Source organism: Podarcis filfolensis (genome assembly GCF_964270895.1).
Source record: "Podarcis filfolensis genome assembly, chromosome: 6".
Lineage (NCBI taxonomy): Eukaryota > Metazoa > Chordata > Lepidosauria > Squamata > Lacertidae > Podarcis > Podarcis filfolensis.
In genome coordinates this window covers 19,637,412-19,781,590 of record NC_139609.1, presented here as the reverse complement: position 1 = coordinate 19,781,590, position 144,179 = coordinate 19,637,412, and the positions used below count along the sequence as shown (strand labels likewise).

Below are 144,179 nucleotides of genomic sequence, written 5' to 3'. Positions count from 1 at the left end.
ACCTGTTCAGTCCAAAAGCTCTGTGCTTAGGACATATAAGATGCTCTGAGTGCCTTGGAGGAACAGTTCAGGTGCAATAAATAATTCACCCAGAATTCAGAATACAGTAGGTACCTAACCTGTAGTCTTAGCCTTGGTAGATAATGTTACAGGAATGAATGGGAATAAGACTGGGATGTTAGACGTTGGAACATCAGCTTGAGTTATTGTTCCAGCTTTCCCCTCACGTTCTTCAGAACTTAATATATCTACCTGTAGTTATCACCTCTAGCTTTGTCAACCAGCTGGGGTTGATGGGAGTTGACGACAAGCAACATCTGGAGGCAACCAGCTTTGTGAAGGCTGCTGTAATGGAATGATTCTACATACAAGATATGTGTTTACACAATCTTTGGAAGTCCATTATCTGAAACTGAGTCTTCATCATAAAACACAGACATATATCAAAGAGAAGTGCCATACAAACAGAATTATCAGTTATATTTACATGTGATGTTATCTTTATGCTGCCAAATGCATGCCCTTCAACATTTCTTTGATGAAAATAGGGAGAAAATAGGCTCTAGTTTGCCAGAAGCGGCTTAGTCATCCTGGCCACATGACCCGGAAGCTGTCTGCAGACAAACGCTGGCTCCCTTGGCCAGTAAAGTGAGATGAGCACTGCAACCCCAGAGTTGTCTGTGACTGGACTTAACTGTCAGGGGTCCTTTACCCTTATTCCATAAGGATGGTGGTGGTGGTGGTGTTATTTATACCTACCGCTCACTCTGGGCAGCTTCCAGCATATATAAAAACATAGTAAAACATTGAACATTTAAAAACAAAGGGCTGCTTTCAGATGTCTTCTAAAGGTTGTATAGTTACTTATCTCCTTGGTTTGGGGGGTTGCATAATGCAGCAGTTAAGGTAGCCAGAAATGGTGATATGTTGCGTCAGAGACAAAAGTGTTCTAGATTAACTAATCTAGGATAGAGACCACTTAATCTGGAATGAAGACCACTCTACTTCATTTTTCTTTACCATGATTACCTCAGATTAGAATTCCTAGTCCTATGCAAGCCTACTTTGATGTAAGACAGACTAGATTTGGTGGGGTTACTCTCAAATAAGCATGCAAAGGTGTGTTTTTAGTTCAGCAGGCTACGAGCTTCTGAATAGCATATGACAGCAATTCCTTTCTGAAGTCTATCAATTTGTTCTCAGACAGCTGGGAGAAAAACTTCTTGTTCCCCAAGCCACACAATCAGGAAAACAAAACTATAAAAACATGATATTATTTTTTGTCAACTAAAATACTGTCTCTGCCAAATGTTTTGAAATGACTTAGAGAGCCATGAGGAGGAGGAAATAAGCAGAAAGAAAGTGAGACAGAAGAATGAGGCAACTTCTGGAGTATCAATGGCTGCATAGAATGGGATTGGGGTTTCAAGAAATCCACTTGTGGATTAACCAGGGTGGATTAGCAAGTAATATCTAAGTGTTTGCCAGGACACACTATTGTGACCACAAAATTACTGTTATCCATCAGTTAAGGTCTAGTGGTGTGCATATTCACAAAAGAGGCTGTCCAACACTCTCCTGCATGATTCACGGCTCTGCCCAGTTTTACATCAGCTTCTCTCTGAATGCTTTGTTGTGCAATGCAATGTTGTGTCATGTATCACCATCAGACAATGACTCTTGAGAAGATCAGTAACATAGAGAGAGACCAAGTCTTTGAGTCTGTTGCATCTTTGTATGAGTCACTGTCCTGGGCCTATCCCCTTCCAGTCCAGAGATAACATACATATCAGTGAAAGGGATCCATACAGAAAATACATCTGAATGAAATCCCCACCTGTTTCATGGCCTCACGCATCACAAAATGTGGAGAGTCTTAAGGAGAGTTTCGGCAGAGTGGAATAATCTTAGCAGAGCTCTTCAGACTGTCATTCAACTGGAGACTATTTTAGACTTCTAAGAATGCCCCCTTCTAAATGACATTTTAGGGGAGAAATGGTTCCCTGGCTGAGGGGCCACCATTATTGTGACAAACGCCACTTCTAACTCTCACACACTGTAATTCAGAAGAGGACACTCTGGGGAAATGAAAAGGGCAGTTTGACTCTATCCAGGTTCTAGTGAATGTTGTTGTTTAGTCGTTTAGTCGTGCCTGACTCTTCGTGACCCCATGGACCAGAGCACGCCAGGCACTCCTGTCTTCCACTGCCTCCCGCAGTTTGGTCAAACTCATGCTGATAGCTTCGAGAACACTGTCCAACTATCCCGTCCTCTGTCGTCCCCTTCTCCTTGTGCCCTCCATCTTTCCCAACATCAGGGTTTTTTCCAGGGAGTCTTCTCTTCTCATGAGGTGGCCAAAATATTGGAGTCTCAGCTTCAGGACCTGTCCTTCCAGCGAGCACTCAGGGCTGATTTCCTTCAGAATGGATAGGTTTGATCTTCTTGCAGTCCATGGGACTCTCAGCCTGTTAGTTGCTTTCTCCTTAACACCTTTTAACACATCTCACACATAATCAGTGTGAAGAAAGGTGTCTGACCTCCCTCCTTTCCCCAGTATCAGCTTATGAGCAAAGTGGGGCCCTTTCTACTCTCCCTTATGGAGTTTGAGCCCACTTCATTTTGGGCACGATCCCAGGACATGTGGCAGGCAGATGACTAGGTGTACTATGTATAACTACACTGTAGTTACCACAGCAACAGTCCCAAACCACAGCACAAAGCACTCAAATGCTCACTCACACACCATGGTAACGGTGGTGTGTGAGTGGCTCACCTTCTGCCCTTTGTCCCAATTCCTCCCTGATGACAAGTGCAGCCAATGCAGACACTTTTTTTTAATCAATTTTTTTTATTGCTTTTCCAAATTTTTAACAAACATAAAAGAAAACATTACACTATTAAAAAGACAAACAAACAAACATGTATCCTGTTAAAGTCTCAATTTAGTTATCATTGTTAGGTGACTTCCTCGGATCCCCCCAAACTGAGCTTCCATAGATCACATTGTAGCAGTTTTCCAATATCCACTTTCAAATAAATTTGACTTATTCGAATTACTATCTTACTTTCTTTTCATAATGTTTTAAATCCATAATGTTATACAATTCCACATATTTTACTCCTAGGCCAGTTTGGTACTTACAAGTAATTCTACTTATATTAGAATATCTAGCTAAATAGTCCTTACATTTCTTCCAATCTTCTTGATGTCCCTCCTCTTTCTGATCGCGGATTCTTCCAGTCAGGTCGGCCAGCTCCAAAAAGAATGCAGACACGTTTCTGGGGCTATGGCTAACCCTGTGCACAATTCTGACATACACACAGACTCCAGGAAACATCCCTTGTCTACCAGGAGGAAGATCTGCATCTCACACAATATTGGCCCCTATGAAAACAAGAGCCGTAGCCGGGGGGAAATGTACCCTATGGAAATATTCACGGAAAACGCATAAAGAGCTCCAAACTCTCCACAAAATTTCCTTGTGTGCAGTTGTTTAAATTGTGAGATAAGTTGTGTCAGGGCACAGAATTAGAGAACAAGGTGCCCCTGGGCACACGCAGGAATTTGTTTCCGGTACCAGAACTGGATGGAGGTCATGGTCCTTTTGCACAAAAGTCCTCTCCTGGTTATAGGGCGGGCTGAAGATATTTTGCTACCTCAGGCAAAGAACAAAATGGCATCTGCAGCACCCAGCTCCACCTTCAGAAGCCTGACATATTGACTGATCGTTGAGTTTTATTCCAACACTGGTGATGGGACAATACCCTTCTTCTGTAGACTGAAATAAATAATATGTCACATACATATAGGTACAACTATTTTTCAGATGTATGCAGTTTCACAGTTTGTTGCCATGATTAATAAAAAGCAAGTTCATTTAAAATTGCCACTGAGCTCGTAATGGGTTCCCCCTCCCTTCTGTATTTTCTCAGTTAACAGAGCCTAAAATTGCAACAATTAGCATGTGGGAGTCTGCAAAAACATTTGTGTTTAAAAAGGTTTCCTTGTACTTGTAAAGATTGGAAACCACTGCTTTAAAAGTAAAAATTAGGAGATGTAAAAGTAAAGAGCACCTCAGATTGCTTCAGAAAGAAGTGTTCCTCAGCTAACAGATATTTGGGAAATAGTGGATTAATCATTGTTTACTAAGAGGGCAGTTCAAATTGCTTCTATGGCCTAATTTTTAAATAGCCAAACAACCTGAAGAACTTGTCCCTACCTTTCTACAGGCATTAAGACTACTGTAGAATTCCCCACAACTCAGACAGCAGTGCCCTTCCCAAATCATGACAATAGAGCTTTCTCTATGTCTCTTGCTGCGAGGAAATTCAGAACACTGATAAAATCTTCTGTATGAGAATTAATAGACTGAAGAAAGCCAGGCTTGGTTGGTGTTTCTTACATAACTGTTCACAGTATAGCATCTCCCTTGGATATTGAGCTGTTTGTCGTACAACTGGAATGTGCAACACAGTGTTATGGGCTCAGCCAACCTTTTCTAGATATTTCTTTCCATTGTACTACCTCACTTCCTGCCACAAGAGCTCATCAGCATACCATGGTCACTGAGCATGCTCAGTCCTCATTGGACTGCTTTTGAGGTTCCCTCCTCACTTAGGATGGGTGAAGGTTGTTGTTTTTTGCAGTGTCTTTTTGTGGTAATCTTAGAAACCTTTGAACTTTCCCATGTTTGCTGGTATCTCTTGTTCTTGGGTGCAGCCATTTTAGCTACATAAACATCCACACAATGAGTTCACTATTAGAATATAGAGTACAGTGATACCTCAGGTTACATACGCTTCAGGTTACATATGCTTCAGGTTACATACTCCGCTAACCCAGAAATAGTGCTTCAGGTTAAGAACTTTGCTTCAGGTTGAGAACAGAAATCGTGCTCCGGCGGCGCAGCAGCAGCAGGAGGCCCCATTAGCTAAAGTGATGCTTCAGGTTAAGAACAGTTTCAGGTTAAGTATGGACCTCCGGAATGAATTAAGTACTTAACCCGAGGTACCACTGTATATATTCAGGACACAAGCCCAAATACCAACCCAGCCCTCCACACCTCCTTTCACAGGTTAGGAAAATGCGTACAGCACACACAGAGATGTCCCTTGTAAAGAGAGCGTCATGCCATTTACCACAGATTTCTCCATTTGGAATTGAGCACCTTGCTTCCATATACAAGAAGAGAAGGAAAAAATTTAAAACGTTATATAAGGTTCAATCTTACAATGAAGGCTCTGGAATATTATGATTTATTACTAGTAGAAAACTGGCAGATACTACAGGGAGAAGATACCTCAGCAAAACAGTGTGTGTCTTCTAACACCTACCAAAGCCTGGACAAAGGGACTTTGGTTGTTCGCCTCCACCCCAACTCCCCAGCTCTTCTCTAATGTGGTCTGGGCTTGATGCTAGCGAGAAAGGGTTCGTTTGGCAGCCAGTCAGTACTGCTCAACTGTCTCCCAACTGGATTGACTCTGACCCCTGTCCAAGCCATTTGAGTCTGAGCTGTGTGATGTGGCTTGTCAGATCAAACTAGGTTAGCGTTTCTGGAAGCTTATTTGGAGCGGGGAACAAGCGGGGGGGGGGGCGGCCTTAATCCAGCAAAAGGAACGTGGACCGGGAGGGGGGGAGAAAAGCAACCAAAATGGAATCCTCAAAAACAGCGATAGATTGGGGAAGAGAGTGTATCTGTGGGGTGTGGGTGTGTCTTTCCTTCCCTCTCCCTTTGGGGAGCATGGATGGGGGGATAGGGAACATAATCTTCTAGAAGGCTGAAAGCAGAATTTGCATGGAAGCATGGAAGGCAGAGTCACACACACAAAAGAGGGAAACTGGACAACATCATACAGGGCATGTCTGACTCAAGCAAATGTTTATTCTTTATCAGTTACATAAACGAGATGCCAGAATCAGAGGGCCCTTCTCCACATTCCCCCTGTGGAGTTGCTTCTTTTAGTAGCTTTACAGAGTACAACATACATTTAAAACACACAGCTTCCCACAAAGAGTACTGGGAGGGGTGAACTTCAGTTCCAAGGATTCTTTAGAGGAAGTTATGAACTTTGAATGTACAATGGGTGTACAGCCCTTGTCAGGGCATGCAAATGTCCCCCTCTAAGACCTACTAGCAGGAAGGGAGGAAGAAACAACATCTCTTGCAGAGTAAGTCAGAAGATCTATCCAGATCTAAGATGCAGAAAACTTGGTTAGAAACACAGAGAATGGGCTCAGCTGCAGACAAGTAACCATGATCCTTACACTTACATGATTCTACAACAAAATCTTTTCAGGTACAAGAATGCATCTCCCATTTAACTGAAGACTGGAAGTATGTCTCAGTTATCAGAAATCTAAGAAGAGCTGGGTTCTTAGATCCGCTTGCAAAGTTGCAAAGAAATGTGCAGGGCTTACTTGACAACATATCAAGCAGTCTACATTGACTGTTTCCTATTGTCACGGTGAATAAGTGCTGGGGAATGAAATGTTCCCTGATTCCAATCAATTGCTCCCCTTTTTTGTTTCTTTCTTAGTGAAAACCAATCAGCAGCTGCTCCAGTGTATTTTCAAAACAAAGCCATCGTAGAAAGGAAGGAGTTCTTCACCCTTCTTTGTTTCAGCCAATTAGGGATCAAGTAATTAGAAGTATGATATCATAATGTCGTCACATAATCAGACAGCTTTGTGATGGCATCATGATGTCAGTTCAATTAAGTGAGGGAAATCCTCGCTGCACTTGCTCTGAATAGGTAAACACTTACCGTAATCCTCTGTTGATAGCTCCCCCTAGAATATTCAAAGCTACAAAAACTTATGGGAAAGTACTCCTTCATTCCTGCTCAGCATTAATATGAAAGCTTAACAGCCAGTACAACATGCCAGTTCAGATGCAACGATCCTAGGATGTGAAAGAAGCCATGAATGAGTGGCAGGCCCATTCTAACCCAAAATATCATCCATTTGAACACTGGCTTCAGCTGTTCAGTCACACAGTGTTCTCCATGATATCTAAGTCAGGAAATGCTAGTTTAATGTCAGTTACTTAACCAGGATCTCAGTCACATTTGTTTCTCATTTAAGATCATGAACTGTAAATGGACATTAGAGCTCCCATTTTGTACGTAACAGGGAACTCTAGTTTTAAAAATATCAGGACTGAAATGCCAAAGCTGAAACAAGAAATGAGAAGGCAAGAAGAAGGTCAAGGGAAGAATTAGGGATATAGGAGAAATTTGATTTCATGAACCTACCTAATTCACTCTTCCTGAAATTATACATGAACTGAATTGTACCTGTCCTTTGAAGAATTCACACTTCTCCAAAAGTTGTGATGCAGTTTTGCAAACACATAACTGTATGGAAAAATTGTATGAGATCAAAGAGTACATAAAGTGCACGTATTGATGAATACAGAATTCAAATGCATTATTATATATATTTTTTGTTTGCAAAACAGTGTATATTGGGGGAAATGTGCGCTAAGATCCCGGTGATTTTTGTGTGTGTGTGTGTGTGATTACTTTTTCCTGCAAAAATAAATAAATCTCAAACTGATGCAGAAAATAGGTTAACCAAATTTAAGGATGGGAAATGAGAGATAAAGGGGAAACCATCACAGAAAGATGAGTAGGGATTGTTATGTTTTCTTTTCACCATGATTTTCTTTTAAAATTACTGGGAACTGCCATGTCATTTGTGTTTTTACAGGTGCAAAAATTCCTAACCTCTTCAGAGCCCTGGATATTATGTGTGCAGTAATGGCTATAAAAATGTGCTGAGGAACAGGCATCCTAGTCCTGCAGGGCTGCAGATACAGAAGCACATCTACAAGATACCCAGTAAATGCCCAACCAGTCATTGTGCTCTGCAGGGATCCTGCAGATACCATCTTACCAGAAGGGCAATTCCATCCCTTTGGAACTCCCTCCATCATTAGAGAGGCACCACCTCTATTGTCTTTTTGGCGTCTGTTGAACATTTCCTTTTTCTGTAAACCTTTTAAGTGAAGATCTTTATTAGGACTGTGCGCAGCCCCCCAATCTGATCTGGGCTCTGATCTGGTGCTTCAGAGCAACCACTATCTGGCATGGGATGATCTTGTTGTTGTTGTTGTTTAGTCGTTTAGTCGTGTCTGACTCTTCGTGACCCATGGACCAGAGCACGCCAGGCACTCCTGTCTTCCACTGCCTCCCCCAGTTAGGTCAAACTCATGCTGGTAGCTTCAAGAACACTGTCCAACCATCTCGTCCTCTGTCGTCCCCTTCTCCTTGTGCCCTCCATCTTTCCCAACATCAGGGTCTTTTCCAGGGAGTCTTCTCTTCACATGAGGTGGTCAAAGTATTGGAGCTTCAGCTTCAGGATCTGTCCTTCCAGTGAGCACTCAGGGCTGATTTCCTTAAGAATGGATAGATTTGATCTTCTTGCAGTCCATGGGACTCTCAAGAGTCTCCTCCAGCACCATAATTCAAAAGCATCAATTCTTTGGCGATCAGCCTTCTTTATGGTCCAGCTCTCACTTCCATACATCACTACTGGGAAAACCATAGCTTTAACTATACGGACCTTTGTTGGCAAGGTGATGAGAATTACCCCCCCCCCACCAGTGCACCTGTATTAGGTTTGCTTTCACTTTTTATGGTTATTTTGTTTTCTTATTCCTTCTCCTTGCATTTATAGGACAGTCTGCCAGATAACATAAGCAAGCTGGTCTTCCTTAGAGAAAGTCAGTCAATATTCTGTAGAATAATATGCCGTATTTGTTCAGCCCAAACACTGAGCTCTAGCTTTGAGGGCCTTCTGGAAGAAAAGTGAGGTTACAGGAAACCAGGCAGAAGTGGGAGCCAGGGAACCAGGCAGAGGGGCTTCTCGGTAGTGTCACCCGCCCAGTGGAATGCCCCCCACCCCATCAGATGTCAAGGAGATAAGCAACTTTATAACCTTTAGAAGACATCTGAAGACAGCTCTGTATAGGGAAGTTTTTAATGTTTTATTATGTTTTTATATATGCTGGAAGCCGCCCAGAGTGGCTGGGGCAACCCAGTCTGATGGGTGGGGTATTATCATCAGCAGCAACAACATCATTATTATGATTATGTAACTTTAGGTGCCTAGGCAGGTGCCTAGTCCAGAAGGGCATGGAAAGAACCTCCAGTGCATTTATGACCTCAAGGAGATGAGTGTAGTGAAGAGGCTGTGAAGAGGCAAGTAGATAGCAAGGAAAGCAATCTTACAGATATCTATGTTTATTGTTTGTTGTTGTTGTTGTCGTCATTATTTTTATTTTACACAAACAGTAAAACTTTACATCTGGCCTGCATACTGGATTTTGTTTTGTTTTGTTTGGTGGGGAGAGGAAAGTCCTCTTGTACAATGTTGGATACAAACTGCTGTTCATTATTTCCCCCCATAATGCAATATCTTGAAGTTGTTAGCCCTTGCAACAATGGGATGCTGGAGTCGGGGGGCTGATCCAGCCTCACTGAACACACAAACACACACTTTCTCCTTCCACTTCTTACCTAATTCTGTTTCCCCATTGATTATTTCATGACTAGTTTCCTCCCTTATTTTTTTAAGTCACTGGTTGTGTTTGATAAGTATTTTTAGTCCAGTGAGGTCCCCCTTAAGTGAAGGCAATGACAATCGAGGCTGCAAAAGCCATATGGCAGTGCAAGCTGGGAACTGTGCCCTAAACTTTCACACTTACTGCACATATAGGATCTTTTGGCTACCGGCCTGTTCTGCCCATCTGTTCCAGTGGCAAGGGACCAGCTTCAGACCTTCGCTCCTCACCCCCCTCTGCCCAGCTTAGATGCCAAACACAATTGTGTTTCTAGGGGTAACACTTAAAATAGCTCCGAGAGGAAAAAGATATATGGTTTCCATCTGAAGGCTTTTTCTATGCACTAATATTATATGATTAACATTTATCTTATGGCACCTTGGACTTATTTGACTCCTAAGATATTTCATACTTAATGAATTCTATGAGAAAACACTGGTAAAATGAATATGGGGCATCCACAAGCCTTTCTGTCCTTGAATCATACATTGAATGAAGGAGAAACCAGTCAAGAGCTTTGAGGGCAAACAGTAGACAATTCTTTGCTAGATCCCCAGTGTCCTGTAGATAGGAACCTGGCTTTTTGAGAAGAAATTGTCCTTCTTATTTATTAGCCTGGGATTTTATTTTTTTAATTGAAACTTTTGTATATAGAGACATGTGTATCAAGTGATTTCTGGATCAACATCAGGATACTGAGGCCGAATGCCATTTATTTATTTATATTCCATTTACGAATTGCTTCCCATAAAATCCCTCAAAGCCATGTCACGTTAAGGACATCATCATCAACAACAAAAACACAATTAAAAACCATTCTCTGTATCAGCACCATTTCAAATCCAAAGACTGGGATAAAAGGTCAGAGCCATGCAACCACTCTAGCCAAATCTGAATCAACACAAGATGGAGTGTGGTAAAGGCAGCTGTAGCATCACCCTGGGTCAGATTGGGTTCACCTGGAGTGATCCAAGGCTGTCAAAAGGGGTGATCAGCTGGTAAGGAGTGGGAAGAGATACAGGCTGCCTTCATCCCCACCAACACATGTCGTTGGTGGGGGGGTTAAAACCCTAATTAATCACTATGCAAGGCCCCCAATTTGGTTCAGAGCCAATCTGCATTGAGTTGGCCCTAGATCATCCCAGGTCCGTATAGTTCTTAAGGAAATCAGCCCTGAGTGCTCGCTGGAAGGACAGGTCCTGAAGCTGAGACTCCAATATTTTGGCCACCTCATGAGAAGAGAAGACTCCCTGGAAAAAACCCTGATGTTGGGAAAGATGGAGGGCACAAGGAGAAGGGGACGACAGAGGACGAGATGGTTGGATGGTGTTCTCGAAGCTACCAGCATGAGTTTGACCAAACTGCGGGAGGCAGTGGAAGACAGGAGTGCCTGGCGTGCTCTGGTCCATGGGGTCACGAAGAGTCGGACACAACTAAACGACTAAACAACAACATTCACTAGAACCTGGATGGAGAAACACTGGTGCTTCATGTGTTGGACTATCCACTCCCATCATTCCTGACAATTGGCTTTGCCAGCTCAGGCCAATGGGCCCAACATCCAGAGCAGGCATAGGCAAACTCAGCCCTCCAGATTTTTTGGGACTACAACTCCCATCATCCCTAGCTAACAGGACCAGTGGTCAGGGATGATAGGAATTGTAGTCCCAAAACATCTGGAGGGCCGAGTTTGCCTATGCCTGATCTAGAGGGCCAGAGACTCCCAGTCCCATGTTTAGACAAAATCCTCCTTAAGGGCAACAATGGCAAGAAGGAAACTGCTTCCGAAGTATTTGCCAAAGAATTTGTGCGGTGTCAACACAACTTTCAAAATAACATTTAAAGAGGTTGCAGAGGGAGCTTAGAGGCCATCTCAAAATATGTCAGGCAAATACACTGACTCTCCCCGCCCCCACCTCCTGGGCCTGTTAGAGGCTTAACTCCTCTTTCCCCTCACTTCCATAATTTTCACAGAACAATGTTCTGTGCTTGGCCACCATTCACTCAAAGTTCGGCACTTCTAAGTCCCACTGACAATGAAAGGGTTAACCGTGTGTTTCAATTGGACCTAAAAACGCTGAACTTTGGCTGGGTTTCACCCTTTGTTTTCTTACATGAGGATAAGCTATATGCAACTAATTGGCTTTTAAAGTTAACCCGACTCCTTCTGGCTTGCACCACAGCGAGTTTTGTTTAATGTGAATTGAAGAGAATGTTGGAATCATTCAAATATATCAGAGTTTGAAATTAATGGATTTGTAACAGCATACAGCAGGGTTTCAATTTTTTTTAACCCCCCCCCCACACACACAATCAAAGGCTATATGTCAGCAAGAATGGTATGCAGGAAGTCAAATTGGTGATTTCTACTATCTACCGACAATAAAATAATTGACATGTAAGCAGAAAGACTACGGGGGCCGTGTAATTAAGCAGCAGAGTACAAAATGACTTTTCAGCGTAAATACCACTTCTTCATGAAGCAAAGTTCTTCTTGAGTTTTGGTTTCCCATGTCAAGTTGCTGCCCAAAACTGTGGCCTCGAACCATGGAGAGAAAGGACTTGATTCCTATTGAAATCAATGGGATTCCTATTATCCCAACTAACTTTTAATTGCCCCACGAATTCAGTGGGCATTGAGTGTGATTTTTCTCTGGATTGCTACCAATGGGCATAATGCCTTAGAGGCTCAACTGCAATCCTTTTTGTGCAGAGGGTAGCATGTGGGTGGGTTTCTGGAATGTCGAAGGATGAATGTCTCTCTCCCTCCCCACCCCCATTTTCTGACGACATTTGCCATAAAATAGGGTGGAGCCAATCTGATGCTCCTGCAATGACATGTTGCACTGTGCCAAGCTCCCCACATCTCCCCTCTCCCTCTTGGTAAATGCCAGTACACTGCTGTGTTGGGAAGCCAGGAGAGCAATGTTGCCCCAACTGTTCTACCCAGGGGCATAGCAGGGGTTGCTGGTGCCTGGGACCAAGCAAGTGTTGTGCCCCACTGGTGGACTGGGTAGCAGTCAGTCAGTCCCTTTGCCAACCAACATCTAATCAAGGGAGTCTCTCCTTGTAAACTAGCCCCAACCTAGAAGCAGATATAAGTTAGAGAATCACGAAGCCAGGAGCGCTGCTGTGTTGCCTCACCATCCTGTCCTTGCAGTGTGGCACTCTGGGCAATACATGTGGCCCTAAAAGTGCTTTCCTGCCTTCCCCTCTCTCCCTCTCTCATTGGTGGGAGGCAGCTGCGGCACCTGTTGGGAGATTCCATTCCACCTTTTGTTGCAGATATGTGGGATTGTTACATGCCACATGTCTGTTTACATTCCAGCACAGACTGCTGGGTCCCGTGAGCAGAACTTCCGCTCTGTGTATTGCTTTTGTTTTGAGTCTCTCTCCAAGAAGATGGCAAAGAGAGACGACATGTTTCTTTGTCCTGATTTATGTAAAATAAATCCGTAGTTTTAGTATGTATCCACAGCCTCAAGCCTCTTCTGTTGTGCAGTTTACTCTGCTAAGTAAAGTGTGCTCAAGTCAGCAGGATTGAGTCGCTGATTTACGTGGGAGCCAGAGGTCGATGAATCTCCGCAGCATGAAGGCTGAGAGGGAGATGATCCAGCTGGCCTATTGACCCCCAGATGCTGACAGCACCCTCCCTACCTCTCAGCCAGCCCAAGGGTGGGGTGTGCTCCAATGTCCCTTCACCAACCACAAGGAGGAGGAGGTGGTGGCCCTGCTGCCCCAGCCCCGAAGGCCCAGCCCAGGCATGGTTTGCATCCCCAAGGCTCTGGCCTTGATGAGGAAGTCTGTTGTGGGGGCAGAAATTTGCTCCCGGGGCCATGCTTACCCCAGCCTCCATGCTACGCCACTGGCTCCACCTGACTGGTAGCTACTGATTGCCACCAAAACTGGTAGTTGCCAATGTGGGTTTTGACTTTTTTGAGGCAGCCACATTAATTAGCTTTACTAGCTAACAGTTAAGGTTAGCAACCAGTTTACAGATTCAGGTAGGTAGCTGTGTTGGTCTGACGCAGTCGAAATAAATGAAAAATTGTTCAGTAGCACCTTAGAGACCAACTAAGTTTGTTCTGGGTATAAGCTTTCGTGTGCATGCACACTGTGTATCTGAAGAAGTGTGCATACGCACGAAAGCTTATAGCCAGAACAAACTTAGTTGGTCTCTAAATAAAAAATTGTCCAGTAGCACCTTAAACAGTTTACAGCCACCCATCCTTCAACGTTGTTGTTGTTGTTAACCCATTTTTCATTCTTAGGTCCTAGAACAGGTTGCAACAATTTAAAATACAGCATTAAAATAACTTAAAACAGCTTACAATCACAAAAATAGGGAGGTCCAAAATGAAAAAAAAAATGAAGCTGAGGCCAGTGGAACCCTCAAATAATTTCTGGTGGTAGCATTTTGATATGGCTCCCCTCCCCATCAAACAAAAGGCCAAACATAAAGATTATCTGTTGCTTTTGATTGGGGGGGGGCGACTATTTTGAAAGGATGAGACACTAATTGCCTTTCAACACTGTGTGCTGAGCAGAGTTTTGATCGCTGTCTGCAAAATCGTGAGTTGAAAATGTCTTTTTTTAAAAGGAGTAAAAGCACAGCGAAACTTTTATGAATCTAATTCCAGGCGTTTGTGTTTGGAGCTTTGAGTCTTTTATTGTAGCTCTCTTCCCTCTTGTACTCCGAGATGAAGGAAAACATAATAGGTGCTTTCTTCAGAAAATAGATAACAATCTTCAAATGTTCCCTCTTAAAGATGGATTAATGAATGGGTGCTTGTTTTAATCCCTCTTACATTTCATTCAAGTATGCTGCTTTGTTTTAAAAAATAAAATAAAATAAAAACCACTGTAAACAGGGAAGCCAGGAATGGGGGTTAGGCATGACTCTGCACCCACTTGCAATTAATTGAGCAATTACTGCACTATGGGTCTGTTTCCACTTTGCATATATGTAGCAAGTCAGCAAGTGTTTTATGGGGTGTTCAGGTTTCATACAGGCAGAATGTTTCACTCTCGAGCTAAAGTAAACTGTGGCTTATTCATCAGTGGCCAAACTACTAGCATAGGTCTTCAGCCTGAGCTAAGTTCATGATCAAAGCCCATTTTTTCCAAGAATATGGTCTCTCGTTGCAGCTTCAGGGCCCTTTCCAGTATCGACTTCCATAAAGGGAAATGGAGGACCATAATAACATAAGAAAAGTCCTGGTCTCAGAGTGGCCAACCAGATGATGGTGAAAAAAGCCTGCAAACTGCGCCTAAGCGCAAGAGCCAGCAACGAACATTCAGCAGCATACTGCCATAATTTGACCCCCCAGATAGAATCAAAAGCTGCCTTTGAATTTATGAAGGCAGTAAACCGTTTCCCTTGCAAGTGTCTTGTAGGTGGGAAAGGACTAGAGAGTGATCAAGGGTGCAATGATTCTCTCAAAATGCCACCTGAGAATACCTGTAAGTATATTCTCAGAACCCAAGAAACAGAGACATCTATTGCTGAAGAACTGAATATACAACTTCCCCACAACTGATACCAGGCTAATACATCTATAGTTTCCTGGTTCACCAGCCTGACCTTTTCTAAAAAATGGTACAAGATGGGATCATACCAGAATTATTTATTGTAGTAAGAAAGGGTAGCCAACAATGCGGCTACCAGTGTTGTTTTACTTTTGTAAGCTCTGTGGGGATATAATCAATCGCTGGAGTCTAAATTATAGATCAGACTTCTGTTATGGAAACTGGGTTCCATTTTGGTGTGGCTGATAGCACAACATAAAGGGGGAAATGGTTTGACTGGAGATATATAAACGTTAATGATCAGGAGACGGCTAGATTCAGATGAATCTCAGCGGCCAATGAAGTTGAAGTTCAAACTCCAAGGCCTGCACTAGGATGGCCCTTCATATTTATCCAGATTGCTCTCAGAGAGAGAGGACGGCAAATCCATTCAAGGCAATGCTTTCTGTGGTCCAGGCTTCCTGGAGTGCCTGGAGGCAGTTGGAGGAAGGATGGTGGCTAATGGATTAAGGTTGAATCCTGACAAGACAGAAGTACTGTTTTGGGGGGACAGGGGGCGGGCTGGTGGGGAGGACTCCCTGGTCCTGAATGGGGTAACAGTGCCCCTGAAGGACCAGGTGCGCAGCCTGGGAGTCATTTTGGACTCACAGCTGTCCATGGAGGCGCAGGTCAATTCTGTATCCAGGACAGCTGTTTACCAGCTCCATCTGGTACGCAGGCTGAGACCCTATGTGCCCGCAGACTGTCTTGTCAGAGTGGTACATGTTCCAGTTATCTCCCGCTTGGACTACTGCAATGCGCTCTACGTGGGGCTACCTTTGAAGGTGACCCGAAAACTACAACTAATCCAGAATGCGGCAGCTAGACTGGTGACTGGGGGCGGCCGCCGAGACCACATTGGCTCCCAGTATGTTTCCGAGCACAATTCAAAGTGTTGGTGTTGACCTTTAAAGCCCTAAACGGCCTCGGCCCAGTATACCTGAAGGAGCGTCTCCACCCCCATCGTTCTGCCCGGACGCTGAGATCCAGCACCGAGGGCCTTCTAGCGGTTCCCTCATTGCGAGAAGCAAAGCTACAGGGAACCAGGCAGAGGGCCTTCTCAGTAGTGGCGCCCGCCCTGTGGAACGCCCTCCCATCAGATGTCAAAGAGATAAACAACTACCTGACATTCAGAAGACATCTGAAGGCAGCCCTGTTCAGGGAAGTTTTTAATGTGTGACATCTTAGTGTATTTTTGGTCTTTGTGGAAGTCGCCCAGAGTGGCTGGGGAAACCCAGCCAGATGGGCGGGGTACAAATAATAAATTATTATTATTATTATTATTATTATTATTATTATTATTATTATTCCTGTAACAGTCTTTAGTCAAAAGGACACAAATACTGGCAAAACGATTCCTCCCAGCCTCCACTATTCCAGGAAATTATCCTTAAACAAGGGTTTTCTGGGGCAGTAGGGATTGGTCTGCAAAATGCGGCAGGGTAAGTATTTCTGCCTCATCCTTCAGAATCGGGGCAGACTTCGGTCTTTCACTTTTCAGCAGCGCCCTGTGAGAACCCAAAATTTGGCACCCTGCCTCTCTCCTTCCGTTCTGCGCAAACACTACATCATAGTTGCTGTGCCCTGTGGCACCCCCTTGGCTTGGTGCCCAGTGTGGGGAAATTGGCTGAGATGCCCTAAATTTAGGGTGCTCCCATTCCTACTTGTTCCCACTTGAAAAGGAAACGTAACTGGCCTAGGGTCATGTGGGTTGGCAGGGAAGCCTTGTTCCTGTGGCTTCCTGTTACACTGAATCCAGATTAATCATCATCATCATCACCTCAACCTGGGGCTCAATCCCACAACCTTGAGATTAAGAGTCTCGTGAGATTTTACCATAGATAGACAGACAGATAGATAATATAACACTATCAAATATGTATTTTTTTCCTTTTTCTTTTCTCTTTCCTTTTATTTCAAGAATTGGTTCCTCGTGATTTGCTCTTTCTTTTTTCTATATTAAATGTATGAAGAGGATAAAGATCCTGGAGACAAGCCTCCTTAGTCAAGCATTTCCCTGAACCGAACTAACTTCAGATTTTATTTCTTTAGCTGAGCTGTTTTGTTTTGTTTTAAGATGGTGCATCTGTTTTAATTGCCACACTTTTTAAATGTTTGTTTTATTGCATATATCAGTTAAAGGTGTTTTAATGCCCCGACGCAATTGTTATTGTATATTTTTAATTGTGTATTGATTTTATAGCTATGAACCACTTTGAAGCTGTTTGGGGGGTGTAAGTGGTATATAAATTAATAATGAATAAACAAATAAACAAATGCCATGTGGGTAGACCCTAAGTGATCTGACTCTTCTGCCTGTATTGCATCCTAGGGGGAAAGAGTTTCTATTTTGAGAAAGAAGACCTCCTGGTCCAGTTGCAAAATAAAAGGATCTATTTTCAGCACAAGCCCCTATGTCTGTCATTTGTAATTAAATGCACTCCTAAAACTCTTTTAAAGGGGAGCCTCAGAAGCTTAAATGCAGACTTGGCAACAAGAGTTTAGAGCCCTGTGATTAATTATATGGTGCATACGGATGGTACCTCAAGCAGCACTGGAAATATGAGAGACCCTAAGCCATAGTTTACAGTAGGAAGTGTGTGATCTTGGCCTTTTAAGTCTTGATTAAAGGGAAAAAAATTAATTGCATAAATTGCACGTTTTCAGCTGGCTTTTTGTTATCTCAAGGTTTGCAAGATTCGTAGTGCAGCCGAGGTGATTTATGGCCAAGGAGACATCTATGTGTTTTGGGCGAACTGAAGCACCTCAGTGTGCTGAAGTTCTGTGGCATTTATTTGACATCTCAGCCATTTAGTGACGGTTGGATGAAAGCTTTCCCATGGTATCATTACAGCTGCCGAATGCACATTCTCCTCAAGCTCCAGTTTAAATAATCCTTTCCACTTTTTTTTTAAAAAAAGAACCTAAAAATAAACAGCACCTGTACAACAAAGATAAACTTTAATCTTCAGCTTTAGCAAATTATAATATCGAGGCAGAAACAGCATTATAAACAGGACATAACAACGAAATGTTACTGTGTGGAGTGCTCCTGCTCAAGATACTCCATTCCCACTCACTTCTTTCAAGTAGTCAATTACTATTCCGTCCCCAGTGAGCATGCCCAGTCCTGCAGAAAGGCAAACCAGTCAGTTCTGGTAAATCTCCATTTACCATTCTTCCAATCTTAAATTCAGTTCTCCACATTCCCACTTTCATGTGCAATTTTAAAAAGAATTCTTCATGAAAATTCACCAATATTTTCATGTCAATTTCTCCTAATGTTCGTGTGCAATTGTGCCTACTATACACTACACACATTTTTGCAAAGCAATTTCCCCTAATGCAATGCATGTATTTTCATCAGAATAATAATAATAATAATAATAATAATAATAATAATAATAATAATAAATTTATTTATATCCCGCCCTCCCCAGCCGAAGCCGGGCTCAGGGCGGCTAACTTATGCATACTTTACCCTGGTACATGCATTTTTGTACATTTTACCTTGCTGTCAAACTCCCTTGAAAAATTCGGGAGAGTGCAACTTTTGAAGGATGGCTGTTTCAGTTCCTGCATTATTTTAGAAGGTGCTAATTAGGCAGGTTCGCCTTTAAATGTGAATTGAATCAAATTTCTTCCCTATTCCTATGCAGTCTTCACTGGGCTGTTTGGGGATCACATGCAAAAACATTCCCCCATTCTTTTCTTGCTGGCTGTTTCTACCTGTTTGCATCTGGATGGTGCCATTTTGGCAAAATAATGGCTGGTGCTCAAAGAATAGTGATTGCTGTATACAAGGGGAGCTCTTAACACAATATTGCTTTAAAGCTCTCCTTTAAAGCTCTCTCAGTATGCGGATGATACCCAGCTCTACCTCTCTTTTAAATCAGAACCAATGAAGGCGGTGAAGGTCCTGTGTGAGTGTCTGGAGGCGGTTGGAGGATGGATGGCGGCTAACAGATTGAGGTTGAATCCTGACAAGACAGAAGTACTGTTTTTGGGGGACAGGAGGCGGGCAGGTGTGGAGGATTCCCTGGTCCTGAATGGGGTAACTGTGCCCCTGAAGGACCAGGTGCGCAGCCTGGGAGTCATTTTGGACTCACAGCTGTCCATGAAGGCACAGGTCAAATCTGTATCCAGGGCAGCTGTTTACCAGCTCCATCTGGTACGTAGGCTGAGACCCTATCTGCCTGCAGACTGTCTCGCCAGAGTGGTACATGCTCTGGTTATCTCCCGCTTGGACTACTGCAATGCGCTCTACGTGGGGCTACCTTTGAAGGTGACCCAGAAACTACAACTAATCCAGAATGTGGCAGCTAGACTGGTGACTGGGAGCGACCGCCGAGGCCATATAACACCGGTCTTGAAAGACCTACATTGGCTCCCAGTACGTTTCCGAGCATAATTCAAAGTGTTGGTGCTGACCTTTAAAGCCCTAAATGGCCTCGGTCCAGTATATCTGAAGGAGCATCTCCTCCCCCATCGTTCAGCCCAGACACTGAGGTCTAGCTCCGAGGGCCGTCTGGCGGTTCCCTCACTGCGAGAGGCCAAGTTACAGGGAACCAGGCAGAGGGCCTTCTCGGTAGTGGCGCCCGCCCTGTGGAACGCCCTCCCATCAGATGTCAAAGCGATAAACAACTACTTGACATTCAGAAGACATCTGAAGGCAGCCCTGTTCAGGGAAGTTTTTAACATGTGACATTTTAGTGTATTTTTCATCTTTGTTGGAAGCCGCCCAGAGTGGCTGGGGAAACCCAGCCAGATGGGCGGGGTACAAATAATAAATTTATTATTATTATTATTATTTCCCAGAGCTCCTTCCTCTATGTGTCTCTTTGTGATGGCCTGGGATTCGGACTCGGAGGTTGAACCTGAGGAATCCCAGCCTGCGTAGGATTCCCCGCCTCCAGAACCAGCTGAGCCGGGGCTGGGGCTTGAGCCTGAAGGGTCCTCACCTGTGCTGGATCCTCAGGTGTAGGCATCAGCTGAGTCTGCTCTGGCTCCTGAGGTGAGGGAGGACCCATTGCCTGCAGGTGCTCCACTCTCAGCCTTGTCAGGGGAGGCAGAGGTTGCCTCTGGGTCTGGTAACCCTCTAGCCTTTTCTGAGCTGTAGAAGCTCAGGGCAGAGAGGCGGAGGGAACTAAGTTCCTGCAGGAGGAGTGCTCACCTCCAGGCCAGGAGAGGTGAGTCACCTGTGGACTGGGGCCACCCTATGCCTCGGGGCGGATAAAAGCCAGCCAACCCCAGTCCCAAGTTGCGGGAGCAACATTGTGGGTAGCCTGTTCCTGCCTGCACCCTGTCCTGCTGGATCTCCTGACCTCACCCGACTCCCTGCCTTGGACCCAGCTTCAGCTTTGACGGACGGCCTCAATACTGCTCCCTTGACCTCGGACTGGACTCGGACCTCGCCTCACGGAAACCCACAGCACACTCTTCCTTCATCCTCATCTTCCCACCAATCCTTTTCCATTCCTCCTTCTACTTGGTTTTCAGTTTTCTCTCTCTCTTAACAGTTATAATTCTGTGAGTATCGAGCATTCTCAGTCCTCATTGAGCTGTTTTCGGTTTCACCCCCCCCTTACATCATTATTTCGGTCACTGACCAGAGTGCGCCTCCCTTACAGATTCTCACCCACCCCGCCATCCCTCCAAAAGTCTATTTGTATTACTGCAAAACTCAGGGTTACCCAGACTATGCTCATACCTCCCTCTTGGGTACGGCTATTGGCATTTTGGTTACATAAGCACTAGGAGGATGGAATCAAAATTTAAATGTAGGATGATTACCCTGATCTAAGAGGAGAGATTCACATGTAGAAATGGGCTTCGTTGTGCACAGCTGATGCGGAAGGGAATGCAAACGTGGTGCTTATCCAAGCTCCACTGAAAAGGATGGGTGCATATTTTAATGCAGATGGGGAATGATGCAAATCTTCATACGGATCCGCTAGCTGTTGCACATGACTAGTCAGCTGCAATTAGAGCTGGGTTGTGGAAAATATGTGTTTCTGAGATGCGTTAGGGCAAGCAGAGTAGACCCACAAAGCTTTCTGTCTCCCAACTGTTCAACAATAGCAACACCAAAAAAAATGCTGCTAAAACAAAGGAAGTTGGGGGTGGGGATAAACCAGGACTAGATTTTTGAGTGAAAGAATGGTGAGCTCAGTTATGATACTGGAAACAAATTCTCACACAAAGCATGTGTTTGGAAAAACTCGGTTCCTAATTCCGAGTGTAAATCCTTACACAATTCTGTACCAAACTGCTGTTGGTGTGATTCAAAATTCTGGTCCTCAAGCTTATTCATTGCCAGCCTACCTATTTTGTTCATCACAGGGATCTGTAACATGTCCATTGACCATAGTTTCTCTGCCACTGGCCATATGATTTCGCACTAGTCACTGGTAAATCCTAGCCAATCCACATTGCCCCCCACATATAGCTGACTAAGCCATATTGTGACCAGTCGGATTGTAACTTACTGGTAGAGCACACATTCAAAAGGTCCCTGATTCAATTTCTGGCTTCTCTAGGTATGGCTGGGTGAAATCTCTTCCTGAAACCATGGAAAGTTGCTGGCAGTCAGTGTAGGCACTCCTGAGTTAGATAGACTAGTGGTATGAATCAGTTCCTATGCATGTGCCCTTCCACTGAGCTATGGTCCCTGTAGTTTTGTGTCTCCTCATTTCACAACTCTGTTCCATTGCTCAGATACACATGCAACACATTCAGAAACAGTTACAGACTATACAGCCCACAGAGCAGTAATTTACTAAAAAAACTTATTTATCTCCCTAAATTAGTAGCCAACCAACTGAATCGAAAATTGTCAGTATGGGGAAAACATTCCCCCCCCTAAAATGCTTCCACCTTGAGAAGTAATCTAAAAATAAATTCATTTAGATAAATTAGGCCATGAAAAATGAAATTTGCTTTCTCAAGCCAGATGACCTAAATGGCGAAATCTGACAGCGGCCAAGAAAACAACGTAGCAAGGAAAGGCTTTGCAGAATATTGATTTAATGCATCACTTAAGCAACAGAATATCTCAAACCAACATTATCCATGCTCTATTTCCCTATAACTTGGACAGTTTATCTATTCACTTCTCTCAAAGGAACACACACATATTTCTACATGAATTGATTCTATCTGAGGCATTGCTCTTTGCCACAGAGCCAAAATAGAGTTCCTGTTCAACTCAGCCTCTGTAAGACAGATGCACTTTCCAAAATCCTAAATTAAGGCTTAGGGATGGGAGAGGTATTTGATTCAGTTCACATTTAAAAGCAAACCTGAATGATTAGCACTTTCTGAAACATTTCGTGAACCAAAACACAGAATTCTTTGAAATTTGCAGTTCTCCGAACTTTGCAAGGGAAGAGTAATGTGTACAACAATATATATACTAGGGCAAAGTGAGCTTAGAAATGCATATCTTAGGAAAAATGATGCACAAAAATACATTGTATTAGAGGGAAACCTCCCTTGCCAGAAAGAAGCACACTTTAAGGCCCCCAATTGTGCATCAGCAGTCATGTTCCCACCTGCTCATATGATGTAGGGAGGGGTGGAAGTTTTGTAGAAACAACCTCATGGGACACATTTTTGCCCATGGGCCAGAGGTTCCTCACCCCTGCCTTCCTGCAGATGCATAAATGCCAACCACTCACACCAAGGGCAAAATAAAGTGGCACTTGTGGACACCAATGAGGTGGGATTAGAAAGTCCCTGCCCTGTGTGACCCCAACCACTGAGAGCCAACCTACTCCACAGGGTTGCACCTCAGCAACAGAAGGAAGACGATGTCAGTGAGGACAGAGGAAGCCCCAAAGAGACCTGAGGCAGATCAGGGCTTTGCTTTGGCTCCTCAGCCTCCCCACCTAACAGCTGATGTGTGGGGTAGCGCAGCAGCTGCTGCCACTTTCCCCTTTTGTCCTCCACCCACCAGCTGATGCCAGGGCTACAACTGTAGCTGAAAAGAGAGTTGTGTGTAGAGAGAGTGGGAGAGAGTGAGCTGGAGAGCAGGGCAAAATAGGCATTTAGAGGCTGCTCCCCACTTACATGATTTCACTTACATGAGGGGACACAGAATGTAACTCCCGCATAAGGGGGGGGGGAGATGCCTGTATAGAACAATTCTCTGACACAGTATAAGGTAGATTCCCATTTCAACTTAATGTTTCCTGATCACCTGTGAATGTGAGTAGACTTTGGGAACTGACTTATGCACTGATGACCCCTTTTTGTGCAGACTGCTTTGGCGGGCTGGGCTTTCACCATGCATGCTATCCACTTGTAGTGTGCCATAATGGTTAGTGGGCAGGGCACTTTATGCTGGAGTACCGTTTAAGATGCTCTCAGGTCTTGTTCCACCCCTGCAATTCTAGGATTCTATAAATTACCAAGGACAGCCACTTATAACAGCAAAGAATCAACAGCCTCTTAGAAAAGTGTTTCATATTTAACAAGCCATCTTGAAAACATCTGAATTCTAGCATGTGCTTGCTAGGCAGCTACCTTAAATGATTAAAACCGTGCAATTTGCAGTTTCATGCGCTTTCAAAATAATGCATCTATGATGAGGCCATGCACTGGGCTTTGCTTCCCACAAAGAAAGCCAGTGATGTGGGCAGAAATATCTTTATGGTATTAATATCTCATATATAAAGTTTAAAGCCATTTCTTTCGCAGTAAGCTATGGGTGGAGTGTGAAAGAAATCTGCAGGGCAGATGGGATTCAGATGGACGTTTTAATGAACACCTTGTTGATCTGAGACCACCCAAAAAGTGGAACAAGAGTGGAAAAGGGCCAACTACCTAAGCTCATTAGTAAGACTACTCCCCCCCCCCCAAATGAAATGTTGGAAATAAAAGGGGCACTTATCGTATTGGGGCATCAGTTTTGTACTATTGAAATATGATATTATGAAGAAAAGAAAACTGATCCAAGAAAGGTCTGCCAATGTCAAAATATGGAAAGGAAACTGTAAGAGCTTAAATTATCAAAGAAATATGCAGTTCTCTCCCAGCATGGTACCCTCAACAAGGGAACAGAAAGATACTTCAGTTTTTGCGTATCTGAAACTGGGATTCAGTGTAATAACTAGAGATGGACCACCCTCCCAAGAATGCTCACTAATTTCACTGAAAGCATTTTAGATGCTTCCCAAAATCCGTTGATAGTTTGCCCAAGCACCAGCCACTTAAATTACCCCCATGATTTGCTCTTGGTCAGGGATGGAGGATCTGTGGCCTTTCACTTGTTGTTGTACTCCAACTCCCATCAGCCCCAGCCAGCATGGCTAGTGGTCAGGGATTATGGGAGTTGTAGTCCAGCAACATCAGAAGGGTTATAGGTTCTCCGCTCCTGTTTTTTGTGAAATTCAATGGCATATGAACAATGAAAGCTTAAACTGTGGGAGTCATTCTAAGCCCCCTTTGAATCCCAGAGACTGTAGTTTTTTGAGAGGTAATTATAGCCTTGGGCTGATAAATACATTGCAACCTTTTAAATGTGTCTGTGGGAAGCGAGGTTATTGCTCTGCTGTTTTGTTTTACTTATTTTCATGTTTTTATCCTGTCTTTTATTCTATGAACTGCCCTGAGATCTTGTGATGAAGGGCAGTGTATCAATCAATCAATCAATCAATCAATCAAATAAACAGTGGAATCCAACAACATCTGGAGGACCCAGAGGTTTCCCATTCCTAAACAAGAGTAAGGTCACATACACACAATCCAGTAAAAGCACACACATCCCTACAAAGAATCTTGGCAATTTAAGAGACCTTGTCTAGTCCTAGACAGAATATGTGACAGCAGAAAAAAAAAGAATGGATGGGGTGTGTGGAGGGAAAGGAATATGACTTAGAAGTCTCCAGAAGCCCAAAGCAGAACTAGAAGGACAATCACATATTACGATTGGGCAAAAGGAACTTTGAAAACAGAATTACTTGAAATTTAACTAAATTTAACTAAATAGTTCAATTTAAAACCAACATTTGAAGAATTCCCAGATTTCAGGTCAGGAGGTACACCAGAAGGCACTAAACTTCCACTACACTTTTTTAAAAAACAGCAGCAAATATAACTTAACGTCTGTAACAGAGTCTGATGCCGAAGTGTTGGCTCTGCAGCCTTGCTGACTGAAGCTTAAACAGGATATAAACAGTACAGGAAAGCTCTTAAATAGCCAGTGCAGGGTATTATTTCCTATGGCTGAACTTTCCCTAAGCAGCCTGCCATACCAAGAGAGTCTACCTTGACTTGAGAAAATGACTTTAAGCTGGTTTCCAGGTGATTTCAATTTCCTACCTACATGTTATTTGGAAAATCTTTTTAACAGATGCTGACCGTGTAAAGCAGGGGCGGCCAAAGTCTCTAAGCCACACACCAAACTCTTCACATGTACAAGATGCTTTTATTCTCCCCATATCTCATACTGCCTGTTCCTCTCCTAACATCATGAATGTGCTATATATGGCTGGGTGGGAGAGAATGAGAGAAAGGGGGGGGGGGAGAGATCAATACAGTACTGTACAGTCAGTAGAGACTCTTAATCTCAGGGTAATCATATTGGGCAAAAGATTCCCACATTGCAGGGGGTTGGACTAGATGACACTAGTTGTCCCTTCCAACTCTACAATTGGATGATTCTATGATAAGCTCCATCCCTGTCCTTTGTACTTTCACTAGAACCTGTGCACAGAGTCTCACCACATGCACAGGCGCATATGCATTAGGCTCTCAATGTATGTTCCAATAATGTACATAAATCAGAGGCAGAATTCCACCCTACCCCCCCCCCCCGATAATGCCATCCTGCACATCTGTGTTCATTTGGCCATTTAAAAAATAGAATGCAGAAATGTGACATCCTTATCTATCCTGCTCAACTCAGTTTGCAGGCCCCATTTGCAGTCCTGGTTTGGACTTTTGAAAGCCTTTCGTGGCTTAAGCCCTGAGGACTTGAAGGACTGTCTTCAGATGTTCCTACTTGTACATTAGGGTCTTCTGTGACTGGCCTCCTGTGGGTGCCTCTGCTATCCACACCATAAATTTAAGATGCATGGCTCTCCCCTCAAAGAATCTCAGGAATTGTAGTTTACCCCTCACAGAGCTAAACTTCTCCACACCCTTAACAAGCCACAGCTCCTAGGGTTCTTTGGGTGAACCCATTGCTTTAAATGTGCTTTAGATGTCTGGATGGTGAAGAGAGACTTCGGTTGATCACCTGTTTTTGGAATGGGGGCCAGGTAGGAATTTTTTCCAATGTGGCAGATCGGCTGTGGCCACTTGGTTTTTGCCTACCACTTAGCAATTGTCACAACTTTGTAAGGTTTGGAGGTTAAGCATTGGTTTAGGGGAATGTGGGGAGGGGAGGTGCGGCCATCACCTGCCCCTCCAATGAATAGGGTATTCCGTTAAAGGAATCTGGGGGTCTGGATCTTGTCCGAAGCTAGGGGCTAGGGCCATGCCAGGACCCCCGGAAACCCCAGGGGTGAGCACCAGTCAATATACACTGATGGAGATCCCCCTGCTGGTTGTTTACCCTTCCAGACTTCCCACAGGGTGGGGCAGGAGCCAGATATAGTTTGATACCAATGCCTAAGCCAATACCAGTCACATTTGTGTATTTTAATAAAGTTGTGGCCAAAATTTGCCCATTAACATTTAAACTAAATTCTGTCTCCACTGTGTCTTTATTTCCATTCGGGATGGGTTTTGGGGCTCAAAGCACAACTCCCTGTTGTGTAACGCTACCCTCAGAGAGAATTTACATCATTCTCCTTTCGGTCTCAGGCAAAGACATTTCTTGTTAAGAGCTTCTTAGAAGTCATTTTAATCCTGGTGTCTGTTCTATGATGTTTTTACATTTTTGTATCTTTCAGATTATTGTATTTTGTGTATTTACATTTTAATTGTTTTATTCTTCTTGTAAACCGCCCTGGGAATATGACTGAAGGGTGGAATAAAATATGTCTACTACTAGTAGTAGTTAAATTTCTCTCCTCCTCCTCTTCCTCCTAATTCTTCCTCCCCCTCTTCTTTCATCAAAAGAGGGAGCGTGGCTTTCATTTCTCCACCAGTGGAGTACCTGTTCTCTAAATAAAAGTATGTGGCAAATTTAAAAAGGGGGAGGGAGAGGTGCCTCAAGGGAAAGTCTTGTAAGTTTTTCAGGTGCCACAAATTGAGTATGGCATTCAGTTTTTGTGGGCTACATTCTGCTACATCAAATGCATGAAGTGTTATCCTGAGTTACCTGGGTGTGTTTCTTCTTGAGATTGATGAGTTTCCATTCCATACAGCTAACTCAGGACAACACTTCATGCATCTGATGGAGTGGATTGTAGTCCCCGAAGGCTTATGCCATAATAATTTTCTAAGTGTTTAAGGTTCCTCAGGACTCTTTGTTTTGCTGCGACAGACTAACACAGCTACATGTCTGAAAATCAGGGCTAGGATACTGTTTATATACTGTTGGAAACAAATGAATACCCACAGGATTTCTTCATTGTAAACCAACTTTTTGGGCTCTTGACAATGAATAGTGTTTCCTCATAAATATCACAAAAGAGTGCATTTTAAATTTGACATAAGGGTACAACCTCATGCGTTGTCTTTGGCACACCGTAATTGTACACAGAACCTTTTCAACTCACATTCAGGATTGCAAGTGTTGGTTAAACGCAATGTAAATTACTGTGTTAAAGACAGAACAGCTGACCTAGAATTCCAGGTAGTAGATAAAAATATACTGCTCTAAGGGTCAAATTTGATACAAAGAATTAATTTTAAGAAAGAGACCCCGAAAGTCTCCTTGCAGATGATAGAGCTGTTCTCCAAGCTTAGGTTGCTTCCCAGAGAACAAGCATAAATCTGGAAGTCTCACTCACCTATAATGTATGCACCTCAGGTGAGTATAGGAACACTAAGAGATAGGCTTCAAAAGGAAACAAATTGTATAGAAAAAGAATGTTTTTCTCCTGTGGACATGTGTGGACAAGGACACATAGTAATGGTCTTTGTAGTCTGTGATATCAGTAGCAGATATTGGCAGATTCAGGTGGATGACAAGAGTTCCAAACTCTGTACACTCAAATTGTATAAGATTACCATTTGGTACCTCCTTGGCTCTGGAGGTGTACCAAAGGGAGATCCAAAGGACATTTCAACATCTGGTGTCACATGCTAGATGGGTATCCTGGTGTGGGGGAGGACCAAGAAGGAACATAATAAGAAGCTGAAGCTACTTGAGGGATATGTGAGAGAATGCTGCAAGGGTAACCAACATGGTATTGCTGTACTCCAGCTCCTATCCTCCCTGACCATTGGCTATACTGGCTGAGGCTAATGGAAGAAGTCTTGTTGGCTGCAATCTGAAGGAGAAGAAAAACTCTGATCCTAAACCTCCACTGCCTTGTGGGATATTTTTGGGAGAAGACAAGACGAAAGAGCGAACCATACACAGATCCAGTGTGAAGCCCGGAAGACGGTTGGATGGCGCCTCGTTTAACTCCTTCCAGCAACTCCTGCAGCCAAGCTGGTGCCAAACATGTTTCTCTGGTTTCCATTGGACCATATCAGCAAGGCTGAGCGGGGAGTCTTTTCATGTGAACAGCCCAGGACCTCCAAACACACTGCCCAGGTTTGTGCCTGGGGGAGGTTGCTTTGGTGCTGCTAATGCAATGGTTTGACTTCACCCCCATAGGTGCATTCCATTGTCCTTTGAGACAGATGAATGCCAACTATTTTCTGTCTTGTTGTATTTCTGTTTTGTTCTCTTCGTTTGTCAAAAACTTCCATAATGCTGGGACCGTCCCTGGAAAATCAGGACACTTGGCGGGTATGATGTATTCATGGAGACCATAAGAAAGTGGAGGGTGTGGTGGGCCAGAATTGTCTACGGCAGGAGTGGTGAACCTTTGAGGCTCTTGAAGTTGCTGAGCTACAACTCCCATCATACTTGGAAATTGGCCATTCTTGCTAGGAAAACAACCCCCATCACCTCATACAGGTGTATGATAGGCTGTTGTTCTGAACCATGATGGAAGCTGTAATCCAAATCATCAGGAGGGCACCAGGTTGGGGAAGCCTAATGGACATCATTTAAGAGTAAACAGCCTAGTGGAAATTTTCAGGCAGATTTTTAATGTATTTGGTAAAGTTTGCCTGCATTTGACAACAGGAAACCATATCCCAAGAAGCTATGTTTTCCCAAGGTCCAATTGGAAAAATCATGTTGGCAGGTACAAGGTGCTGAATTTCTTTTTAAAAACACACACAAAACCCCCAAAACCCACAGCTGTAGAAATGTCTCGAAGTAACGAGTGACTTCCCTCCAGGCAAGAATCAACAAAATTTCTCATTTTCATGCAAGTGATCCATAAAATGACAATATTAGCATGATGAAATATTTGCTTAAACGTATGGAAACAGTCTGTGTATCCGTTGAAGGGTAAGCATGTCAAAACAGGGTGCTGCACACAGTTTAACAAGTAACAGGCTTTCAAACGACAGCAGCTTGAATGCTTTTAAAATGTGCAGAAGCTTTTTCTAAACGCAGCACATGCAATCCTAACCAACCTTAGGGTCACTAGTGGATTTCAATTAGAAGTGAGATATTATAAACAAGCAAGATAGCTCCAGATTCTGCTAGATTTGCCCCCTTTTGTTTTGCAGAATTCCAATACTTTGAATCAAGTGCCTCTGACCATGTGCAACATTCTTTCTACATATATATATATATATATATATATATATATATATATATATATATATATTAATTAGAAGAACAAAGTTCCTTGATCGGGTAAGTCTCTTGTGTGGGAATTATTTGCTAGGAGATCAGTTCATTATCCTCAGCAAACCAGTGGCCCTGGCCTAAAACAACTGCGCATAAACTCTATGAAATAGTGTTTATCATGGGAACAGCACAATCGAAATCCACCATTACAGCAACAGAACAAATAAAATTATCGAAGACATCAGTAACAGAAGTGAAACCTTCCTGATAACAATTCTTCCTATGGCCATAGAAGTTTTTTTGTGTTGTTGTTTTTTTGGATTTGATATCCCACTTTATCACTACCTACCCTAAGGAGTCTCAAAGCATCTAACAATCTCCTTTCCCTTCCTCCCCCACAACAAACACTCTGTGAGGCGAGTGGGGCCGAGCGACTTCAGAGAAGTGTGACTAGCCCAGGGTCACCCAGCAGCTGCATGTGGAGGAGCGGGGAATGGAACCCGGTTCACCAGACTACGAGCCTACCACTCTTAACTACTACACCACACTGGCTCTATAGAGCACATGCTTATTACCACTGGTAGGTCTTACAGCCCCTGAAAGCCAGAGAACATGTGGTCCAGCAAACCTCCTCTGGAAGGACCTACCCACGGTGCCACCCCCACTAAGCTCCTGCTGAGCATAACCTTTAATTTACACAGTATGTCCCTTCCATAATATTTTGCTATGTTCTGGCATAAACTTTAGCTAGAAAATCACATGGTGCATCAGCAATGGCACAGGGGCTGAGCCACACCATTTCTCAGCTCTTTGCAATGTGACACAAACTACTTCGTTTTGAAGGCAGCTTGCTTCGTAGGGGACGATGCTGAATGTGTACCACTTTCTCTCATTCACACACACACACACCCCTTGCACTGGAAAAAAGATAATATACACATATCTCCTTACCAATATAATATTTGTAAAACAATATACCCAGTTTATTCCTAATCCTCACAAATGCTGACATTCAGACTGGTGATTTAGAATGAGATCACACATTTAAAAAAACAGCAGCAAGAAAATAAAACAGAAATGACTGTTCTTTAGAGTGAGGTTTCTTTTATTACGATTTCTTTCCACTTTAATTGAATGAAAGAGAGAGGAGAAAAATTAAAGACCACCAGCCATGACCAAAAGACTTCTCAGACTTTGTAATTCTGCTCCCTCTGTGTTCTGGAGCCCAGATGTGGAAAGCCTATTAGATCAGGATACAGTGACAGGAAGGGAAGAGAAAGTCTTCTTGCTACTGACCCATCTATACTTCATTGTAACCATACCAGCAACTGCCCATGCAATAGGACCATCCCAGGGCTTGTAAGAAAGGGAAAATGCTTTATTATGTAAAGTTGTCTTCAGGTTTGACCTATGGCAAGGTTCTGTTAGATAGTCAGGTCCAACCATACAAACAGCAGGCAGGAAGAGGACAATGCAAAGAGAGAACTCAGAGGCTACTTTCCATCAAGCAAGTTGCCCAGACAGACAGAGCTCAGCAAATGTGAGAATATTTTTCACATGGTGGCCTGGGATTGGCCATCTGGGCATGGAAGATTCTGGGCCTGTTTGTGTCCCCATGATTCCATCTTCTGCCTGCTGGCTCATGAAGCGGAAGACCAGTGCCTCACAACGGCTGACAAGGCGGAGGCAAAGCTGGAGGAAGATTCAGCTCATCTGAAACACCTGTTGGAATTTTGAGAGGACTAAGCTGAGCTGAACATTTTCACCTGAGAACTCTGGGCTTGAAATTAGAAAGGAGAGGAGAGAATGGGGCAAAAAGCTTAGAGAGGTTCGTGGGCAGTTAGTCAGGTGCCATTCATTTTGATAGTGGCACTTTTTTCTTTCTTAACTTTTTTTCCACTGACCCCACCAGAGTTGCAGGTGGTGGGGCTTCTGTGGGTCATTGATAGATAGGCTCCATTACACACCCACCCACCCTGGATTCCCTAAACATAGCATCATTTCAAGGCAATTTTTTTTTGGAGGGGGGGAAATGAGAGCTGCCAGTTTCCAGCTTTTTAGGTGCTGGGAACCTGCCTCCCTGTGATTCTGTAATTCTCTTGCTTTTCAGCCCCTCGATATCTTTTGGAAGTCATCTGTTCTGCCCTCCACCGCAAAACTCACTGAAAACAAAATCGATTCCACCCTGGACTGCTTCATCCATTCTTCTTGCCACCACCAGCTTCTTAATAAGGTATCAAAGAATCAATTGATTCACTGCCCACCCAAATGTTCATTTTATCAAAATTAATAACAGAAGCAATTTACATCCCCTACCAAAACTAAAAAATCAGTGACATGCTTCTCATGCCCACCCCCTTACGTTCTCCCTCTTTCCCCTCCACCAAAGGCTCAGAGAGGCATATGGTGATTGGCTCAAATTGCTGTTCTAAGCTGCTCTCCTGGCAAAGTGAAGAGAAACAGTGGGAAGGCCAGCTTTGTTTTCTATATGGAGTCACAAGTATGCTGCTAGAGTGGCAGAGAGTGCAACCACACACACGCGCGCGCACACACACACACACACACACACCATGTAGGAAGAGAACGAGTTTTCCAGATCCAAAAGCTATAGTATGGTGGAAGAGGTGCAGCTGAGAATTTGGGGCTTGGGCTTTGGAGCTGCAAGCTGAAGAATGGAGCAGTCCAAAGCAAACACTACGATTCTATGAAAGTAAAAATTCACCATCCTGATGCCCTCCTGGAGTTTGCAGTTTAATGTGGAACTACTGAATTTCTCCCATTCCTACATGTAAGTCGTCGTAACATGAAGTAGTATCAGAATCCTAGTCTTCTGCCTTTGCAATAAATAACCAACCAACCAAAGAAACAAACAAAAACATAATATTGAGTTTATAGTGTCATTTTACATCATCTTAAAACATTAATGGTCAATGTAGGCTCTCAACATATATATTTGCGAAATTGGTGGGAGAGATTTGCTTTTAAATTTTAAATAGCAAATTTTATTTAATTTTTTTTTAAAAACAATCTCAGTCTTCTAGGAAAAAGCAACAGCAGCCTTTCCTCCCAAATGCCTAAAACCCACCAATGTGTATGTGTGAATGCATTATATTTATTGATTCAAAATGTATCCCACCTTTTGATCCCAGTCTTCAAAGTGACTTCACAACGACAAATACATTATATAACAAATCCTTTACTTAAAAAATTAAAACCATGGCGGAAATGGATCCACGTGGAAAGATTGTTAGGCGGGTGGGGTAGAGAGTGAAAGAGAAGAGGGGAGCACACATGGGAAAACTGTGAACATGAGGAAGGGAAGCAACAAAATGGCCGACCATGAAGTGTTCCATGAGTTGGAAGCAGATGGCTGCCTTTGTTTGTCTCCTGCTTCTCTTACACAGGCTGACCAGTCTTGCATGGCTTCTGCAGATGACCCACCTGGGATCTTCACTTGCTTTCCTCCATCCCATCCTCCTTCTCCTGGTACTCCTGCTGAAGGCACAGAAATGTGGAATGCCATTATTCAGCCCTGTTGCTGGAAGGCTAAAATAGCCAAAGGAAATAAGTCCCGCAATAAATGCGGCCGTTGTGTCCGAGCTGGTGATACCTGCCCAGTGTTACTTTATCCAGGACATAACACCTACCATGGTGTCATACACGGACTAGCAATATTACTGTTAATCAATCAGAAATCACATTATACATCTACTGTTAATAAAGGCATACTTCCAGCTAAGTCCTTGAGACAAGCAGGCATTCTGAGAGAGGAAATGGATGAAAAGTTTGCTATGAATTACAGCAGTCATTAATCTGGCTTCCCCTTTATTGCCCCTCGAATCCATCAGTCGTGTAGCTTTCATTCAGAAATGGGCCTGTAGGAGGAGGATTTTTATGTTTGCTACCTTCTCTTTAAAAATTATATTTGTTGAGGTTGATTAAAGAAACTGGACAAGAAGTACAGGATTAAGGGGTTATAAGGAGTGAGAACTGGGTAGTACCAAGTTGACAGTTTTTAATGTTTTCTTTACATATTTTGAATAAGAACATAACTTCTCCATGTAAAGCAATAAAGAATATATATATATATATATATATATATATATATATATATATATATATATCCGACCAACTATCCATGCAAAGGCATAGTGAACTAAGCAATTAGCTGGAGAGGCATTAGGTCACAAGCTAAGAACATAAAAGCTCTGCAACGTGCCTCTTGTGCAATTATACCTGGAAAACTATGCCCAGCTGAAGTGATGACAAGAGCGCAGAGGATAAAGTCTATAAATACTTTCAGAGGTAAACATCAAGGAGGGAGGGAAACTGTCAAAACCAGTACAGTCTTAGCAAGTCATGATAGGGAGGATTTTTCTTCTCTTTTTAAGAGCATGTTTTAAGCGAATATCACTAAAACAGTCACAAGCACAGTTCATATATGCCTGAGGCAGTGAGTGGCTATTGGAAAACCTTACCTCCATGGGCTGGTCCCATATCAACCTTGGCAACATGAAAATTCCTGCCTCACAAATAACCCTGATCACATCATTACATTTCATGCCACCCTTGCCTTGGGTCACTGGTAATGAATGTTAAGATGGGATTGGTGGAATCCATCATCATCATCATCATCATCATCATCATTATTATTATTCCAACCTTTATCAGAAGATCCCATTTAAAACACATTACAGAACATCAATGATAAAACGTAATAAAAAGCATAATAAAAAGTATACTGGCAGACAGCCTAATAATAAAATAGTCCTCATAATAACAGTCTTCTCCCTGACACTTTCACAGGTCATAAATTATCTAATAGCCATAGACCTGGGTAAAGAGGAATGTTTTTGCCTGGTGCCTAAACACATGTAATGATGGTGCCAGGCAAGCCCCTCTGGGGAGAGCATTCTACAATTGGGGAGCCACCACAGAAAAGGCCCATCTAATCTCTCCAGGATGGGGGACATCGAGAAGGTCCTTAGATGACAAGTGCAGAGTCCGGGTTGGTTTGTATGGGGAGAGGTGATCCTTAACGTGTTGAGGTTCTGAGCCATGTAAGGTTTTATAGGTCAACACCAGCACTTTGAAGCCATTTTTACCAGAGTGGTGGTGAACGTCAGGTCCAAGGACCAAACTTACACCCACCCACCCTCCACCTCTCTATCTGACTGTCAGAACTCTCTCTGGGCCATATGCCTCACTGGCTTGCTCCACACCTTCCTTGAGGCTTTTTACTCAGCTGGAATGTTTCCTAGAATTCTGATGACTCCTTTTGCTTGTCTAGGAGGAGGATAGAGACAGAAGGTGTGTGTGTATGTGTAGAAACTAGCCTCCAGTAATATAGTCTACAGCATTGTACACAACCACATAGTCACTTCGTATTGTTTACAACTGGACCTTTAGAGAGAAGAATCAACTTCCAATATTCAAGTTCGCTATTTATCAGTAAAACAACAAATGTAAAACAACAACAAAATGTAAAACAACAACGTTTCACATGTAAAACAACAACAAAAAATGTTTTATTCCATACAATGAATGGGAAAAAAACTCAAAACTGCAAGAAAACCCATTAACTGTACATTTTTCAAGGTTAAGAATGTAAAGATCGGAACAAAATTCAAACAACCAGTACCCTTTAAGATGTCAATAAGCACTAAGAAAAATATATCGGGTCTGATGGCACAAGATTACGCCTTGACGAGCATGTCCTCTCCGATCAGCTGATTGTATAAATAAACCATTCACTTTTTTGCATGCCTTATTTTGCTTTTCTGTGTTGCTATTTTTTAAAAATATTATTATTATGGCTAGGGGCCTCAAAAGCTAAAAGTGACCTATACCTCTAAGGGCATCTGGGAGGCCCCAAATACACAATGTAAGCACATATAATGTTTCTAGCTGCTCATGTGCAGGTGGTATAGTATCTGCACATTGGACAACAACGCACATTTCTGAGGAATTTTATCATTCTATGTTTCTTAATAATAATATAAATAATACATAGTGATTCAGAGTGTTTAGATTGCTTCAGTACATTATCCCAGTAAACCTTCCAGCAACCTTGTAAAGTAGGTCAGAGTTATTAACCCCATGCTGCAGATGTGTGTATTTGTGTGCAAGGGAAACAACAGCCTAAGGCCACCTAATGCATGTTACTGGTTGGGGTTTTATTTATTATTGCAAAATTATTAAAGGAAAAAGGGGGGAACCCAAAAGTATGGAAAACAAACACACAACAACAACAGAACAAAACAAAGCAATCAGTTCAGTCACAATACAAGAAACATCCTTCTTAATTTAGACATACAGATATGCCTTCCTAATGTCCAAGTAGCTATCAAAATGAAGCTGATGCTTATATAAAGTATGTTCAAATGTGGCAAGGGCAATGATGCCTTCAGACCATTGCATAATAGATGGTGAGAATTTATCCTCCCAGGCTTCAAATATAAGTTTCTAATAAAAATCCATTTTTGTTGCCCTGTCCCCATACTACAGGTGTGCCATTTAAAAGTACGTGACTGTCCATGAATATAGGAATTTGCCAAGACAAGATTAATACAGACAACAACTTCAGACCAAAAAGCAGATTATCATAAGGACAAGTGTCAAGGAGGCATTTCACCTCCAACATATATCTGAGTTAAACAACACCTTATTGTAGAGAATCATAGGATAGAATCATAGAGCTGGAACGGACCCCAAGGGTCATCTAGTTCAACCCCCGGCAATGCAGGAATCTTTTGCCCAACGTGGGGCTCAAACCCATGATCTTGAAATCAAGTGTCTCATGCTCTACCAACTGAGCTGTCTCAGCTGTCACCTCCACAGAAGACATTGTTGAGTCCAACATACCCAAAATATCATATATATTTTTTGCTGAATCAATCTCAGATTTAAATCTAAATGAATATCATGTGTGGGTCCTAAAGCATTTCTCCATTGTTTAAGTTACTTAGCTTGTACATTCTAACTCCCAATTTCAGCTGTTGGCGAGAGCTGAACCAAGGACTTCCCTGCTGTCCATTTACTGCGCCTACAGAATACTAGCTCTCCGCCTGGGTCTGGCTTAAATTCAGGACATTTCCCTTTCCCTGAGGAAATCAGTCTACTGACTGTATTGGGGGCATGAAGTGGGTGCTTAGGCAGATGGAGAAGGACAGCTGCTCAGTGCTAGAGCCCTTGCTTTGCACGTAGAAGGTTGCAGATTCAACCCCCAAGTAGGACTGGGAGAGCTGCCTGTCAGTGTAGGCAGTACTGAGTTGGATGAACTAATGGCCTGACTTGGTGTAAGACAGATTTCTGTGGCCGTCCTATTCTGCTTTCCCAGCCCCCACAGCTGCTCCTTTTACACTTGCTAGTCTTTCCACCCCAACCTCTCACCTCATAAACAAAGTGCCTCACTTTAGAGACACCTCCAGCAGCATATCCCTTCTCTCTCTCTCTTTTCAATGCTTCCAGTTATTGGCATTTATGGCGAGAGTTAATCTGAGGCGGCCACACTTGACTATGTGCTATTTTAAGTTATGGTCAATGCCAGCATAAGAAATTGAGACAGGCAGATTTTGAACTGGAGCTGAATACCATTTGCAGCCCCAATTAGCATCTTAATAAATGCTTCGTTATTGCAATCATGCCATTATTATGTTTTACAAACCTCTTGCGGATTGAATTTGTGTTTGTCCAACCATGAGACTTTTGTGCTACACAGAATAATGGTGAGGTTGAATTTTACATAGGTAGTCAGATGACACATACTCTTTCGTCTGTGACCCAGTAAAAGGGGCTAATGTTTTTAGCCAGTAGCTAATACAAAGCCATAATTAATGTGATGGATTTATGTCTCCTGGATGTCACGTTAATGTAAAACCAAGGCTGTTTCTCTGACATAATGAAAACTCAATGATAAAGGGAGCCCCAGAAATGAATCCCTTTTGAGATCTGCGAACACCTTTGAAAAGAATGTGTGTACATATTGAGAGAAAACAGTTTCAAATGAATGACAAAATCAATCAGTGCTACCTTTTGGTGTATTGAAAATGTGAAGCACATGCCAAAACCAGTATCAATTCGTGGTTTATTATCCAAGTGTAAAGGAATATTGGAAAAATATATTTCATGGTTGATAAATACATAGGCAGTTCAGCGAGACTCTTCTTGTTTCTTGTCAGCCAATACAAAACGTATAAGGAATTCTTTCAGGGTAAGGAAATAATAAGTTTCTATGATTGCAGTGGCTAGAAACGGGTGTGCTACAAAGAGACAGGCGACAAAGTGAAATTCCAGGCAGATATGGGCGAAAATGTGGAAGATAACAGGTCATGTGTGAGGAAAGAGGGAAGACAAAAGACTGAGTTGGTTAAAAAGGTCGAGACCACGTTTGCCAGATTTCCTAAAAGAAAGTGGAGCCCAAAGTTGGACGTACTTTCCATTCATTGGGGGGGGGGGAACACGTTTGAGAGATTCGTAGTTGCAATACGATACGATTTTTTTTTTTGAAAGGGAGTGAGAAAATATGAATAGTGCGGAAGCGCATTCCTTTTGTTCAACAGGCTATGAAACGCGCAGACGCTCTTCTGAGGGAGAAATTCCTCAGCGTGAAGCGAAGCCCTTGTTCATGGTGTGTCGACCAAAACCCCCAAATCCTTAAGTGAACCCTGAACGGAAGCCTTTCTTTCTTTCTTTCTTTCTTTCTTTCTTTCTTTCTTTCTTTCTTTCTCTTTCTTTCTTCGCACCCCCTTTCTTTCTTTCTTCTTCAAACACTTCCCTCAGACCCCAAACGAAGCCCCGTGTGGAAAGCGCGCGCTACGGACGCGCCTCGACGGGGCTCGCTTTCCTCACCACACAATACACACACGCGCGTGGTGTATGTGTGTGTGTGTGTCCCCGTGTGCGTGTAGGGGCGGTGGCCTGCCGCCTCCCAATCCCCACCCACCCTCCCGCCTCAGCCGGAGAATGACTTCACGCTCGCCGCCTCGCGCCTCTACTAATCCCGTCCCCTTCGGAAACCCTACAGTCATTCTTCCACACGGACTGTGGCGGCGGCGGCGGCGGCGAGGAGGAGGACCCAGACAGACAAGACAGACGAGCTCTCCCTCGGCGCGCGCACTCCCAACTCTCGCCGAGCGACGCGTCGGAGAAAGGCGAAGGGGTGCCCAAGTTATGCTTTCGCCGCCAATGGGGGAGCGCGTCGCGCCTCACGTGACGATGCTTAGACCCCCCCCTCCCCACCCCACCCCGCCTGCCCGCCCGCCCGCCCGCCCACCTCCAACAATCACCATCACCCTGTCTCTTCACACGGGCGCTATTTAGTTCTTCAATTCAGGTCGGCCAGCTCGCGCCGGCGGTGGGATGTCTCTGCGCGCGCCAAAGGGGAGCGCCCCGTTCGCGGCGGCGGCGGCGGCGGCAGCTGCTGGACAAGGGAGACTTTCCCACCACCGCCCTCCTTTCCGTTTCTTCTTCTTCTTCTTCGGCCCGGCCCGACACAGACCCTGCCCCGGCCCCCCACGCATCCAACCCCTGGGAATTCTGCATCTTTGGTATGCTTCTCACGCCGCGTCCAGCTCGCGGACGACGCCGGAGGGACTTCGCCTCAGCGGGAAACGGTGAGTCCCGTCCCTCGTCGCCCCCCCCATCCCCTTCTTTCTTCTCCGAGCGGCGGGTTCGGTCCCGGGCATGTGTCAAAAAACGTTTCCCCTCACGGAGCCGCCTTTGGCGCGCAGGTGGGGGCATTCCTGAGGAGAAGACTTTGCGGGGGTGGGGGGGAGAGAGGGTTGCCTGCCGATATTCCGAGAAGCCCTCAACTTCTTTTTATATATATATATATAAAATGTGCAGAGTTATTCCCTCAGGGCAAAAGTCTGCGAAGCCCCGCCGCTGCTTATCACAGACAGTGTCCTGCTTTGTTCGTGAGGGAAAACGAGGAGGGGGAAGGTGGGGTGGCTGGCTGGCTGGCTGGCTGGGGGGGGGGGGACGGCGGCGACGAGGAAAGAGGCTCTTGGGGGGACGGACGACGAGGACGCTCGGCTCCTTATTGATTTTCCGCGTCTTCCTTTCTCGGGGGGGGTCTTGAGTGAGGTGCGGCGCTCCGGGTGGGGCGTCGGGGAAGCGAGGGACAAACTTTGCCAAGTCAGCTGGCGAGGGGAGGACGCGCCACACTTTGCAGGCATCTGACAGTTATGATAATGAGGCCGCCCGGAGACACTTCGGGGACAAAACGCCTCGCAGGTTCTTCTGGACAAGGGTCTATGGGGCAAGAGCCCCCCCACTCCACTCTCACCCCCCCTTTCGAGTAGGATGTCTTTCTTTCTTTCTCTCTTTCTTTCTTTCCTGGCATATAAATAAATAAATCTCTTTCCAGCGATTTATTTATTTATTTGCCTGCCTAGGATAATTTAATTGCACCTAGGGCAGAGAGACTGCTCCCCCCCCCAAAAAAAGAAACCCCAACACACATAGACATGCATTGGAATTCTCTCGCCTTTGATTTTGAATTTGCTTGAATTCCCAACGGGCTTGGGAGAAGAAGAAGGAAGAAGAAGAAGAAAAGAAGAAAAAGGAAAGGGGTGTGGGACTCTCTTCATAGCACAAGATCAGAGGAAAGAGAAGACAAGGCGATCAGAAGACATTCATAATAAGGAGCCTTTCCCTGGTGCTTTTTACACACACACACACACACACCACGAGTGATTCAAGTTGCTTTTGCTGCGTGAGATTTACGAGTTCTCAAGCAGGAGCAACAGACAAAGCATAAGGGGGTGTAGTTTCTACTCCTTATTCTTCTTCTTCTTCTCCTTCTTTGCCCCCTTTTTCTCCCCTCCTCCCGAGAAGGGGGAAAAATGAATTCAAGAGTCTCGGAGTATAGCAAGGCACTTTGATTTACAGCTTATGCTCGCATAAAGAATTCTCACCAGGCACTAAAGAGTAGAAAAATGCGACCCTTTATGAGAAAGTTGCATTCTGAAACTAGCTTCACAGGGGAGCGGTTTGGGACGGAGGGGAGGGGAGGAGGGGAGGGCGAACAGGACAATAGAAATCTGATTCAGACCCAGCTAAGCAGGGTCTGTAAGAAAGTGCAGAGCAAAACCTAACACACAGAGAGACATGCAAACTGTTTCTAGGTTCACCCACAGCGAAACAAAACAACGCCCCTTGAAATATGAATTTCAATTAAAATGAGAAAATGGTTTAGTGAGACTCCAGACGTTCCTAATTACAGCTGGAAATAAATCTTCGCGGGCAGAGCCTACGCTTGCTGTGGTTTGTTGGGAAAGGAACCCAAGGAATGCATTTTCTAAAAGGAGGACTCGGCGTGAAAATATCTCATAACCTTTTTTAAACACACACAAAGCAACACTCTTTATTTTTTCCTCTTCTTTGTCTGCCGTACTGTTATCTACACCTCCCCCAACCACCGCCCACTGTGAGCTGAGACACCTGAAGGCCAGACATAATGATCAACAGAGCGCTTTACTCCAGCCTGTCTGGATTCCAGCCAGGTCCCCCCCCTTTCCCCATTCTCCAATCAAGGAGCCTGCACGCAATGCACGGCAGGCTTATTCTTCAACTGCATGCAGAAGAAGGGTGGGAGTCTTGCTCCTCACACCGTGGCAAGACCCAAGCAAACAATATCCCCTTTCTCTAGCCAGGCGAGGACCCGTTTTGACATGTATTTTCTCTCTGTCCCTCGCAATGCATTTGCAAGCACCACTATCTGCTCCTCTTTGCAGTTTTGTCAAGCTCACAGTTTACTTTAGTATTCATGTGCTGTGCATTTCATATACTATGACAGTTATGTGACAGTTCCCACAGGTATTATTTTTAGAAAGTGTGGAGTGTATAGAAAGGCATTGCACACATGTGTCTTGCATGGTGCTTCCCCCCTTTAAAAAAAAAGATTACTGTGTTTAGACGAACATACATAAACATTCCAAGGTAATTCAATAACCCATTTGTAAGAAGCATCAAGTCATTTACTTTGCTGTTATCCCCCTTGTTAGGCAGCTATTACATTGTTTTGAGAAACAACACTTTCATAAAGTTGGACTTTGGGGTGAAACACTGAGGTGTTTATGCCTTCAGAGCTGCACTTAAAATTTCGATGTGGCCTGTGAATTGGTTAAAAGGAGATGAGTAACTGTGCAATTCTACATTTGTTTACTTGGAAGTAAGTCTGATGATGTGCAGTTCAATGGCTTACTCCCAGGTAAGTATGTACAGGACTGTTGCCTTAAAGACAAGAAATATTTAGAGTCGAGTCACTAGGAAATTTTGCCTGAAACCAAATTCAAAGCGGTTTTGGATGATCTTGAACAGGTGATGCATAGGTATGAGTTTTGCAGGAAGTTAACAAAATGTTGATAAAGATTAGGAAAATATTTCCTGCAGCTTTTGCACGGTAAGTGTTTGTTATAAATGCATTATAATGTGCGGGTTGATTCTTTTATGGTACAGCTTAGCGCAGAGTACTGGTTGGTGTAGAACTGCTTTTACCAGCCTAAAATGTGCCAGGTTATGGAAACCTGGTGCAAAAGCAATGAAACTGGCTTTGAGTAGGGATGTGTTGTGACCTTGTTGCCTCTTCACCTGACAAATTTCACTAATGATGTTTGAAAACAACAGCAACTTTTGCCTGAAATTTGGCCAGTTAAAGAGAACGTTGATGTCGTTTTAAAATAATATTAGTGAAATCTCTTAGGTGAAAGGGTGGGAAGGTCACGCAAGCTAGTTTCACATACCAACCAGTATTCTGTGCCCAGCCATGCAATATAGAAATGGATATGGCCATTATAATACATTTATAGCAAACACTGTTATTGAGAGTGAAACCTATGCAGTGAGGGAGGGAGGAATGCAAATAAAGTGTTGTTGTTTATTTTTTATTTTTTTTAAAGATACATCTGTAATTTTGTGAAGTGCTTTAGGTTTACACTTTCAGGTTTACTCCAATGAGTAAATTGATTTTCTATTCATTTGTTTTTGTTTTCAGTGGTGCATTCACCTAGTAACTTTCTTTCTAAAAGTTCCCCTGACCCACTGAAGGCATTTTTATGAGAGAAAGTATGTGTATTGGGCAGGGGGCGGGAGTAATGGCATTCTCTAAATAATTTCAATGGAAACATTGTCTGCACACATATGGCAAAGTAACTTGAGTAACATGTTAACTGATATAGTGTAACAAAACATTTCCTTAAAATTTCTATTTAAAGAGGAGACCTATAATGTTGTCCATCTGCTAATGTAATGCAGACTATTGCATGTGTATGAAAATACCATCCATTCAACAAAACAATATTTAAAACTCCTTACTTAGTTCTGATAGGGTAGTGGAATTCCAGCAGTCTGAGTACTCAGTATGTAACAGCACTATACTATAAATGTATACCTAGAGTTCAAATGGACTTACTTCCTTGTAAGTGTGTATTGAAGTACTTAAAATTAAGCCCATTAAGCCCAATAGGGGTTTTTCCAATGTGAGTGGGTAAGGAATTGAAAGGTTGTTCATGAAAACACATTCATTCTAGCGTTCTTAATGTGCTCTATTTTCATTATCACTGTCATTTATTCAGTTTACTTACCTCTTAAAGCAGTTTTTTTAATTACTTCAAATAACTAGAGAGGTTACAGCATCTCCAAAGATGCATTTGTCCCTGATTTCTACCTATTTAATGCACCAACAGATGTTAATATATATCTTATATTCAATACTTACTTAAAAAGATTTCATAATCCCAGTGTGTTACCTCACATCTTACCTGTAAATGACCAGAACTTCACCACAATGGGCAATAACAGCCTTCGATGGCGGTAAGTGATCTTGTGATTTATTCAAAAAAATGTACAGTACTGGTCTCCTTTAAAGTGTGAAGAGAAAGGTTGAAAACTGACTGTTCGCTGTTCTGACTTGCTCAATGGAAATTATATGGGCACCCATACAGTTTCTTCATTGGGGTGAAAACAGCTGGATTTCAGTTGATTTCAGCGGAGTAATGGTGGAAAGGGCTCAAAAATCCACTTGTGTTTCAAATCACAGCCTTTGTGGCTTTGTAAAACAAAAGAAATACATAAAAAGGGAAGGAAAAAGAAGAAGAATCACAGTCAGAAATATACACAATGTACAGCTTCATCCCCACTTCCGAGTCAATATACATTCATTAGTAGCAAAAGTTTTAAACTTAAACCTTTTAGTTACAGGACTGCTGCTCTAGCCTTTGGAAATGGGAACCTGCAACTGAATTAAGTTTATCCAGGATCAAACACCCTTGCTGTACAGTTCGCCCACTTTTAAGTGGGATTCATTACGGTACTGATACTTTCCTTGGTATAATCTTCTGAACAGTAGCTACATCTAATAAATAGTTCATTGCACAGTTGTGTAAGTTCATTATGAAGGAGTATCAAAAATCAAGATATTCTCTCTTACTATTATTCATTTTGTGTTTGTGTGTGGCAGTCGCCATTCTCCCCCCCCCCCACACCATGCCCTGGAATGACGCTTGGTCTAGGGCATTGTGGAAGATGCAAAAATGGTGGCTGGGCTGCTGACACAGTTTTTGCACCTTTGTTGCAACAAGACGGCAGCAGCAGCAGCAACAAAAAGAACCTTAGGGAGAAAAGAAGGAAGCCGTGCTATCGCCAGTGCAAATGGTCTCCCCAAGAAAGGGGAAGAGCTGTAACTCAGTGGTGGAGCATATGATTTGCATGTAGAAAATCCCAGCTTCAATCTTCGGCAGGTCCTGATAAGGTTGGGAATTCCCCAACCCTTGCAAGTTGTTGCCAGTCAGACAATAAGGAACTCGATGGACCAATGGTCTGATTTGGTAGAAAGCACCTTCCTATATTCCTATATGTTAACTGTTGAATAATTTCTCCTCTCCCCTGTTTTGGTGAAAACACCCACGCACCACCAATTTCTCTGTCCACAGACAGAGTGGATAATTTCGAGAGTTCGTTTGTTATTACCACTAGCCCAGAATGGTTCTTTAAATTTATGGTGTGACATTGTGGCGCCCGATTCAGAAATCTGGTTCTTCTGTATTTCCAAAATAATTGTGAAAATGTATATTCACAGTCTGCTGAAGAATCCAGTGTTGTACACCTGTGCCCTATCTATCTAGGTGCACACACATGTTTGTGCACTTACACATACATACGTGCAGTTGAGTTTACCTCTACTGATCAGCCTCTCCTATTCCTTGGCTAGAAGAACCCATTCAGACATTATGCAGCAAGCTCGTTTCTTCTATGGACGAAACCAGTGTTCATAGAAACAGGACCACAAATTCTAAGATTTGCCTTTGCACAGGAACATGCAGTAGACCTATACTGGGAATAGCAAATTCAGCGTGACTCAATACCATGCATCCAGCACTGCTTTAAATACATGCCCTGATTTATATATTCAAGGCATTGACTGCTGTAATTACTGCATGAAGTTTGCATCAGCCCTTACCCACATCTTCTCAAATTACGTGTTGGGTATTCTCACATGGTGCTAATTAGGCAACCATTGCTGAACCAGGTCCTCCTCCTTCCACTACCAGAATGTCTTCATCTCCATCTTCGCTTCCAGACTGTAGCGAACAGGGTACATCATTTAGGTGACTGCATGCAAAGAATAGATGCCAGAAGTGCCAGAAGGAGAACCCAAGGACAGGAGTCATTCTGAGCCTTCCAAAAAGGACAGGGTTGCATGTGCAGGAAACAAAGGTCGTTGCTGCATGCCAGCTTCAACCCCCCACCGCTTCCAGAGTTGCCACCAACATCTGTAAATCGATGCAAGAAATACACTCAGCACCGCACCCTTTCCCTATAACCGTCACCTCTGAATGAACCTAGCAATAACACCTTTTTTAACAGATCGGCTTTTGTAACAAGCTGGAGTAGAAATCATGGTTATTGGAAATAATTAGAATTTGAACAATGCTTCCACTTGGTGTTCTGCCTGGTGGTAGGAGCCGGCAAGGGGGATGCAGATCATTAAAGAAGCACTTCTTATTGCAGTGCTTCAGTGTTACAGCTGCTGTTTCAGTGGGACTGTAGCTGATGTGTCTGTAGCAAACTTGCTCCCTGTGCCTCGACTAGTGGTAATGGGGGTTGTCCCCCCCCTCAAAACTTATGGTCTGTGGCCAGCCACCTGCAGATCTGTAGGTATTGGAACCATTCACATTTGTGGTGTGTGTATGCCAAAGTGTGGTGGAGGAGATAATTTGGCAAGCCTTTAGGATATGGTCTGATCTCAGCACCCCAAATTTTGGTGGAAAAAATGCTACGAAACTTTGATTCATAAACATGCTGCCCAGTGTCGTGTGATGCTCCATTGCGTGTAGTTAATTTGTAGCTATGAAATATTGTGTGGCTGGGATAAGTTGATGGGGTGTGGAGTAGGGAAGGTGCTTACTAACCCTATACCCTCTTTTTATTTTTTTTCTTGTGTAAATCACCTTAATGGTAAAGTCACCAAGGAGAAAAGGGTTAAACAGCTCCTCCTTAGCTAGTCTCCCCCTGTAGCTTGCAGCCTGTCTGGCTGCATTTGGTAAAAGAAAAGGAACAGTAGTAATTGGGGATAAATTTCAAAACGTTTACAAAATGCCTGCACACTTACACAAATGGCTTGTGCACATTTCCAAAATAATTTGCACATTAAGTATACACTTAGACATAGACAATACACATTGTTCTGTTTAATTTCCATCCACTTTTGTCCATCACTACTCTTGTATTTCCAGCAAGAAAATAACCCCCGCCCCAATTAGCGAACTGCCAGATTTATGTTATGGTGCCCATGCAGTCAAAAAAGGGTGGTGGCAGCAGAGGAGGCACAGAATTCCAAATATTGTAAATAGCTGGACTGTGGATCAGGAGATAACCTGGTTTCGTTCATCCAAAAATAAATTGACACATGGACAGCATGTAAGTGCAAAGGTAGAAATCTACATTATGCATTTTGTAAAGCATCCGGTAATGCAGAAGGGGAGGCAGGAAAAAGAAATGGGTCGACACATCTGTCAGGAACCCAGAAATGTTTGTACCTCATTTAATGGGGTATAAACTTTCCCATGCCAGAAATGAAAGTTTAGCATAGCGTGAGTTGTGGCTTTCCAGGGTGCCTACTTAAGGTCAAATGTGTTATGGTCTACACCCAGATTTCATGCTGTTTCCAGTGCAGTAGCCCTTTCCATGTAGGAAAGGCTTAGTACATGAAGCCACCCTTACAGCCTTGAGGAAAAAATTATACCAGAGACATTCTTAGAACGTTAAAAGGACTGCTTGGATTGCCTCTACCTTTATCAAGCCTGTTGCTGGCGACTGAGCCTACAAATCTTGCTAAGCACGGGACATGAGTAAGCGAACATATGCATCTATAGAAAGGAAACGAGCTGCACAGAGCATTTTTGGAGATAAAAATATGTTAAGGGAACCTAAATGTAAACATACTCCTCTTTGATTCCTTGGCAAACTCTTGCACAGAAAGAGAGGCGGGTGGGGGGGGGAGAGAGAGAGTGTCTGAGTTTCAACGACTTTTCTGTACGGTAGAACTGAACCAGATGGCCACGTGCTCTTTTCTTATTTAGATGAGAGTTTTCCTTTCAATAACATCTTTCTTCCTGACCTGCTTAAAAATTCCAGAGAATGAAATCAGCACAGGATTTTCAATTCTAATTGACCATGTGCAGAGGAAGGGCCAGTGGAGAAATCAGTAGAGCCATTGTGAGACATACTACATCAATCTCGCCTTTGTCTTGCATCCTTGCTAGCCAGAGCTGAAATAATTAGGAATATTTGATGTATATGGGTTGGACTAGAATTGCTATGTTAACTGTTTTTATGTGTCTGTGTGTGGAGGATGTAGGTGGAGTCCTTTTTCTAGAATGAGGTGGTGCCCAAGAAGGCATGGTTATCTAGGGTGTCTGCTATGCGTTCATTCACATTCGGTGCATTTAAAACAAAACGTGCTTGAAAATTCACAAAACTTTAACATATTTGCTTTCCCTCAAAAGGTGTGTTTCTAAATGCATTTCCTTCCAAATCACAAATTACTAAATGTACTTTCTTTGAAAACCCACACTTCAAAAACATTTCAATAGTTTTATTTTGTACCAACACCTGTGTTAGAACATTTGGAAAGTGTGAAAAGCCTTGGGTAACTTGGGTTCTGGGAGGTTGTGAATCAGTTGATATCAGAATTCACAACAATCGGGTTCTTCAAGCATCCTTAGTGTCATCCTGCACGCAGGCAAACACTGCTTATTCTCACTAGATATGAGAGAGAGAGAGAGAGAGAGAGAGAAACCCACAGGCATTATAAGGGAGGGAGGGAGCAAATTATAGCATGCTTGATTCCTTGTCATTGTTAACTGTAGGGTGAGTGTGGCTGGAGAAAAGTGGCTGTGATATGTAATTTATAACTGCATACACTGAAATGTATGCAGTACTTTCTTACTGTGCTGTGCAATAATCTACAGGCATGTTCTAGATGTGACAAATAACTAGAAAGATGCAAATCGTAATACTTTAAAATAGTTTTCACCACAATACTGCCATCTAAAAATTGAGTAAAAGAGCTGGAATTATTAAAATGGCAGTATCATTACCAATGTTTAAAAATAACCATGAACTAACACTGCAAGTACAATCCAGTGGAAGTTATGCCCCAATTATCTGAATGGGAGATATTTGTCTGTATTCTGAACATACCCATCAGGAGTGTGTGCTGTAAATGTTGCTGGATCATGCCATGCATTTTAATAGTTCCCTTTTTAAATTTTATAAGCTCGTCATGAAGGTATGTTGTTTGCTTCAGAAGGAACTGAAACAGTCTCAAAATGTAGTTGAAATCACAGTATAGGACTCATAGAGTTCTTGCTTGCTTCAAGAAAGTCATGATATCTCACCACAAGCTGAAATTTTATTTTAGTCGTTGTATCTAAAAGGAGCATTGCTTGAGTTAAACAAGCTGATCATCAAATGTCTGAATCAGAAAATTCCTCTGATTCTCTGGTCATACCATCATCAACAGTAATCAAAGCTGCATGTGTGTACATTTCACGGTATGTACGTGTGCTGAAAAACCACAACTGGCTGTGGCTTTCCATCCCATGGAGATGTATAAAAGTTATTAAAGATTCTAAGACATCTAGCCCAGTGGTTTTCAGTCCATTTTCTAGGAAAGCCATGGGGTTCCTTGGAAGCTTCTCAGGGATTCCTCAGTTAGATTAGTAATGATGCATGGGTTTCTCAAAAAATGAGCGTGCTCACCATTAACTTCCCTGTTGCCAGAGGAAAGTTTGGGGTTGTGCAAAGTCTAGGTTGTGCATTGTGTTTGTGTTGGGCTACGGTGAGGCCCACTAACTTTGGGAAGTGCCCCACACGAATTGAGTCTGCACTCTTGAATTTATTGTTGCTGTATGGAAGATATGAAGCGGCTTCTCGAGAGATGAGAGAGGAGTCAATGTGGAAAGGTAGAAAGTTTGAAAATCACGAATCAACTTAAGTGACCCATAGTGGCCCAGTCTGAAAGCTTTCAGAGATTTAATAGCATAAGTAGTATTTCTGTCTTTTAGTAGATGGTAATATTGGATTGTGGACCAGATCCAGGTGCTCTTGGAGGAAACTGATGGTCTAGGCTTGGTTTTGGCACAGAAACTGCTTTGGTCGCCAGGTTGCTCACCTGGGTAAGGTGGTTTGAGCATATAACACCAATCCTGGCCCAATTGCATTGCCTGCCAATTAGTTTCCAGGCCCAATTAAAAGTGCTGGTTTTGTCCTATAAAGCCTTAAATGACTCAGGACAGTAATACCTTATTAATTGAAGGACTGCCACTCCCTATATGAACCTACCCAGAACCTGAGATCATCATCTGAGGCCCTTCTTTGTGTGCCTTCTCCATAAGAGTTCCAGAGGACAGCAAGATGAGAACAGGCCTTTTCTGTGGTGACTCCCATTTGTGGGATGCTCTCCCCAGGGAGGCTCGCCTGGCACCTTTGTTACATATCTTTAGGCACCAGGCAAAAACATTCCTCTTCTCCCGTGGCTTTGGCTAATTAAACAATCTATGGTCTTTTAAACTGGGGGTGGGGGACATTTTTCTCTTTCTGTATTGTAAACCACCCGGTAATCCTCAGATGAAAGGTGATATAGAAACAACAACAGCAACAACATTCTTTATTTGAGGAATAGACCTTCCATTAATTTGCCTAGCCCTTCTGAAAACATATTTCTCCTCTTGGACAAGTGTCACGTTTGATGGCCAGGAATTGCAAAAGTTGATTGTGCAGTCCAATAAAGCTCCCCAAACCGTAGTTCACACTTGTTTTAAGTTTGTCATGTGAATATCATTAGGTAGCCTAGTTTGACCAATAACAGGTTGTGCAATAGCCAGGTAGTTACAGTCAGGCAATGGGCCAGGATGTTTTTGCTGCACTGTGCAATAGGAAAGATTCTCTTTGTGTACTTTCATGTAGGAGATACATTTTCTTTACCAACTTGTATAGTTCATCACTGTACACTTCTTGCATATTTGAGGTTTGATAGGCTGTTAATGCTGTTCCCTTTCCCTTTTCTTTTTAACATCTATGCATACACTGTTAGGAGAGAATTTGCAGACATGCAGGAGAACTAGCGCCTAGGAAAGCAATGCCCATTTTGGACTATTGTAATACTTTAAAAATAAAAATTGGTGGAGCTATGCTTGAGTTCTAATCCAATGCTGGTTCTACTCAGAATATACCCACTGAAATTAATGGGCATGACTAGGCCAATTAATTTCAGTAGGTCTACTGTGAATATAACTTAGTGGGTGACAACCCACTGTTACAGAGGCGCACCTAGGGATTGGTGATACTGGACCCTGACAGGTGTGCAGGCCTCCCCCGCACTAAAATAATCACTCCAGAAATTTGCCTCTAGTTATCTGTGTAAGGTTGTGAGTTTAGACAGGAGCTGGGAGCTGAGCGGTAGGAGAAATGGCAAGGCAGTACGAAGGTAGACCATTGGAGACTATGGAGCGCATGGACATATATGTGTGTAGCCACGGTTTTACAGAAAGATCAAAAGGAGGAGAAACTTCTTGTCCTTGCACTGCAGCACAAAGGCATGTGATTTTTTTTCCATCCATCTTCCTTGCCTTACCTTCACTTTAGACTCTTCGAGTACTTGGGTCACATAAAATGTGGCTATTGTGGGGTAAAGTGATTTTTTTGGGGGGTGGGAAGGGAGCAATACAGCTCTATGCCGAGGGTGCAAGGGACCCTAGGTAGGTCTCTGCACAGTTAATACAAAATATGGCAGATAGGCAAGTGGAACACATGTTACCCATTTTCAAAGAGCTCCACTGGCTCCCAGTCTGTTTCTTGGCCTAATTTGGAATGGTGGTTTGAACTTTAAAAATCCTACAAGAATCATGACAGAGATGCCACAAGGCCAATCTCTTCCCATACCAGCCTGATCATGAGTAAGAGACCCTTTTGTGGGTTGCTGTGATGAGGTGGGGATGGCACGAAATATAGTCCTTTTTCTTATGGCACCCTGCCATAACAGAACTTGCTCCCCCAGCAAAGCTCACCTGGCTGCCGTTTCTGTTACCCTTTTAGTTTGAAGTGAATACGTTTCTTTTCACCCAAACTTTTTATGATGCTTAATCTGACGGTTACGTCTGTATGGCTTTTCTTTAAACTGCTGTTACGAAACAGTGTTCTTTGGCTGTACCATATAAATCTTTATTGAGACAATTGTTTCACATTTTAGAAACTGCTTTGGAATGCTACACGCCTAAAAGCACTACTCAAATGGGGAAAATAAATGAGCAAAATTACAGCTGGGTATACTGTCAACTTTCATGCACCAATAAAACGGCACGTACCAATTGGGTAGAATTATGCACTGTATATATACTGCTTACGTGCCAAGTCATGCAAGAATTTGTGCATGGAAACTCAGACACTGAAAGCGTATTTTGGGATCTCCTAATTTTTCTGCTTGCCCATGAACCCCCACAACTGTGACCACAGGAAAGGACAAAAAAAAGGGGGGGAGTGATTCTAACAAGCAGGGCAGAATTCATAATCAGAGCACATATACCATGTTCCCTGAGACTTTCAATTGAATTTGTCTATGTAAGAGCTGCAGAATTAACCCTTGTAAACAAAGGGAGCAAAACAGAGATCTTCGAAATGCTTTGGGATAAAACTGCATTAATTCACAGTGAATGGTGAAGTGAGAAAGCGTCTGGTCTTCCCTAGGAGTTGGTCCTGAAGGTCTGACGGTTTAAAACAGAATGAGCTGGTTTAGGGTATTTGACAGTTTTCTTTATTAGACAGAATGGAAAGCTTTTTATTCCATCTAAAGAAGAGTTCTGTGAAATTCAAAACTTTGCCAATGCAACCCAGTTTGTTCAGTGAAAACCCACTTCATTTGGGGACACTATTGCAGTGAGACCAGTACCCTGACACAGATTGACTAGCCCAGCACTAACAGGGATCCTGCAGTAGCACTATGTGCCTCTGACTGCAGATCAGGCCCTGTATCCTTCTAAGCTCTTGCGACATACTGGCCCTTACTCCACATACAGATCAGCTATCAATAAGTTATTGGAATGCTTGAATAGAGATATAGTTTTAACCTTTTTTGGACCTTAGGCTGCAATCCTAAACAGACTTACTAGGGAGTAAGCCCTGTTGAGCACAGTGAGCATTACACATGCCTAGGATTGTATTGTTAATGCAATCCACTTTGTGCTTTTATTACAATCAAGTAATATATGTAACTGGTGAAATGAATAGATTAAATAGCTGCTGGGGTAGAAGAGCGGGGGGGGGGGGAGCCCAGTTGCACAGGTGTGGCTAGAAGCATATTTTGGTATGTTTTCAGTTGGCTTTTGACAAGGACCAGATAACAGAAAACATCTGGATTCATAACAGAAGTTTAGTGGATGAGCAGAGGTTGAAGTCTTAAATAACATTTTGCGTCCGTGCCTGCCATTTTGTAGGGACAGAAAATTGCTTTCTGACTCACATATGTGGGACTGAAACAAAAAAAGAAAAAGAGAAAGAAAAAACATTTTAGGTTTTTGCTATTCCCCCACCCCCACCCCCACTTTGGTGAAAACACAATGGCACCCTTCTATGCATGAGTGAATCTGTTAATTTAGGTTTCTCTGTTTCTTATTTTCCCAATATTAAGGTGAGTTCTCCTCATTTCCGTATCAGTTTGCATTTTTTTTAAAAAAAGACATGAAAATCCATCAGCATTTTAGTGTGAATTTCTTCACATCCTTGGTATGCAGTTTTGCCTAAAGACATTTTTGCAAAGCAGTCGCCCCTAACACAGTGCACTTCTCTGTTATTTACACTAATATATGCATTTTAATGCACACTTAATGCACACTTCTGCCCTACATATGCATTTTTGAACGCATTACTTGGCTGCATTGCAAAATTCAGAGAAGTGAACATGTTGAAAGTTGATTGTGTTCTGGTTCACATATTGCTGCAGAAAGTGTGAATCAGGTAAGTTTGCCTTTAAATGTTAACTTAATCAAATTTCTCCCTAATCCCTACACCCTGGATAGGACAAGAAAAGCTTCCTTCTGCCTGCTAAGCAGGTTGCATTAAGTTCCATTGGGCATTTCCCATTGCCTTCTTGTTGGCTTCAGACCTGTACAAAAGTGCATTAAGAAAGTGAAATGCCTCTTTCTCCTTTCACATTTTAGCATGGTTGAGGTGGGAAAACAGACAAGTTATGATGTGCTTTGGCCTGTGTGAAACCTTAGCCACAAACCATGCATAAGCTGGAGAATGGGAGAAAAAGGATATTGTTTCCTTGCAAAGTAAGTAGGGATGGGGCTTACTTTGGCCAGCTTAATTTTAGTGACAAGGCACCCGAAGGGACACAGGTGGCGCTGTGGGTTAAACCACAGAGACCAGGACTTGCCGATCAGAAGGTCGGCGGTTCGAATCTCCATGACGTGGTGAGCTCCCGTTGCTCGGTCCCTGCTCCTGCCAACCTAGCAGTTCGAAAGCACGTCAAAGTGCAAGGAGATAAATAGGTACCGCTCCGGCGGGAAGGTAAACGGCGTTTCGGTGCGCTGCTCTGGTTCGCCAGAAGCGGCTTAGTCATGCTGGCCACATGACCTGGAAGCTGTATGCCAGCTCCCTCGGCCAATAAAGCGAGATGAGCGCCGCAACCCCAGAGTCGGTCACGACTGGACCTAATGGTCAGGGGTACCTTTCCCTTTCCCTGAATGTATTAACGTTTGCGCTGGTCCTTTGAGATAGGGTGGGGGGCAATGGGACTGCCTCAAATTTGATGTGGGCTCATAAAACCAATCCTGAGAAGTGCTTTGTCACAGTCTCACAGTGTTGGCCCCAGACATGCAAATAGACGACTTCTTCTTCTTCTTCTTCTTTGGCTATCACTTGTAGCCGAGTAAGATTGTCTTCCATAAACACGGTTTTAACGATGAGTCCGTAAGTGACTGTGGAGGCCAATTCTGGATCCGCACGTCCTTCCACAGTGGGACTGTACCATTGACGATGGGGTATGGGAAGCACCGCATGGGTTTCTGGAGCTCATTATAACTTAGCCAGAATGGAGAAATTATGTACAGCTGATTGCAGCCATTGCCCAATCCAGAGTTCAGAGACGTATTTCATAGTATTTCCACCATCTTGTATAATGCTATAATTAGGACAGTTGGCATTAGATAATTGTTTTATGTGACTATTTGACATGTCCAAAATAATCCCCACAGTGGCTTGTAACAAACAGCACTATACAATGACATGGGGTGGGTACTCTACAGCATCTAGGAGTCATTCAGCCAGGTAGTTTGAGCTTCTGGACTTAATGGCCTGAGTTCATCCGCTCTTTAGATAGTAATGTGTATTGCTTCACTTACTTAAAAATGCAGTAAGCCTGTTCTGTTGCATTTGCGGGTCCCCCTGCTCTCTCTGCTGAGTTGAACTCTGGTCTTCTGCTCCAAAGTCATTCCCTGATGGTGCCGCTGCTGTCTGAGCAGCAGATTCTCCCCTTTCCCAGTGATTCAGGGTCTTTTTACTGGCTGAAGGCAGAGTGGGAGGAGTCATGCTCAGCAGCTATGCCCCAGATGAGAGGCTGAGTGACTGGAGTTGGACCTTCTATGACCCTGATGCTGTAATGCTCCTGTGCTGTCCTTAGTGTCTTTGCCATAGCACTGCAAGTCTCTCCTTGTCTGTCTGTCTGTCTGTCTGTCTGTCTGTCTGTCTGTCTGTCTGTCTGTCTCTCACTTACACACAATCAGCCAAGAGGAGCCAGATGCATTCCAGGTGGATTAACACTGCCACCTCCTCCCCTGGTGGCCTCTTGTTTCCTTTAATTACTGCATGAAAAGGGAGAAATTTAGCAGTTTTCCTTTTACTGTGTCTCTGTTCCAGTAGAAAAGCAACCTGCTGTATTTGTTCTTGTCCCCTAGCAGCTGAAGGCAGAGGAGCCTTGCCAGAAAAATGTTGGCAATTCTATAAAGGCAGTTTTCTGTTCCCTCCCCTCCCCAAAGATGAATTTCCCAAGAGAATGCTAAAAGCAAAGTTTGCAAATTGCTCTTGAATAAAATTACTTAGTTGCCTGACGTCCTTTCCTCCCACGCCATTGCGATGTGTGTTTTCCAAAATGTGTTGACCAATCTGAAATCGAAATGTAACCATGTTCCAGAAAGGTGAAGCCAGAGCATAATAATGGCTTCACCTTTTGACATTAAAAGAATAAGGCTTAAATGCTTTGATCCTTAAGGAGCAAGTAAAGGTGAGGGAAGTCAGATTTTTATTTTTAAAAAAGGATTTCTAAACTACTAGTGATTTCATTTCTGTTTATGGATTACTTATGCTTTGGAAAAAAACACACCCTCAGAGCTATAAGGTGACACTGCAGGGGTTGTCTGGACTTTTAACTGAGTGTAAAGTCTGTTTAGTCAGTGCCTTCATGCCTAACGCTGACCTTTCACCTTGTCATGCTTCCCTACCCCAGGTGCAACACTCCCCCCAACAACTAATTAGTATGTGCCTGTTACACATGCATTTTGCAAAGTACAGGCTATTTAACACAGCACAGACCCTGTTTCACAAACATGACCTCCTCAAAGTGTGCCTTTTAGTGCATGTCCAAATTTGTTTGCTAATGTTTCCATTCCCACAATCCTATTAAATTAACAAAAAACAAACTAACATAGCAGCAGCAGTCCCCGCCAACCCTGACTTTGCAGCACCTTGTGGCCAGATATTGTGGTATTTCTGTCACACACATAAGAGCTCATTATTCTCTCTGCTCCAGGTTAACCAAGGCCCAGTATATTACAATCTGTAGAATAAGATAAAAAAACACAACCCTATCCTGACAATAACAACTGAGGCTGCTGTGTGGGTTTGTGTGGGTTTGTCTGCAATCAATTCAACCCTGCAGAACCTTTGTCTTTCTCTGTGCCAGGGGATCACTGTTCATGAGGGCTATTTTCCATGGGTAAACAATCAGACCTGCAACCATTCATTAGTAGCCTGAATTAGGATAGTCCAGGAAACGCTCTGTTGCCATAGTCAAATCTGTCAGAATCAGGGTTGAGGTGAAGCAGTTGCACCAGAGCAAGAGGTTTGGGACAGTTCTAAGAAGCAGCAGAGTGGCTGGGGAAGCCCAGCCAGATAGGCAGGGTATAAATAATGATGATGATGATGATGCCATATCCTGGAAAAAAACAGAATAATTTGATGTTTTGCTTGTTTAAAGAAATCTTCTATCCTAGTGAGTGCAGAACAAAAAATTGTAGAGTGATGATATCTTTGTAGTTGCCCCACTACAGAGTACATTATCCTGGCTGACTTTAGTCTTGCAACAGAAGTCCTCTATTTGATTCCTGTTTGAACTTCTACTATTTTCCTCACCAGGGGTGGATGGTAATAGAGGCTCTTCGCTGTTCAGAGTGGGAGAGGGATTGAGCCAGTCATGGATATCTAGTGATATTTTCCTGTGGTTTTCCCCCTACTTTTTTTTAAAAAAGCAATACAGTATAACTGTGTCTGATTTAGGGACTTCCCTATTCAGAATACCCCCTCATGAACTCATGCCCTACAATTATCAAAGGAGGCAGATTACTACAGTGAATTGATTTTTACCAAAATTCTTCCATAAGTAAATAGCTAAGAGTGACTGAAGCTTGGGGGAATGTCCTTTACCATCTTGGTCCTGATCCAGCTGTAATTATAGGAAAATAGTGACGTGTAACACCTGGTGGCCTTGAATGAAGATTTCCTCTTTGCTTCAAATAACACGTCTAGTGAGTTCATTAGAGCTCAGATGAACATTGCAATAGAAAAAGGGGGCTGTGTATCCAGATGCACAGTAGGAGGTTGCTTACCCTTAGATAAATCTTCCTTGCTTGATTGGGGGATGTCTGCCACAAGCACCTGGAAAGCCAGTTCCACTGTAAGAAAAAAAGTTCTTGTACACCAAGGTGAAAATATTGCTAGGAAATTCACTCTTATTCTGCCTCATTTATGTGAATGTGCTTGGTCTATGATTATCTTGATGAACATACCTATTCCTATTGGTGCTGCATTCTGTGTGAGCTGAACTATGCTTCATACCCTTCTGAGAAATACCCCACCCCACCCTCCCACTATATATAAGGGTTTGGTGACTTCTGCTTCAGTGTATCTGAAGAAGTGTGCATGCACACGAAAGCTTATACCAGAACAAACTTAGTTGGTCTATAAGGTGCTGCTAGACAATTTTTTTATTTTTATTTTGACTGTGTCAAATCAACACAGCTGCCTACCTGAATCTATCTTCATATCTGGAGTGGAAGAATAGGTATTGTGTCATATTATGGGTGTTATAGGAAATGCATCATCACCCAAAAGGGGGGAGGGAGAGAGGAAGGCACAGTTTTACATAAAATGTTATATATGTTAGCTGCAAATTTAGAAACAATTGATATAATTTTAATAGGGATATAGTACATCTCACAACCACAGGAAAACTGATTGAAGTGAGCTCCATCTGCTGTGGAGGCGCCTGCTGTTCTGATGGGCAACCAAGGCCCCAGCTGCCGTCCCTTCTTAGGGTTCCTTCTCTTCAAACTGGACTTTGGCTGGGCAACCCTTGAAATGGTGTCTGCCTTGAAGCAGAGTACAGCCCTTCGCATAGTCCTCTGTAAACAGGAGAAAGGCCACCCACCAGGCATTGTGAACTATGAGAACGACCATCAGATATTTGATGGGCATCAGTTCTTTGTTTTTGTTTTTAAGAATTTGGAGGGGATGATTGCATGGCCATAATTTGGCCATGTGGATAAACATTGCTTCAGTGCAGGGTTCTGCTTAGGCTGACCTTCACATCACTGTGATACTTCCAGTTTTGTAGTATAGGGCATTCCTTACTTTTAATTAACCCCATTGACTGAATTCAGAAGATGAATATTGTTCGGTTCCGATGCTCTTCCAACATCAACAGTGGAATACCCAGCAAACATTTTCCAAAAATCCAGCTGAATTGTAAAGTTAAAGAACTCTTGCCTGCAAAAATCTATAGCTTTTAGAAGCAAAAAATGATTATTCATCCAACTGGGAAATTAAAACGACATGAACTTGCCCAATTGATTATTTACTGATTAGCCAGTAACTCTACTGTACAGTAACTCTGCCAAAACAACTGCTGAAAATATAAACCAAGACACAGTTTCAAACATATTTAATCATTGTTAGTGGTTGGTGATATATTGGCTTGCACTGAAGACCTACTTCTGATGTGATTCTAGCCAAGTAATTCACAAACTGTGCTGAGGGAGGGAGAGGCCTATGCACACACACACACACAAACACACATGGACATAAGACATCTACCAACATTTCTCTTACCCATTACTGTGAGTTAGAATGCCCCTGCACAAGCTCCTCAAAATCCTTCTTAAGGAAGAACAAAAGCAGAAATATTATTCTCTGCATTGTTGGTAGCCTAACAGAAGCTTCCAATGCCTTTCCTCACTACTAGTAGTGAGCAATTGGCACGGGAGGCTCCAAAGTCACTCAGTGATAGAGTATAATGCTTCCCATGAGAAAGACCCCAGGTTTAAGGTGACCATTGCACATTGCTGAAAGGGGTTGGGGGGCAAAGGAGAACACATTTGCATGTGCTAATTTATATGCATAGATGCAAAATTAGAAATAATGACTATAAATACAATAGATCTCACCAGAATAGGGGATACTGTGACCAGGCGATTCCAAAGCCCCATATTACTGTTGGTAGAAAATAAACTATCCTGAGATCTACAGATGAAGGGCAGTATACAAATTTAATAAGTAAATAAAATAAATTAATAATAATAATAATAATAATATATTCATCCACTTTCACATCGAGTCAAAAAGTTCTGTCATTGGAGAGGCATGGGGCCCAACACCTCTCCTTTTAGAGGTCAGTCACTGAATAATGCCTCCTCCTCAAAATTTAGAGGCTCTGGTTAGAGTTGTGCAAGAAAGGAAAGGAAACGCCACGGGAAATCAAATTCACTGGTGCTTTATGAAAAACTCCTGCAAGGACAATGCCAACACTAGCTCCCCCAGCCTTGCTACCACCTCGCTCTGCCCCATCTCCATCCCAAAAAACACAGCTGCTGCTCCACCCCCACCCCACCCCCTCACATGCTGCTGCAGGCAAAGATGCAGACAACTAGCAGCAAGTGAGGGTTGTTTTTTCTTCCTCTTTTAAAGAACCATAGTCCAACAAGCAGCAATGAAGATTTAGATTTAGTGACATCTCAGTACATGTTGGCTCCTGACACAGAAACAACATATTTCATTTCCCTTGGTGATTAAAATATAATAGCCTCAGTGTTTGAGAGAACTTGCTTGCTGCTGCCTCTCTTGAGGACAGTTGGGGAGGTCAAACTTAGGTTTGTCCATGAAGTGTAGAGCTGTCTTCTGAACATGAGTGCCAGCTTTGAGCCTGATATCTCAGTCTCCAAAGCCAGCATGAAATTTACAACACACTTTGCATTTCCCCCTACCTTCTTTGAAAACGGATGTTGCTGTTCAAAGTTTTCAAACTTTAAATTGTGGGCTAGCATACATGTTGGATGGAAATTTCCCCCTTGGCACCAAAGGGAGATTGCCTTCCCCCAAAGGAAATACTACAAGCTTCAGTGGATGAAACTGTGGGATGGGTTTTAATGAGTAGGAAAGGATATCTCAGTTGCAATTTAACCCTCCAGGTGCCTACGTGTCTGGGTTGAACAGTTTCACAATCCATCATTGGCAGCAAAATTAAAAGCATGGGAATTGGGCTGTAAAACCTTGTTTTGAGTAAGCCCAGTTATGAAATTAGTTTGTATCCCACTTCTTACCTCGCTTAACAAAGAAACGGGCAACAACTTGTAAAGTAAGTTTAAAATAAGATTTACTTACTTAATACTCATGCATTGGTTCACAGTACCAGTAAAAACTATGCTAGCAAAATACTTACATTTAAAGTATAACCAGCTTCAGACATGTGCCTAAAGCTGGAGCAAGCAGAGGCATGTCTGTATCCAATGCTGGTCAAAGGGGGGATGATGACAGGAAGTACTATATGTTCCTTCCTCTTCAGGAGAAGAGAGGAAATGACATCAGGCAGAACCCACTCTACCAATTGTATTTCTATGGTCTGAGTCAGCAATACAGCTCTGCGGCATTAGCTCCTTTTCATACTAGCTAGCAAGAATATCCATTTGTTAGGTTTGGCAGCTAATCTCCCACAGGAACTACCACAGAGAAGGGAAGGGTTAACCACACCTCCATGCCTGCTGTGATCCCAGTAACGATCAGCATTCCCAGCTGATGTTATTTGCACTTTGAAAAAGCTGCACATTAAAAACAAAGAGGCAATTTATTTTTAAAATCATGAGTAGTTTTACTCTCAGTCCTCAAGAAAGGTAATCACGCATTGTATTACATTTTTCATTCTCTTTTCCCCACTGAAATCGGCTGTCGTCAGTGGGAAGCCAAGCTTGTATTTGCACTTGAATGTAGCATTGTGTTCTCAGCTTGTGCACCAAGACTAATTCTGGTACCTTGGGATGGACTTAAAGCAATGTACTTGCTGTATTACAAACAAACAAAAGATTCACAAGAGGAATGACAAGCCTAAAAACCTAAGGTCTCACTTTGCTCAGCCAGTAGTTGACCTTTTGTTGCCCTTCAGTGGTACCCCCAAACCAGTGGGCTATAAGAAAGTTAAGTAGAACTGTTCAAACCCATTCCAAAAAATTATACTCGGCATCAATATGGACAACGATGAGTAAGAAGTTATGGAAGGCAAGCCAACCCTGATGTTAGTGCTGTTTAGCTGGGCTTCCGCAGTTTCAACAGCCATTGCCCACACAGTTTCAAACCCATCTTCATAGCCAGTGCCAGATGGGCTAAAAAAAACAATAGAAAGGTGAGATTATGAAAGTTGAAGCTTGCAGGAGCTGAATCTGTGTGCCCAACACCAAAATTCTATTGGCAAAGGATAGCTTGCATACAGTTATGAAAGGAAGGGAGTAGGCGTTGTAAGATCAACCCACAGACACAAAAGAAATGGTCAGGATTTCCAGTGCTGTGCAAGGGTACCCATTGACTGATTTAACAAAAAAGGAAGCTCCTTATACCCTAAAGTTGTGTTTTTTTTAAAAAAACTCCCATAAATCAGCCTGTTCTATGTTTTATTTCATGCCATGCAACTCCTGAAGAATGCTATCCAACATTACGAAGATAATGGAGCTTTCCCCACTCCTGCCCCATTACACAGACACATTTTTGAACGAAGACTTTCTTGACTGAAAACTGTTTCTTCAAGAAAGCTGCTGACTGTACCAGCTGTCCAAACATATTTTTCAATCACTCCGTGTTCCATCCCAGTGCTGCTGAATTGGAGCTTCATTTTAGGGTCAAAAGTAAGTTTAACTGCAGGATCTACTGAATATGAAAAAGAACATAGCTACACATTATTTGCTCTATTTCTGATAGTGGTAAGGAAAATTTCCACTTGGTCCCAACTCCTAATTATATTAGGGACTGCAAGGGAAGTGCTTTCCAACCTTTCCAGGAGTCCAAGAGCTGCGGGGCATCATGACAGTATTCACTAAGGTCCATCAGTTTCCCAACAAAGGTGGATTTGCTCCTGTGTTTGCATTTTGTTAACATTCTTTTCTTTCGGTCCCTGTCTGTCAGATTTTTGAGCTGCAGATTTTATTATTTGAGCAGTGCTTAGAACACAGTTGGTGCATCATGCTTACTGGAGTATTTATACATATTTAGGCCAATGTGCTTTGTGCATCTTACTCTGCAGCATGCCACACCGTATAACCCAATGACAATTTTATTATAGACAATAATACGCATTTTATGTATTTTAATTCTATTTAAGGTGGAAGACTGCAGCAGGGAGAACATTTCCATTCCTAGTTTTGAAATGCTTACAAGTTTACTATATTCCAGTTTAAGGCTTATATGGCATTTACAAAGCATTTTTACAAATCAGAGTAATAACAACTATATTCTCCCTTTCTAAATCTTCTCCAACACTGGCAGCTCTTCGAAGGGTGTGCAGAAGACTAAAAGTAATTTTATAATAGCAGGCTTTACTTCCAAGTAAACATACACAGAAGTAGAAGGCTGCAGCCCTGTACAAATCTTACTTGGGGGTAAGCTCCACTGAACATAGTGATACGACTTCTAAGTTACCATACACACAATTCCACCGTGCATTTCTTTCAGCTGTCCTGAGCTTTGGAAATTTACAAATAATAATACTGAAAGACGTTTCTTCTCCTTGTGCCCAATACATAATCCAAAGCACATTTTAAACTTGACGTGGCAATTTGAAAAAAACACACACCTCTGCACGTTATTTAGGCCAGTTGTGAAGATACTTGAATGATGGTTTTTAGTAACAGAAATGCGGGGCCTTTAGTGCAGACCAGGACGTCATCTACACACACATAGTGGAACCTCGGGTTGTGGATGTAATCTGTGACAGAGGCACGTCTGCAACCCACAGCATTCTCATCCTGAAGCGCCGTGTCTGTGCAGGCGCCGGCGCAATTTGGCAGTTCTGTGCATGCATGAGCAGCGAAACCCAGAAGTAACCTGTTCCGGTACTTCCGGGTTTCCCGCGGTCTGCAACCCAAAAACACGTAACCTGAAGCGTCCGTAACATGAGGAATGACACTGTGTGTGTGTGTATATGTGTGTGTGTGTGTGTGTGTCTTTTTTATTAAATTTTGCTTCTTACATCTTATCAGGCATGCAGGCTGGGTGCCCTCTGCACCCGATCCAGCCTGGGAAAGGCTTCCCCATCCTCATGTTCTTGCCTTATGTCAGGGGACACAAGGCCAGACCACAACACCCAGAAATGGTGGGGGACTGCACCATCAGCCCTGCTGGGACAGGACAGGGGTTTACTCAGGCATGCTAAAGATCCTTCCCTGGGGGATCTGGGCCAAGCCACATTCCCCGAGACCACTGAACCTAATATTTCAGTGATGGATTGGGTTTTGTATCATCTCTTTTCTTTTCAGTGTATCTCTCAGAGTGGTCTTTATAGAGACTACAGGGTTTGTTTTATTATTTGACTAACACATCCGCAGACTACAATTTCTAGCAGAAAAATGCTTCCCGGCGAACAAAATAAAATATAAGGAAACTTGCTGAAATGATCTTCCCTTCCCAGTGTTAACATGCTCTAATATTTAGAGATCACCTTCTGTTTTTCTTGACTCTGTAATACAGTAATTAATAAATGCAAATCAGTCACTCATTAAGACTATCCATGTAATTATGAAGTCTGACACTTATTCCTTGTCCACGGAGACTACTCATTGTCTTGGGGAACCTAACCCTTCCTCAGAACGTTTGTTTTTGCCATTGTCAGTAAATGTGAGCTCAACACATCAAGTTTTTGTGGCAATTTGTGGCCACATTTTAAAAGAAGAGAGGTTAAAAAAATGAAAACATATGAACTTTCAATAAATCCATCTAATTTATTCCCATAACTTTTTCTTCCTCTTTCGAAGCCACTGCCCATCAAAAAAATGTTGTTGTGATTCTTCCATATTGTTGTCCGCCACAAGCAAATCCATTGTTCTCCCTTTGTTTCTGCTTCCTCAAAATATGTGTGGTAAAACAATCACTTAGCCTCCAGTTTGATTTATGTTTTATGTGCCCATGCAATTAGATCATAATGACCAGAGAGGGACATTGAACTCAGAAGGATGCACTTATTGCAATTTTGGATGATGTGTTTATGATTTATGTGCATGTTGGAACTAGAAGCAGCAATTACATGGGCTAAACCAAATGAAGATAAGTGACGGTGGAATATGTTCTGCACATATTCGTTACTCAAATTGGATAGCACTAAGATATTTTAACATTTCTTTAGAAGTAAGCAAGTGAGACAATGAAAGCAATTTTCTCTCTCTCCCCCTGTGCATTTTTTTTAATGAGCACAACATCTGGATAAGACTGAATGAAATGTATGAATAGCACATCTGTTTCCAGGAAGTTTAATACAAAATGTAGAAGAAGTAGACACTGAATTCTTTAGTGCCATGGTACTATCATTCAATCTTCACCATTAAGATTTCTCAGTGTGTTTTGGAGAACAGTTTTTTATGCCTCAAAAATCAGCTTACTGAATGCAGTAGTAGATTTGAACTTCTGTTTATGGTGATGAAAATAATAATACATTTCAACCTTTATAAAAATTGGCATGGTATTTTCTTGTATTTGTAGCATGTCTTGCAAAGATCAAAGAGTCACTTCCAAACTATGAAGCTAACCCCCCCCATTTAAAATGGAGCCTGCTTTTTTTAAAAAAGGGGGGGCTACTGATTAGAAGCCAAAAAGTTGAAAGGGCCTGGGTCATTTTTAATGGTTTTTTTACCCATAATTCAATTTTCTTCCATCTCCAGAATTAAATCTGCATTTTAAAAATTCCTCCCAAAATGTGTATTTACTGTATTTTTTGCTCTATAGGACGCACTTTCCCCCCTTCAAAAATGAAGGGGAAATGTGTGTGCGTCCTATGGAGCGAAGAAGCCATAGCTCCACGACCCTCTCCCGGCTGGAGAGGTGACGCGCGGCTATGGCAGCAGCCTCTTCACTGCGCGCCTTTCCTCTGCTCCCCACCTGCTCTTTGGGGCTGGTGGTGGGCTTCCCCCCGCCAGCCCCAAAGAGCAGGTCGAAAGGAACCTGAAGCCTGGAGAGCGAGAGGGGTTGGTGCGCACCGACCCCTCTCACTCTCCAGGCTTCCGAGGTAGCCGCCTTGTTTTAGAGGGGGAAAACAAGAGGGGGAAAATTCTCCCCCTCTCTGCGCAGCGCCTCCTGCCGCTTCGCTGAAGGGGCGCTGGGCAGAGAGGGGGAGAATTTTTTTCCTTATTCTCCCCCCTCTAAAACAAGGTGCGTCCTATTGTCCGGTGCGTCCTATCGTGCGAAAAATGCGGTAATTACGGTTTGTATTTTAAAACACATCATATGTGTATTTTCTCTAAAAAATACCTATTGAAAATTGGCATTTTGATATAACTGTATTGCAGCATACAGAGATCTCCAAGTCCCAATCTTCACATGAATCCAAGAAATGTGGTTCAGGTAATTTCATGTAGGAATCCAGAAAGACTGAATTGCTGAAGCGTTCAAAAAGTGAGGGAGCACCCTGACTCCCCACTTGCAGGTTCAAATTTGGCATCATTCCTTCCAGCTGATCACCTTTGGTTGTGCAGGCATCTTAAATCTAAATAGGATATTCTGTAAATTCATAGACTTAAATGACCTTTTCAGAAACTGAAAGAATATACTTCTTCCCACATTTGACTTCTCATCATAACAATGTCATTGTAAATATTATTAGAGATCTTATTAACTGTTATAGGTAAAGGTAAAGGGACCCCTGACCATTAGGTCTAGTTGTGGTCGACTCTGGGGTTGCGCATTCATCTCGCTTTATTGGTTGAGGGAGCCGGCGTACAGCTTCTGGGTCATGTGGCCAGCATGACTAAGCCGCTTCTGGCGAACCAGAGCAGCACACGGAAACGCCATTTACCTTCCTGCCAGAGTGGTTCCTATTTATCTACTTGCACTTTGACATGCTTTTGAACTGCTAGGTTAATAATAATAATAATAATAATTTATTATTTGTACCCCGCCCATCTGGCTGGGTTTCCCCAGCCACTCTGGGCGGCTTCCACAGAAAACCAAAAATACACTAAAATATCACAGATTAAAAACTTCCCTGAACAGGGCTGCCTTAAGATGTCTTCTGAATGTCAGGTAGTTATTTATCGCTTTGACATCCGATGGGAGGGCGTTCCACAGGGCAGGCGCCACTACCGAGAAGGCCCTCTGCCTGGTTCCCTGTAGCTTTGCTTCTCGCAATGAGGGAACCGCCAGAAGGCCCTCGGCGCTGGACCTCAGCATCCGGGCAGAACGATGGGGGTGGAGACGCTCCTTCAGGTATACTGGGCCGAGGCCGTTTAGGGCTTTAAAGGTCAACACCAGCACTTTGAATTGTGCTCGGAAACGTACTGGGAGCCAATGTAGGTCTTTCAAGACCGGTGTTATGTGGTCTCGGCGGCCGCCCCCAGTCACCAGTCTAGCTGCCGCATTCTGGATTAGTTGTAGTTTCCGAGTCACCTTCAAAGGTAGCCCCACGTAGAGCGCATTGCAGTAGTCCAAGCGGGAGATAACCAGAGCATGCACCACTCTGGCGAGACAGTCCGCGGGCAGGTAGGGTCTCAGCCTGCGTACCAGGTGGAGTTGGTAGACAGCTGCCCTGGACACAGAATTGACCTGCGCCTCCATGGACAGCTGTGAGTCCAAAATGACTCCCAGGCTGCGCACCTGGTCCTTCAGGGGCACAGTTACCCTATTCAGGACCAGGGAGTCCTCCACACCAGCCCGCCCCCTGTCCCCCAAAAACAGTACTTCTGTCTTGTCAGGATTCAACCTCAATCCATTAGCCGCCATCCATCCTCCAACTGCCTCCAGGCACTCACACAGGACCTTCACCGCCTTCACTGGTTCTGATTTGAAAGAGAGGTAGAGCTGGGTATCATCTGCATATTGATGGACACCCAGTCCAAACCCCCTGATGATCTCTCCCAGTGGCTTCATATAGATGTTAAAAAGCATGGGGGAGAGGACGGAACCCTGAGGCACCCCACAAGTGAGGGCCCAGGGGTCTGAGCACTCATCCCCCACCACCACTTTCTGAACACGGCCCAGGAGGAAGGAGCGAAACCACTGCATAACAGTGCCCCCAGCTCCCAGCCCCTCTAGACGGTCCAGAAGGATGTTATGGTCGATTGTATCAAAGGCCGCTGAGAGATCCAGCAGAACTAGGAAACAACTCTCACCTTTGTCCCTAGCTCGCCGGAGATCATCAACCAGCGCGACCAAGGCAGTTTCAGTCCCATGATGAGGCCTGAATCCTGATTGGAAGGGATCCAAATGGTCCGCATCCTCCAGGCGTGCCTGGAGTTGTTCAGCAACCACGCGCTCAATCACCTTGCCCAAGAATGGAAGATTTGAGACTGGGCGATAGTTGGCCATACTGGCCGGGTCTAAAGATGGTTTTTTAAGAAGCGGTTTAATGACCGCCTCTTTCAGCGGATCTGGGAATGTTCCCTCACAGAGGGAAGCATTCACCACCCCGCAGAGCCCATCGCCCAGCCCTTCCCGGCTTGCTTTTATTAGCCAGGATGGGCAAGGATCAAGGAGACAGGTGGTTGGTTTCACGCGTCCAAGCAGCCTGTCCACATCCTCGGGGGTAACGGATTGAAATTGATTCCATGCAACTTGACCAGACAGAGCTCTAGCACTCTCCCGCCCCAGCCCTGCTCCCACGGTGGTGTCTAGCTCCCTCCGAATATGAGTGATTTTATCTGCAAAAAACTTTGCAAAATCGTTGCAGGAGATCTTGGGGTCTTTACAAGGCCCCGGTGGTAAAGGTGGTTCCGTTAAATTGCGAACCACCTGAAAGAGTCTCCTGCTACTATTTTCTGCAGATGCAATAGAGGCGGTGAAGAAAGTCTTCTTCGCCGTCGCTATCGCCACTTGGTAGGCTCGAAGTTGAGCTCTAACCTGTGTCCGGTCAGATTCGGAGTGAGTTTTCCGCCACCGACGCTCTAGCCGTCTCAGCGATTGTTTCATCGCCCTCAGCTCCGAAGAAAACCACGGGGCTGTCCGGGCTCCATGCAATCGGAGAGGGCGCTTCGGAGCCAGACAGTCGATAGCCCTGGTTAACTCCGCATTCCAGCGGGCCACCAGGGAATCAGCTGAAAGGCCATCAACATGGGATAAAGCATCCCCTACCACTCTCTGGAAACCATTTGGATCCATTAAGTGGCGGGGGCGGACCATCCAAATTGGTCCCACCTCCCTGCAGAGGGGAAGGGTCGCGGAGGTTGGCAGGAGCAGGGACTGAGCAACGGAAGCTCACCCCGTCACGGGGATTCGAACCGCCGACCTTCTGATCGGCGAGTCCTAGGCTCTGTGGTTTAACCCACAGCGCCACCCGTGTCCCTTATTAACTGTTATAAGTCCGCACAATTCATACCACATTTCTGCCTGCTTATAGAAAAGCACTTGAAAAGCACTGATTTGCAGTTCCCCTTTGTGATGGCCCAAGTGATGTCCAAGTGACCTTCTTGGTTCATGTCTGTGTTCTCCACCCAAAGAAAGACAAAAACATTGGAGCAGCCTTTGCCAAACTGGTGCCCTCAAGATGCCTAGAACTCCCTTCGGCTCCAGTGAGCATGGCTATGTCACATACTATCATGTTGGCAAAGACTGTTTTGGAAGATCTATCTGTTGGCAAGATCAAATGGAAGCTCAGAGACACAGCAACTGAAGCTAAGAGGTAGTGTGGTCTATTGCATGGAAACTGTGGCTTCAGTTGGTGGGCCAAGATGCATGTTATGTTAATTATGTGATTACATTTAAGACATATATTTGAGCCTTTATTTGTTTTAATTATTGGGGAGAAGGTTGATATGGATGATGACACATGAGGAGCGGTGTTAGCCTTTTCCCCATGCTGTGATCCTGACAAAAGTAATTTCTTCTCAGAGCAGCTATTTGCTGTGTGAGAGAAGGTGCTATTGGTGGCAACTGAGAATTCTGGGTCAGGTCACTATTTCTCAGCTTCAACCTATCTGTTAGCAAAGTGAGTTATGGTGATCTACCACAGTGTTAGGTCTGATTCTCACATTTCTTTTCATACCATGGTATGAATGAGGATGTTCAAGGAATTTGTTCAGCTTACGCAGAAGCAAATTGCCCCAGTTCACACTTGCTGAACCAATACATGGATTAGGATGTACTTAACTTTTGGGTTATGCAGTTTTCTAAATTTTGTGATGCAGTTCTCAGCTCAAAATGCATAAAACAATGCATATTTTCAGCTAAGATGTCCACACCTAATCCTACATTTGTGTACATGTTATTTTGGACTCTGCTCTCAGAGGATCCATGCTCAGTTCCCAACCATTCCCGGTTAAAAGGATCACATGTTGCAGGCCAGAGAATAACTCACAAAGTAGCATAGACAAGTTTATGTATCCTATTCTGCAGCAATTTGAATTTGAATCTGTTCCTCAACAAAGATGGCTAAATGATATACATTTTTTTTTAAAAAAAGCCAAACATCAATTGTAAAATCTGGAAAATTGAAATCATATATAAAAATAAATTATCAGATGTCTAGACACCAATGGCTAATATAAAATATGAAAATTTAGCAAATATCCAGTGTATATTGGTGATCAAATTCTCTTTGAAGATAATTTTTAGAAGCAAATTGATTTCCAGCTTTGGAGATAAATAATAGCCTGAGATTTCCCAGCATCAAAGCATTGTTGGAAGTTTTACTGTCAGGAGGTATTTTACATAACACAGTATTTGGCTGCTCTGTTTATTAACGCATAAATGCCTTTGTGCTCACTGTCCTGGACAAATGTGCAAGATGCTCAGTTTATGAATGACTCATTTTCAAGCTGTAAAAACACATCTAAGAAATCTATTAACAATAAAGGCCATTTTAATGTGTTCCTTTATTGCTGCATAAATGTCACCATCCATTAAACCAATTTAACACAAACACAATTTGCTTGGTTTAATTACTCAATCTTTGAGGAGAATAATTGAAATTTCATGGAGAGGGGCATACAGTTTCTGTTTACTATGCTACCTTTATGTACATTTTACACCTTGTGCCACAATATAACTTTACTAGCAGGGAGTGCCAGGTGCTGCCTGGTATATATCGAACAACAAAAAATGTTTTTTAAACAAAAATTGTAATTTGTGAGTTTGGGCCCATCTCACCAAAAATTGGGAGAAGTCATGTCAAATTCACATTTGGGCCTGTCATCATGATCAAAAATGGCACCTGACACCCAAATATCAACCAAGACCCCCACCCCAGGAACACTTACACCACATTTGACAATGATATCTCAAGAGGCGTCCGAATGTGTAGAGAACAAATGGACAGAAAGACAATTCACACACACACACATTAATTATCGATTACCCTGAGCTCTTTTAACAAAGACTAAAAACTTCTAGATTTCAACAGAATTTTTCAGTGAAAGTATTTTTTGCTTTTCTTCTGTTATCATAGCCAACGTTCTAGTTTATTTATTTCAACAAAATGGCCTTCAACGGGTGGTTGCAGTGGGTGGGCTAGAATCACAGAATCCTAGAAATGTATGGTTGGAAGGGGCCCCAAGGATACTCTAGTCCAACCCCCTGCAATGCAGGAATAAGCAGCTGCCCCATATGGGAATCGAACCTGCAAGCTTGGTATTATCAGCATCACAGTCTAACCAACTATCCAGCTATCCAGGCTTTTTTTCTCAGGAGACAATAGAGGAGTGCACCTTTGGGGGATGAAGTCAAACTGTTGGGATGTTACAGTGCCTGCTGAAGTTGTAGAGACTGTTAGAAGAGAGACATATTTTCTTTCAAGTACAGTAAAGAACACTTGAATGGTAGTAACACTTGAGTAGACAAGCTCAAGAACTTTGGTCACTGCCCTCCCCAAAAAAGCTTGACAACTCTTGGCAATGACAATGAGTAGATCACTGCTAGTTTTTTAAATACTGGGAGTAGATCACAGTCGCTGGAAGTTAGACGTGCCTAAGGTAGAGCTTATTGGACACAACATAGCTTAGGACTTCTTGTGGGAAGGCCTCATCGTTAAAGGACTGAGACAGGTACAGTGGTACCTCAGGTTACAAACACTTCAGGTTACAGACGCTTCACGTCACAGACTCCGCTAACCCAGAAATAGTACCTCGGGTTAAGAACTATGCTTCAGGATGAGAACAGAAATTGCACAGCGGCGATACAGCGGAAGCTGGAGGCCCCATTAGCTAAAGTGGTGCTTCAGGTTAAGAACAGTTTCAGGTTAAGAACGGACCTCCAGAACGAACTAAGTTCTTAACCCGAGGTACCACTGCATTGCAATAAGAAGATAATAAAAGAACCCTTAGATGCTGAGAAAGCAGAACGAGCTGAGGGAAGGACAGCAAGACAGCATAGCCTGGAGGCGCAGGCTAGATTCCCTACTGCAAGATAGGGAAGGAGTAAAGCACCCCATAATGTACTTTACTGGGAAGTTATCAGTGTGGGGAAATAAGTACTTTCAGTGGCACAACTGGAATGCCTTGCTATGATTTGGGCCTTGGATGAGTTAAAACCTGATATATGGGGACACTTTTCCAAATAGTACTGGGCCGAAATGTTCAGACCAGATTTGGGGTGGTGGTATTTGTGTGTCTGCAAGAGGGGTGAAAAGCGAAACCACAAGAAATTTGTTACTTATCGTTCCATCCTTGAAACTGGTTTCATAGCCATTCTCTTTTCCTAAGGAGATCTGAGAAGTGCAGTTCTGTGAAAGGGATCACAGAAATTTGGTAAATAATCCAGCACCCTCACTTTTAGTTAACAAGATAAAGCTAAAGGGACCCCTGACCGTTAGGTCCAGTCGCAGATGACTCTGGGGTTGCGGCACTCATCTCGCTCTATAGGCGTATAGCTTCTGGGTCATGTAGCCAGCATGACTAAGCCACTTCTGGTGAACCAGAGCAGCAGACGGAAACACCGTTTACCTTCCCACTGGAGCAGTACTTATTTATCTACTTGCACTTTGATGTCCTTTCGAACTGCTAGGTTGGCAGGAGCAGGGACCGAGCAACGAGAGCTCACCCCGTGGTGGGGATTCGAACCGCCGACCTTCTGATCAGCAAGTCCTAGGCGCTGTGGTTAGACCACAGTGCCACCCGCGTCTTGTTATCAAAACCTGGAGCCAATTCTGCCTCCTTCAGTTATGCGATGTTTGTTGTTGTTGGCATCTGTCTGTCCAAGGGAGAAGTCAAACTGAGGTGACGTGGCTGGGGCACAAGCCTAGGCATTGTGTATGGAGGTTTTGGGCTGCCCAGACAACAAGACCCTTGTCTCAGTCTAGCAAATGTGGTTCAAAGGAAAGCAGGGAAATAAGTGTGGCACCAACTGCAGGTGTTGCTGGAAGGAGGTGTAGAAAGCAGCAGCCAACCATCTTAAGGACTCCACACTAGATTTACTCTTTAGCGCTTTCTTCTCCTGAAGATATCCTACAAGGCAGCGGAGCTTTAGGATCAGAGTTTTCCTTCTCCTAGATGGGCTACCTTCCCAGGTTGAGGAGCCCCATCTGCCCCTCACTTCCCTCCACAGCACGTGCAGAAACTGCCTTCTCAATTGTTGGACCCACTACTGGTCTCGTCCGCTCAGTCCGCCTGAGCACGACTGTATACTCTTTATAAAAGAATTCACTACTTGTACAAGAATGTATAAGGAAGACACTGCAATGATGCTGACAAAACTTCTGGTCCTCCTTCACTGACCTCTATTCATAGATCCCAGATGGGTCAATAAACGCTCACTAAGTCTTTAAAGATAGAGGTTAGCAGTTATTAAATTACTTGCAGGCAAGGGCAATGCATTTCCTCATTAGACCCTCTCTGCTCACCCGTCCTTTAGTCTTCTTTGTGACTGAGAGGTTTATGGATACGTTTAATTCCTCTTCCCCATTCTTCTGGAACCTTTTTCTGATTTAGATTCTTAGTCTTCCACATTATACCCAGCCCCTAGTTTGTTATTGGGGGTGAGGGACTCAGGAGGTTGTTTACATCTGACCCTAAAAGTAGATTTAATACCCCGCCCCGGCACAACCTTATAATGCATCTTGTGCATATATATTATTAACGCATGCATACATACAAGGAAGAATCAACATCTTCCTTGTAGTCTTGAGCTTGTTTATCAGTTTTGCTGTTTCTGTTACATCGGTATGAGGAAATTGTTGTTGTTTTACTTGTGGTAAACATAATATTTATTATTTTTATAGAGTATCTGTGTATATAAAAATATATTTTATATTTTAGGGTAAGTTTACATTTTATAGTAATGGAAACCATCTTTCATGTACCCTCCAATATTTCTCCGATGAAAATAGGGATGTCCTATTCTATTATTATTATTATTATTATTATTATTATTATTATTCTCTGCCCATCTGACTGGGCTGCCCCAGCCACTCTGGGCAGCTTCCAACATATATAAAAACATAATAAAACATTAAACTTTAAAAAAAACTTCACTATACAGGGCTGCCTTCAGATGTCTTCTAAAGGTTGAACAGTTACTTATCTCCTTGGCTTGGGGTTTGCATAACTCCATACCCTCAAGAATTTCTCCAATGAAAATAGGGATGTCCTAAGGAAAAGCAGGACAATCTGGGATCAAATCAGAAACTAGGATGGCTTCTTTAAATCCGAGACTGTCCTTGGAAAATAGGGGCACTTGGAGGGTCTGACATCATACCATGTGACAATTTTTATGACCTTTTGTTGCAGCACCTCCCAACATGCAGCAGGTGATCTTTGCCACACCATCACCACGAATCCTGGGAAAGAGAAGCATGAGTGCTTTTTGTGTGTGGTGGTAATCAGTGGTACAGAGAACTGTCACCTCTTACCCTGGCAGCCATAGTATGCTTGAACCCACAGCACTTCTATCAAGGTATGAGTGCTAGCACCTGATTTTTACCTGTATGTGGTGCAAGTCATGCAGTGTGCAAGAATACTTTTCTACAAGAGAACAGTTTGCTGGTGGAGTCATTTAAAGGGAGCATGCATCCCTGTAGTGGCTGCCCTATGCAAACAAGACATTTGCCTTCATGGCTGTGGAAATAAGCTACAGAACATGTGGGCAGCAGGTCAAGCTACACTGGAGCAGAGCAGAATTTCCAGTGTGGCTGCTGAATGAGGTTTTGTTGCTCTGCGTAGTTCCTTGCCCTCCCTGCTAAGAAAACCAGGAGGAGCTATATAATCCAGAACAAATTCTCTTAGGCAGCAACCCTAACTATAGGAAAACAGCATGATTTTCAAGCAGTTTAAGTTAAGCTAGTGCAAAGCACACCAGATCCAGACCCTGTTCCAGAGCAAGGCTATTGCTGGCTGAACCAGCCCAAACCAGGCAGAAAGAAGACTAGAATTTTAAAATAGTGTTTGACTTGCACCACTTTTGTTGGCAGTTCAAGTTCTGCCAGGTTGCCAGGTTACATGAGTGAGCTGAATGGAGTTAGAACACAGCGTAAGTTCCCTCCTGCTCAGTCATGCCCCTCTCATGCCCCTTTTGGGGGACTTAACACTAGCCTTACAGCATATCTCTAGCTGGGGAACTTACACTAGCATAGTCCTGATTGAACCAGAGATTTACCAAATCCTAACTTTCTCATGCTGGTAGATACTGAGTTTGAATTATCCCCTTGGTTTTCAGATAGCTATGATCAGCAGCTAGCTTTTTTGGAGAGCCTCTTTGGGGAGGGGTGATTGACCTTCCTCTCCCGAGCTGTTAGGAAAGCTTGTTGCCCAGCAGTGGGTCTGTGTGCCTTGAGTTTTCCTTCTCCTCCTCCTGTGTATTCGTGGAGGCGAAGGAGGAGCGCAACCAGGAAAGACATGCTGCGCCATTCCAGCAACCTTGACACATACGTGTGGTAACCATAGCGGGGAGGTGGCAGGGACACCTCACTGTCAGGAGCAAAAGAAAAGAATAGAAAAGACCCTACCTCATCTGAGTCCAGCTTCCATTTGTGGCTGAGCAGTGATTTAAGCCTCATGCAGCTGCAGAACAAATGTAGTAAAATTTATTTACATTGGCCCTTGGCCATAACAAAAGCGGAGTTAAAAAAAAAAGAAAAGAAATCACCCCTTTGCATTCCTGAAATCACAGCCCTTGAAGCATTTGCATAAAGCAAAACCGATAGAAGAGTGCAAGTACAGTTTGGTGATGATAAATTAAAATTGCAACAGTTAAAGGCGAAAGATTTATACGATCTGAAGAGAAACCAGAGTCCCGGATTGATATGATTTTTGGAAGAGTACAAAACCCACATAGAATGCCAGCTTCTAACCTGCTTGTGAAAACCATCAGAGATCGCAAAGAAAGGGATTTATGATAACAACAAGAAGAGAAAGGAAGTAACAAAGGACTATCTGGATCAAACTGGACAGAACTGTCTAATTAATGCAGTAAGACAAGTGATAGTTTTGGACTCAAGCTGAGCTTGATGTATGGGTATCCCCCCCCCCAAAAAAAAAATAATTTCAAATTTGGCTGTATAATTTGGAATCAATGCGATATGGATAATGTGATGTGATTGGCCTGTTAATTTTTTTTTTAAAAAAAAGCAACAACAACAGTTAGTGATGGTAGTAGTTGTAGTTTAAAAAACATTCACTAATCACTAAGCCTTTTGAACTCTAGGAGTACTTGATTTGATTTTACTGGCATCAAAGACTAAGCACACAAATCCTTTTTGTTTAAATCTATCTTCTTCCCACACACCCCACTCCCCAAGACATTAGAACTGCATGAGGGGGAAGGTAGGTGCATGGTTTGCATTCCCATCATTTGGCTCCATGACTCCTTCCCCCACCATCGCTCGCATGAATTCAAGGTGTAATTTCTTCAGAGGCGAGCCTGCTTTCCTCTTGTAGGCTCCCCATGGTTGCTGAGAGTTCTAAATTGTGTAAGGAATACAGCATGCTCTCCCAGCATGGACACTTTCTCCATAGCTCTGCCCCACCACACCAGCTGTGACTGGTCACAGGTAGCTGAAAATTCATCCCCTTGGTGACAGTTGGTTCAGGTTGCTTCCCTCTAGGTTATGTCAACAGAAATGTGACTTCTACAAAGAGGCTGTGTACATGCCATGCATTTAAAGCACATCCCCAACCAACCTGGGAACTGTTGTTCGTTAAGGGTGCTAGGAACTATAGCATGTAGTTCCTGGGATTCTTTGGGGAGGGGATGGATGTGCTTACAATTTATGGGGTTGCATGCAGCTAAAGTAACATTCCTGAAGAGAGATGAGAGAAACTCTGGCTTCCCTTGCATATGAGAGAATGTTACGTGTAGTATTTGTCTGTCTATTTATAGAATGTCTGAGTTGCATTTTTAAGATTAGGCAATCACTCATAGTGACATACTTTTTTTTTTTAAAGAGGGTTAAATTAGAACATTAAAACCACAATAGAAAGCAGAAAGCTATGCAGATAATTTCAAGAAGGAGCCAGTGGATGCCAGATAGAATAAACATGTTGTTTTTTTTCTGGCAGTGAAGTAGGAGAGCCAATCAAACTTCCATTGGCAGTGAGTTCCAAAGGGTAGCTGCCATAATAGTAAAATCAAAGACCTCCTTTGTGTTCTCTTGCTCCTATTATAAGAAAAGGTGGAAAAAGTAAGCAGGGCCCTATGAAATGCTTTCAAACTAAGCACTCTCTATGAGCAAGCTCTACGTTTATTTGGGTCTATCCTGTATTTGGAGCTGTGAAATGCAAGCAATAGAACTGATCCAGCAATAGTGAAGTCCTAGGCTGGGGTGGTGCATCCCATTTCACTTCTTGAGGAAAATCAGAAAGTGCCACCCTGCTCTGCCATCCCCCTCCGAAGCATCCTTTGCTGGTGGTATTAAGTGGCGGTGGTCAGTTCTGGCAAGATTTCAGAAGATTTTCGTGAGATCTTGATGAAAATTGGAAGTGGGTGGGTGGGGCACTCATGGGGGCAACAGTTTGGGGGCTTCTGCCACCCAAGATGGCTGCTTCACCCCACTTCATGGGCAAGCCAGCGGCACCTCAATGCCCAACAAATTTATTGTGGTGTGAGCTTTGGGACCCCTCCTGAGGTGTTGTTTATTGAGCATTCATCCTGATTTGCTTGCAGAAAGCTTACACAAAAGTTAGATTGTATTTGCTCTTTGTTGTGCATTTGTTCTGATTTGTTTGTGGGATGGTTATGATGATGATGAGTTTTGAAGGCAACAGAGCTCTCAAGTTCACTTTTAACTGCACAAAGTTCTGGCGTGTGCTCGAACTGCACGATCAAAGTAGTGATCGTGCAGAGGCATGCTGTGTCAACAACATTCTGCTTTATCAAACTCGTGTTGTGGGGTGTTGTGTACAAGAGCACGTGCTGCAATCCATTTGTTTGGCTCTACGTTACTATAGAACTCATTGTTTCTTTGGCAGCACGAGACTAGCATCGTTATCCTCCTTGAATTCTTAATAAATACATGTAATCATTCACAGTGCTCCAACTTCCAATTCAACAGTGTTCTTGAAGTCTTTAATGTTGCATCCATCAGTTATTCCATTGCCTTGCATGTCACAAGTTGGGAGGGTTTGAACAGGTGCTCAGCCTGCGCGTGGGCTGCTGCCAGAAAGCTCTTATTGGCAACGGCAATCCATGCAAAGGGAGATAAGTTCAAACTTGCTGTTGGAAATCCTTGTTTGTGTTGGTGCTCCACACTTGGGGAGTGATACTGAAGTCGACTTCTACCACCTCTTTCATTTCTTACAAGCTCATGTCGTTCTGGAGCGTGGTATGGAATGAAAAGGGGTTTAACACCAGCTACCTGGTGCTGCTTGATATGTAGCCACTTCAGCCGGCTAATCTCACAATGGTCCACTAGGGGCCCATCATTTTGTTTCGGGACGCCCTCAGGTGCAGAGTCTCTAAATGTTGCATGTGATCAGACAACAAAATGGGAGAAAGTGGTTCAACTATTGCTCTCCCAAATGCAAATCATGAGCACCCGCAAGGGTTTTTCAGTGTCAGCCAAAGGCAGATGGCCCCATTGAATGGATTGGAGACGTTACATGGTTGATTGAAGTGGAGCAAATTGCTTAACAAGATATCATTTTTCATAAGTTATTAGTGAAACATTCAAAAAGCAACTAGGACAACCCCCCCAATTGCCCGTATTTTGCAGCAAAAACTTAAACTTAGCACTTTTTGTTATTTGCTTAAATTAGGGTAGATTATATTAGCACCTCTCCCTGCACAGACATACAATTTCATGCTATACTCAGGTATATATATTTTCAAATCAGTCAAGTTCATTCCAGCCCGGCTTACAGAGAGGTTCTTACTTAGCATTCATCTCAATACCCATGTACAGTGTAGCTGTTAATCTCCCATGTACAAAAGAGTTTGGGGGGGGGGGGAAAGAGGTTGAGTAGGAATGTACCATAGGTATATTTTTACCTGTCTTCTCAGAGTTAACTCTTATCTGTTTCTTGTATAGAGAGGTGGGAGAACAGACATATAATTTAGCAACTATATATTAAATGTCCAAGCCTGTAAAGATCTATGCATTTACAACTTTGTACACTTGAGAATCAACAGAAAAACCTCATCCCTGCTGTTCTGTTTTTCAAGGTCACTGCCAAAACAACATGCCGTGTGTGGCACACAGTGTAATTTGTATAGGAGGCATGGGAGCAGATGGAGCCATAATTCAGTAAGCCAAGCCCTATGCAACCAACTAATATCAAACTATATTTTTTTTCCGTGGCTTGCCTTCATACATTTGACTTTCAATTTCCATAAATACCAGCCTTTCTGCAGCAGGAAAGAAAATAGTTAGGGCCCCAGTTCTGAACTCACTTATCGCAAGCCAAGGGAAGTCTACTGAGGGAACTCTTCAGCAATGAAATAAACATTGTTCCTCCATATTTATCTTTGTGTCATTTAGATCAGAAGAGTGCACTTCGAGCTTGTTTTCCTTCTCCCACCCCCCTCCACCAAGGTAAAATGCAGACACCACAATTTCTGAGCAGGCAGTGGAAGGAAACTGTTGTGAATCACCTGCCTGGTCACTTGTGCTTAAAATTAATTCAAACAAAAACTAGTGTGTGGGGTAAAACGGTTTCTGGTCTGTACTACTAAAGACTGCAGATGGGTGAAATTATTGAATGCTCTGTTCTCCTCCAAATAATAAAAACACTTCTCTAGAGAAAATTAAAATCATATCAGTTAGCAGGGTTCTACGTTATCATCTTTGCATGCAAGTTTTATGGTGCAGGATTAGTTTGTTTTTTAAAAATGTGGGAGCTTTCAAACTTCATTCATTCATTTAATGAATGCACCACATTTCATATGAGGATCACAGGGTGGTTTACAGTATAAAAACACAAAAAATGCATAACATAATATCAAATGAAATAATACTCCCACAACTTAGTTTAAAAGGCCATAGGCTGTTTAATTAGCCAGTAGCCTGAGTGAATAGAATGTTTTTGCCTGCCGCTAAGATATGCAATGAAGGCACCAGGCAAGTTTCCCCAAGAAGAGCATTTCACAAATGAGGAACCCACAAACATGCAGCCCCACCTATAGCCTGCTTTGCGGTAATTCAGTACAAGAGCAGATTTAACGCAGAATCTGATACTTGTGACTTGGTATTAAGGCACCAGAGTGATGAGGGTCACTAGACAGACCCTGAAAGTTGATTGAAAAGTCACCGTATGCTAGGACTGGATGAATCAGTCTATAGAATCATAGAATTGCAGGGTTGGAAGGGATCAGGAGGGTCATCTAGTCCAACCCCCTGCAATGCAGGAATGTTTTGCCCAACCTTGGGCTCGAACCCATGACCTTCCGGACATTGAGTCTAACGCTCTACCAACTGAGCTATCCCAGGTCCGTGCAACATTTCACATGTATTCATGTGTCCATTCCTGTTTCCACATTAATCTGTTTTTTAGAAAATCAAAATCATATTTAAATAACTATTTTATGTGCATTCTATTCTAAACTAACTTTGTGCTAAAATATTAATCTTAATGCATTTTGGGTACATCTAAACTGTCCAATTGCATTCCAAGCTGCACATTAGTTCTGGTGGTATGGATCAGGTCTGCTCACAGAGATATAATTCCTCAAGCACCGCTATGCACTGTGTCATTGGATGCCCAGTCATCTCTATACATCTGTCAGATTTAAAAGGTCAGAACACAAACAAGAGTTGTGCAAGTGGCCCTCTCCATAGGTTTTTGTAGTTTGATTTTAATAACTATATGTGTGTGTGTTCCTGTTGTTCCTTATCTTCCAACATATACATTTTTTGTTCCAGGAAATGTCAGGAATGCCTTCTGGTTGCTTTTAAATAAACATGAAAGACTCCCTTGCAAGACACAGTATTTTAAATAATTACAAAGGAGGAAGTGTGCTTGGATTATAACAGTTTAAGAGTTTTGAAAGGTCAAGAATCTCATGCTGTAATTAACATGCATTATCTTTATCATTGAACCCAAAGTCTTCTGCTATCGCGTACCTCCATTAGGCTCGGGCAGAATTTTAATATGTCTACAGCATAATCTGCTCCTATACACTTAACACTAAGCTGCGCTGCTCAACTGGGATCTAACATTACTCGACACATGTTACTGTTGTCATTTCATTTGTCACTAAAACCTTGTTTACTTGCTTCCTGTTATTAATTATTGGGAACAGGATCCTTTCAGGCTGGAGAAGTAGCTCTTTTAACTCCTGTCTAGACTTTTCAAGGGAAATATTGATGAGCCCTTTCATGTTTCTGCTAAACCAGAGATTGAGATAACAATGTGTTTTAGTGCAAACAATGTAAAGCCTCATTATTTCTTGCCAAAAAAATATATCACCGCAACTCCTACCCTCCTTATTAGTCACTGGAGCAATAATTTCTTACATAGTTGGATACTTCCTCAGTTTGTCAGACTGATTAATTAACGGCTCACAGCAGGAGCTCAGAACTGAACAACCTACAGAAATTGTAAAAGATCAGCATTACTAGTTCATAAAATATTGGAATGGATCCTCATGTAGAAAGGAAGGAACAGTGTTCTGAGCATTCTTTGCTTTCATGTGACCATTCTAAAGTCACCCATGCTTTCCTAAAGATTCCTGGATGGTAGGTGAAGATAATTTGAGTAAAAAGAAAAAGGCCGCTTTGCTCTAATGCCCTGAAGAGCCGTCCTTTCTGCGGAGAAGATATGGGAATCTAAGATTCTGAACAATATTTGTAAAAAAAAGGTTACAGCAACTTTGTCCACTGCAGTCTGCAGATATAGCACGCATTTGTCTGAATTCAAAGAACTGTGTGAATACTTATCCTATAGCTTGCAGTTCGTTTAGTGGATTTTCTCCTAAATCCAGCCCACTCCCCTCCCCACTTTGACTATTACTGTCTGGCAGTTCTTTTTAAAAGCTTTTGACTCTCTCCAGCTATGAGAGTTCCCCTTTTCTAAGCCCCTCTAATAGTGCTGAGTGGACAAAAAATTACAGATGCGGGAAAAGCTGACAAATGACTGCATGGTCCCTCCTCCTCCCTGCCTTTCCAGTGCCTCGACAGTCAAAGCTTCTGCCAAAACATGCCTGAAAGCTAGCGAAGGAGACAAAGGCACAAAGATCCCATTTGCTCGAGGAAAATAGACTTCATGTGTAAAACACCAGCGAGAAGAATACAGAGCTGGCAAGATGTCCAAGGCTTCAGAGGCAAAATGCAGGGGAAAGCATTCTTAGGAAGATGAGAATTGTATATACTAAGCTCAACAAAATAGCTGCAAAGAGGGACACTTTACAGGCATGATCGCTTCCATGAAGAAAGACTGAATAGAAAATTCTCAGTTTTATAGAGCACACTCTAACCTTTTACTTCAGGCTGTTCATGATCTTCGCCAAATAAATATTTTTCAGGCACTGCAACAAGGAACCTCAATATATGAATTATGCAGATAAAATAATTTTGCATATATTTCCAGAACTCAAATGATTCCTTTACAAAGCAGAGGTGGAGGCAGCAATCCTGTACACACAATCTTAGGTAAATCTCATTGATCTCGGTGAGATTTACTTCTAAGTAGACATGCTTAAGATTGCACTGTTAGGCTCTTAGAATTCGTGGTGGTTTCTGCAGTTAAGATGGCAAAGCAGGGCTGGAAAGGAAGACCACAGAGAACAGAGATGAGGCAATGGGGACTGGGGGAAAAAGAGAATGAAGATGTCAATGTCATAAAACACTTCCTGTATGATACTACAGATTTTCCGTAATGGAATATCAAAAGATGAAGAGTGGTACTTGTTATACAAATAAGGCAAATCTGAGGATGGCCATAAATTTCATAAATATCTGGCCGAAAAGCCCTAGAAGTTTACCACATCTTCTTCCTTCCCAGTCCCGCTAGCCATAGCCCTTGCCCTTAGATAACCAGTTCTTCCTTTGCACCACTATTTCTACTTAGATGCCCACCAATTTTAGCTTAGTGCGGTTGTTGTTGTTTTTGGCATATAGTTCCCAGACTATATGCTTCATGAGACAGTAATCAGGGGCCTCCATGTGTTTTTCTACTCAGATGTTGTTGCTGCTCCAATCAGCATGGCCAGTTGTTAGGGTAGGGGGAGTTGCAGTCCTACAAAATTTGGGCAGCCACAGGTTTTCCATAGCTAGTTACAGGAGTCGTCTGTTTAAAGGATTTTCTCAGTGAGACTGACCTGCAAGTTCTTTTTAAAAGCTTTTGACCTACTGACTGTTAATCTACTTACTGCCACCAAGACGTGTATCACAACTAGTTGAAAGAAAGATGGCTGACCCTCCATTTTCAAAACGGCACATCAAATTTTGAAATATTGCTATTTTATCAAATTTAACTAATTATTTCACTGTGGACAGTGTAATGCATTTGGTAGGGGGGAAATGACTTTATTTACAATGTTTTGCAAGAACTAGTTTCTAACGTATAAATATTTTTCTCCCTTTTGTTAATTTTCTCATTTTCCTTTCCGTAATATAAATCTGTATCTGTTTTTCTTATATTAACAACAACAGTGAAATCCGGGTAATTCTGCTTGAACAAAACATAAGAATTCCAAGTTTCAATTAAGATCCACAAAATTTCTTGGGACTGGGGTGTTCATAAATTTCAAAATATTTGTATTTATTGTATGTCTTCCTCATCATGAGTCAAAGCAACTGCTGTTTTTTATTGTAAGATTACATTTGCCGGGTTGCTTCATATTAGAAATTTAAATGCAACTTTCATGACAAGAGTTTTTAGTTGCTCAGTTTTGAAGACTGTTGTTGGCACCCATCTGTCTTGAGAGACAATGGAAGAGTGCATCATCAGGGGTAAAGTCAAAACTGTTACAGTTATAGCACCTGCTGGAGATGTAGAGACAAAACGGGAGAGACATGTTTTATTACAGCTGGGGCAGATGAAGGAGTCTGGTTTGGCTGGTGCAGATGCACCATGGCATTTCTTCTTTCTATGCTCCTCCCAGTAGACATCTCTCCTCTGGTCATTGCTGTGGATACACGACCTGACTGCCTGTCTGCAGGCACTGCGGTCGTATGCAAAGGATTCCTACATAGAAGGGTTAATTCTTTCAGCCTTCATGTCACATTTGCAGACATCTTTTTAACACAGAGTTGGTCTGCCAACAAGCCTGGTGCCTGAGGCCAGCTCCCTGTAAAGGACGTCCTTCGGGATCCTGCCTCCCCCCCCCCCCATGTACATGACCAAGCAAGTGTAGACATCGCTGAGACAGAAGTGCGAACATGCTGGGAATCTGGGCTTGGAAGAACACATCTTTGTTTCAGCCTCTGTCCTGTCGTGTGATGCCCAAAATCTTCCTTACACAGTGTAAATGGAAGGCATTGCAGCCTTGATGACTGTAACCATTATATATATAAATATATATGGAAAATGGAAATTCAGAAAGAAGCTGGAGTGCTACCCAGAAAAAGTTCCACTGGGCTTCCATGCTTTGTTAACATGCTGCAGATTAAGGCCATGGTTCAAAACACACAGGGAAGTGTTCCACTGAAACCAATGTGATTTTAGAACTGTAGGTTTTGTATACAAGTCATATCACAAACTCAGATTTTGTTGCAGATTAAGAAAATCACACGTACACACACAAGCACTGGTTTATAGGCAGTGTTCACATAGATGTATGTATGTATGTATGTATGTATGTATAATCTTGTAAGCTAATTAAGGTCATGCATTAACATTGTGAAGCCCAAGTTCATATCTTGGATCATATCTTGATCCAACTGAATAGACTTGGTAAAAATGGCATATTGAATAATGTTTGATATGAAGAGTTACTTTTTAAAAATAGCATAATTTTAAAAAGTCAATGGTGTAAGTGTGTTGAACATACTACTAGCTTTGGTTTTGAAAGGAGGCCCTTTTGTTAAGTATTTGCAAATTTGATTGACATCTGGAGTGAAGTTCTTTGAATCTCTATATAGATTATGACATGGAATATTTTGCTCCTGATGTTCTAATGTCAAGTAATATTTATTTTAGTGCAATCCCATAAGTGTCCACTCTGAAGTAAGCCCCAATGTATATGTTCTTATCCATACTGAGGCATTTTAGTTGCAGACTTAAAGGGTGGGATCAGTAGGAAAACGTCTATTTAATTTTTTTCAACGTGTGGCTCCAGTACAGCTAAAATTAACCACGAGAACAATCCGTTGAAACAGCGTTATAACATTCAGTTTTTAGTTATAACATTCACAGTTTTTAGTTGGACTTCTGAACATCTTAAGCATAAAAGTGAAAATATAATGTGAAAATATAATGTGTAAAATGTTGCAGGTTGGTTATATTCACAGTTTTGTGTTACTGAGTAGCTTAAATAAACATAGATTTCAAAATGTAATGTATAAAATGTTGCAGGGGTTTCATACGTCCTCATCTCTCCAGGTCATGTCACTTAGATGGAGATTTGGAAATGTTGGCATAATGCTAGCCTATACAACTTGCAACCCATCAAAACACGCAGAGCTCACAACCCATGTACAGTACAGGCAGGAGTTACAAACTAGGCTTTATATCAGGGATAAGGAACATCCAGTGCTATGGTCAATCTTGGCTTTCCAGGGGTGGTTGAAGTTGAGGTCATTTCCCCCCAAACCACAGCCACCTGTTTGCTGGGTGATGTCAGCTGATGGGCAGGGAGACACAGAGTATTCAATCCTGCTAGATGCTGCTTTGCCAGTGTGTTCCTGCAGGCACCTGTTTTTTCTATGAGAGCATACCAGTGGATTTCATAATGGGCCAATCTCTTTGGCAGAGGCATTGGCTGCAGCTGCACATCATGCTGACCTATGTTTAAGCAAGAAATACACAAGCAGGAAAGAGCTCCAGTGACTCCCAGGCTCACACAATTTTCACTCCCTTCTCTTCTTCCCATGTGGCTGGGTGGAGCTTGGAAGCTTTTTCTCCCAGCAACAATGAGCTGACTTTAAGGGGAAATGAATGCAAAAGCTTACAAAGTCCTCCTACTGGCCACAATGCTGAGAGAGGTGTTCAGTTCCAAAGCTAATTGCAGCTCCCTAGGTAGGCTCGAACCACCAACCTTTGGTTAACAGCCAGACACACTGACCCATTACAAGAGTAAACAACCAAACCCTGATATACGTACACACTGGGTTTACGTATCATGCTAAATCATGGCTTAACATACTTCCAACAAGCAACAGCAATGCTTAAAAGAAAGAAAAAAACACTCCAAAGAAAGGGGAGTAGGTTACAATAGTAAGTAAGTAAGTAGATATAGTATTCCTGACAAACCAAGTTTTATTTTGATTTTTTTTAAAAAACAACAACAACCTGTTTTTGCAATTATTAAAATAAAAATAGACGTAAAATAATATGGTGAAATATGACTGTGGCGTGACAGATTATTTGCATCACAATGCATTAAATGTTCAATCTGCTATTGTGCTATAGCATACAACTAGGAAAATAGTCATCATTGTGACATCTGATGCAAGGAGAAAAAGCAGGTTTCTGTGCTGCAAGGTCCTCTGGAGGTGTAGGCAGTATCACTCCACTCCCGTTGCGCCCCCTGTGAAGGCTAGGTTTTGTCTTCTTTGACTACAGGCTCCCTACATGATTATATTTTTCCCCATAGGAAGGAGTGGGAATTATTCACAGATATGAGATAAAGAAAAGGTACATTTGAGGAAACCATTGGAATGAGGTGGCCAAAGCTTGATCTTTGTTAGAGTGGCCATGGAGCCCTCTCTACAGAGAACAGTCCTTTATATTACTGGGCTGACCTCAAAGTGTTACTGCTAGTATACAAAGCCTTTAACAATTTGGGTCAGCTTACCCCAAATGTGCCAACTAGGCTGCTTCAGTTGGTGGAACTGGCACTGTACACGTGTCACATAGTACCTGCAATGCATCTGTAAGAACGCGATCATTTGGTGTGATGATCACCAACACTTTGGACTTCCCTACCTATTGATATCAGGCAGACTATCTTACTACATTTTTAACCTTCTGAATGCTTTAAATTACAGCTGTTGGTTTTTTTTTTTCCTTTTTAGTGAAATGTTATTGTTTTACTGTTGGTTTTTTTGTAATCCACTTAGAGGTTCTTTTACAATCAAGCAGTGTAGAATTTTTTCGTTAAATAAATAAATAAATAAATAAATATTGCCAGCTCTTAATGGGGTTCCTTGAAGGAGCAGGTGTGCAGTTCAGAGGTATTCCTGGAACCACTGTTATCACTCGAGGCCCAAGTGGCCTTGGAGGCTGGAAGTGCCTGTGCCAACCTTCGGCCATTTCTAGATAAGGATAGCATGGCTATTTTGGTACTCATCCTCTTGTGACCTTCAAGCTGGACTACTGCAATGTGCTGTATGTGGGGCTGCTCTTGAAGATGAGCTCATACACATATACTGGTTGTGATTGTCCAATTCAAGGTACTTGCTCTGATATTTGGGTCCAGGACCCAAATATCTGCTAAGATGCCTTCTTTCACATCAACTTGCATGCGCTCTCAAGTTCAGGTCCACTGGGTAGTCCCTATACAGGACAAAGAATGTAGTGTTGGAACCACGGGGAACAGGCTTTTCAGTAGAGGCTCCTCACATGTAGAACTTTCTCCCTGCTGAGGTGCATCTGGTCCCATCACTTTGTAGTTTTGTGTGGCTGGATAAGATGTATCTTTTCGGGCAAGCACTTGGAGGAGAAGAGACTTGTTTAGATAAATGAATTCACTGCTGCTGTTGGTTTTTAGTAAAGTGCTCCTTTAGTGAGTTGTGTTTTGTATCTTAAGGGCTGTGTTATTTATGGAGTTTATAGATTCTTTTTATCTAATTTGACTTGGTTGTAAATCGCCCTGTGGTTTGTTCATACAGCAGAATATAAATCATCCAAACTAAATAAATACATACATAGGAAATAGACAGATACAGAGGTTGCATGTTCAAGCAAGCACTCCTGTGGTATCCTCCAGATGTTGTGAAATTCAGCTCCTCTCTTTAACACTGGCAGCAGTTGATGGAGGTTGCAGCCTGCCACATCTGGAGGGCACCACGTTGGCTATTCTTGCTGTAAGATGTCCCAAGAATTAAGCTGGGGTTGGGCATCCCTACAATGATTTTCTCATCCATCTGCTAGCAGTCTTCCTTGCTATGGTGAGATGGTGATTAATGAATTAATTTCCATGTACATATCTTAAGGTGATGTACAAAATATAGTGCTGCACAAAATATATAACTACCAAACGCCTTGGGAATCAAGCCTGCTCTGTTCTGAATGGCCCCACCAGGAGTTCTCTCAACTTGAGCATGATAGAATGTTCAGAATTCAGAACAAACAAAATGTGGCTTAGTTGCAGGACCTGCAGGAATGCCTGTAAAAAGTGTTGAGGTATTTTTTTTGGGGGGGGGGGAAATGAAGTTTCTTTAAAAGCGACCCCTGAACGGTTAAGTCTGTCACATGCAGAGCATCATCATCCTCTTCATCCTCATCATCCTCATCTCCCTCCCCCCCTCTCTCATACACACTGCATCAAACTACATTTACACAAACCTACCTTGTTTACCACACTATTCAGTTTGCCCCCAATGTCAGTATATTTAAATGCAATCTGAAGACTTTTTTGTTTGCACTGTTGTTTGGTTCTTAATTATTTTGTGCTGGGGGTGTAGTCCCTTAGTTAACTATACTGCTGCTCTGCTGTGTTTTATTATAGTGGAGTAATTTATATTTCTGTTTTGTGTCTTACTGTATATGGCTGTTTTGACAATAAATTATGTGAAGCCACCCTGTGCTCCAAAATAAAGGGTAGAGCATAAAAATAACAAATAACTATTTCATGATGTTCCTTTATCCACGCTGCTTCTGTTAATACACAGAGAGATGTGTATTAATTACATTTTCCTTCTTTTCCCAGATGAATTGGAAGAGGCAGACGAGTGACAAAGTTGGCTCAAGGCAGTTGGTCCAGCATCTTCTGTGTCTGCTCACAAGGAGCCGATGAGGCATGTTATCAGTCCATCAAGATGCAATGCAATGGCCTCTTCTGCCATTACATTCTTAGAAAAAGGCACAAGTAAGTTGTTTCTGTGAACTGTATCCAAATGCACGAGTGGTGAGGAATATTCATCACTAGAGACACCATGCTTGATTTTTTAATGCTGAATTTGATATTGCAATTTCAGGATTTTGTTTTTACAATGGCATTTCCAGTCCTTGGTGCTGCAGAGATCATTTGGGCATACAAGAGCAGCTGTTTGTTTTTAAACACCCTCAAAGCCACCAAATAAAATAAAAGCCACCAAAACAAAATTTAAAAGCCTCACAATAAAAAGCAATAAATGTCGCATTAGTAAAAGAGATTGAAAACGAACAGGTTAACCATGTCCTTCAATGTGTTTGCAGTTTCTAGTTACACATGTTTCATCTAACCTCTCTTCAGCCATCTCAAAACCATGAGCACTACATCACTGTGCAGCCAAAGGTAGCCTGGTACAAGAACTATGCATCTTTGGTACATTGCTTATTCTAACAAGGAGCCATCCTTCTCCAACCTGTTGCACTTCAGATGTTTTGAGCTACAGGTCCTATTAGCTTGCAGCCGGCATGGTCAGCAATCAGGGATGGTGATAGTTGTAGCCTTGAGAAGGCTGCTTTGTGCCATTTTATATTCCCAGCAGGTTGTGGTTTGTGTGATTGAAAGTCCCTGAGGCTATCTACTTTTTCTGCATATATACAAAGCATATTCAGGAAGCTTTCTCTGCATCCCATCCTACTCCATCAAAAGGGAGGAAGGGATCTACTCATTTCAAGAAGCCTCACTGAGTGGTCAGACAGGCAGTCTGGAACTCAAGAATTATAGGTGAAAGGAATGAAATGAAGGCCTGAAAGCTATAATTTATCTTTTTGTGGTGTCATCAGAAGCAACTGTTAGAGGCAGGCAAATTAAAGATTTAGGCTTCCTCGGACAGCTAGCTCAGGAACGGAAAACTACTGAGAAGAACAAACAATTTGTGCCTATCTAAAAAAACTTGGCGCTGTGGGTAAAACCTCAGCGCCTAGGACTTGCTGATCATAAGGTCGGCGGTTCGAATCCCCGCGGCAGGGTGAGCTCCCGTCGTTCGGTCCCAGCTCCTGCCCACCTAGCAGTTCGAAAGCACCCTTAAGTGCAAGTAGATAAATAGGTACCGCTTTATAGCGGGAAGGTAAACGGCGTTTCCGTGTGCGGCACTGGTGCTGGCTCGCCAGAGCAGCTTCGTCACGCTGGCCACGTGACCCGGAAGTGTCTTCGGACAGCGCTGGCTCCCGGCCTCTTGAGCGAGATGAGCGCGCAACCCCAGAGTCGGTCACGACTGGCCCGTACGGGCAGGGGTACCTTTACCTTTACCTTAAAAAAACTTCAGGATCTTTTGACCTGCCTGGTTTGTTTTCTTCTCATCTCATCTGTTCCTCTGGCTACACTGCTCCCCATGTATGGCCGCAGATTGCAGCCCTATGCTATTCCCCCCCCCCCCACACTCCATCCAAGTACTACTGAGATAACCAGTAAGAAGCAATGAGAAACAGAGACTTGGCCCCCAGTGCTGTCACCATCTTAAAGTTCACTGGGCTGCTTTTCAATGGCATGTGACAGGCTGCTTACATACAAGGTGCCCATGCAAAAACCTTAGCATTTCTAGGTAGCACTATGGGGTGTCTCTGTGGTGGTTAACAAACATCTGCCTTCCCTTTTTTGGGGAGGGGGGAACCACTGAGGTTACTTGAAGGAAAAACATTTTTTTACATACAAATTGTAACTGCCTCATAAACTGGAAATTATATAAAGCCGAAATCCCAAGTCTGCGTACTTAAAAGTAAACTCCATCAAGATCAACAGGACTTCTCCAAGGGAAATACAGTGGTACCTCAGGTTACAAACACCTCTGGTTACTAACACTTTGGGTTACAGACTCTGCTAACCCGGGAGTAGTACCTAGGGTTAAGAACTTTACCTCAGGATGAGAACAGAAATCATGCCACCACCACCGGTCCCATTAGCTAAAGTGGTACTTCAGGTTAAGAATGGTTTCAGGTTAAGAACGGACCTCTGGAATAAATTAAGTTCATAACCAGAGGTACCACTGTATATTCAGGGTTGCAGCATTAATGGGAAATATACTGCTATTTATATATCAGATTCCTGACATGTAGGGCAAAGCTTTGCCTCTGCTGCGCCCCTCCCAGTGTTCCCCCATGCAATTATTGTTATTTGTTTGCTTGTTTATAAGATTTCTGAACCACCTTTCATCATAATCTCCCAGTATATATAATCTATAAATACTCTTAATGTATCATTGTAGTATAAAAACAACCAGCAAACAATAACCAGTAAAACCATTTCAATCAAAACAGAATGGAACAGTATAGTATAGCATGCATGTGTGTTATCAATATCAATATTTATTAGTCCCTTTTCTCACAGAGTGACCCAAAAGGACTTACACTGAAAGCAATTAAAAACAACCAAGTAAAAACCTAAAAACATAGCTTGACAGCTCCTGCCCAACTAAAAGAGGTCTTCAAATTAAGGGTCAAAAAAGCCTGAATAAAGGGGGGAAATACCTGTATGTGTGGCACCCCACATGTTCAGTCCCTGACTGTTCCCATATCGAGTTAGGAAAGTCTGCAGTAGGCTTTTACTCCTGTTGCCTCAAACATGAATATAGTCCTCTGTGCAGAGCAACCCTGATAAAGCATAGTTCAACAATGTGTGAGGTAGTCTATTCACATTCAAACAAACAACAATTAAAAAAACAACAACCCCTACAGTCTCAACCCCTGTGCTCAACACAGGTGAAGTTGCAGACTTAGTGCACATGGCAACACACAGAGAGAGATTTTAGGGTTGGGTCTTGAATATGCACATCTGCCTCCCATCCACAGATGCAGCATTCAGAGGATGAGGCAGATTCGTGGACATGCCTCGTGTTGGCTAACCTGGTTTTGCAGCAGTTTGTATTCCCATGTTGTAAATGACCTAAGGCTAGATAATGACTTTCCTAAGGCCCCCTCCTAGTGCATTCATGGCCAAGGAGAGATTTGAACCAATGGGATGGCGGGGGTTCTGTCTCACAGCCCCCACCCTTAGCCATAACACCACATCGTCCTTGTCCAAAATGAGCAGCTAGCTATTCAGCGTGGTAGCGGAACACGATGCAATGTCTCGCTAACTGTTCCGTGCTTGTACATTTTAGCAGATCGTGAGGAATGTTTTACAAAGCAGAGAAAGTGAAACAAAGAGAAAAAAAACATATTCGTTCAAGCGGGGGGCGGGGGGGGGGGAGTTGGTGATTTGTTTGCCCCTTTCGTATGCCGGCTGTTTCTACACTAGAGGATAAATAGCTGCTTTTATGTTGAACAATGCTTACCACATTCGCTGACAAGCAATTGCTTTCTCTCTGTTTAGTCAACCAGGCTTCCAGATAAAAGAAGTTTGGAAAGAAGAGGGGGTGGGTTTTCTTTCCCCTGCAGTGAGGAGAGACAAAACAGCCACAGTATTTGTGCCTTGTCCGTTGCTTAAGCAATGACTGAGCTGAATATCTCTAGTAAAAGTTTTGTTGCTGTTTATATCCCCCCTCACTTCTTGCCATGTCTGTACATAATCCAGGCTGGGTGTGAATGCTAACATTGGCCTTCTTCAGCCGTCTCATATATATTATTTGGTGGTGAGTTTGTTAAAGGCTCTACACGCCACCTTGACAAAAGAAAACTACTGGAGGAGGCGAGGGGAGTCGGCATTTTTGCACAGATCCTTCCTCTATGAATTCTTTCAAATAAAAAGAGAGCCCCCACACCCTGATTAAGGTAGAATTAAGGCCCCTTCAGACTGCTGAGATTTAAGCTCTGGCTCCATTTATGGCTGGGTTTTGTTTTTTGTTTTTAACACACACACTATGGACTAGACTGTGATACAAGGGTATGCATCATGAATGTGCATCATACCATCTGTCTGTTCCATTTGTCCGTGTGGTTCTGCAGTCAAAACAAATCCGTCAACCCAGATTTGCTAGTGGTGGGTTGCCTAGGAGCCAGGATTACAGCATTGCTCTTGCGTGATGTGTGTGTGTGTGTGTGGTTGCTGTCTTTCATGATATTGCTTGCCTCTTCAATTATGCCCCCCTCTACACACACACACACACACACACACACACACACACACACACAAATCTCAGAAGACTTTTGAAAGCGTTTCAGGAAGCATATCCAATTCCTCTTAAGAGATGCTCAGAAATGCACCCAATTTGGAGCAGGGAAACTGAGGAACAATGATTCATGTGGCTTATTATTCCTTGATGTGCAGATGAAGATGATTTATTTGGTTTCTTACCTGCCCTTCACCATAATTTAAAGGAGAATTTAGAATATTTAAAACAAATTGTAGCCACAAGAATAGGGTGGGTCTTAAAAACACGCATCTCAAGTGACAAAGGAATCTTCAGCATTCACCAAAAGCTGTATAGTGGATATGCCAAACACAACTCTGTGGGAAGGGAATCTCACTACTTAGGTGCTGCCGCAGAGAATTTCCTTCTCCACCATCCCAATCTTCTGAGGGCAGTGGAACTACCAGGAGAGCTGCTTCTTGCTGATCTTAACACATCATGAAGATGATGGCAACAATGATGTATGAGGAAAGCCAGACAGATGTTCTGAGTGGCACTGTGGAAAAGTGATAGGTTGCTGAGGCTTTTATTCCCAATCTGGCAACTTCATATTTTGCAGGCTATATCTCAAATGAACTTAGATATTTTATATGGAAATCTTGTTTGGCAAGAGCTTACATCTATAAGCTCCATGAGTAGGCTGGAGGCAGATAGAAGTTTTAGAAAGATAGGTTAATGTCAAGAGACCTACTAATTACTTACATAGGTAGCACTCTGAAATACTTGGTCATGTTCAGCACCTCTGCTCTCTCCCCAGTTTCAGCCTTCATCAAATGCTATTTGCAAAGGGTGGGTTAGTGACTGCTCTTGTCATTCTCTGATTGGCCCTGTCTTTCTGTCTTGCACATGTGCAAATGGTGCTCCCCAACATGAAGAAAGCCTAAATCGTATCCACATTTCCATTTTGCACTGCCAGAAAGAAAACATCAAAGATTTGATCCTGCGTGTCATATGACTGCCTTTTTGCAAGGCAGAGAACCCAGCGCAGAGGGAGACAATTTATCTAGATAATCCAAAATGGAGGCTACAAATTTAATTCAAAGTTAATTTGGTGTTGCATTACGGAACAGCCTTTATTACATCCTGAGTTGTATTCAAGGTAGTCCCTGGTTCCATCAGTGCAAGGACTTCTCCTTGTTCAATGAACCGGTCTTCCCCTTTCCTCCTCCCACTTGCTTCCTCCATTGATTCTGGGGGTTGCCCCTGCCCTCTGCTGAGATTGGGGGGGGGGCAGTGCAAGATGTAGGTGGGATGGGGGGAAGTCCTGCTGCCCTAGTGCTAATCTTTGCGCTAGTACAGTTATTTTGTTGAATATCTCCTCATGTGTTCATTCAGTGATTTGATAAAGCTATGACTTGCACAGCAAATCCTGCATGACTTTACTCAGAAGTAAGAGCCAGGAAGTTCCATGGAGCTTACCTGGAAGCCGTTGTAGATTCGATGGCACTGTTAGTGTCTATTGCTCCACAGCATTGTGGTCTAAGATGTTTCATAAGTTTAGGGTATCACATTCCCATGGCTCCCAATCGTCTGTTGTGTGATCTGCTTTAAAAACTGTCACATGTCTATTTTTAACTGCCGTTGATTTTGCTTGTCGGCTCAATTTTGTTTTTAGATTTCATTTCGTCTTGCTTTTAGCTAGTACTTTTCATCTTATTTCATCTCGTGTACCATTGCAGAAAGGTGGGGAATAAATTCATAAATAGCCTGTGATTTCCCCTTATTCATTCATACTATACATACTCTAACTCATACCATCCTCCACTGAGGAACAGTGTTTGTGTATTACATATTCCCCCCACCCCACCCCACCCACTCAGTTCATAGTGACTTTCCCCCCTCCCCCCTCAGCCTCAATGGAACAGCCAACTCAGGTTGTGCATATAATTCCTCTCAAAGGAGCCCAGGGCGGTTAATGAGAAGTCCCATGACAAAGAGGGCTATAGGTTGAAAGCAAAGAAGTGGAACATGGGAAGAGGCCTTATACCAGGTCAATATTGTCTCCTCTGACTGACTGGCGGTGGCTCTATGGATCATTAGCACCACTTTTTTTAACTAGATCCCTGTTCAGGCACTAGTTTCCCTTGTGATTAGGGAGAGTATGGGTCCACTGAGTGTTCTCTTGTTCCATCATGTCACCATGCCCATCTCTGGACTCCCATGCACATTAGGACCAGGTTCTACTAAGGAGGTGTGCTAGTGGGAGCCAGTGCAAGTGGTTCTGCTTGTGCAATGTGACTTTCCCCTCTCCTCTCTTGCCCACTCTGTTTCCCCAGATTGGCTCTTGAGAACCCACAGAACACCACATGGATGGAGTGTGGGAGATTGTTCCCTTGGGCTACTGGAAAGCATGACAGTGATGCTTCTCCAAGTTTCCCTTGTGATTAGGGAGGGTGGGAATGCATTGGCAGCTGCTTCTCCCATCATGTCAGTATGCTCATCCCCGGCACACTATGTGCGTGGGATAACAAACAGGTGCAGTAGGGAGCCTACAGCACCTACACAAGCTCTTCACTTGATTCAGACCCCCTGATCCTCACTTGATTTAGACCCCCTGTGCAGGGCTTACCCTATGCACAAGAAGATCAAACCTATCCATTCTTAAGGAAATCAGCCCTGAGTGCTCACTGGAAGGACAGATCCTGAAGCTGAGGCTCCAATACTTTGGCCACCTCGTGAGAAGAGAAGGCTCCCTGGAAAAGACCCTGATGTTGGGAAAGATGGAGGGCACAAGGAGAAGGGGATGACAGAGGATGAGATGCTTGGACAGTGTTCTCAAAGCTACTAACATGAGTTTGACCAAACTGCAGGCGGCAGTGGAAGACAGGAGTGCCTGGCGTGCTCTGGTCCATGGGGTCACGAAGAGTCAGACACGACTAAATGACAACAACAACTACCCCATGGAAGTACCACAGGTTCTGTGCTGAAGATGTGGATGGCAGTGGGCACAGCAATGAAAAAGTCGACAGCATTCCCCCAGTCTCCCTCACTGAATTTTAATTTCGGGGCGGGGGGCAACTACTTGGATAGGTCTTACAACAGGCATAGGCAAACTCGGCCCTCCAGATATTTTGGGACTACAATTCCCATGAGCCCTAGCTAACAGGACCGGTGGTCGGGGATGATGAGAATTGTAGTCCCAAAACATCTGGAGGGCCGAGTTTGCCTATGCCTGTCTTACAAGATGCCAGGAATTGAACATCAACCCTTCTAAATGCAAAGTATGTACTCTATATACTAAGTTATAGGGTCTGTGGAGGTGGGTATGGAGAATGCAAACATGGCAGGAGAAGTTTCATTGCCTAAGTGGAACTTATTCCGCTTATGCAGTGACTTCAGTGGATTCAACCCACCGGTCTCAAATGCTATTTTTTTTTTATCAGCAGTTCATTTTTAATGTGCATTAAGAATGCTTTTATTAGTGTCCTAAGACAGTAATGAATCATACTTGGGGTGTGATTGTCACCAGTCCTTCAGCATTTATTCACTGCAGCAGTGGCAAAGCTCTTTTGTTTAGCTTTGTTAATGGATCAAAGATTTCCAGATGTGAACAGAAGGAAGTTCACATTACTAGGAGAGCAGCGACTTTGTGCAACACAATCAAAAGAGAGTGAATTGTTTGGTAAGCCAGCAGGCAGCCAGCAGCCTACAAAGCTTTAGAATCAAAGTATGTAGAATTATTGCACACCTGGGGCATGATATGGTCAGAGTTATGCAGCTGAAGTCCTATTGATTTCAATCAATGGAATTCGAGTACTTGTTTCCCATTGAAATCAATGAAACTAAAGAGGGCTTAACTTTATATTGATTGTGCTGTTGTTTCTTAGTTGCGGGGGGGGGGGGAGGGGAGGGGGGAGGACACAAATTTTCCAAAAGATTTAGCCAACATTACAAAGACTAATTGTTTGAATTTTTGAGGATTAGCCAGGTTAATAGAAAATTACATCAAATCCTGAAACGGAATTCATTTTAAACTTCCATCTTAAAACTGTAAAATATCCCTTCATCCATTAAGTTTGCTAAATAATAATAAAAAAACAATTACAGTAAGTATTTCTACTGTTATTTAAAAAAAATAGTTCAGTTGACTCACTTGCTGTGCGTGAACTTTATAAGCATTAGCAGATATTATGGGATAGAATCCCTTGTTTTTCTGCTGGAACACTATCCTAAATATGTGCAAGTCTGTGTAGAAGCAACAGCAATAATATGAACTGAGATAGAAGAACATAATCTTCAAAGAGCATTGCATATCTAAAGTATAAACTAGCTTCTCCATAATGCTCACTTCAGAGACTACTAAACGATAACCTGAAACTGCAATCCTGTAGCCATGGGCTTAAGTCCTTTTTAACTCAATGGGACTGACCTCTGAGTGGACTTTGTGCTACTTGAAAACCTTAAAAATAAGATTTCTTACATTGCATGATTCATTTGTTTTGATCACTAGTTCCCCCACACAATGGTTATATGACTTTTGGGTTTGTGTCATTTTTCAGCAAGCCATATCACCTTTTTTAAAACCACATTACTGGATTATTCTTTTTAGCTGAAAAGAAAACGGGACATGTACAGCAGGTGATAGATTAGCAGTGGCTGAGAAAGAGAATTGTAGGCAGATTGTATTTCGGTGGAAGGGGTAAAAATATTTTTAGAATACTTAGATTTCTCAGTCAATCACCTCCTTGAAAAAAAGTTGGATATTCAGGCTTAGATATTACTATGCCTCACACAATATAGACAATAGTTGCATATGAGCTATGTTTCTCTTTCTGTATCCATACTCAAGGATTTTAGCTCTAGTAGACTCAGAGTGGAATCTTATACGAGTCTGCATGGAAGTCTCATTGAGTCCAGTGGGATTTACTTCAAGGTAAGTGGATGTAGATTTGCAACCATGATTCTAAACATATTTGCTCAGAAGCAAAGCCCACTGTTTTCAGGATTGCGGCTTCCAGTGTTTAGAAGGCAAAATGAATGAAACCTGAAGATAGAACAGAAAATTGCCATAGGCTAATGACAGGGAACTGCCATCGGCTCAGGGGCGACAGGGGAAAAGGCGGATGGATTACAGAGAGCCCCCAAAGATTGTGGGAAGCAGCACTTCCTCAGTAGAGGAAGGAAGCCACGCCTCTAGTGGGGAGGAGATGCAGGGCTCGGAGGATGCGAGGCGGTGCCAGGACACCTTGCCTGAGCAAAGCGGGGAGGAGGGAGGCCCCCGTTACCCAAGCCTTCCTTGCGCAGTAGGCTTTCGCGCAGAGAGGGAAGGCGCAGACTGGGGGTCAATAAACTACTCTGCTGGGGAAGATTTAAGGAGCGCCCACTCTCAGGTTCTGCCAGTGAATGAGCAAGACATGGAATAGAGGTGCTCTGCATTCTAAAGGTTTTTTTAGCACCAATAAGAAAGCTTTAGAACACACTAGTGAGGCATATTGCCTGATTGCTCTCGAGCAACCACCCGATACCTCTAACAGCTAACATAAGATATTATTTGAAGAATGTAGAATAGAAATCTGTAAGCAGTGATCAGAGAACTGAATGAAGAAGTATAATTCTGATAGCTACATGGACCGCTGATGTGGTGCATGTGTGTATAATAAAATGGAAAGCCATCTCATGGCTGAAAAATGCAAAAATGTGTGCACATTTAGGAACATTTAGAACATATGAATGGGATGTCCACTAGCCCAGCCACCACCTTGTCCCTCTGTTTCTACACAGCATTTGATCTCCAATTTTCTGAGTGTTGAAGGATGCCTTCCAGACTGTAAATACAATTTCAAACTGAAAGTGCAAATTAAGTAAATATACAGTTTTGTAATCTCAGCTGCGGAATATGTGCTTTTCTATTACAAAATCTAGTTTTCCCCCAGTTCAAAATCCCAGGTTACTTTTGGTTTTATTTACAATGGACTAATGCAATCCGTGACTTGCTATCCTTTCATCTATTAGAAATATGTTACCCATGAGTCAAACAATTGAAAACAGTCGTAGCATATTTAAATAGGTGCTGTAATTTGTGGGAAACCTATGCAGCTATTGATATATGTACCTATCAATTCTGATATGCCACATCTAGCCTTTTCTCCCCATTTCTCTGTACAGTTGATTTCTCTGATTTACATTTACAGATCTATTTAATTAAGCTAAAGCAGAGAAGTCCATGTAGATCAGAGACAGGGTGGATATTGTGCAAGATTAATTTGCATTTTGCCCTAGACAATTTAGGGGTTGATTTTTTAGAGGCGCAAACCAAAATTGCTATGTAAAGATGGTATGTTTTTAACTTACTATCTCTCTCACGCATGAAAATATTATATTCACCAGAAATAGTCATCACTGCAATTTGCATGTTCTCTTTAAAGTCAAAAGAGTTACTCTGCTGAAGATTAATATATGTTACAGCCAATGGTGCAGACAGCCTTAGACACAGGTGGGAAATGTTTTTCAGCCCAAGACCACAGCTCCTCATAGACAAACTTTCAAGGGCCGCATGCCAGTGGTGGGTGGTGCCAGAGGCAAAAAGTTAGAGGAACAACAGGTGCTATTTTTGCCTTTGTGAACAGTAGGCTGCATTGCAGCCACACAAAAATCATACATCTCTTCATCCTCCACCTAGGCAAGCAAGAGGATGCATTATAGCCAGGCAAAAGCACTCAAGGGGGATGCAGAGCAGGGCTGGTGATGGGTGTGGTCTGGGAAGGGGGTGTGAACTTGGGAGCATCTCAGCAGCCAGGCATAGAATATTGAAGGGCTTTAGGTTCCCCTCCTTTGGCCTAAGACATTTTGGAGCCTAAGGCAGAGCATTAAAATGGCACCCCATGCTGCATAATAATAATAATAATAATAATAATAATAATAATAATAATAATACAGCAATAACTAAACTGCTGATGATTTTCTACCTTTTAATGGTAGCCTCGATTTGTCATGCTTGATGAACTACTTCTGTAGCTAGGAACCAGGCCAGTGTTTCTCAAACTTGGGTCCCCAGCTGTTGATCCCTGCTAGCTATGGATGATGAGAGTTGTAGTCCAACAACAGCTGGGGAGCCCAATTTGGGAAACACTGAACGAGGCTCCGTGACCATATAAAATTTGGCGAATGATGACATTCACGTTGAAGTGCTTGAAATGCATTTTCTCACATTTTGAAAACACAAGACTGCTAGTAATCAATCACTTTCACCACATTTCAGGCATTTGCTGTAACATATCCAAAAATGTATTCAGGTCATGCACAGGCTTTTTTTGTGTACAGATGGATGTCAACATAAGAGCATAAGAATAGCTTTTTAAATGCAAACCAAAGGTCCAACAAAATGCTTTTCGGGAAGCCCGGAAGTGGGGCATGGGTACAACAGCATTCTCTTCACTCAGCAACTGGGGAAAGTCAGAGCTAGCTAGCAGGGTTAGGCTGTGTGTCTGGTGATGGGAGCGGATTCCTGCTCCCTGGTTCTTGAATGATGCCCACGTCAGATGACTAATGTGTGAAGTTAGCTCTAGTGGAAGACCTGGGCAATGGCATTTTAGGCATCAAACTCATCACAGATCAAATGTTTGAATAAAAGCTCAGTTGCCAAAATTATTTGCACTTTTCATTCTCCGCAGAATTTACTTATACCGTCGTTAATTGGCAAGGACAGGCTAGGGTTTAATCTAATAAATATGGAAAGACGATCAGATCCAAAGATAGACCAAGTTCTTGAAAGCACTTTTAGCAGCACATGCCTTCTTGATTTTGAACATCATGGGCTTTGAAAAAACAAACACAACAGTCTGCATTACTGCCACGATCACTAAAATGCTTCGGATGCGTTGGGAGTCTAAGAAGAAGCCGTTGTTAAATAGTGCAGATATGTATGTGGGGGATTTGAGTAGGAGTTAATCAAATCATTCAACCATGGCCTATTTCTCTACTAAAATAATATATAGTCTGACAACAGAAAGGACAGCCAGGGCTCGATCTGCCATTACAATCTCCATTCAGTCTGTTGAATTTCTGCGTTGCTAAAATCTCTGCCTGTTGCATAAGCTTTTGCTATATGCTCCAGTACTCTGTGGCAATTAAATGAGGCTCAGAAAGGCAGTTTTTGACCTCAATTTGTTGGTTTTCATCAACTTAAAAAGTTTGACCTTAAGGATTTTCTTGGGGGTGGGGGAAACATTCCTATCCGTGCTACATACCATGCGTTGTTGCATTATCCTATAGAAACAGCTGCTGTGTGGAAGATTAACTGTGCATATTTTCAAACACAGGACTGTGACTCAAAAACATAAAAAAGAAGTACCCTCCATTGCTTTCTCACATTACACTGTAGGAGAGGCATGGATGCTCCCTTGAGTCTCAGGGATATGAAAGCGAAGCATACTTATGAGAACAGAAAGACAGGAAACTAACTTTGGAAACAAACATTGGCTGGAGGGGTCTCACTGCTGAACTTGGGGTTGCTGCCAAAAGCACAAGTTCCATTTGAGTTCTTCTCATCCCTAGTAAAGTTATTTTTGTTCCAAGACCCTTTGCCTAGCTAACTCAGTGTTGTGGTCTCAGACTGTGGCCTTTGCTATTCACTGCCACTTGACACTTAAAACACACACCAACAAACCTAGAAATGCTTGGGATTGAACCTGAGCTCTTCTGCATGAAATATTATTATTATTATTAATACCCTGCCCATCTGGCTAGGTTTTCTGCAACTGCAGATACTTGAGAAATTTGATCTTTCGGAATTCCCTTACGGAATTCCGATGCGGATTGGAATTTAGATAGACACCAAATTTCACACATCTCCAGACGCTGTGGCACAGTTCTTAGTGGTCTAAATGTATTGATGCCCACATTCAAATATGTATTTCAGGTGAAAAGTAAGAGTTTAAGTACATATTTTGAGGAGGGAAATAAGCGCTGAAATACATCATATCTTGAGAGGAATTTTGTTTAAGCGTAGATTAATGCTGAAGTGGAGCAGAATTATTAAAAAAGGTGTGATGAAAGTCAGATGGGTTAGAAACAGGTTCATCCACCAGGTAGGTAAGAACAGGATGCGGGATTAAATGGGCCTTTTAGTGCGATGCGGCTTTCTTATGTTCTTATCCAGGGCTGGCATTTTGCCACCTGAGGCAGACCACAAAATGGCGCTTCTCTTCTGTGCTAGGGTGAGTGAGGAAGGGGTGAGTGAAGATCTACATCAGGAACCAGGGGAGAATTAATATCTGCATTGGGAACAAGGGGGAGGGGACCAGCAGCTCCTCCTATTCACCAAGAAGCTGCTATAGAGATGGCATTGGGAGGGATGCTGAGGAGGCAGCAGATCTGGCCTCCAAGGAGCACACCACAGCTGTCGCTGCCACCATAACAAAAACAATCCCTGGAGGCCGTATCTGCTGCCCTTGTGAATCCTGCCACCTGAGGTGGTCACCTTACCTTGCCTCATAGGTGGGGTAGGGTGGGGTCTCCATTCACATTTTGCATTTCTGGACCTCATAACCGCATCATTGTCGAGGCAGAGGAACAACACGAGTAAGCTTGCCTAATGGGAGAGAGGAGGTGAACATGGGCTGACTTTTCATTGGCAGCTACATCTGGTTCCGCCCTCGAACATGCAGTGAGAGAAGACTCCAAAACAGAACATTGGCATTCGTGTGTGTGTGTGTGTGTTCAGATATGGGAATGATTTGAGAGAATATGCCCTTGCTTTTAAAATAAGATACACAATGTTAATGAAGGCAGGCAGACTATGACTCGGTATATAATGCATTATCTAAAGACTTGCAGTACAGACTCAATCTACATCAGTACAGTGAAATGTGGAGTGTTTGACAACATCATCTGATAGCATAATTGTATCCCTTCCTTCCTGAAATTACACCACTATTCCACAGAACAGACAGACATCTGGAAAACCTACTGCATAAATAGCAGCTGTGGTTCCTTTGCTAAATTAGGAAGTCAACTGGGTTTCCCCCTGGTTTTGTTACAAACCATTTTTTGTAACTTTAGAGGTATAATAACTATTTGCTAATTTCATCTGTGAGAACAAAATCAGAGAGAGTTATATAGCCTGACTTTTCCTTGCACTTTAGAAGGTTTTGCAATATGTTGCATCAGTTATTTATTTATTTAAAATATGTTCCGTGTAAGAACTCTTGCCTCAATTTTGATAATTTTGTTAGCCATCATTACCTCCAGATTTTAAAAAGGCCGGGGCAAAAATTCAAGCAGAGTGTAATTAATATAAGGAATGTGTCGTCATACACTGATGGGCAAAAATGTTAAATAAAATATAGTAACCAAAAACCACCCTAATTTCATAAAGAAACAGAATTAAATGAGGACAGATTATTTTTCTCTTTTAACCAGTTTTGTAATCACTGCTCTGCCACTGGAAGAGATTTACAGCTCAGCCCTACATGTGTCTACTCAGAAACAACTCCTGCTGAAATAAATAAGTTGTGTTATGTGCAGTTAGGATTGCAGCCATAGACAAGCATATTCGAAGGAAGAGGCCACAACTTTATTTGCAGGACTTGTAATGGGTGATTACAGCAAGTGCAAGAAAGCATCCCATTACATATCACCACCATCATGTGTATTAATTAAAATATTAAACGGGAGCCATAATATTAAATAACAGCTGCATTTTTCAAGTTTAAACACAACAATGTAGCATCCTCTATGACATGGTAGAAGTGTCCCATGTTGCTTGTATTCATCAAAGGGAGGTGTATTCTACCACAAACTGAAAAAGCAAAATTTCCAGGGAGGAGAAACCTGAAATCTATGGAGATATTTTAGTGGGGAAAATGTCTCATTTGAGGATATCCAGATGTGTGGATTTCAACCACAAGATTCATTTTCTCCCTAAAGCACAGCGAAAGTCTTTCCCTTGATTGACGCACCAATGCGGCTCCCCCATTGTGATCTTTTATTCTGCGCTGAGTTGTACAGCTTAGGGGCCGGAGCTCATGAAAGCAACCTCCACCTGGAGGCCACTTTAAAGTGCTCCCTGTGGTGACTGTCTCCTTGCAGCAAACTGTTTGTGTGCAGTGGATTGCGATGCCAAACTGGGGGTTTGGGGGAAGGATTTCTCTCCATAACACCACAAACCACCTTAAGAAAATGCAAAGCATCCTCCATGTAAAAGTTATTTTGTGTGCATTAGTGTGTTTTTGAGATATTTCTGGTACACAAGCGTCCAAGCCCCAGTTCAGGTGCTTTTAACGGACAACCCACATGGAGAGAGCTGTTCATACAGTTACGATTTTCCAACACACACTCCCACTGATGATTTTGGGGGGAACCAAACATATAAGCCTCAGGCCTTGTGTACCACAAGCCTTTTGGGTTTGGAAGCCCACTCACTTCTGTATGGGCTGAATGGCCAAGCCTTGAACGTAAGAACAGCCTTAATCTAGCCCAGGGTCCTACTTTCTGAAATAGACAACTGGATGGCTCTGGGATAGTCATAAGCAGACAGACATGGTCAAATACATTTTGCTTCCTGAAGCGAAGGACAAAGCAATGCCCCACATTTCATGTACTAAAGCCTATAGGCATGTTATGGATCTCACTGCGGCATTGGCAGTGGAAAGTGTCTTCTGTGGCATGTAAAAGCAGGGTGCTAGGGGTGCTCAGAGGCAGAGCTAGCTGCTCCAACACCCTGAGCGGCCCACGGGGGCGGGGCTAGTCACCTGCGGGACAGGGCTAGCTGCCATGGGAGTGCGTCGGTGTCGGCGTGCATCCCAGGAGGGTGCGCCAGCGGTGGGGAGCATCATGGGGACACAGCCAGTGGCGATGTCACCCCCATCAGGGAAGGCACTCAGGCTGGCTGCACCTACTGTGCTCCGCTACTGGGAGTGCTACATGGGATATGTGTTATACACTGCTCTGTTCTCATAGGGAAGTAAGAAGGTATTGGCTTCTATTCTGACCCATGGTCATTGCACTGTTTCCATTCTGCTGCAGTTTGACTTCTGGGAAAAAAACAAAACCCTACATTATTTGTCTTGCGGTCTGCTGTGGCATAATTTTAATTATTTTAATTAGCACGACAATATTCTACATCATTCATTTCAAAGGGGAAACATTGCAAAGGCGGGGGACGACCTCATCATCAATTAAATTTCGTTTGCAGACTGGAAGCAGAAATAACAGTGAACAACCAATTGTATTTACTGAATTGATTTCAAATCTGGACATGGAATAATAAGCCAAAATTAGTAATTTTCATTCTCACTGGAATTCTCTGACACCTAGTTTTCCAGCACATAACAACCTCTGCTCAGGACACTTCTCCTTCTGTCCCCCTGCATTTGCCTGAAGTTGCCATCTCACTCTTCCTAGTGGTAGGGCTCGCCCATCAAGCTGAGCATTAAGTCCCCATCTGCTGATGCTCTATAGAAACTGCCTCTGAATATAGAGGATCCCTGTAGTAAGCATCACTATTGATAGATCTATCTTTGGTGAATTTGTCCAAATCTCTTTGGATTAAGTTACCTAAGTCAGCCGTCACCACCATATCCAGTGACAGTAAATTCCATTATGGCTTTTGTGGGGGGGAAAGAACTTTCTTTCTTGCATTCATTTGCACACTGAGTTCATATAGAAATGTGTACATGTGCAGAAAGAAACACACAAAGAAGAACTTGTGCCAGACGGTCTCCTCACGCGAGCAGTGTGACATCAGAGAATATATTCACAAAAGATCACAGAAAGTGCCTCTGTGGAAAGGGGTTTCCAGTTTCTAGCACATCCTCTTCACGGAAGTAATCACTGTAATTTTACCAGAGTACCTCTTCTGATGTTTCATTGCTCACATGAGTAGATTACTCCAATATAGTCCAGATGTTTCAAGTTTGAAGAAGGCAAGTATGGAGAACAATTACGATAACTAAAAACAACAAGGTATCAGAATACCCCACACAGTGTAGCAGTTGCTTAGAACATCAGCTTCCTTTTGTTTGATTACATTATCTTGTTGTTCAATTTAGCTATTAAACCACACATATTTTATATTATCAGGGTTGCAGTTTGATTAAGAACTTTGACCAGGTAAGTGTAAGTACATCTGCAAATTAACAAAACCACAATGTATGTTCTATTTGGAGATAGTAAAGGAAGTGTGAGGGTATCGTAGTTACAACTTATAAAAGTTAAGTTACAACACATAAAAATGAAAGGACATTTTAAAAAAACCCCTTCTATTATAACTAAATCAAATAGTTATTCAGAAAGTAAACAAGAATGCCCATTACTCACAGCTCTGCTGAGGGGCAATATATAAATCATTTAAATGGTAAATAAATAAACTCTAGGGATTAATAAACTCAAGTGATGGAAATGAGCACCACAGATATCTAAAGTGTCAGTTGATCTACCTATGGATAAAAATGTACAACCTATCACTTGAAACCGAAAGCAGCAGAATTTAGTTGCACCTTATTATTTTAAAAGTATTGGTACTTAAATTGGTTAGCTTGACTAACTTGTTCAGATGGTTTCAGTGGGGCTTAGTTGCAATGAAATGTAAATAGGCTTGGAACCATTTTGGATGTGAACAAAATTATGATAATGAACATTCTTCAACGGAGAAAAGTGTGCTCTGTGACTCAGAATACTTTCTGCTACCAAGTTTTAAAATGGCTGCACTAAGAGCATTCAATCACAAGTACTTATATGTTTTACATGTTTCTTTTTGATGATAGAAGATGTTTTAAGTCAAAAATGGCAGGGGAAAAAACATATTTTAAAATACATGTGACCATAGCAGCATCAAGATTTTACTAGCAATCAAATCTGTGTATACAATGACGTTGTGTTTGACAAGCGTGAGCAAGTTCCTTGTTCTTTTGTTTCACTTTATACTTTAATGCACCTATTATCTCCCACATGTTGCGGGTGAGTGGGTGGGGGAATACAAATTTATCCCAAAATTCACAAATACAATACCATAAGCTATCTGCATGAGTTTTAGTTAGATAAATTACTTCTAGTAAGAGTAGGATCTAGCATTTGCAGACAGTTGCAGCAAATTGAAGTACACGCCGTCATATCTTCTATGAAAAGAGTTCAGGAAGGCTCACTTCAAAGCCAAGGGCAATCAGAAGAAAACATAAATCAATTAGAACTCTTGAGGGAGAGGGAGAGAAAGAAAGGAGTTACCGTATTTTTCGCTCTATAAGACGCACCAGACCACAAGATGCACCTAGTTTTTGGAGGAGGAAAACAAGGAAGAAGACAAAATTCTCAGAAGCCAGAACAGCAAGAGGGATCGCTATGCAGTGAAAGCAGCAATCCCTCTTGCTGTTCTGGCTTCTGTGATAGGTGTGCAGCCTGCATTCGCTCCATAAGACGCACACACATTTCCCCTTACTTTTTAGGAGGGAAAAAGTGAGTCTTATAGAGCAAAAAATACGGTACATCAGCTTTCTTGAATATTGTAAGCAGGATATTGCAGGAGTATGGGAAACTGTAAGAAGCCACAGAGTCAATAACCATAATGCTCAGCTGACCACCACTCAAATCCAGTGTTAAGGACTTCACTGTCCAACACCAGGAATATCAGAAACTGCAACTGGTAGCCAGGCCATTATTCCATCTAGCTTAGTATTGTCTACCCCAAGCTGTCTGTGTGATTAAGTCCCATTTGGACAGTCTATCACGAAAGAGGGGTGGGTTGATCACATGAGCAGCAGCTTCTCACAGACATATGCCTAGTCTGAGGGTCCATCATATGCATAACATACATGCCCAGGCCATGTATGAACTGTATGGGCAGGTCCCCAAATCACAGCCCTGTCAGAGAAGAGCTCCAAAGACTAGGTTTCTTTACCACTGGAGACAGTCAGGTGATCTACTAGGGATATCCATGCCCCAATAAGGCATTCATTCCCTGTGCTTCAGGTAGCCCCTGTCTTCTGAATCTCACAATTCCTCCCCTAAATTATATTTAGTCCAGGAGGACCCTTCACCTCACTCCACCAGTCCCAAACCCAAGAAGAGATATTCCAATCCCACCAGGGCACACACCTCACCAGTGATGTTGTCAGGACAGAAATTTGATGCAGAAGTCCACACTAAGTTCTAAATGTGGCTTAAGGCCCTCCCTTGCTCCAAAGTTGGTAACCATATTTTGGATAAAATGTCATAAATGGGCAAAAGGCTTGTTCAGCATCTCAGTTTATTAAGCCAATATATGATCATCTGAACACAGCCATTATGTCCTGGAAATGAAGCGAAAAAAATTATTTCTGCACAGGCAGCTACTGTTCTTGTCCATGACATTTTCCCTCTGTATTCTGCATATTTTTATTGGTGGATTTTGAAAAAGCTTTCTTTCTAAAGGCCATTCAGAAATTGCTAGTGCCTTGTGCAACTTGGGCTCAAAGTCAAAGAGTTCTAGCAAAGCTGAAATTTTCAGAAGCGACTATCAGTAATTAAAGACAAGTCTTATTAAAATTGGGGAATAAAGTCAGCTAAATTAGATCATCATCATCAAGAGCAGAAACGGAACATGCTACCCTTCTGCAAAGACTGAGTATGCCTGATCAAGATTGCACTAAACGCCTGCAAATATTTCCAGAGCAGGGGGCAGGGAGTGGGCCCTCAAGGGTGGGAAAAAAAGTCCCTGATTAGCTGAAACCTTCGTTCCAGGTCATATTTTTTCTGAATGTTCAGAATCCCCAATTGTCATAATTTGGGATACAGTTTTAAGGATTCTTTATTTTTCCACACCATCTGATCCCAGCCAATCAGCGATTCTGTATGAGTGTGGTGATGCCATAATGTCATGCAGCCTATCAGATTGGGCAATGTAAAGCATCACTGACGGATGTTACTTGCTGCAGCCTAGTGTACTAAAAAAAGAGAACAATGACTTAGTCGCCTCAGCATGTGGGATAACTTTCCTCACTGCTAGCATCCACTCTGAGCAAGGGGCACCCAGACACAACAAGCATACACTTTTTCTGCTTGCTATTACATCACTGAAACACAGCCCCCGTCAAAATATATAGGCCTGTGCCTCCAAATGGTCTGGTTAATCCACTGAATGATCTGTCTATGACCTCCTTGCTGTCAGGATGTGGTGTTCCTTTATCTCTCTCCTACCTTCACAAGTTTGCTAAATCATCTCTCCACTTCCAGTTTATTTGAAACTGACTGGCCACTTCATCTCATAAAGAGTGTACTTGCCTATGAAAACTCATGCTGCAATAGATTCATTACAGTTATATACCTCCTTTCCTCAAAAAAATAAAAAAATAAAACAAACAAAACAAAAAACAAAAAACCCCTCATGGTGGCATACATGGGTTTCCCCAGGGCCAGCCCATCCATAAGACAAGGAGAGGCAAGCTCCTCAGGTGGCAGAATCCATAGGGGTAGCAGATCCTGATGTGGATCTTTATTCTCCCCTTGTTCCTGTTGATCTTCACTCCCCCCCCCTTCTACCCTGGCAGGGAGCGGGGCCCATTTTGTCTTGGGCTGGCCCTGGGTTTCACCTCCCCATTTTATCCTCACACAGAAACCTGTGCAGTACTTTAGGCTGAGAGATGGTGACTAGCCCAAGATCACCATGTGAGCATCATGGCTGATTGGTGATTTGAACCCTGGTCTCCCAGGTCTGAGTCTAACACTCTTAACCACTACACCACATTAACCTTTCTGCACTGCTCCAATAAACTACTATAAAATAGAGCCACTGAGCAATATCCACTAAAATTCTTCACAAATGAAAGACATGATTCATAGTTGCTGGAGGCTACTCTACTGTGTCTGCTTTCCTTCATCAGGCTAGTATTACCACCATTCAAGGAATGGTGCCAATCCAGTAGTGCGCTCCAAGTTTCTCCTCAAGGTTAGGCAAAGGTTGGGTTCAATTTCAGCTCTTCTGATCCTAGTTTTGGTTTAATGGTCCAGGCTTGTTTGTTTATTCTTAAGATTTATATACTGCTGTTTATACGCTAAGGTCACAGGGAAGGTTACAGAGATCCATCGAAGCCAGGCACAGTCTTAATACTACAATATCAAAAGTCAGTGTACAAGTTTCTCAATCTGATAATAAATAAATAAATACTATTCTAGCGGTAGCAACTCAGTGTGCTGTGGCTGTGAAGAACTGTATTTTAATTTTTATTTAATGGTTTTTTTGTGTTTTAACATTGGACACCACCCTGATGTGTGTACTGATATAACAATACAGAAGTAAATATATACATAAATAAATTTATTATTTGCCCTGACAGGATCACTGGAGATTATTAGGAAAGCTAGAAAATGCACAAGTATTGTGCCGTTATATAAATCTATGGTTCAACGCATTTGGAATATAGCATGCCTTTCTGGTTGCCCCCTCTCAACACAAATAAAATTTGCACAGATAAGGTCAACTGGAATGATCACAGCCTTGGGGGGCTCTGTCTGATAAAAGGCCAAAGCATCTGGGGCTTTCTAGTTCAGTGGGAAAAGATGAGTGATAGAGAGACGTTAGCAAGATCAAAAAAAGTTCATAAACCGTGTGGCAACAGAGACATTTTCTTCCCTCTCTCACTATTATAGACAAAGGGTCTTCCAGTGAAGCTGAGGTTAGCATTATACTCAGCAGGGCTAAGAAACCAAAGCAATTCCTTACATAACACCTAATTAACCTTTTTGAAACCCAGTACCAGAAGATGCGAGACTGACCACCAATTTAGAAGGTTTTAAATACAAGTAGACCGAGTCAAGGAAGATAAGTATATGAACACACCATGAGAGGCAAATAAGAGCCCCAAGTGGAGTGAGGCAGCGTATATCTGTGAGCGCCAGAAGCTGCAAAGCAACCAGCAAGCATCTGCCTGGCCTCTGGTGAAAGCAGAACATTGGAAATAGATGGTCCTTTGATCTGATCCAGCAAGGCAAATCTTAAACATTCCTATGAAGATTCCTTACAGAGCAAAGGCTGCAGCTGCAGCTCTTGAGGAACATATTTGTGCAGGACCATAATGAACTTTCTCATCTGATCTAACATCTGCAGAACAATTCCAGGATGCCGCAGATAGGGAGATCCAATTACAAGCGCCTGTGGGTTTCTTGACTATATGCCTGGTAACACAAGCATCGCCATGCACAGTATAAGTAATTGGGACATAAATATAATTTCTCTGTTCCATAACCAAAACCACCTTGTCCCACCTCCCTGATGAGCCTTTTCCACAAAGTCCTTTGTTTCCTAATTGTATTGGTAATTTCAGATGCTCTGTGCCCCATCGTCAACTCATTTGGAACATGCATATTCCCATCAAAGTAAAGAAAAGGCTATCTGTGTGGGTTTTTTTGAGAATCACGGCTTTCATGGAAGATTGCCTGATCCCATTATTGAAAATCAAGAGCAAAATGTACACAGAGATCCGTGTCAAAAGCAGGAGTGAAGGCAGCAGTTGATTTATATACATTTAAACCCACAAACTGTATTTGTAACCCTTTTTATTTATAGACACAGCTCACCATTAAAGCAACCAGCTATTATTTCCATATGTCCATGAAGAGAAATTTTACAAATGAAAATAATCTGAGCATAGCTCAACTGTTTTTCCATGACTAACCATGATGATGCTACAGAAGATGGCTTTAAATGCTTTCTTTGTTCGGTTGCCCCCCTACCCTTGAACAGTTACATTTCTAGATGGACTCAAGTTGTAAACTAATATTGAGCTTCTTGTCGAGGCCAGACTCCCCCCCCCCGTCAGGGTTTTTTTATGGGCCTAATGGGATTAAACTTGGGTATCCCATATCGCCCATGAAAAAGATCAACCTACATTTTACTCAAAGCCTGACATTTGTTTTAATATGAGTCATTTTTTAAAAAAGATTGCTTAAAATATAACACACTATCCAATCTTTCACCCCACATTCCTCCTGCCTCAAAATGACAAATCAAGGATCCTAAGGTTAATTCTGAAGTGTTAATTCAGAGCTATTTCCCCCTTATCAAGGCTGTGAGAGCTTGCTACGATTCTGCCGGACTGAAAAGCTACAGAATGCAACACTGCCTGGAGAATTCAGTTTCCTAATAATTCCAGCCTTTATGGGTGTATGCCACATTTTGGAACTATGCAGGCCTCCTAAGGCGGTTCACATCATTAAAAAAATAAAATAAAATCCAACATAAATCATTCAGTACAGTATGCAATAAAACAAACCAAGTCACTTTAAATTCTGCATCATATACAGCACGAGATAAGGTTAGCAAGGGCACACTGCAAGCCCCACCATAAACTTAAACCAAAGACCTGAGAGAACAGATACATTTTAAACTATTGCCGGAAACCCATTGGGACGGGTGCAGGCTAGATCTGTGAAGGAAGGGCACCCCACAGTGTGGGTGCCTCTGTTGAGAATGGCATTAGGAACAGCATTGTGTGTTACCTTGAGCTCCTTGGAGGAGAGTGTGATTGGCATGGCATTGGTCCTTGCCATGCTCACACATCGCCTCTTTCAAAGGAGAGAGAGGGGGGCTGCAGAATGCGTTACGGAAAATATTAACAACAGCAGAATTGTGTAAAATAGGAGAAATCATGGAAATTTGTTTAATGATATATGATGAATCAGGTTTTTCTTGCTCAAGCACTAAGGTTTATGCATTCTGACTTATGTATTTTAAAGCATGAAGTACACAGAGCTATTCCTATTGCATATAGAACATGCAGTAGTGCATGTTATGTTCACCGTTGTGTAGAGTAGCCTCAGGATAAAGAAGCCCAAATAAATCACACTGATTTTTTTAAGACTGAGACGACAAGTTTGTACTAATTTGTCTGAGTGTAACCTCATAGGATTGGGCTTAATTTCAAGTAAACTTGTGGACATATACTTACTTCTGAGTAAATGTTAAGAGAAACAGACTACAGAGCTCATATCTGGAGGACTTTGACCCTGATGGATAGTCGCATATTCACAGCTTCCGCCAACAGAGCCAACATCAGGGGTGATGGCATTTTTTAAAAAATAAACTGCAAACTGATACAGAAATGAGAAGCTTGGAGAAATCAAAATTAACAGAGTCATTCATCCCTAATGTGATCCCTAATTTGTCCATCCCTGAGCTTGGGATGGTTGTGTAGGGTATAACTGTGAATACCAAGATGGAAAAGTATATTAGGACCAATACATTATCAGTATACATTGATTATATACAATATACATTAGGCTTTAGAAATTTTTGTAAACAAGAGAAGAACAAATGAAAAAAGGCAGGTCTGTACACCAAAAGTTGTTGACAATTGCCTGACCGGTAAAATTGCCATAGTAATTCTTATATTCCATAGATCTAGACTTCAAGCAAACATAATCAGTGTCTATGCAGACTTATGAGAAGTTTAAAACAAAATATTTCAGGTGTCTCACATATACCAGAGGTAATAACTAGTACTAGCCAGAGTTTTGTAGAACAGGGCCCCAAAGAAAACAGAGGAATTACCCCAGAGAGTGGCATTAACATCCTAAATATACACACACAGTTGAAAAGCTATTTTCATTACAATATTTATACTGGAAAGTGCAACTAATGGGACCAATATGCTTGGGATTAAGCATTTTATGCAACTGAAGATACTTTTCAGTACCCACGAGAATCTACTGGAACATTTAAAATAGCCACCATTGGAAATACTGTACACACACACTGTGGGAAGGCAGATTTTACCTTCATTTTGAAGGGTGAAAACATACACCACTTACCAAGAGAGTGCACATAACCAATTGATATCATCCACATAACCAATTGATATCATCCAAGCCTATCTATTATGAGGAGAATTACATTACTCCTGCCTCTCCAGAATTTGCATCAATTGGGTGGGTGTGGTGTAATTCTCCTCTGTTTTATAGTTATTGCAGATTGGTTTACCAAGTTATTACACTGTGAGAAAATACCATTTGGTAAATAGTCATCTCTAAACTACCTAAACATGCAGGCATCCCAAACTGTGAGAAGTATTTCTTTAATAATAGATTTTTTTCAAAAATATACACAGTCCAAAAGAAAATTCACATACATGAAGGCAGTTACTGAAAACATCAACGCTGATGTTGATGCAGATTGATATACATCTGTGGAATAAGCCAAATAATCAACAAACCAATCTGTGCATAGATCTGTACTGTACTTATGAGGCAGTGCAAAGTCTGCCTCTTTCTTACTTAAACATTTTACAATTGCTTAGAACAGTGAATACCTCCACTGTGGCTGTGTGCTGTTGTTGCTCTAAAATGCTCCCAGGAAGCAAGTTCTGTTTGGAAATGGAATGATGGATTATCTAAGTTTGTAGGCGTATAAAAAGGTGTTAATGACAAGCACATAACAAGGCTAGATATGTTACTTGTTAATGAGCTCTACTGCTTGAACAAATGATGTAGCAATTTACCTAATACAGTAGTCCTCAACCTTTTGTGACCCAAACATGCATTTGGGGACCTATTTCTTATTTGATTTTTTTTTATCTCTTATTTGCATGGTAGTAGTGCTACCTGCCTTAGATCAGGCTGTGATCCAGTAGGGGTCATTGACCCAGCAGCTGAAGGCAGATAATAATGTGCAAATGAATTAAAGGAATTGTAGGAAGGTGTGTATGAGAAGAAGGATTTGTGAAGTGAGTTCCCGCCTCCCACCAGTAGAAATAAAGACACAAGACACCATTATTTAGGTTAATGGGCTAAAATTGGCCACAACTTTATTGGTTAGAGGCAGTGGCGTAGCGTGGGTTGTCAGCACCCGGGGCAAGGCAAGTAATTTGCGCCCCCAACCCGTGGATTTGCGCCCCCTAACCCGTGGATTTGCGCCCCTAACCCGTGGATTTGCGCCCCCTAACCCTAACCCCCAGATGTTGCGCCCGGTGCGGCCGGCCCCCCTGCACCCCCCACGCTACGCCACTGGTTAGAGGTGATGAGTGGTATTGGCTTAGACATTGGTGCTAATCAACTATCCGGCTTCAGTCTGTCTGCCTGAAGGCCGGGAAGGGTTAACACCAACAGGGGGAGTCCTGCTGATGCACATCAACTAGGAACTCCCCCGGGGTCACCGCTTAGGGGTGTGCCTTGGGCCCTGACCTCCAAAGGCTTTGGACGGGGCCATGCCCCCCGAAATCCTTTACCGGACTACCCTTCAGTAACTGGGGGAGGTGATGGCGCTCCTCCCCCCATTCATCTACATAACAATACCCCATCCAATGCCTAACTGCCAAACCGAGGAAGTTGTGACGATTTGCTACGAGGTAGGTGAAAAAACCAAATGGCTGGTGCCAATTTGCCAAGTGGAAAATTCCTGCCAGGCCCCTTAACGGCAACCAACCGAAGTCCATAGTAAGGTCAAAGTAGAAACCTTGAAGGGTGGTTGGGTGGGAAATTCCCCGGCTGATCAGTGGCAAAGAGGAAGCTCCTCTGCCGCACTTGTCTTAAATGCTGCAAGCGACACACCCCTGAGCCAGCCAATTGGCAGAGGATTCCCCTGATCGCGCGGGGCTGGGAGCCAGCCTCCGCGCGCATGTTGGGGGCATGAAGCCCGCAACCCCACCTCCTCCCGAGGTCGGAAGTGGCTATCCAGAAACATGGAAATGGATCAAATGGAATTGCTGAGGGTATGTATGCAGGAGAAGGATGATAAGCAAGAGGTTGGATGGATGCTTTCGTTGAGATTCCTGCAATGCAGGGGTTGGGCTAAATAAAACTCGGGGTCCCTTTCAACTCTACAGTTCTATGATTTTATGACGCCTCTCTGAACTGGGGTTTGTTTGTTTGTTACTTGAATCTTAAAGAAACAATGCAGGTGTTCCTAGGTAAGAAAACGAAATGAAAGCTGTTTACCAGGGGCCCCTGAAGTGACATGTCACAGCCAAGACCTTTATTTGTGCAGGCAAGCATCCGTGCCCCGGTTTCTCTGGATGAGTGAAGACCATGCATATTCCTGAGAGCCAGTCACTCAGCTTGGCTCTCATCCACGTCACCTGGGAGATGCCACTTCAAACTGAAGAAGATATAAAAATGGTCCGTGAACAAACAGAATGGGGGGGGGGGAGAGAGAGTTCCTAACTAGACTTCTGTGACAGCCATTCTCCTGTGTGCCAGAATGATGATTATTTACACAATGAGGCAACGCTTTCTGCCTGCTGAATGGCAGCCTGCTTTTCTATTCACCACGACAAGGCAGCTCTGAAAAGGGGCCAGGCATTACGCAGCTAATGTAAAGCCTTTAGGATCCTATTGAACTCCCAAGACAAGAGGTTTTGTCTTGAATTGCATTTTCAGAAATTGGATAATGAGATTAAGAAAATGGGGAGAGTATTATTTAAAAGCAAGTGCTTCTGCTAGATACACTGTTGGTTGCCCGCTGTAATTATAACTAAGAAGCATCTCTCCACTCACAGTTTTTCGCAAACTTGGGCCCCCAGCTGTTGTTGGACTACAACTCCTATCATCCCTTGCTCGCAGGACCAGTGGTCAGGGATGATGGGAGTTGTAGTCCAACAACAGCTGGGGGGGGGATTCCAAGTCTGAGAAACACTGATAGGGTATCTTCAAACATGATGTAATGCCCGCATAGGAATCACTGCCATGTGAAAAGGGGATTCAGTCTTCCTGTAGATCAGGGGCTGAGCACTTTTTCCAGCTTGAGGGCCACATTTGCTCCTGGGTAACTTTGCAAGGGCCGTTTTCCAGTGGCAGGTGGGGCAAGAGGCAAAAGTCAGTGGAATGTAAATATTGACTTTGTAAAATATGCTAGTTTTCTACACACAATCACACAACCCTTTCTGTCTATCCAGATAACCGAAAGGCTGTGTAAATCAGTCTTGAATGTCACAGGTAAGATAACATCATATACATTACAATGAGTAGGTTGAGATTCCTGCATTGCAGGGGTTGGACTCAGTGTTTCCCAACTTTTGGTCTCCAGTTGTTTTCAGACTACAGTTCTCATAATCCGTGACCACTGGTCTCGCTAGGGATGATGGGAGTTGTAGTCCAAAAACAGCTGGAGATCCAAGGTTAGGAAACACTGGACTAGATGACCCCTATGGTCCCTTCTAACTCAACAATTTTGTGGTTCTATGATTCTAATATTGACAGTTCATGAATGTCTATATTCGTATCGAATTTTGTAAATGCCTGAAAACTCAGAGGTATGTCAGTGAATAGTGACAGTCATTTTAAATGTGTTGTGTGGGGAGGTAGGGGTTATTGGTTTGTTGGTCTTACTTTTACTATGTATATTGTAGTTTTATTTTGCTGACCGCCCTGAGATCTGCGGATGAAGAGCAATATACAAATTTAATAAATCATCATCATTTAAATGGGATTATCAGAAATTACTGGTGTATGTCCCAAATGTGGGGAAACATATCTAGTGTTGGACACAGTGAAATTCATCTGGCATAATCAAAATTCACATGTGAATGTCACATTCACTATTTTTTTTGGCACTAACTAACACAAACAGGGGGGGAAAAATCACACCTGCAAGTGGCGCTCAGAGCAGTGCTCATTTTCAAAAGTATATATTTAAGATCCTTGGTATTCAGAAGCATATTGCTTCTAAGTAGGGTCTGACAGCAAGATGTCCCAGAAACTTTGAAGCAATGGAAAGATCAGATAAGTGTTAATCCGTGCAGTTTCCTATTGGCTCTGATATCTTCTGTGAGCACATCCCAATAATACCTTCAGCCAAGTGACTAACATCCATCATGTGCAGCTAACTCTCACATACTCCCTTCCAAGAACAAGAAAATGAGAAACAGGCTTTTGACTGGAATGTGTGTTTGGGTGCTATTATTGCTGGCCCAGGGCATTCTGCTGCCTGCAGCAAAGCCCCTCCCCACCCCCAAATAACAAGGGCCAATGCTTGTAAAAGTATTGCTGCACTATTCAAACACATCCTACTTTTATCTGTTCGCTTTCCCCAGCCAAGTGTTTCCTAAGCATATTGTATCACCTACCTGCTGACCCTCAGCACTATTAAAGTAAAATGTGGTTTGTAAACTGGGGAGACCGGGGGGGGAATTGGCCTCGCTTGTGATATTTGGATTTTATTGTAGCTTGTGGATATTCAGATTTGGGTAGAGGGACTAAAACATAGGAAGACAGAGAGCTGTCTTAGACTGACCAAGAGGCATGCAGTATTATCTACGTTGATTGGAAGCTGCTATCCAGGTTTCAGACTGTGCAGTCCCAGTGCTACCTGAAGATGTGTAGAACCTGAGAGATTCTGAATGCAAAGCAGATGATGTACCACTGAGCAGCAGCAGCCTCCCCCCACAATAGATCCTTCGCTTCAAAAGTTGCAATAAAGATGTCTTTGCTTTGCTTGGTCTCAAGCACATGCATGCTGTTGCAGTTTGACAACACAAATCTGATGCAACATGAATGCTCAAGGCTAGCTGTGCAAGTGGTTCACAATGCCAACAACCACTGCAGCTTTTAGGTACAAAATAGAATGAAAATGGCTGGCCAAAGCAATAATTCAGTTTTTATTTTTAAACCCAACTCCAAACAGGAAATGAATGCATTGCCTATTTCTATTTCTTCAGTCTGATATTTGGGTCTGTATTACGTTTGAAGGAAACTATATCTTAAGAAAGGTTCATTTCTCTTCATTAATTAAATTATAGGAATCTGTGAGACTGTGCCCTTTCGTTCCTTGTGCCTGATCATATGTAAACAAGGTTTTGACAGAAGAGCAGCTAAAGTTTATCTTTCTCTTACAGAATCAAACTGTCTATACAACTTAATAACCACCCAAAATGAAATACCGTATTTTTCACTCCATAAGACGCATCAGACCACAAGACGCACCTAGTTTTTGGAGGGGGGAAACAAGAAAAAAAATATTCTGAATCTCAGAAGTCAGAACAGCAAGAGGGATCGCTGCGCAGTGAAAGCAGCAATCCCTCTTGCTGTTCTGGCTTCTGGGATAGCTGTGCAGCCTGCATTCGCTCCATAAGATGCACACACATTTCCCCTTTTTAGGAGGGAAAAAGTGAGTCTTATACAGCAAAAATTACGGTAAATAAATCAGTATGATAATTGAAAGGGACTTTTGGAATAACCACTGGGTTCCTACCTAGGTAGTGAATCGTGATGGCTATTAAGGGGTAACCAAATTATTTCGAAAGTAGCTTTTGTATTTGCCATGTACATGTTTTGTTTTGTTTTGTTTTTCTAAAATAAGCAGTATCATTTCAATGGTTAATTCATTTGCCAACAGACCATAAGGGTTCAAGGCAAAAGCAATGTTGCACAGAGATCAGGAGAAGCAGGCAATGTACGTGGTGCTAGCAGATGGATGTGTGCTGCTGCATTCATACATGCAGAGGCAAAACTTGAAGGGACTCTATTCTTTAAGCCCACTCCACCCTCACTCAGATTTAGGATAAAATTAACCAGTTGCTTCAGGGCTGAGTAGGAATTTTGGCCTGCTCACCAACTGGCCTAAAAGCAAACTTGGAAATACATACTCGGGTGAAGAACAAAGGGATTTTGAAGCCAAAATGAGTTCGGATAAGACTAGTAAAATTCTTGGAGGGAGAGTATACACACACACACACACACACACACACACACACACACTAAAATGAGTTATTGTTCCATTTCAAGTCAAGAAACATAGAGAGTAAATGCCACTGAGTAAAGCAATGCTTACTTCTCAGTAAACATGCGTGAGACTTGACTAAAGAGTTATTTGCCAATAAAATATCACTCTCTCGTGATCACGGTAAACTTACTACACTATACAGATGTCTACACCCTCAGGATAATTGTTATTTAATGTTCATTTTCCTCTGGCTGGACAGTGATTTTTTAAAAATATAGGTATGTGACCAGTCCAAAGTTGCTGAGCAATATTTGAAGCATGGCAGCACAATTCTAACCATGTCTACTCAGACATAAGTGCCACTCAATGGTGCTTACTCCCAGGTAAGTTGGCATAGGACTGCAGCCTCAATTTAGATTCTGTTCCATATTTACTCCCATCTTTCCTAAAGAGCAAGACAAAAAATACCTTCCAAGTTTATGCAAATGTACTTCCTCAGAATTAAAAAAATCCAATTAAACAGAACTCAAAATCTTTCCATCCACTCTGCTTCCTTTTTTCTCACTAGCTGTCATATTAAGATGTTCCCCTCTCCAGTTTGTGCTACAAACACAAGCATGGTCTCTTGGCTGCCTATACTTGTAACCATCTGTTGCAATGGCAACATGCCCAGTTGAAAGGAGCTTGCTTCATTTCTCAAAGACAGAGGTGCTAAGAAAGGTTTCGATGGACAGGTGACAGCTTTGACATCTCTCTACAGACAGGTTTTTCACCTTGAGGCATATTTTTCTCCCTGTCCTAGTTTGACAAGATTACATCTGTTGGCAATCAGGGTCCATAATTCCCCTCAACAAAGTGTTTCAGTACAGCAGAAGATCACCGGCATTTTCCTTTGCCAAGAGAAAGATTATTTCATAACCAGAACTCTGCCAAATAGCATATCCGAATACATATAGCTTCCAGACATACTGTTCTGATAATCTCATAGAACCATAAAGGATTCAGTCTGATGCTAAAAAAATACAGTCAGTCCAATCACATCACTGGCTGCACATAGCCAATCAGGCTCAATGTAATTGCTAAAAGTGCCTAATGAGAAGCTTCGCAGCCATATTATGACAGCAAGAGCAGTGGCAGGGGAAGAAAATAATTGCAAGGAGAGGAGGGCTGATGTCCGAGTCTCCAGCTGGAATGGGTAGGACTTGAAATACAGACTTTTGCCCCTCCCCGAGCCCATGCCAAGTCAAGCCCAGGCATCTCCAGAGATCAGACACAGCTTAGCATGAGTTCATTTGTGTTCCCAGCCATAAGAGCTGGTTGCCAGTGCTGATTCTTTCCCTGACCCACACTTAACTAGCAGCAGTGAGAGTTTGTGGCTCAAGTCTCCATTAGGCTTAACCATGCTACCAAGGGCTATTTGTTTTAATGGAAAGAGACAACTATATATACCGTATTTTTCGCCCTATAGGACGCACTTTCCCCCCTCCAAAAATGAAGGGGAAATGTGTGTGCGACCTATGGGGCAAATGCAGGCATTCGCTGAAGCCTGGTGAGCGAGAGGGGTCGGTGCGCACCGACCCCTTTCACTCTCCAGGCTTCAGGAAGCTCTCTGCAAGCCTTGGGAACTCCCGCGGGCTCCCAAGGCTTGCGGACAGCAGCCTGCAGCCCGAAACCTGGGGAGCGCAGCGGGCTTCGGGCAGCTCTCCGCAACCCTTGGGAGCCCGGCGAGACTTCGCACCGGGCTCCCTAGGCTTGCGGAGAGCTGCCTGTTCTGGGAGCTGGGGTCGGGGGAGGCTCGGGCTTCCCCCGCCCCAGCCCTGCGCCTGGGGGGGGGGATAATTTTTTTTCTTTATTTCCCCCCCAAAAAACTAGGTGCGCCCTATGGGGCGAAAAATACGGTACATTGTTCCCAGACATGTGAATTTGATAGGCTTGCCTTTAGATGTCAGGTGAACCAAATTTCTCCCCCATCCCTACTGATGAGGCAATGGAGGGTGATGAGACAGGATTCCCATTCATGGGGAGGAGAGATTCCACATTGTCGCAATACAAAGGCAGAACCACTAACAGGAGGAGAAAATCACCTTGCCTCCATAGCACAATCACCTAAGGACAGGTGCAGTGCCTTCTACTACACCAGGGGTAGTGAACCTGGCTGTGGACCTCCAGGTGTTGCTGGACTCCAACTCCCATCAGCCTCAGTCAGTGTTGCCGATGGTCCTGGATGATAAGAGCCAAGAGTCCAGCAGCATCCCCTGGTCTACCAAATCTGGAAACTTCAAGGCTTCAGGAAGTGCTAGTTGGTATTATTCCATTAGGAGGACACAGAAGAAGAACCTTCCTTTTCCACGATACCCAGTCAGTATAGAAAGCCTACCATGGTAAATATCACATTTTAAAATTAAAACAAAAACAAAACAAGGAGTATGCTAAGACAACAGCAGGAAAGCCATTTGCGCTTTCTGATACACCCTCAGGTCATTTTCCAAAACATAAATGAAAATGCTGGGGATGTTTCTTTTGTCCAAAGCAGCACTAAGTAGCTTTCGGGGCTAATTAGCTGCCTAGGTAAAAAAAAAAAACCCAAAACCACCCTACAGTAATTTCCCCATGTGCTTGGAAATGCTTAGATAGGCTTTTTTCACCTTCCAGTGTAGTCTTAGAGAACAGCAGTAAATCAGCAGGGTTATGGAAAGAGCTAACTTTCAACAGAAACCCATTAGACATACCCATGTGATGTATCTCACTGCTTTTACTGTAATACTTTCCAGACAGTGCTTTTTAGTTCCTGGTTCATTAGGTATTATATATCCAGTCCTTGGGCAAGAAACATGCTGTGGGAAATGCCTTGCTCGCCCTGGCTCTGTTTCAGCTCCATGCGTGCACAGCGACAAAGGCTGGATACAGGTTGTTCCAGCCAGATACTCAGCAACAGCACTAATCAGTTGTTTGGCAGGGGACAGGAGGGAGACTAAGTCGGCCTCCATCCTAAATTCCATCAGTCTGATTGAAACTATGTATGCACAGATCTGGCTGGGGTAGGGCTCTAGTTCAGTTGTAGAGCAACTGATTTGCGCACAGAAGGTCCCAGACTCAATCCCAGGCATCTCCTGGTAGGGCTGGGTACGTCTCATGCCTGACCATGGAGCAACCAGCAACCATGGAGATTTGCTGCCACCCAGGTAGATGGTGGAACAGTGCCCTGGCTCCGCATAATGCAGATTCCTATGTTCTGTTTGGGCTGGGGAATTGCACACAAAACGTGTACATGTGCGCACCTGATTCGTGTTTCTTCATTACATTTCTCTTTAATTATCGTTTTCAGTTACAATCAGAAGCTTGTGTTTTTCTGACCATGTAGTTTTATTAGAGTTTAAAAAGAAAAATACAAGTATTATTGTCAAATATCTTTGGGTCCAAACTAAAACATTATTTCAGACATCCAAGCCAATCCATCATCATGGAAGAATAATATATTTGGGGAAACTGGTAGGGACATCGAACCTGGGACTTTTTGTATAGCAAAGCATGTGCTCTATCCCTGAGCCACAGCCCTTTCCCCTGCACCAGTGGGTGGTGATTGCAGGTCAAATCACTAGCTGGGAAGCTTTTTAAAAAGTTTTCAATCTGTATTGGCTCTCCACTGGCTTTTGAAGATGCACCTGTTTACAAACAGATGTGCACGCAGACATGCACTAACCTCAGAACCACTACACTTGCAGTAGCTCTGGAACTCAGTCTTTCATTCAGAAATTAGTTTTGGGAATAGATTTGCCAATGGACTTGAGGTTTTAGAAGTCTGCAGAGGAAATGAATGGAAAAGGCAGCAAAAAGGCAAGAAGCGAGTTTACATGGTGCTGTAGCACTAAGATGAATTTAAAACAAATGTTCACTAACATCTAGCTGTGCCATCCAGTTTGAGTCTCCATAAAAAAAACACACCTCTATTTTCAACAGAGATCCATGGTCCACTGACCACTTTCCACACTTTCCATTGAAGAAGGTATGGATGGGGGTGGAGGCAGCTCAGAGCTCAGATTAGAACATTCAACAGAGTACAAGAGCTGAATGCAGTTGCTGAACCACAGAACTGGGAGGACGGGAGTGGGGAGGTTGCAGTCCTGTGCACAGCCTGACAAAGCAAGGGTTTCAGCAGGCTAAAGAGGGAACTGAAAAGCATAAGGCTGCATATCTTTTGGAAGTCCCCCCCCACCACCACCAAAGTACAATACAGTTTATTTGCTCTTCCTACAGAAAGCCTTGCAATGGGGCATTCTGGGTGTGGGGATTCTGTGCATCCTAAGCTGGCCCCACTGCCATCAGTTGATGAAATTGGGCACGATGTGCAGAATGTGTCCTGCAATAGGGTTTCTCATGTCAACATAAGCAGGAGGAGTATTACATCCTCTACCAGTGCTTTTTCTAAAATAAATAAATAATGTTTAGGGCTACTCTCATTTTCCTACTCGTATTGAAATACTGCCACTCAATGAGGCCAAACTTAGATTCACAAAATCTTTAGGGGTATGCGTACCCCTGCGTCCCTCCAGAAAAAGCACTGTCATTAGAAAATGCTATAGGGTTCCTTAGCGTCTCTCTTTTCACTCTCTGAATTAGAAAACATTTAGGATGAGAGCTACTAACATGCCCACTCATGTCACCCTCTCTCCCCGTGAAACAATGGGGTGGCTCTAACGAACTTGAATTGCCTCACAGCAGTACCGTTTCTAGGGATGTGGTCCATAGCCCTTTTGTTGTTGTTGTTCGTTTTGCATGCATTGGGTTGACTTCAGCTAGCAGTTTCCTTAACAGCATCTCTAAAAGGCTGCTGCGCTGAGGTCACTTCCTGCTTATTGAAGACAATAATGGTGCAGCCCTGAGAATGTCTCCAGCCAAAAACCAATTCTGCCCAAACATAAACTTCTTCATCAAAAGAATGCAAGCTGAATATAAACATTAACTCATATAATAGCTATTTGCTGAACATTTGACAGGTCAACAGATTTAGCTGAAATAGCAATAATTCTCCACACATCTTCAAATCTGCATCATATGTTTCTTTTGCATGATAGAATTGCAATAGTCATATTTTGAACTTCCTTGATGCTGCCATTTGTTCTGATCTGATAGGAAGATGAGTGCATTCATTTCCCTTGGGGGTGGAGGGTGGGAAAGAAAGCCTGATGAAGAAGTTGGATTAAATTGTGTTCTGTACTACCAATCATCTGTTCAGGGGGAAGGAAAGAGAGAGAAGAGGGCTCCTCCTGAACAGATGATCAGTAATATGTAGTCTCTGCTCCTCGAGCAGGTTTTTTTAACCCAGGGAAATGTCCGCACTAAACTGATTTGCAAATGCTTTGTTTTGCTATTGGAAGGGGGAAATTGCATCCTGTATCTATACACACGTGTATAGATATATTTCTTATTGCACTAAATAAGGCCAAGTTTATCCTGGCCATGACTGTATAGAAGGAGAAAACAGACTTTGGAAATCCATTTAACAGTCTTGTGCAAACTCATCCAGGAAATTTGAGGTACGGCAGTCTCGTCTCAACTTAAAAAGGAGCTCTCTGTATATTCTCTCCCACATACAATGAAAAAAAAAGAAAACGTGTCTTTCCAAGCCAAATCAGGACAACTGTTAACCAAAGAAAGAAAAAAAGAAAATCCTCACAAAAGGAAATTAATGTGCATGGGAAACTGCACACGGGACACTGTGTGATGCCTTAAGTTTGTTGTGTGCTGATTTTCACGTCTCCATCCTGTTTCCTACAGTATTATTTCTGCTAGGTTGCTCCTGTGTCTTCGCCTACTCACTCTTTCCCAGAATCTGATTCCAGTTCCCACTGTCTAGAAAATGGGATTGCCAAGATATTTGTTAAATCATCCGAACCTAAACATGAAGTCAGGATGAGAATATTTGCTTCGGGGATAATAATGAGGAAAGCAGTTGTACTCCTGTGTGGTTGATTTACAGAACAGATGAAGGCATTACGATTTATAAAAACCAAACTAGGTACCTCTCTTCTACAAATAAGAGATTGTTTCATTAGCAAAACAGTGGAGATCTTGCAGTCCAGAAGTGAGGAGAAAGTATGTTTTAAGTAACCCATTACTTTTTGGTTTAATGTTGCTGCTTTAACTTTTTGTAAAGCCGAATGTGTGCCCTGAAGTAAAGCGGCAGATCACAATGTAGAGATTGTGGGATTGTCAATATTAAGGCCATTCTCTGTTGTTTTTAGACACATCTGTTTGCTTTTTAAACAGTTTATTTTACTATTTTACTGTTGTGTGTTTTATTATTTATGCTCCATATCCGACCCTGGGATAAAAGGCAGAATACATATATTGTTTAATGACTTAAGCTAGAGAGGCATGTGTGCTCTCGCAAGTCTGTGTAGCACACTCTGCTGAAATTAACGTGAAAGATGTTGCAACCAATAAACTTCTGTGCATGCATTGGAGCTTGTGACCTAGAAGAGATAAGAGGATAATCATTATTTATATACTGTACTGCCCATTTGGAGTTGCTCGTTAGAGAAAATTCCTCTGGGAAGCAAGATTAGATCAGCTGGACCCAATGGAATCTCTGTGGATAATTTTGTTCTGTTTGCAATCTCTGCACTTCCTCAGGCAGGTTGGTTAGCAGTAGCTCCCATGCATGCGCTTGTTCTGAAATTAGCATGGATCACCAGCATCCCATCTCTGTAGGATTGCCGTGCACACGTGCATTATTAGTTGGAGAGCTTTATTTCAACAGTGCACTCCATTTTCAGAGAGCAAGTAAACGTATTTCAAGTGCCACCAGAATAATCTTTTGGGTCAATAATAGGCTCCCCGGCAGTAGGAAACGATGAACATGCATACTGATTTGCTGATCCTACTTGATCAGTGCATATTCATGTCAAGCACTTTCACATCTGGTGCACAACTGCCAGCTTCCTTCAGAATTCAGATTTTTTTAAAATTAATGGTGGTAACAACATAAAGAGTTAATGTGACTAAATTGTACTGCTCTTCTACACATTTTATTTATTGCTTAACAATAAAACAACAACAACAAAACAACAAAACAACTAATAATAATAATAATAATAATAATAATAATATGCCAATCTGGACAGCTCCCAATAAAAGATTAAAAGCACAATGAAACATTAATTAACTATTCAAAACTTCCCTGTACAGAGCTGCCTTCAGATGCCTTATAAAAGTCAAATTGTTATTTATCTCCTTAACGTCTGATGGGAAAGCATTCAATAGGGTGGATGTCACTATCGAGAAGGCCCTCTGCTTCCCTGTAGCTTCGTTTCTCACAAGGGGGAACTGCCAGAAGGCCCTCGGAGCTGAACCTCAGTGTCCAGGCTGGGCGATGGGGGTGGAGAAGTTCCTTCAGATCTACAGGGCTGAGGCCGTTTAGGGCTTTAAAGGGCAGCTCCAATACTTTGAATTGTGCTTGGAAATGTACTGGGATCATGGAATTCACCCAGTGTGATACAGTGGTATTTCATATTGAAAAGCACCATCTTCCTACCTATGGTCTTCCCTGCAGAATATTACATATTATATTCGGATAACAAATTTTCTTACAAAAGATTTTATTTGGAAAATCCTACACTGTTTGCAAATTAGGAAATGGCAGGTGTAATAATTTGGTCCTTTGGTTGCTGATATAACAAGTTGCATTTATTTTCTCAGATTGCAGCAATATGATGAACGTGCAGTGCAAGAGAATCTTCAAGACAGCATGAAGTTGAAACCAGGAAAAATGGCAAATATGAAATAAGGAAAATGTGAGGTACGTCTCTACCTGCCACTAAAGGTGAGGTTGGTGTAGACTGATGTCAGCTGAATGAAAAACAAATGGGCTTGCAAAACACTTTCCATTCTCTTTTACTTTTCTACCTATTCCTACATTTGCCTATGGCCATTCACTTTGTCAAAACCTTGGCAATATCTGATACCTGGATTTTTCATCGGCATTTTTGAAAACTGAACACAGCAACCAACGACAAATCAATCTGATATGTAGAACAGAATAGACACCATTCTTGAAAAAGAGATGTGTAACTGAGTGAATGGAAATTTTGAAACCAGTTGTAGTAGTGCAGATGTTAATGTTGTTGGGGTTTTTTGTGCGAGAATATAAACATAAGAAAAGCACTGCTGGATCAGGCCAATGGCCCTTTGAGTCCAGCATCTTGTTCTCATGGAAGCCAACCAGATGCCCATTGGAAGTACAGAAGCAGGACATGAGCTCAACATCACCCTCCTCACCTGTGATTCCCAGCAACTGGTAGAGTCTTACACATTGTAATAGAAACAAAGAAACAAAGAAAAAGGGACACGGGTGGCGCTGTGGGTTAAACTACAGAGCCTAGGACTTGCCGATCAGAAGGTCAGCAGTTCGAATCCCCGCAACGGGGTGAGCTCCCATTGCTCGGTCCCTGCTCCTGCCAACCTAGCAGTTCGAAAGCATGTCAAAGTGCAAGTAGATAAATAGGTACCGCTCCGGTGGAAAGGTAAATGGCGTTTCTGTGCGCTGCTCTGGTTCGCCAGAAATGGCTTAGTCATGCTGGCCACATGACCCAGAAGCTGTACACCGGCTCCCTCGGCCAGTAAAGCGAGATGAGCGCCACAACCCCAGAGTTGGGTCACGACTGAATCTAATGGTCAGGGGTCCCTTTACCTTTACCTTTAAACAAACAAAAATAGTTCAAATGTGTGGTTTCCAAACTGATCAAAATAATATTTAGGAGCAACCCAGTTTCAGCCTTGCTGGGCAGCAGTGGCCTTTTTCCAAAATGGCTGCTTCAGTGATGGAAACTGAAAAAAATGATATATATATATATATATATATATATATATATATATATATATATATATAAAATATTCCCAAAAGAGCCCCAGGGCGGCAAACAACAAACTAGCAAAACAATACATTTTATAATAATATAAAGACATTAGGAGCATCTAAAAACAGGTAAAATTTATAAATGAAGTTATTCCAATGTAATACCAGCCTTTCAGATGTAATAAGATGTAGAATAATAACATATGTTCTTTTGGTACTTTATGCTTTGAGGGTGTATTCGCATGAGTGCACTGCATACCAAAATTTCATCAATGACATTGACATGTACATGACCACAGATGTCTTCATTGCAATTCATTCTTCTGATGCGGACATTTTCCAGAACAGTCTGTTTTACATCCACAGTAATCACTTCATAGCAAAAATCCTAAACCTGTGAAAGAGTAATCCAATGTGGTTTCCATCCCGTTGCTCCAATTATAACCCCTGTGCTGACAGAGGTTGCAAGTAACCACTTCTTCACCCCCATACACATAGCTGTCAACATTCCCCGTTTTTAAAGGGAAATTCCCTTATTCCAAATAGGATTCCTCGCAAGAAAAGGGAAAAGTTGACAGCTATGCCCATACATGAATAGCCTAGTAGACGGCAATGCATGATATGTTATTGCAACATTTCTTTTATTGATTGAATGTATTTGATGGAACTACCATGTGAAAAGGGACGCGGGTGGCGCTGTGGGTTAAACCACAGAGCCTAGGACAGGCTAGTCCTTTGCTTACTAATAAAAGCTTCCTCTAACTCTAAGATGGGTGGTGCTGTGGGTTAAATCACAGAGCCTAAGACTTGCTGATCAGAAGGTCGGCGGTTCGAATCCCCGCGACGGGGTGAGCTCCCATTGCTCGGTCCCTGCTCCTGCCAACCTAACAGTTCAAAAGCACATCAAAGTGCAAGTAGATAAATAGATACTGCTCCAGCGGGAAGGTAAACGGCGTTTCCGTGTGCTGCTCTGGTTCGCCAGAAGTGGCTTAGTCATGCTGGCCACATGACCCGGAAGCTGTACGCTGGCTCCCTCGGCCAATAAAGCGAGATGAGCACCCCAACCCCAGAGTCGGCCACGACTGGACCTAATGGTCAGGGTCCTTTACCTTTTTTTACCATGTGAAAAGCAGCACTTGCCTCTCTTCATTCAGTGATATATATTCAACACAGTTGTACATCAGTGCAAAGTACCTTTCAATCCTACCTAAAAATATGTATTGAACTCCATGAGTTTCAACACTGAAAATCTGAGTGTGTCTGAAATCCTGAAGACTGACCACATGTCCCATGCTGTGAGGTCCTACTTCCTGCAAATGATGACGTGGCGTCTCAAACTATGGATTCATGAAAGAGAATCAGTGCCTTGGTCATCTTCTCACCAAGTTTCATAGCCATATCACAAACATCTCTGTGTGTAAAGTGCTTTGCCAGACCAAAGCCACAGCTTAACAGAAATCTGCAAAAAGAATAAAATGGCGAGGGCTTCAGTGTAAAATTCAAGAGTCCTGATCTCTTTTCTCAAGCAGTTATCAATGAAAGCAGCATCTTACATGAGGAACATTATTCTTGATTGCATTTCTTCATGCTTGTATGGGGTGACAGCACTAATGTCAAAATGATGGATGGTGGAAATTGCTGGCTAATCAAGATTATTTTGTAGATACGCCTTGAGATAATCTCTACAAGAACTTTGAACAATTCAGTCTTGTTTTCAAAATCCATAGCAGTTGATGGACAGAGGTGTCTCATACTCGCATCACATTCCATGCAACATCCGTTGACTAGTATGCATGACTAGAAAACCAATTCAGCATACCCGTGACACTTAAGAGCAGTCCCAATGTTGAGTATACTTATCTATCCAGGACCATCAATAGCTACTGCATTAACACCAGGGCAAGTGTTATCCGTGTTTGAAAAACAAAGACACTGTACCATCAGCGTAAACCTGAGTTCTCGAAATACTAAAATAGGTGGTGATCTCTGCTGTCTTTATGTGACAAATTACTGGTAATTGCGTATTATTTCCATGACTTGGCAATGACTGCTGGGGCTCAACAGGGTAAATGGGATATGGGAGTGCTCTGCAAAATGTAAGTATAGCAGGCAGCCAAGGTAGTTCACTGATGACCTTTCAGTGTATCGCCAGTGACACCCATATATATATATATATAACCCCTTTAGAAGGGGGACCCTGGAATCGCCGCCGCTGAAGTCACCACTTCACGCCCCCCCCCCCCATATGGGGAAGAAAAGACTGAAGGATTCCACCCAAGGCCATAACCAACAAAGTTGTGACGAATTGCTACGGGGAAGACAAAAGCTGCCAATGCAGGAAAATTTCTTCCTGGTCCTTTAACAGCAACAAGTCAAAGACCGTAGTAGCGCCTGCTAAACAGGAAGAAAAAGTTAACCTGCAAACAAGAAACATTAAACAAAGGTAAGGTAGGGAGGAGGAATCTCCAGAGTCAACTGCCTGGCTATTGTCGGCTCCACCCCCTATTTATAAATGGGGCTGGCCCCACCTCCCAGCAAGAAACTTGGTTACTGAGGCTGGGTGTGAACCTCCAAAAATTAACACTGAGAGGCAAACCAGCCCCTGTTTGCCAGTAAGCTCCCTGGGAACTGTAGCACCATGCGTAATCCCACAAAGGGCACCCACAATGTAAAGTGTGAGTGCTCATTATATCAGTCGGTTTGTGGTTTCTTATTTTGGTACAAGTTTTCATTGTTAGATAAACCACCACTTGCCTCTATTGATGCAACTTCAGATGCGACGCTGCTGTGCTTTCTCTGCATCGCACAGTTGAATCATAGGCACTGCAAAATGATGAATGCTGAACACCAAGAAGCATCGTCTGTGATACTACTCACGCCTTACAAAGCCATCTCTATGAGGGCTGTGAATACAGTGTATTTCCACAGTCTGGTATAAATCAGCTTTCCCCAACTTGGTGGTGTTTTGTGCTGCAACTGAAACTCCCATCAGCCCCAACCACCATCGCCAAAGGTCAGGAATGATGAAAGTTGACTTCCAATTATATTTGGAACACACCTGCTTAGAGGAGGCTAGTATAAATGGATCACTAAAGGAGTTTTGGACAAGCATCACAACACACTATTTTATCGGTTTCTGCTAGATGCTGTGCTTCCTGTTCACACGCACATTTGGGATTGTTTCCCCAATATCACAGATTCCAAGAGCACATGCCATCTTTGAGACTGTGCAGCAAACCAGGAATAATTGAAATTAGTTTATTCTTGTAATACATAGCATTGTAGTTGCTTATCCTGTCCACACCTTGTTCTTTGAATTGGACTCCCCCCCCCCCAAGACCGGCCACATAAAGTGCCATTTTTGTGTCCGTTGTTTGAGACGTATGACATCTCTATAGAATTTTGTAATGCAGTCAAGATGATAAATGGCACGATTTGCCACTAATTGCAACCTGATGGGAACTTTGATGTCCCTCAGCTAGGTGGGGAGTAAATTTGGTTCAGTTCTCATTTCCCGAAACAATATGCCGACCAAAGAGCAGCTACTTATTTGAAATTTACACTTTCTGAATTTTGTGGTTCAGTTCTTGAACAACACAATGCTGGAAAAAATGTTATATTAGAGGAGAAAGTGATATATAAAATGCATGTGTTAGTGAAGATAACATATAATGTGCATTATATCAGGGGAAATTGTTTTCCAAAATGTGCATATCAGGCAAAACAGCATGCAAAAGTGTACATATTAGGAGAAAAGTGTACTAAAATGCTGGTGATTTTCATGAGTGCTTTAAAGAAAATCACAAGCTAATGCAGTGAACTGTACTTGAGGTTGGCAAAATGAGAAAACGAGAGAAATTGACAATGGCATGTTTGTCCATCTGTACCCTCAACTCTGTCATAACCTTTCAGACTCGATATTTAAGATTGAACCTCAGTGCTTTTGTCAGTTTAACTTTGTCCCCTTACGTCAGAAAAAAAGGAACCTTGAAGATCGACTAACATTGCCTACTAATTAAAAACACTAATTTAATCACAAACTGAAATTGTAAATAAATTAATAATAATTAAGAAACCAAGCACTTTAAAATGAATAATATAAAACCAATGCAATAAATATCAGCAAAGCTGTTATAAATTAGAATTGATTCTATGCCAATTTGTCATCAGCAGGCAGAATACTACATTTGAGCCAAATCCCAATACTTCTGCTGGTTGCAAATTAACTTCCATCTTTGATGTGCAGCAGACAGTTGCTTTGGGTGCTGTTTCTTGTGCAAATCGGCTGTTTGAAGCATAGCATGGGCAGTTGCATTTATGAAGTTATACTTTGTTATTGCTTTCCCTCAGCCTCAAAAGTATTAAGTTTAATAGCATATTTATATTAAAGTGTAGGAAGAAACCACCAAACCACCGACTCTAAAACCTGAAAGCACTGCATTTCCAATAGTCAGTTTAAGTACTGTGAATAACTGCCACAAACATATGGATGGAAATTAATTTTAGGGTTGAGTTGAAATTTCTTGGAAAATAATATTCTGATAAATTATCTGATTAATTCCTTTGCTGAAGGTGGGGTGTCCCTGAATCCTCCCCTCTGAGGTATGCTTTGGCCCAGTTCTTTAGTTCAGTTGGTAGAGCATGAGACCCTTAATCTCAGGCAAGACTTGCATTTTCTAAAGGAAGCTTCCTGCCCATTTCCCAATACCTGTAATAAACTTACCGTAATTGACACTGTTTGTTAACCATGTTGGTGACTGGTGTTGGTACGGATGAGTTTTTGATGTGATAGTTCTTAGAAATTTTCTGCTGATTTCAGTGGCGTAGCGTGGGGGGTGCAGGGGGGCCGGCCGCACCGGGCGCAACATCTGGGGGTTAGGGTTAGGGGGCGCAAATCCATGGGTTAGGGGGCGCAAATTACTTGCCTTGCCCCGGGTGCTGACAACCCACGCTACGCCACTGGCTGATTTTATTTTTTTGCTCCCACCCAAACTGTTGAAGAACATATTGCGGGCATGTGGCAGCCATTCACTTGCATGGGAAAGAATTGGGATGAAGATAATCCTACTTACTCTGCCTGATGATCCCAGCTTTGAAAAATAATTCTCCTGTTTTAAATACCCAGCCTCTTCACCAGCATAGCTCTGGTCTGAGATTTATTTCATGGTCATACTAGAGTATGACAGAATTTTGGACGGAGGAAAAATCTCCTGCCTTTCTAATAGTAGTAGTTAGTGTCACCAAATGTAATGGATTGGCACAAAGTTCAGCACGGACAAAATGAAGCAATTATTCAAACAACATTTAATTAACATACAGAATTCATTACCACAAGTTATTATGGCCACTAGCTGAGATGCCTTTTATGAAGGAGTAGACAAATTCGTGAAGGATGGGCATTTAGTGAAATGGAACTACTAAATTGTACACTAGTGTTGAATGCTTCGTGCTGAGCAAGTGAACATCATTAGTTTTGATGGTCTGCTTTAGTCTAGTCACCCTTAGCAGAAAAGTTCCAGGCTGATCACTGGGTGACCTTGGCCCAGACTTTGTCTCTCAGCCTACCCTACCTCAGACGGTTCCTATGAGAATTAAATGGAGTGAGTGAACCATGTTTGCCACCTTGAGCACCTTGGAAGAAAGGTGGAATGCAAATGCAGTCAGCCGGTCGATCAAAAACTATTCATCTAGCCATGCAACGAAGGAAGCTCAACACTCACATTACCTCGTGGGCAGCTGTAATGTGCTCTGAATTTGCCACTTGAGCCAAGTTTGGGTTTTGTGGAATTGTAACTTAAGAGCTAAGCTTAAATTACTCTTGCCTCAGGGATGCCGTCTAAACCTTTCACAGTTACATTTGCAAGTTTTTACTGTGTGGAGTACAGCTATCACCCAGTATATTCTCCATCCTTCTAGCAGCCAACAGGAATGTGGTGCTGAGATTTCACATGGGGTGTAACCATCATAAGTGAGTAATTGCGTATAAACAGGCAGCAGAGCGGGGAAGGGGAGAACTTGTCACAGCTATCCTATTTTGGGTAGCATTCCCATGGCAAGAACAATGTGTGGTCCAGCGCTCTGTTAACATAACTTATTAAACTTTCTACAAGTGAATACATAGAGGTGAGAAAGCAAAGAAAAAAGACGGGGTGTGAAACATCCCAAACTTACAGAAGTAATAATGAAATAGTTTCCTTCTCTGCAGAAGCTATCATGTTCAGTTACGAAGCAAAGTCTGCATGTGGAAACCCAATAGTGTCAGAGATAACAGTGCTAATTGGTAGTGTCCTCTGGGAATCAGCTTCACTGTGACAGTCATTAATGTCAACAATCACCGCAATTAACTCTTGATAGAGCAAATCCTTCATGATTATTTCTTTATAGCCAGAGAAACTATTAGAGCTCTCCAAAACGGTAGGCCCACTGCAGCCATTGCTAACCACCTTTACGTCTAATTTATTTCAACTTGAGTGACTCAATTACATGCATGTCATTGCCCTTGAAATCAGCAAGGCTTGATAGTGCTTAACGTTGCCTGAGTCATGCCAATTATTTTTATGTAAACAGTGCTATGCATTAATGTACCTGGTACTTTTCATGATAAGCAAAGGAGCCAGAAAAACCTCTCCTGATTTCTGGAAATTATGGTGTCATCAGTGTCCTGTTTTATTTGATTTCTTCTACAGGAACAAATAAACCTACCTAGATGGTTTGGCAGACAATTTTACTCTCCCAAGGCAAATTCCCATACCTATTGGGGTGGCAAAAATGTCCCCCCCCCCTGCCCCCGCAAAAAAGCGATGTGTTGTGTCAGAAGAAGGACACTTAATTTTACTTCTCTAGAGCGTGTTCTCCTTCATGGAGAGCACGTGTTGCGGTGGGGGCTGCCAGGACACTCCAAAGTTGGGGGCGGGCTAACTGATCGTTGGCCACTGATGCGATTGGGGCTTCCCTTGTTGTTGGGAAGAAATTAATGTTGCCATTTATTGATTGACAGCCAGAAATGCTAAAACTCCTTGCACGAGGCTAGGGCTTCCTCTTTTCGCCCGTGCATCAGATTGCCTGTCCCCCCCCCCCTAGAATCAGGGTTGTTCGCTTTGACCTTGCTATGCCTGTCATGGGGTCGTCTGCTTTGGAGCGGGGGCCTGGTAGGAATTTTGTCCATCTGGCTGATTGGCTGGGGCCATTTGGTTTTTGCCTACTGCGTAGCAAATAGTCACAACTTGTAAGGTTGCAGTTAGGCATTGGTTTATGGTTTGGTTGGTTGAGGGGCATGGATTGGCTGTGCCTGCCCCTCTAATGCTGCTGCTGCAAGGGATTCAGTTAAAGGAATTGGGGGCTAACTATTGCTTGTCCACTCTGTCAAGGGGGCTCGGGCCATAGCAATGAGCTCCTGGTTGCATTTGGGGTGAGGGCAGGTAACCCCCTGCTCCGCGTAACCCCCAAGTGTATTCCCCCATTCTGACTTTCGCATCGTGCGGAATGTCAGTCTGTCCCCCATGGTGGGGGCAGATAGTCGCAACCAATGCCTAAGCAACCACTCACAAATTTGTATTTTAATAAAGTTGTGGCCAAAATTATGCCAAAAACCTTAAACAAAAATTCTGTGTGATGTGTGAGTTATTGGGGTGGCCCTGGGGACCTCGACACGCAAATCAGTTTTTGTTTGAAAAGCCATGTGGAAAATTCTTTTGCCTAAGAAATTTCACCATCTGGGGCAAAAAAGAGAAAGAACCCCAAACACAAGAATCAACTGGGATTTTCTGGATATATTTTATGCCAGTTGGATTTTTTTTACCCCAACATATCATACCACTTGGGACAAAAGAAAGACGCCGAATTCAGGATTTGATTGATGGACTTATTATGCCTCAGGTGCTTTTTATGTACTTGGGGAGGGGGGAAATAACTGAAATCGGGAAACACAATGTTTACTACTGTGAGAGTGCCAGTATCATATAAAGGATTATGTTATAGGTCTACTTTTGTGTCAGTTCTACAGTGAAAAGTACACTGAAGGTTGACAGCATCCCACCCCAATTCGTTGGAGAAAGGTTTTCATTATATATAATATGCATAGGATCTGCTTATTAAAGTAAACACAAAACATATATTTGAGTAAATTAATGGCCTTAAGTTCTTCTTGGCCTCCAGATAGATAGATGAATGAATGAACAACATTGTTTCATTTTAATTAACCATTTAAAAGATGTCGCTTGGCCTAGCAGTAAAGCAAATGTTCTCTGCAACACAGCACCCATATTTTCAATTTAGGTCAAGCCATCAAAGACGATGCAAAGGATTGAAGACGGAAGATGAGATGCTCTATTTCACATATTCGCCCTCTGGAAGAGCTGGCAAAAGCAGCCACTTAAATTAAGTACAGGTCATCAGACAAGATATTTAATCTATTCCTAAGACAGACAACTTCCACAGCCGAAATCCCCATGGCCTTTAAAGCAACACAATGAACTACTTCCTCGTGTACTCCTGTCAAGTCATGTTAGGTTCCTTCTTTTTTAGAAGTGATATTTCATGTACGCTTATGACCATATTGCTCAGAGCAAGGAAAAGTGTTTTGGTTTATTTATGACCTACTAACCTTAAATAAAGAACAAAAAAAAAAGTTTCAGCCAATCTGAATGTTCTCAGAAGCCCAGAGATATGAAATGAACATAAAATAAATCTGGCATTTGTAGTGCAGACCAGCAAAGGCACACATGGCCAATCCACAGGGTTTCTTTAAAAAGAAGACGATGGAAACCAGATGATGGAAGAGGCAGGGGGAGAAGTCATTGTTGCCCAGTGTGTAATGTGAAAGGCAGACCACAGAACTGAAAGTTTAGGAGAGAATAGGGATTTTCCAACTGCACTCAAGGTGAGAAATAACAGGAGAATGAATGGTAGTACTGAGCTTTCCAGTACTTTATTGGGGAGGCAAAATGAAAATGTGAAGCAGCCAGCTCTATTGTTTGAAGACTGAATGAAATGGAACCGACATAACTAAGGGACACATTTGCCTGTTTGATAGCAAGGAAGTAAGATACAGAATTAGGTGGTGGTGGGGAATAGAGTCACAGGAAGAAGACAGCAACTGAAAAATAAATACAGAAAGGAAGGGAATAATTGGAAGACGTTAAACATGACTAGTCCCAAACTATGAAGTCTGCTCTCTTTATTGGGACAATGGTGAACACATGCAGATTCATTCAAAAGGCTATAAGGCACAAAAGACTTGCAGTGATGTGAATACTGAATAAGTCTTTCTGAGCTGAAACTACTCAGAAGTCTCAAGCAACCAGAAAGAGGAAAAGCACGGTTTTATTTTATTTTGACTAGGAAAGGTATGTCTTAATCGGTACTCAGAACAGCAAAGAATGATCTCTGGTAACAATCCTACACATTGCAGCAGGGCTGGAGATGGCTTCAACAAGAAGGCAATTTTCAGCAGCATTTTCCACGCCAACCATACCACCCCAGCTCAATGAGTGGAGGCAGATGACTGAACTGTTCACATGACACTTGTGGTTAATTTACAATAGCCCCCTAACCCATTTGATTCTCATAACAATTGTGTGATGTAGGTTAGGGTGAGAAACACTGGCACCAGTGACTTAATGGCTGAGTATTTGAACCTGGTCTGTGCTGAGCAGTCTACAGTTGTTTTATTCTTCTAGTTAGGCCGAGGTGTCTACTCAAGTTTTGGCTTAGAAATGGAATTAAAAGCAATAATCCAATGTAGCAGTATGGGAAGGACATACTAGGAGCAGTTCCTTTGCTGCTTGAATCACTTTTTTGTGTGTAGTAGCATGCATTATTTTATTAAGAATGTTATTGTTGAAGCTATTTGGGTTTCAGCTTACACTGGTGGTGGTTATTTGTTTTAACTGGCCTTTGTTTTTCAGAAAACTGTTAATACCCCTGCCATTGTTAGTTTTTATACTGCATTATTTTTATAAAGTTGTAGGCTTGGGTGGGCTATGCCCCAAAGGACAGCACATAAATCACTTTATAAATTAAAAATAAATGCAAACTAACTCAGAAAGTCCAAAATTGAAATAATGCCCTGAGGCATTAAAAACAGCTCTTGCTTAAACTTCCCAACTTTTGTAGGAAACTTTGGTCAAAACTTAGGCATGCATGCTTGGGAGTAAGTCCCAATAAACTCAAGAGGACTTACTCATAAATAACCAAGTGTGGGATTGGGCTGCTCCTCTTCTCCCATGGCCCATTGTGATCGAAAACTACTTGAGAAGCTAATCTTCATCACCCTATCCTTGCATACAGCAACCAAGTGTGATTAGTAAGACAGTCCCCTCCATATAAATAGTTCTTAACAACAACAACAACATGAGAGGACAGGTTTACACCCTTAATGCGCTTACAATCCAAATATCAACACAATGAAGGAAACAGGGATGTATGAAGGCAGGGACCAGAAGGTAGAAAGTATTCAATTATGTTTCCCACAGTTATGGAATTCCTTCACTTAGAAACTCACCTCAGGCCAAGCCTGGAGATTTGCTGAAAGATGTTATAAGATGCTTTCTATTATGTTTTTTTGTGATCAGGGACAAGTCTGAGATGGCAGTTGGGGCCATGTGTATCTCAAATTAATATTGATATATATTTAATGTTTAACATTGAAATTGTGCTGTCTATTTTATACGGGATATTTAAAGAATTATTGTTAAGTTTGGGGGCTCAAACGATGCAATAAATTGCCTGAAACACCAGGATAGGAGTCTGGGAAAGGGGGGAGAGATAACACAGCTGGGAACTCGGAAACTGAGAGACTGAGTTGTGCACAGGGATGTCCCCACTCCAAATCTCTGTCTCTGTCCTGACCTCATTCAGTAGCCTGAGGCAAGCTCAGTTCTCTAACTTGGGAAAAATAATAATGACCTGCCTTATACGGTTGTTGTAAGGGTCTATTAGATCATGTATGTTATGCTCTTAGCACAGCCAAGTGCTATATAAATGCTAGGCATTTTTGGATCTGAACAATGGACTAAAGCTATTACTATTCTGCACAATTTCCTTCCCAGTTTTGTTTTGTTTTGAAGAAAAGATAAACCAGGGGGGACGTTTTGATCTGATGTTAGACTTTCCTCCCAGGATTTGAGGGCTGTATCGCCCACTATTCCTGTACCCACTGTCCCTGAAATTAGGGGTTAAATGGCTCACAGCAATTATTTGCTGAGAATTGTTTGACGGAACAATTTAACGGGATGGGCCAATGGTCAAGTGTTGGGGGACCACCAAATTAAAACTGAGTTTTCTATGGAACTGGAATCATTGTCTTTTCTTAAAATTTCTCTTTTCCCCCTCCCCTACTTTCAGACATTTGCGGGTGGAGCCTGTGAAGTCTGTGGAGTTCTGCTTCTTGTGGTTGCTTCAGTGAACATTCAACGCTGTCGGTGAGTTTGGGATTAAAGTGAAAACCATCGACCGTTGATTGTACCCTCCAGCTAACCATCCTCCTCTTTGCTTCATGCGTGCAGACCTTTCGCTGAAGACAGCCGCAAAACCAGCGCACAAGATATTTGGGTTTCTCGGTGGGGGAGGGGAAGAGATGAGGGAGCCCATCTTCCCTTGCAGGGTTTCACAAACACAAAAGGTCACAATTAACATTCATTGCTGTCGGTGGGTTTAACTATGTGGACAAGCTCACTGAACAATGAATGCAACTGTGACCCCACTTTTTACAATCGCAGTCAAGAGGAATACTGGCTTTGAAACCAGCACCCAAGGTGGATCTCTTTGGCTGAAAACCTACGCTTCATAAATCAAGAGGCTCAGATAATTTCAAATTGCTCGCTTGTCTGTGTCGTGTGGGGCCAGGAAGACCTCCGAGGATGTCACTTCACTGAATTTCATGATTATGTCAAATAAAAGTCTTTACTTTTTATCTACCGTTTATTACCTAGATTGGAGGTTCTTAACCTTGTTTTACCATGAATATTCTTTAAAAAAAACAACAACACTGATTTGCTATCCTAAAGGACCTTCAATGTAATTAAGGCTAGTAACACTCACAGCAAAACTCATTACTGCCCTTATGTAGGAAAAAGAAGGTCAAACAAAAGAAGGAGGAACAGGACCCCATGGGAACGTACCATGTTTTAAGATCTGTGGTGGAAGGGGGGCGCAAACAAAAATTCAGTGAACGAATGAACACAACTTTATTGTGCTGATTGGACCTAACGTAGAACCACAATGACCAATCAGGACACATGATGGGAGGGATTAGGGAGGAGCTAACCCCTCCTATGGAGGTCTTGCCTAGGCCCCTGAGAAAAAGCAGAAACATAGGAAGCCGCTTTATAACAAAATAGACACTAGTACATCTATGTGTAGCTCAGTATAGTTTGTTTCCTGGTCTTACCTGAAAATGCCAGGGATTCAACTTCAACCCTTTTACATTCAAATCTGTGCTTTACCATGAAGCTTTGGTCCTCTCCTAGATACACATTCATGCACAGGTTACATCAAAACAGAAGGAAGGAAGGAGTCTTTGTTTTCTTCCAGGAGGTTGTCTCATATCCCTAAACTACCTTAGAGGTGGAACGCAATCCACGTGTGCTACTGTGACAACAGCTCATTTAAATTTTGTCCTAGAACAAGAGTATTCTTGTGATTTTGTGTTTTAATTTGCATATGTTATGCTTCAGAAGCTTGTGCCTGGGTGTTTTATTTTTACATCAGATGAATATTTTTCTTTGTACATAATTTGTTTTAAGGGTACAGTTTCCTGACAGTAAGGTTGATACAATTGATACCAACACTCCCTTTTTCCAAAGTATTGTAAGCCACACCCTCCTCATAAAAAAAGCATCACTAGGTATTTTTATTTAAAAAGAATTCAGGTAATATTTTCCAGATGGAAAGAGCGATCTGTTGCAGAAGGTGCTGTTCAAATAATTGTAACAACTTGATTTTGGAGCCTGTTATTATAAATTGCTTAACTCTGTTGCATTTTCAAGTGCTGTGAATTATTTTCATTATATATTACATTCTTTTCAAATATTTTTGATACTTATTGGAATGAAGAATGTCAGGTATTGAGAAGACAAATATCCTGCTGTTTAAGTGGAATTTTTAATGAATGCATCATTGATATTTAGCAGTAATTGGTTAATGCATCAGAACGACAGCTCCAGATGAAAACGAATTTCTTTTAGGATGAAAAGTGGTATATTAGTTGCCTGTTCTTTTATAATATTTGGTTGTCTAAGTATTTAAAATTATCGCTGTTTCAAGTAATTCATTTTGGAGTTGTGCTGCTTTTCTCACAGTGTTGGAAAAGTTTTAATAAATATGCATTATTAAAGAAGCAAGAGAAAAGGCAAGCTGGCCACAGGCACACTGGCCAGAAGACCAATGTCTGTTGAGAAGTTGTACATGCGTACATGCAAACTCTTCCCAACGAAAGGAAGATCTGGTTGCTGGCAGCTTGCTCCCTCGTTCCCTCTCAAAGATAAGTCTGCTGCAACTACCAGTTGCCCTATGGCCTACGTAAGCAAGGAAGGAACAATCTGCTGTCATACACAATAACTATAAATCCCAGAACTTCTGGGGGTTATACCTCTTCCTTCAATCAATATCATGTATATATGAAAACAATTCTCAGAATCAATTCCATAAGACAATGCTTCTGAATATGCAAGTGGCATTTAGCTATAATGAGTTAACCATTGATAAACATATCTTCCACTGTGGATTTGCACAATCCTTTTTTTAAAGTCAGCTCAGATATCACCACAACTTTGGATTGCATAAGTTATTAAGTTCACTTTGTGAAGAAGCATTAATAATAATAATAATAATAATTTATTATTTATACCCTGCCCATCTGGCTGGGTTTCCCCAGCCACTCTGGGAGGCTTCCAACAGAATATTAAAATACAACAGTCTATTAAATATTAAAAGCTTCCCTAAACTGGGCTGCCTTCAGATGTCTTCTAAAAGTCTGGTAGTTGTTTTTCTCTTTGACATCTGGTGGGAGGACGTTCCACAGGGCGGGTGCCACTACCGAGAAGGCCCTCTGCCTGGTTCCCTGTAACTTGGCTTCTCTGCAGCGAGGGAACTGCCAGAAGGCCCTCGGCACTGGACCTCAGTGTCTGGGCAGAACGATGGGGGTGGAGACGCTCCTTCAGGTATACTGGGCTGAGGCCGTTTAGGGCTTTAAAGGTCAGCACCAACACTTTGAATTGTGCTCGGAAACGTACTGGGAGTCAGTGTAGGTCTTTAGTTCACACTCAATCCTGAACCTGTTGCCAATCAACTTCATTGGCTGCTCCCATATTCTAGTAATATTTGAGGATGGAGAGTGTGGGTTGTGTGTGTGTTCTTTCATATATAAATTGCAACTATTCCAGCATCAAATCTCCAGCTTGTATCACTGTTTCATCCTTGTTATTTGCCACTTACAGCCACTGTTAATAAATTACACTGAACCTGAAGAAACCAAAATTATCAGTGAAAATAATATACAAGAGTGCTTTTAATTAGGGGAATTTGCTTTGCAAAAATGTATATGATGGAAATGTAGAAAACTGGTAAAAATGGAAATTGACAAATTCACCCTTCCTCAGTGCATCATATGTTACCAAGGGTCTACCTTCTCCTTGCCTTAGGATTCCACCCCTGTCTTTATTTTATAGACCATTTTTAGTGAGGTCCAGGAATTTATAATGAGAAATATCATGCCACATAGATATGTCACAGATATTTCAACATTGAGGTCACACTTTCTAGACAGAGTACAGCAAAATATTCTTGATGTATTATTTTTTAAATTGAACTCATTAACTGTACGCTTTGTGCACATAATTCTGGATACAGGATTAACGGTTTGGGAGAGTGAGTGAGTGTGTATGTGTGTTTAAATAAATCAGGATAATTGATGATAAACATTTTTCAATCATGAAGCTATTTCAAAAATAATTCGTACCAGATTTTGGTGCAATATGGTAAATGAATTTGCATCGGTATTTTCTCTATCTCTTTTCAAAGTAGCATGTTCAAAGAAAAGAGTAAAAGAGAGGAGAAACCCAAACCACAACTATTGTTATAGGAGTTGGAAAAATGTAGAGACAGAGTATGTCTCAAGACACAGAAGCAAGAAAGCACTTCTTGCAGTATTAGTAAATACAGAACCAAAGTCTTTAATCGTACACTTACTATGGTTCAGTTTACAATTGTTACACATTGTACAAGTATTTCTGGACACACACCCCTTTACTAGTGGCATAATAGAGTCAAAAAGTTCAAGGAATTAGGTCGCTTCCAGATGACCTGTTTACTGAGCATTTATCCAGCATCTGTCTGTATTAGAAAGTGCATTCCTAGAGACATATTGTGGAGTCCAATATATTTGAAATATGGTGGGGGGTTTTGCGGAATCAACCTCAATCTGCAAGGTTTGTGAGGAGGTTGTACAACAACTACTGCTTACTGAGCGTTCATTTCAATTTGTTTGTGCAGAGGTTATATAAAGTCACATCTAGCAATTGTTATGCTACACGTTCCATAATTTTCCTTACCACAAAAATCCAGTTGGGGTTTGAGAAGAGCAGCTTTGTTGTACAAGGGAACCAAACCCACTTTAATGCACCACCTGAATTTTCCCGGAGGCAGTTGAATCCCACTTCCAAAATGACAACAGTCTGGAAACGGCCTTCAAAAAAATCGGGTCCACTTCCTGGTGGGGCTGGGTTGTGGTCCGGCTGCCTAGCCACTCCCCTCAGCGTCAGGGCAGGATGGCGTCCCACATCCCGCTGGGGAAGACCCCGGCCACGTCAGTTTGCCAGGCGAAATTCTGTGTCCTTGTGTCTTTATTCTCCCGCAGGTGGCTTGGGGGCCTTGACACACAATTCACTCATTTCACTCTACTCTGAAATTTTGGTCAACATGGTGTGTGAAAGATTTCTCAGAATAAAAAAATTGTCACATTTAACACCCCCACTGAG

The 144,179-nt window shown here is 42.6% G+C and overlaps 1 long non-coding RNA gene across 1 annotated transcript; it reads left to right on the top strand.

Moving 5' to 3' along the window:
* Positions 1–39,229: 39,229 nt before the first annotated feature.
* LOC310765448 lies at positions 39,230–141,183 on the top strand. Its single transcript, XR_014549594.1, has 4 exons — positions 39,230–39,503; positions 88,510–88,668; positions 127,050–127,149; positions 139,549–141,183. It is a non-coding gene; the product is annotated as an uncharacterized lncRNA (long non-coding RNA).
* Positions 141,184–144,179: the final 2,996 nt, after the last annotated feature.